The following is a 144,179-nucleotide window of genomic DNA, read 5'->3' as shown; positions in this document are numbered from 1 at the left end:
TGTTGTGAGGGTGCAAGTCTATGTGAAACCATTGGGACTGATCCAATTATGCTAGTTAGCCAAGAGAGCATGGATAAGATGGTGCACATTTGCACAAAAAAAGTCAATTCTTTGCACCATGCCTCCTAAGCCAATGATTGCATCCTCAAGGTTTCCTTTTTCTTGCACTCTCTTCTCTACCCTTCCCATAAGTGTGTGCCAACATATGGCATTAAGGAATTTTCATTATATGGCAACTACCAGGAAAAATTACAACAAGCTGCCACCATTGAAGTATGGTGCGGTGGTCCAAATGGGCTCTTCTTAGGTACTCAGAATAACTCTCAGAAGAATTAAGGGTACTACTTGCATTATCCATGTCTTGTCTATGAGTATGAATAGTGCCCTTGTATTGACTACCAACATACCACCTCTATTGCAAGCCGTTGACACAGACTATTGAATGGACCTAACAACAGTACCTCAACTTCTAGATCCAATCTATTCACCCCAAAAGATCTCTTTCTTTCTCCATGATATATGTTGCAAAAGTCACATTTCCTATGTGACTAGCTTGCTATTGTAGCCTTTGGATGGTACTTCCAAGCACCCTGCCTCCTTCTTCATCCTGGTCAGCTTGCTCCTCTACAATTGCATACCTTAAGACTGATTTCTTTTGCCAACTCTCAATTTTGCATTCTTTTTGTTTGATCATATGACTTTACCTTTGTGCTCATTGTATCCCATCTTTCATCTTTGCTTCACTGAGATCATTGGCACTAACAAGCTTTTAGTACACATGTCCCTAAAAAGTATGTGCACATTGCTATTCAAGCCAAATAAATTCCTTTGACTCCCAATTACCATGCTGGCAAGCTCACAACTTTGGGCATCTTGCTCTATCATTGTCTTTGTATCCTATATAATCTTCATCTTGAAATTATGTAACATGCTTGTGCTTTCTATTATGGTATCCATCTCTCTTCCTCTCTTGCAAGCTATTTATCTACTCTAATATTTGCTCTTGAAGCACCCTATGAATGAAACCTTCCATCTTATAGAAAAAACTATGTGAAAGTGAAAATCCGATGTCTGCATATACAAAATCCATATGTTAGTGCAACATGTGATGTATAAGATACAGCGCAGAGACAGAGGACATGAAAAGCCCCTAATAAAAACCACCTCCATCTCTCAAGAGAGTCTAGGGACCTAACACTAGGAGAGGTCCCATCTAGTTCTTGTGCCTTGTGAGCACAAGGGACAAGGACTACTCTACAAGTTGAACCCTTGTGTGGGTCTAATGATATGAGAGGAAAATTATCTCTCAAATCAAAATCAAATAAAATTACATTAGGGGGGTGTTTATATAGAAGTGGTGGTAATAGTGCCACCGTTAATAGTATAAATACCATTAATAAAAGGGACGTTACCAACCATAAAGGCATTACTACCACCGATACAACTGTATGAATTCATGCGAAATTCGCTTGTCAATACTTTAACTATTACATCTGATAATTTGAATTTTCTTGGTAAATTTTTACTCATTATTGACCACATATTGGCCATTTACTAGTAGTAAGTGTCATTTTACCAATGATATATAGTTGATTTTCCCTTTTTTATAGATCAACTAGTTTTGTCGTCATTGTGTGTGTGATTTTGTGAAAAGAATGTTCACAAATGCAATTCATGTACAAGATTGTGTGATTCCATAAATATGTAATCTATGTCTTCAATAAGACATACTATGGTGCCGATCCACCCTTTGTTGCTGCTAATGAAGCATTTGGAGATGCATCTTTTAAAAAAACTATTTGCTATACAAAAGTCCACCTATTTCTATGGAAGGATACACTGAGCTTATTGGAGTGGGAACACACCGTTCTTTTTTGTAGTTAAAGCAATCTCAAATATCCATCAATTAGGCAAACATGAGATTGCAAGAGCTTTCAAGGCATAGGAGATGGAGACCATCCTAAATTGTTGGCATGTGGAAGGTAAAAGTGGAAGAGAAATAAACCTCCAAACTTAATCTAACAAAGAGTGACTCATGATGGGCACCTCCAACAAGGACTAACTCGGTTACTCTAGTTCTTACTCCCTAAAGGTCTAAATTAAGTATAACACTTTACTATTGCTGGCTAAATTGGGTGGTAGGGAGCACTAACACAACCATGATAGCATTCTAAGGTGCAAAGCCTCAATAGTCATAAGAGAGCTAGCTCATAGGAATGCAATCAATCAGGGCATCAAGTCCTGGAGAGTGGCACTGATACCATATTGGACAAAAGGAGAGCTCCGGGAACTCAAGAGGGAAGATGGCAACTTGTTGAAAAAATGATTAAGAGAATAGAATATGATTTGTGGAAATCATGCAATAACATTATACATGGTCTTTTATAGGTGAAGCCACTCTTACAATAGCATAGGCTACCACATACAACTTAGGTCATTCTACCTACATCATAGGTATCCTTATCCTTATCCATCATATTATCTCTCACACCCAGTTGGTATTTTACACCTGACCATACTAACAACACCACACTACCTTACAATGCTAGTTTACACAACAACCAAGTGCATTTATATTCCCACATTGATCATTTTTTATTTAATAGTATGATGCATAAACACAAAGGTCAATCTAAATGTGAACTAAACATAAAAAATAACACAAAATCTAAGTATCACATGTTATGATTCCAAAAGACTAACATAATTTCCCATCTATATCTCTTTATTTGTGAGTTGCTATGTGGCACTTAGAGGGGAGTGCCACATGGTTCCCTATCCTTACAACCTAGCATGCCTTGCCCAAAATGCCCCTTCCTTTGTCTCCTCCTCTCAAGTTGAATCTTGCTTCCTATGATGGGATTCCCCCTCTATTGTGTCATGGTAGTAGTAGTAATAGGAGGTCCTAGAGCAACAACTTTCACATCCCTTCCTATGTGATGGAGCTTCCTTATCCCTCTCTTCCCCTCCATCTCCCCATCTTCCCTCTCTCCTCCTCTCCCCCCCCCCTCCCTCCCCTTGTTCTCCTATCAACTCGTCCAACCATTCTGCTCATAGCCCCTCTTTCTTAGCTCCTCCCTTGCTTAGTTCCCCCTTGCTCACAGCCCCTTTTGGGGTGAGGACCATGGAGGAAACCTATCAAGGCATGAGTTTCTAGCCAATGAATAGAGTTAGTTGCATAAGGCCTTATCATCAATTATAACAATTGCAGGCTTATTGGTTCTTGAGTTTTCTTCTATTCTATTACAAGAATTGGTTTTGTAACAACTGCAAATTTGAAGTATGAAATAGATGGTGAGTGATTTTCTTTTTTCCTCTATTAACACCATTTCTCTATTTATCTCCAAAATGGCTACCTTGTCATTTTGTTTAAGAAGCCAGTAGATATTATGAGTATACATTGTGGTTTGTTAGGTACCAACCTCTATACTTAGAGAGCTGGTACTTGTCTTTCGACACTGATTGCCCTAAAGTCATGAAGGTTCTGGTGTGGGTTAAATAACCCAACCTTCATCTAGCCTTTTATAGCCAAGTTGAGAGGCTTTATGCTATCTTGGGCAAGGTCTCATGGCTTGAAAAAGAAACAATTTATTAACCCAAGGGCTCACCCTCACGTCTGTATACTAATGGAAATTTTAGAGAAGCTCCTAGAAATCTTCTTATTTATCTAAGTCAATGTCATGCTGCGAGGTCATCAACCACTTGTCTACAAGAAAGTGCCAAATTCTCGTTTTCTTTAAGGTATAACAAGGCACTAAGTTAAAATCTATCCTACCAAGGAAGGGCTAGTAGCCCTTTTGTCTAATACAAGCCTCAGGCAACCCATGCATCTTCATCTCTTCACAAGAATTGAGGGTTGTTAAAAAGCCTTCAAAACCATTGCCTTTTTTGGTCTACCATGTTTGAGTGCCACTGAAGTTCCTACAGGCCAAGATGTTAATAGGGTAGATAGGGAAGCATCAACGAAGCTAAAAAAGCAATCAACTTGTCTCCCTTTAAGCAACAAGTTTAGTATACCTCAACAACTTGAGGAAGGGGAGAATGAGACCGGTTGTACAAAATGGATAGCAAAGAGTAAGCAAGGAGATTCATAAATCTTGGGAATGTCAAAAGATGAGTGCAATAAATGGATAAAATGATTAGACTCTAAACTCTCTGCTCATGATGACAAAATATTGGGTTTGTTGGGATAATAACCCGAGAGAGCCTCAAGACAAAGAGGTAAAGATAACCAAACATTGGCATAGGATGGCGTTAACAAAGACATAACAACCACCATCAACATCTCTAAAAAGCAAATAGATAACATCAAGAGCAACTCGCCAATATCCCTGCCAAATAGATTGGGGATGTTTTCAGTTCACAGAGATGCGTGAATAAGAAAAAATAGTGTCAAGGAAGGACATTGAAGCTTCAAAACTTTGCTGAAATATTGTTTCTTGAGGCTTAAAACACCTTAGAGAGAGAGAGAGAGAGAGAGAGAGAAACATCAATAGAATTGTTAAACTTTTAGTTATCAATAATCTATAGAATTGCAGAGAGAGAGAGAGAGAGAGAGAGAGAGATTCTACTAGCTACATGTTGTCAGGCCTCTACGACAAGATTTGTGTCAAACGTGGAGGGGAGTAAAGACTCAGTTCCATGCTGGGATTAGACATAGACATGGAGATCATATCGAAACCTAATTTTCTAGTCATTAGAATTGATCCTTGACTAGAAATGGTTTTCTTACTGGAATCACCTGACCTTTTGCCCTCTTGAGATAAACTGAAACAGTTCATCTTCATGACGTAACTCATGAGCCGCTTGAAAACCCTTATGAACTCATTAACGTAGCATGCAACCAAAGACCAATACAATTTCCCAAGCTGTCTTTGCAATGCAATACAACCCGTAGCTACAAGAGCCGTAGTTCTCTCAACGCCGCAACTGGAGGAGCTGCGATGGTACATTGTAAGAAGTTACCAGCTCCATACTTCAAAAGAAACTCATGTACATGCTAAACCCCATCATAAAGCTTCACAATGAAGTGGATTCTGATGCTTGTCGTGGACTCTGTTGTGATGCTTTGGATGTAGACTCTTTCTCTCGAGGCTTTGATGCTTTAGGTGTATATGGACTCTTCCTTTGGGCATATAATTTTTCTACTTCCAAGCATGGACATGGTTGTGATGGTTTAGGCATAGAATCTAGTGGAGGTTTTGATTCTCTGGGCATATATTGAATCTCTGCTTTTGAGTGTGGGGTAGATGGTGATTCCTTGGGCATAGACTCCTCGGGAGGTTGTGATTCTTGCGGCATAGAATGAGTCTCTACTTCCACTCATGGACTTTGTTCGGATGCTTTGGGCATAGACTCCCCAAAATGGTGTGATGCTTTGGCCATAGATTGAATCTCTACTTCTGTGAATGGACTCCCTTCTGATGCTTTGGGTTTATGTTGCTCGAGCATATGTTGAATCTCTACTTTTGTGGCAGCTGGACTTGATTGTGATGCTTTGGGAGTAGACTCCTTTAAAGGTTGTGATGGATTGGGAGTATATTGAGTCTCTACTTTCTTGAAAGCCTTTGATGCAGACTTGGGTGTCTCATTTACTTTAATTGGAGATTGAGCAATTGTGTATCGAATGGTATGAGCCACAAATGTATATAGTTCTACATCAAAATATGTAGACATTGAGGATTGTGAGCCCTTCACATCAAATATTTTATCGAGGAGCAATTGCAATTGTAGCACACTCTCCACCCACAACTGTATGCATCATTTTGCTCTACAACCTTGCATCGTTGTTGTAAGTCTATTGCTTCTTACAAGTCACCATGATACTTTGTGACTTGTTTGATTGCACTTATTAACCTTGATGTAGACCTATCCAGCATAACATACAAGGGAATGAATAAGTGCATCGCAAAAGATACATACCACGAAAGTTACAATGCATTAAGAGTATACTTACACTAACACATTGCCATGATATCTTGCCATTGAATTGGCAAAATAGCATTTCTTGGCTTGTAGGTCCAAAGCCACCAAACTCCAATGTTTCTTGCATGGCCAATTAAGAATCTTTATTATTTGACTACATCTTACCTCTCACAAAAGTAAATATGAGGTTGAGGTGTAACTTACTCCTTAGAATACGAAAAAATAATAACGCATATGTTGTCCATATTGAGAGATTGCAACCACGTGCAGATATCTTCTATTGAATTTTTATTATTATTGAGCCATGTAGAAAGCAGGGAATCTTCACACAAATCCTTCGACAAATTCCGCATTGAACAAGGTGAAGAGGCAAATTCCGAGAGATTTTTGAAAGAGGCAAAGAGAATTTTCTTGCTGCATTGTAAATTTGAGCTGATTGATGGTTTGCATTATGCATATGCTTGTAATGAACTTGCTCGACAAGCAAGGGACTCCAGAAGACTTACTATAAAGCAAATTTCAAAGGTTCTTCCCTTCAATTTTTATATGGCCACAATATGTATTTAGCATCCATGGATTGACTCTGAAAGACTGAATCATGATATTTTTACAAAACGTAAGATAACCTCGACATTGGAAATCCTAATGAAAGGGAAGTGTCTATGGATGACTCTTGGTTCTCCAGCAACACATTTGAAAAGAACTGCCACAAAAGAGGATGCAAACACATTAGTCAATTTTTATACATGTTTAAGTGCAGTTGTACCAAGGGGAAGTCAAGAATGGGAAGAATCTCTCACAAACTTCAAGGTAGCGCGAGAGATAGATATGAAGACTACACAAGAATAATTTTTTGACCTGATGAGGTGTTTAAGTTGTGGCAGTTTGCCATGCATACGACAAGGGTGAGGTTACTTATGAAGGTCCTTTGTTACTATCACAAAAGTCAAAGGTTGAGAAAAAAAGACGTGACAGCAAGAATGTGGAGGCCCATAAAATATTTGCCGAATAGCTATGTAACAATGGCAATAGAAAAACTCGTCAAGAAAGAATGGTTTTTTGGCAAGAAGGACAAAGATCATTGCATGGAGGAGTGCATCAACATACAGGTGAAACGTGATGCAGTGGATAGTGCAATTAGATATTTTCTCACAAAAAAAGATATCCCTACTGGTCAATGCAATATTAACCCTAATATTGTGAAGCATATAGCCGCTTTATCCACAGCTAAGGAAAAGGCATGGGCACATAAGTAGATGAAGAATCAAGAAGATGGGTCCGAAGTAGTCACCTTGTTCATGAGATCCCAAATCCCACCACAGGTGATTGCATATGTTGAGAAGCTTGTGAAGGAGCATAAACTGAGAATAGCTAGGGATGTCAACCATGGCTTTCAATTCAATGTGAACATGAATTCAGAATCTGGAAAGCTTGTAGCGTACAGGGGAATTTCAGATGATGACTTTTTACTTGATGAAACAAGTTGGGATATGCCCCAAGTATTCTTTATTGATGAGGTTTCTTCCAATGATATTTACCAATTCATCGATAGAATACTATATACCACCATTAATAGAGCTGGAATTAGCAATATTGTCATTTTTGTCAATAAAGAAAACAAGGAAGAGATGCATAACACTTTGGAGAAAGTTTATGCCTATGATTTCAAGATCTACAATGGTGTGTATGCAACCAAGGCAAGCAAGAGAGAATGTGGATTAAAGATCCAATGCCTTGAATCATTCCACTTATGCATGCGGAGTCCATATGCTAACCACTCCCTACAACATGACATAAGGGGACTTCCAAGTGTTTGTGTCTCATGCTAGAGGAGAAAGAAATCCACAGGTCCTCTCATCATCAAGTGCACTCCAAAATCTACAAATGTCCAGCAAAAAGTGGAAGTCTTTTGATTACTATGCTAGAATACTTGCAATCACCTAACTAGGAGGTCACCTTATTATGGATGGGATATCTTTTCGAAGATCTTCTCAGAAAAGTATATTCCGCTAATATTATTGAAAGAAAGGCTTGCATGGCACACTTTCACTTGCAAGCTGATCTAACTGTTGGCTACGAGAAAGAGGTGGAACATAAGAGGATTGGAGATGATGACATGGAAGATCTTGATGGCTCCCAGGATAAAGATGAAGGTGATGCACAGGTGATTGCAGACGATGACATGAATGATCTTCCTAGCTCACAAGATTACATAAAGAAATCATGGACACACATCTTAGTATGGCCCTTTACTTTTCTTTTACAAGCATTAGATTTAACAATAACCTATCAATCTCACAAATTTTGTATTTTTTATAGACGGCAGAGAGGAAGGAAGAAGAAATAATTTCACATGGATCTGAAGTCAGGAAGGCGACAGTATTTTCTTCAAGTTTAATTATTGCTGGAAAAATTGAAAGTGAAATATTTAAGACAATAAAAGTATCACCAAAAGACTTTCCTAACATAGAGAGTCAACTACTTCGCTTATATGTGAACTTAGAGCATATGATGATGGCCTTGAATATCTGCCTTGCATAAGATATATCAAGATTCCTATTATTGGTAAAAATAGTTGCTGACTCCACATCTCGAGCATTCACATCATAGGGCTTTTGTCTCCATATATATCTTCTGTGATCGTCTCATTAAGACACAGATTGTGATTCTTTATTGACATGAGCTCATCTTGATCTTTCTCAACCTCTTGATCTAACTCTTCTTCCTCTATATTTTCTCTATCCTCCTCTTTCTCTTGTACCTAAAGATTCTAAGCAGAGGAACGTTGTCTTTTTTCCAAAGTAGCCTTTGGAATTGTGTCCTCTAAGCTCTTTATCTTTTACTTGTACTATTTGAATGGAGGAACATTGTCTTTTTGTGAAAGTAGTCTTTGGAACTGTGGCCCTTGCAGTATTAATCTTTTCTATTTTGCATCTTTCTCTCCTTTAAAATAGCCTGAAAATTTATCGTGGCAAGCTTGAAACCTTGACTCCACCATCTCTACTAATCTGAGCTTTAGGAAATAAATCAAAATGTTCTTTTTCCTCCATGCCTTCTCCATGTAACAAACCTTACAAACTGCCTCCAGGGATGTTGAGTAACTTTTCAATCACGCTATTATCGATAGAATTTTTTGAACTATGACAAACAAGATATCTCCCCTTCAGATTCACTTCTTCCATCATCTTGGTGAAGTTGGCAAGAGAACACACATCAGGCATCTAAAGCTGGATGGGAGTGTGCCTCATGATTTCAAGATTGGAGGAAAGCTTTATGGGACTATGTCTCATGATTTCAACAATTTCAAGATGGGATGGGCTGCATGGGGAGCCAAAGGGATCCATTGGGGAGGGGCTGGATGGTAATCTAGAGGGATCCATTGGAGAGGGTTTGAATGGTGAGCTTTGGAACTCATTATGTCCAAATGGATCCATTATTAGAGGGCATAGAAGTTGAAGGAAGAAATGTTCAATATGGTTGAGTGCATGGGAGTGAAGTTTAATATGGTTGAGTACAAGGGAGTGTGCAAGGGTGTAAGGTTGAGAGCTACAAGGGAGTGTCCAAGGGTGGTGTTGATCTAAGAATATATGGACGATCATAGTTGGCTTGCATGTAGAGTATTGGACAATATACAGCTCAATTTAAGAATGTAATGATTATTTATATAGAGCATTAGATTTTGAGTAATAATTTTTATGCATTATGATGACAACCATCGGGATCGCATGCACCCCAACCATTGGGAATGAAGCCACCTAGCTGCTACATTAGAGTGTGCACAAGGGTTACGTCAATTTAAGAATGTGATGATGATTCGAACTACATCCATGATGACAACCACTGGGCTTGCATGCACCACTAGACTTGTAGTCAACTACCATTCATCACTGACACTTAATTTGGTGGCCCAACTGGCTAGAATTTTTTGGATGCATCATTATTTGGAGATGCCAAATCACACTCAAAGACAGATAATTGGGCAACTCAAATTTAGATACTCAACACTTAATTACTAGTCATTGGACACTTAATTAGGCGGCCTAGTTGGCTGGCATGCATTGGATGCAAGATTATTTGGAGATGCCATCTCAAATCTAGAGATACTTAATTTGGGAAACTCAAATTTAAATACTCACCGTTTGGATGGCATGCATTGGACGCATGATTATTTAGAGATGCCACCAGGCGCTGGCATTTGACTCAAATTTAAATTGATTGAAGGCAACTAGAATTTAGATTGATTGAAGGCAACTCATTATTATTTGAAGATGCCGTTGGGCAAGCATGCATCGTCAATTTGGCTCAACTCATGATTATTTGGATGTATACATGAAAGAGCAATTGAAGTCTATTCCACTCAATTTGGTAGGTGAATGATGCCGCTTGGACATGTATGGCCCTTACTCCTTAAGGAGACCCCTCAAGGGCCATATTGAGCAGACCCTTGATCCCTTGTCTCTGTTCAAATTGCTATTTCTCCATTGCTCATCTACTTTTTCCCACTTCTCATTGGCTCCCCTATTTGGGAGACGAGCATTTTCTGAGCGAAATCTTCCGAGCATCCGAGCGAAGGAAAAAAAAAGCTTCCAACTATGCATAAATATGGCAAAAATCGATCAGAAGAAAACATAGTTTCACTTAGAAATATGCTCTAAGTGGTTTTTGCCATAGTTTAAAAATCTCTTGAAAAACACGCTCGGATAAACCTGCTCATAGGTTTTTGCTCGTAAAATTGACGCATCCCCCTATTTGCCATATAGAAAGTCTATTTCTCCACCGCTCATTGCCACTACTCCCCTATTCCCCATGTCTGTTGTTAACAACATGCCTCATTTTACCAATGTCATCCCTCTTCATACAAATTTGGAGCAGGATCAATCCATTCCAAGTAGAGGTTCCCTGTTTATGCCCGACCTCCTTCAGGATGCACCTCAAGATGATGTACCTCAGCCAATTGTGGGGCCTGACAGCTCAATATTCTCTTGCCAAATTTTGTCTTAGACTCAATATTCTCTTACCAAATTTTGTAATATAAATTTCGTAATGATACAAACACGTTTCTCTTTTCTCATATTCTCTTGCCAAATGGTGAATTTGCTCGCACTGTTACAATAGAAAATGAAAAATTTTGTAGTATAGTAGAGTATGGGGCAATAAACCTTGAAGTCGAGAGTAGATGGTTTGGGCCACTATCTCGCCACTATTTGGGGTGCTAAGGGATTTCTAATATACACTAGTATGCATGTGATAGTCTAGTTTTCAACATAAAATATGAGAGTGTCTTTGTGCAATCATGAGCATTCTCTAAAAGTGCTAAAAAGTGCCCAAAAAGTGCATTCCACCATAGTCATGGTCGGGATGCTAATGGAATCCAGTGCATTCCCTTGAATTCATTGACATTGTAGTTTTCTATATAGTCAAGTGATCCTTAAAAAGACTTAAATCCTAAAATATTAGTCTCTGCGATTATTCATAGCATGCACTAGAAGAGCTCTAAAGTTCTAAAAATATAAGTGTCTCTGCAATCATTCATAGCATGCACTAAAAAGATGTTAGTGTCTCTACGATCATTCATAGCATGCAATAGAAGAGATCTAATGTTCTAAAAACTCTATGTTGTAAAAATACAAGGAAAATAGTGGTTAATTGACTTCTCTATCTAAATGTCTGTTAAAAAGTGACCACCACGCTAGTTTTAAATAGCCTTAAACCTGCTAAAGTAGCTATCTTGTTGAACAAGCATGGTGGCCATGCACAAGAACCAAGACGGTGGTCCCACTATTCTATGAACTGCCACATGTCACACACTGTATGCATGTCCAATAAAGGTGTGGAGTATCAATATCTGAATGGTGTTCAAAATGACTATTTGTAGATGTATGCTAAGCTCTGCACACTATTTAGAATGATTGCATGCTTGTGTCGAGCTTTTCTCGTCGTCGCTGTTTAAAATGATTGTATGCCAATGGAATAAAGGCCTGGACTGCCGAATGTCAAGTGTTGTACGGTGTTCAAAACAATTATGCCAACAAGTTCTAAGAGATTGTGTCTCATCCTTATGCCAGTAAGGCAAGCAATAAGCTGGAAACAAACCCACTGAGAGTGCGAGCCTACCACAAATTTGAAATCTCACCCACCCATGCAGCACCATACGGTCACAAAAATGCTCCAAAAATGGTTTCTGATTGCCTACACCTGATCATGCATTGCCCCGTTCCAATTAATAGTTATATGGAATATGATGTGACAATGAATGAGATTCTTCACACCTTTGTATTTATGATTTGGCATCGAGGCACTCGTTGTTGCAAGATGTCATATGGATATAATAGCGAATTGCCTTTCTATGTGAAGTCACAAAGGGGCAAGGAATTAAATAAAAATGACTAAATATTACATTCCCATGTGAGCAAGAGAGGTTGTTGGCACGAGATGACAACACAAAGCAAACAATGAATTGTCAGCATGATAGAGAATAGTTATAAACCACCTATGAGAATCGTTTTAAAAATGAAAAGTGGGTGGTGTAATTGAGGTGTACTTATAGAAAATATGAGTTAAAGATTGAGGTAGGCAAAAGCAAAAAATTTCTTGCTTGAGATGGGAAAAAGGGTAGAACGTGCATAGTTATGGAAATGATTAAACTCATATGCATTAAAAGCAAAGAGAGAAAGTAGGCATAGTGGTGAATTGTGTGAGTTGAGGAGCATGCATTGGAACAACAATCTCAAGGTGTAAAAGGAGGAGGGTAAGAGCAATATCATTGGGCCAAAAGAATGGACAACATTTTGGGATAGTGTGGAGTTTGAGCACTTGTGTCTTGCATCCACATCGAGAAAGACTTCAAACATCCTTACCCATGAAGCATCATGTACACATCACAAGCCTAATCTTGGGGCATCCTTGCCACTATACTACTTATAGACCCTCCTCCATTCCTTAAGGGGCATTTATCCTAAGCTATTTTCTTAAATTTCTCACACTTGATCACACACACACAACATAGTTGTGAAATTTAAGCTAAAAGAATATTCATGACAAGCTTTAGGTAGAAATTTGAATCCAAAAAAAGGAAGATAGGGTAGTAGTCACGTGCACAACTCATAGGCATGTATCTTGAGGGTACATCTAAAGTCTTAGGGTGATCTCTACTACCTAGGAAAACCACCCAAAGTATGTTGTATTCAAAAGAAACATGGAAAATGATGTGCATGCATTTAACAATGGATCAATCTAGGGTGAGTGTTACACACACCTATGGGTAAGACATGCAATGTTGATCTCTACTAGAGTTGCCATGGCCATTCAATTATTCTTTAACTCCCAAAATTTAAACAAAATATTTTTTTCTTCAGGAAACTAGTAGAGTTATAGTGGTTTCTTCTTGGAGGATATTGAAAGCTAACTTTCATTCTTCTCTGGTTGATTATTATAATAATTTCAAGGTATTCATTGAACATGGTTAGTGATTGCTAAATATAGCATGGTTTTTTTATGGTTCTAGCCCATTGATTAGAGGACATCGAGGGTTTAATTTTTGTTGGAGTGAAATTTTGTGTGGATGGGTGTATGGCCATCAAGACTTAAGGGTAGGAGCTTCTTTGTGATGCTAGAACAAAACATGGTGGTCCAAGAGGGCGGAAATGGAGGTGGGCCTTGGCAAATGCAAGTAAGTTCATCAATTGAGAATTTTGTGTGTCTCTATAATTAATGCTGGTTTATACTAGAGTGCCACATGCTCATAGAGATTAAAACCTAAATTGTAATTTAGGTAAATGAAGATACTTTTTTGAAGCATGTCACACACTAATAGGAAAGAATCATTATATTTTGTTGATCATGGCATATGATAATAGGGAAGGATTATTCATTTACAAAATACAACCCTTGCATTAAGATTGAGTCATGCAAGCACGGTTCTCACTACATTAAAGTTTTGCAAGAGTAAACAAGACATAAATTCTGACCAATTGGAACATCAATGCATATAGCTCGTAGTTACATAAGGTGCATTTAAAAAGTTACTAAGAAAAAAGGGCAATATACTTCAATATGTATATGCTAAAAATTTTTTATAACTATGTGTATGTTAGATGTGTACACTTGTGATACACCCTATGGTATCATTTTTAACATCCCTTAGCAAAATTTGGAAAGTTTTATGTAGATTGATTGAATTATATTGGATGTCAAGAGGACCCAAACAAGTATACTTACACAAATTGGAAAACAAAATGAAAAACCAGGTAGAATTTGACTATAGGGCTATTTAAAATACATGCTTACTTATAGATTCTCTACATTTTTATAGAGTGACCAACATTCACCGGTCACTACCTATAAGTTTCATCATAAAAGCATGACTCATTAACAACAACACATCATAACACATGGAATATGATGTGAAAATCAATTGGATTTCGACACTTGATAATGCTATGCTTAAAGTGCGATGGGACATATAACAATTAGGCATGGACATACAAGTTGGCATGTAGAGAGCAACTTCTCTTCACACCTTTCTATTTAAGATTTATAATGAGACACTTGTTGTTACAAGATGTCATCTAGATAGAATAGCAAATGTGAAGGCACAAAGTGGCAAGACATTTGATAAAAATGTAGACCAATTATTAGATTCCCCATGTGGGTTGTTGGCACAAGATGGCAACACAAAGCCAAGAATGAACTACTAGTGTGATAGAGAGTAGTTATGGACAACCTTTGAGAAGCTTTCATAAAAATAAAGAGTGGGTGGAGTAACTATAGAAAAGATGAGTTAAAGATTAAAGTAGGGCAAGTGAAAGATTTCTTGCTTGAGATTGGGCAAAAGGTTGAAGAGTGTGCATAGTCATGGAAAGGATTAAGCAATGATAGAGGTGGTGGATTGTGTAGATTGCGGAGCGTGCTTTTAGAGAAAGGTGTGGAAAGTAGAAGGAAGGTGAGAGCAACATTACTTGGGCAAAAAGAATGCACGTGCCTTTTTGGGACAGTGTGGAGTTTGTGGATTCCTTGCTAGTGATGGAACTGTCCTCCATTCCCAAAGAGGCATTGTACTAAGGTAGGTTCCAACCATATTGTACTAAGGTAGGTTCCAACCATATCTTAACTTCCTCATATATGCCTAATCTTGTAACGTCCTTACTACTATATTATTGATGGAGCCCTCCTCCCTCCCTCAAGGGGCATTGTACTAACTTAGGGGCATGGTACTAAGGTAGGTTCTTAACTTCCTCACACTTGATCTCACATCATATCACATCGACACAATGAAGTTGTGAAATTTAAGCAAATGTAGCTTGTGATGAAGATTCAACTACAAATTTGCCCCCCATAGAAGTATGATGTACTTAATAAAAGTGGAAATGATATACATGTATTTCATGAAGGATCCTAGTGCTAAGCACACCTATGGGGTAAGGGACACAATGTCCATCTATTGGAGCCACCATGTGCAGGGCATTCCACTCTTGCTTAGAGGTGTGTTTCAATCCCGTTTTTTTTTAAATTATTTGTCTTTGGGCAACCAATACAGTTCTAGTGGGCAAATTATTCTCGTGTAGCAAGTGCAACAGTGCCGTTAGCATGCAAAGGAATAGGAGAAAAATAAGAGACATGGTGTTCCCTTTTCTAGCCCGATTTGGTAGCTGAATGTTCCTTTATCTTTGGAGCAATGTGGGAATGTACTATAAGGTGCAAATGCACTGGTTTTTGTGGAAATCTATTGGAAGATCCTCTTAGAGCGCAAGGGAATGGATCGTTTCAAGTGTCGCAGTCGGCCTTCTTTAGGCTTTTCCACGGTTTCCCCCTTGCAAATAGGAACTCCCATTAGCATTACCAAAACCATGAATGTAAGCATGAGCATCACATGTCCACCTTTTGCCAATGAAAAAGAAAATGGCTACTTGCAATTTTTGGCTCCATTGTAGAGGGCATTTCTACGATAGAACGAAGAAAGGGCTGAAAGTGTGGAAGCAGCTCATGGGAACGTCTTTTGCAGTGATGGGGTGAGGAAGGCTCCCATCATTTAATGTCGTGAAACTCAGGATTGTTACACGAGAGTTTGGCTTCAGTCTCTCTTTAGCCATGAACATATGTACTTGCTCTACAACCGATTTGGAAGGCGAATATGCAGGAAATACGCTATTCTTCGCCTCCCCACAATCTTTGCACATAGAAGTTCTTTGCGTTGGAATGCTCTCATAGAGAACATTCCTGCGATGCCTTGTTCAACAGCCTTGTTCAACACTGGCGATATTTTAGCCTCTAAATTTGGCGTCTGCGTGAGAACATTGCATTTTCCAGAGCTCTGCAAAATTTTTGACAACTGTATCGATATTCGAGGTTTGATTGTGAGTTTGCAATATCTGTGATTAGCCAAAAATTAGGGACTTCATGCTTATTTCCTACAGAGTTTGCGATATTAGTGTGACCTTTGATCCTCACGGCAAAAACTAAGGAAACAACCAGAAAAGGTCAAGAACGGAAATCGGCACCTTCCACAGAGGTATGTGGGAATGTGCTCATAGGAACTTTGCATGTTCACCTTTTCCTGTCAATGAGTTGTAGGCAATCGAGAAAATAGCATGCTCAAAAAAAAAATTGGCGTTTTTAAGAGGGCGTTCCCGCTTGACGCCATGTCAATGGGAATGCCAAAGCTCAACGGAGCGATGCAATGGTGGCACCGGAACTAAAAGAGCGAGGGGTGGGAAAGTGTGTGGTGTTAAAATGTTTGGCATTTTCGTTGGCAAGGGAGGGCGTAGTGCGGGAGGGGCCTGTAAACCAAACTGCTGCGAGTTCTGTGTGAGATGAGGCGTAGATTGTGAACATTTAAATGAATAGAGGGGGGGTGGTTTCTGCCAGCTGGCACCCGGTCCAGCTGTCCCCAATTGCCCACTGGTCGTTGCGAAAAAGGTAGTTTTGGGCAACGCGCTTTTGAGCCAGCGGAAACCGGGGTAGGTTAGGTTACTTTGGCCGCCGAAACCGGGGAAGGTAGCCTGCTTTAGGTGGGTCAAAACCCGGGAAGGTAAGAGAAACCTCGCCAAAACCACCCTCCCGCGGTGGCGGTTTTCGTCTTCAATTATCCATCTTCTTCTTCATCTTCGTTTTCTTCGGTCTTCGTTTACTTACTCTTTTACTGTTTCTGGCTGGCTATGGCGGCCGAGCTTTCTTCTGTTTTTGTTTACGTTTGTGCCCTTTGAAGCTCCATAGCTATGGATTCCTTCCCTCCCCCCCTCCCCCCCCTCCCCATGCCTCGCCTCTCCCACCATTGCCATGGCTCCCTCCTGGGTGCCAACCATACCTCCGCCCGCTTCTGCTCCCGCTAACTTCCCCCCTTCCTCCCCCCCCCCTGATTCATCCTCAGCTCATCTTGAGCAAACCCGCTCTCGTCTCCTCCATGGATTCCTCCTCCCATCGATCACTCGGAGCTCCCACCGATCATACCAAGCCCGTCGCTCGCAGATTCATCCTCCGTCTCCTCCCTTTCGCTCTCATCCTCACCGGTTTCCACTTCCTTTACGTGCTCCGTGACGAATCCGCTTGCCTCCATGCCCACAATTGCTTGCTTCGTCCCGAGCACGATGGAATTGGCTTCCCTCCTCTCAGTTCGAGCTACGTCTCTGATGCTCTCAAGCCTCGTTACAATTTCAAGACGTATGAGCAGTACCTTCAGCTTCAGATGAAGAAGACGCTCAATCCGAAGCTCAGGAAGCTGTGGACTTCCAAAGACTGGAGGAGAAAAGTGGATGTGTTCTCGCATGTCTTCCAAGATCTCATCACGCAGAACCTCTTGAATCCGGGAGACAAGGCGTTATGCATCGCTGCGAGAGTCGGCCAGGAGGTGCTGGCGTTAAAAGAAGTCGGAGTGAAGGATGCTGTCGGCATCGATCTTGTCCCTTCCCCACCGCTTGTTCTGAAGGGTGACATGCACAAGCTGCCGTTCGAGAAAAATAGCTTTGATTTTGAGTTCTCCAATGCCTTTGACCATGCTTTGTTTCCCGCAATGTTTGCTTCAGAGGTCGAACGGACGCTGAAGCCAGGTGGCGTTGCCGTGCTGCATCTTGCGTTGAAGAAGCGCACCGACAAGTATTCTGCCAATGACTTGTACAGTCCCGACCCTTTATTGCAACTATTTAAGAACTTTGATGTTGTACATATGAAAGAAGTCGATGCATTTGGTCTGGACTTGGAGGTTGGGCTTAGAAAACGGAAAACTCAGATAGGAGGGAGCGGAACTGGAGCGGATTCGAATACACAGAAATGCTTCTTGACAAATCTCAAGCAGAAGATCATCAATGATGCGGAGCCTCTGATTTTGGAAGAGCCACTGAAGCCTTGGATTGTATTAAAAGAAAACGCGAAGAAGATAAAATATTTGCCAAGCTTCATAGATATCAGTGACCACCGCCGGTTCATCTACGTTGATGTTGGGGCAAGGAGTTACGGTTCTAGTATTGGTAGCTGGTTTGTAAAAAGATATCCGAAGCAGAATCAAGATTTCTCAGTATACGCCATAGAAGCTGATAAATCTTTTGCTCCGGATTATGTAAAACGTAAGAAGGTTCACCTCTTGCCGTATGCGGCATGGGTGAAGAATGAAAGCCTGGTGTTTGGAGCCAATCCAGAGAATAGGGCTGCAGAAGGCGACATAGGTATGGGGCGGATTCAAAGCCGCTCTGCTATGGAGGATCAAGCCAGCGTTTTGAGCTTATCGTCTGGTAAAAAGTTCGAGTCAGTGCAGGGATTTGATTTCGCAGAATGGCTAAAGAGAACAGTGTCGCCGGACGATTTTGTGGTGATGAAGATGGACGTAGAAGGCACTGAATTTGATTTATTGCCGAGAATGTTTGAAACGGGAGCGATTTGTCTTGTGGATGAACTGTTCTTGGAGTGCCATTACAATAGGTGGCAAAGAACCAATCCGAAGAGGACCTCAAAGTACAAAAGGACGTATGATGAATGTGTGTCTTTGTTTCAGGCGCTTCGGAACAATGGAGTGCTTGTTCATCAATGGTGGTAAGAAATTGGCTGGACGCTGCTGAAGCGGTCTGCTTCGATGGGCCTCCAGAATTGTAAGTGCTTGATCAGTTACGGAGTTGCTCCTTCGTTAATAATCAGATGCGTCTTAAGACTATTTCATTAGCTATCATCGGCTGCAGTATGTTTCATTCTACGAATTTGAAGTCGAACGAAACATACTGCAGGAAGAAGGCTTTTTTTGTTGATTATGTTCCATAGGTTTCAAGTTATTCAACACCTCCTGATTTGTGTTTGATACTGGTTTTAAGATTTGCAAGCCTAGAAATTCAGACTACTCCCATTGCAACTGTTTTCCATAGCTATCACGGCTGCATGTATGTTCCATTCTAGGGATTCTGAAGTCCAACGCAACATATTGCAGGAAGACGGCTCTTTTTGCTGATTATGTTTCAAATCCCTTTCATAGGTTTTAAGTTGAATCAACCTCTCCTGACTGGTCGTTGATAGTAGTTCAAGATTTGCAAGTCTATAATTTGACTCGCTCGCTGATGATCAGATAACCACTCCCATTGTCGGAGTTTATCATCTTCTGCAGTATGTTCCATTTTAGGGGTTTTGAAGTCCGATGAAACAGAAGACGGCTTTTCTGTTGATTATGTTTCAAATCCGTTTTACAGGCTTAAGTTCAATAAACCCTTCCTGATTTGTCTTTAATACCTGTTTAAGATTTGCAAGACTGTCCAGTGTACAAAATGCAAGACTGCAAAAAAAATCTAAAGATTTGTAATCCTAGAAAGGAGCTCAAGGATTTCCTTTTTCCCGTAGGTTTTTTGAACTCATTCAAGAACTGATGTGCTGCTTAAAACTAGCGCATTGGCACGTGGCAATGAGAGCTGTCTATTCTATTGCGTGCCTGTTTGTCCCTGTTGTTGAGGTTTTGACGTGTAGACTTGGGTTAGCTAGAAGAAAGCCAAAACTAGACAAGTATGCTAATTCTTCCCCCTTGCTTTTCTGTTGGTGCAAGTGTTACATTCACAAAAAAAAGACACACTACTATGCCATAGTTTATGGATCTTCCATCTATCTACCTTGGGTTGAGTATTCCAAGCTTCCTTTCTATGCCATAAACTATGCCATAGTTTATGGATCTTCCATCTATCTACCCTGGGTTGAGTATTCCAAGCTTCCTTTCTATGCCATAAACTATACCATAGTTTATGGATCTTTAATTGATCTACCCTAGGTTGAGTATTCCAAGCTTCCTTTCTAAGTGGCAACGATTGAGACTAGCCCACCTCATCCCTCGTAAAGTCATTGAATCCCTTTACCCATCCAAGATGCCATAAACCTCATGGAGCTTGTAAGGCAAGGTCACAGCAATGCCTTGGAAAGGAGGGTGTGCAGCCTTCTTTTGTGCCACTTAAAACTTTTCCCACGAGATCACCTAAAACCATGCCTGCAGTAATCCATGGAGTAGCATCGTGGTGTAGGAGGGGATGTATTGGATGATGTTTCACCTAGCTTTATAGAAACGGCTTGTTGATGACAATCTTTGTAGCCACGAAGTGGATTTATACTCCCTCAATTCGTAATATCCTTGGTCGAGACATGATATCCAAGTTTTGCCTAAGATTTTCGAGGTAGGAGGCAGATTGCAAGCAAAATCGATGAAATGGGAAAGTATTGCATTCTCCTTTGGATGTAATTAATGAAAAGATATTGCATGTCTAGCTTTGCTTTGATTTAGATGTGTTGCTATAGCTTTGCAATATGTTGAAGTAGAAAAGTGCATGATTACATGTTATGCATAGGCTCCTCTAGCCATGTTGTATTCCAACAGCAATAATACATCCTCCTCACCTACTCCTTCCACCTCTAGTACCTCGATCTAATGCATGGTTAGTGCTTGGGCAATTGTTGGCTCATGTAGCTTCATTAGGTGCAATTGGGAAACTTCCTCTCCCCCACCCCCCCTCTCGGTCCCCCTTCCCATAAAACTAACCTCAAATTTTGCATGTTGCCTCTGTCATGTCCTCTAAGTGTGTCCTCTAAGCGAATCCTTCTACCTTTTGCCTCCTTTTCGTATCGAATGGCAATGAGCTTTTGGCTATTGTTCATGCTTCTTAATGCATGGAAACATTACCTACTTACTGCTAATACTAAGGGTCAATGTTGTGAGAGTGCATCATGAAGTGTGGGAGTGAAAGGGTGTTACGATCTCTATACGGTATGGACACTCCTATTAAACAAGGAGGTTATAGTTTATATTGACAAACCCTAATTACAAAATGTAGGCTAATGGTCTTTTACTCTAAGGATTTCGCCTATGCCTTTGGAGATATTCACTTTTTACCTTCACTTTTTACCACTTGTTGTATACTATGTGCACCTAGAGCAATTTACATTCTCAACACCCCCTCTTAAATTCCAATTCAGAAGTATAGGGTTAAGTTACATCATTTTTGTTTTTGGCTTTTCTTTATACATGAGCAAAATTTGGCCAAAGATGAAAACTATTGAAATTGCATACACAAGAAGCTGTGTCTTCGAAAGATAGCCAATGTGCTACCAAAAAAGTGTTGTTGATGAGCAACTTATATGTGCTTGTCAAAAATTTCTCCTTAAGTTGTGAAAAAGGATGAGCATAAGATTTGATGGAAGATGAAGCAAAATCCTTATCCTTAACGTTTCTATTCGAATCTTGTATGGAAGGCTCATATGAAATGTGGTTGTTGGCTTCTAGAAGCTCTTGTTAAATGGTAGTATGACTAAGTTGCAGATCCTCCTTGATCAAAGGTTGCGATTATTGTTGATGATGGTAGTTGATTGATTGGTACGTTGTGTACCAAATCTTAGAGAGGCTAAGATGTTTTTGCATCTTTGAACACAATGTCATTTAGACATATGAGTGTCAGTAAAATAACATAGCTTATAGTGTTGGTAAAGATAGTCAACTATGGAATGCACAAAAGTTGAACATCTCGATAGTAGAACATTGCATAATCATTGAAGTCTAGATCCAAGGGTAGAGTGCTTCTGTTGGTCAATGCAAAAGGCATATTTAACATCTAAAAAGCCTATGGCTATTGATATTATTGATTTGATTATGTATTAGAATGTGGCTTTGAATGATGGTCAGAGACACAGCTGTTGCATGGAACATGATTGGCTCAATGTACCTCATGAGATCATCAAGCTAGAATTTAGTGATAGGATTTTTTGACACATGAGATATAGTATAAACCATCAAGGTTTTCAAATTGTATCATAGAGGTTTTACCTTTTATGTTCAGGTTGCCATGAGCTACATACAAAAACCATGAACAAATCTCATTTTCACATTGTGCTACTTTGTTGTTAGACAAATGGACAAATGCTTGGCTCTAAACACATATATCTATGGATTCTATAAAGAACGAAGGAGTCACTATGGACTTTGCTAATGTAATGAGAGTTATTGTGGACTTGCTTGTCAAGAAAAATATAGGATTATTCATATATTTTTTACAGTAAAGAATTGTAGGATGCTAGTCAAAATCACTCCAAACTATCGTGATCATGTATCATCCTGATCAAGTGGGCAATGTTGTTAAAGGCATATTGACAAATTTGTGGAAGCATCATAGCTTCTAATTCAGATCTTCCATGGCTTGAGAAAATCAAGAAACTATTTGATAGTTCATGTTGATCGTCATTGTAGAAGATATGTAAGCTACCAGGATGCATAAGAGTGTTATCAATAACTTTGGAGTCATGCTACCTTGATTTGCATATTTAATAAACTTGAAGCCTTATTGTCAAGGATGTGCATACGATATGGAGTGCCCTGTGTCCATTGTAGAACCATAAAAAAGCTTTTGTGCCTTTGACCTATATTTTGACATGTTAAAGTAATTTGTCATGAGGATGACATGAGAAGAAACTGTATCTTCTAAGATTTAAAGTATGCACGATATATAAAGCTTTTACTAGTTTCCAATTTGCCATACGACTGGTTCTCGTCTTACATCTAATAAGGATACTCTAGGGTACTGCATTCATGTTGAATTGAATATTGCTCTATGGCATATTAGTGTAACATATCATTGTCTCTATTGTCACAGTAAAGATCTAATCATGGTAGCAAGTGCCCATGTCCTTAAGCAGACAAGAAGGCCCGATCTATGCAAGCATGATTCATTATCCATGTTGAGTACTTGGCTTTGAAGACGATTTTCCTATAATGCATTTGTGCTTTGAATAAAAGTACGTGATTGGACTATGCCATGTTTTAATTCTATATCCAATTGCTCAAGAAATCTTGTCATGATTTTTTAGAACAATTAAGCTTGAGGATGAATATTAAATCATGATGATATGTTAAAGCAAGGTTTTGTGACATTTGCGTTGGATTACCATGAAGGTACTTTGACCAACATCGGGATGCATGTAGCATATCCAAATGTTTTGAGGATGGAGCATTTGTTGGAGTTGTATGCTCAAGTATGAACAATATGGTGGCTAAGTCAATATGTGAAGGGTCAAGGGATGCAGTATCTTTGAATTATGTTCTACCGCAACTAATGTCAAAGAGTGACTGTTGTTGTGCCACAATTAATGTTAGAGACTTATGCATTATAGTAGAAGTGGTCAATAGTATTGAATGCATTTTGGGATTTTGGAACTATTCCAAAAAGTGTTGAATTCTTGTAGATTCTTTGTCTGGAATTCCTCATGCTGAAGGATAAGCTACATAAAAGATACAAAGCAATGGCTATTTGAATATCATTTGACTCCTTTGTCTCTGCGATATGGTTGTCTCTATCACTATGGATGGTAGGCAGTTGCTAGGACCTCTTGATCAACACTTGATTCTAAAGTGATTGTCTTTTCCAAAACATGCATAATAGCTTTTGAAGGAAGCTTGCTTCTTCTAATCTAAATTGAGAGCTTGCATCTTCTAATCTAAAGTGTATAACCTAATGTTCATGTCAAGAAGTGTCATTGTGAAGATCTAGATTCTCTATGGAATCAATCATCTAGAAGCTATTTCTAGCTTCAAGTGTTAAGTTATTTCATTGATGTGGACAACCTTGTGAGAACCTTGTATCCTTTGGCTAGGAATCATTGCATTTCTTGTGATTTGTATTCTTCAATTTCTTCAGGATTCATGATTGGAACGTCTTCAAAATGCATATATGATGGCATATCATTTGACCGTGCACCTTGTATCTAATTGCTGCTCTTTATAAGGTGCTTACCCAATTTTCTTCTTGGACTTTTCCCATTATTGGAATGTGGATGCATCTATGCTAGAAGGCTTATGTCCACAACGTTCAAGCAGTGTTTCACAAACATAAGGCTCATGTCAAGGAACCATTCTATTATGCTTCTCTTGAGGAAGGCTTTACGAGGGCTTTACCATTCTTCATTTGGAAATGCTTTTCGATGCTTCACTGTGGAAGGCTTTTACTGAACAGTGAATAAGTACTCTAGTTATGGAAGACATATGATGATTGAACACCATTTATACTATCTACAAAGAGGATTGCTTCAACTGTACAAGACTTACATCAACATGTCTTTTTCTAAACGTTGTTCTTACTATGGGGATCACACACTAAGAGTTAGGCATAACAATTGCATAATTGCCAAAGATTATGATTTTGCATAACATATCATTGAATAGGGGGAGTCACTATATGTAAACCATGTATATATCACGTACAATATTTGTGAATATTCTACAATTAAAAGAGGCCCTTCTTCTATACAGATTTGTAACTTTTTTCCCAATTTTTAAAAATGATACCCTTCTATAAATATATTTTCTTAAGAACATGATTAAGAAATGGCATTCTATAGAATGCACATGACAATCATTTTTTTCCTATACAGGGCCCCTAAATCATTGAAAATATATTCTACACTTGCACTACTATGGCAAAGAGAGGTTCATTTTGTAAATGACTAGAATTGTCAATGTAAGTTATACATGATTCTCTAAAGGTATTCTATGGCAAAGAGAGGTTCATCTGGTAGATTACTACCATTGTCAATGTAGAACATGTATGATTCTTGGCTTGAAAAGTGGCCTAATATTGAAGCTTAAAATAATATCCTTCTATGAGGAGTGATGACAACAAATAAGATTCAATAGAAAGACTATAGGATGCCAAATATTGACGATGATTACACATTGTAGTTCCTAATTTCCCATTTGATTGGGCTCAAAAAGTTTTAGACTCCAAGATAAGAACAAGTAGCTATGCTGTGAAAATCGGAACTCTGTCATGCCAATCATGAACACAAATCAAATGTTGAGGATGACACTAACTTGGGAGTTTTAGTTTGTAGAACCAAACTGATATGGGTACAACTCCTCGCCACCTTGACAAAAGGTCTTAGTACTTGGAAAAAGTATGTTAATGTGGCCTTTATGGTGTTTGATCATCAGACTAACCTAAGTCTTGACAGTAGAAATCACGGCATATAGAAAAATAATAAACAATAACTTGTCACAGTGATAATTTGGCATGCAGGTTGGCCATGCAATGCTATGGCATAAGTGCATATGGCATGTTGTGATGACATAGTCTATGTACATGATATGGGGCTCTTTGCACGGATGTGGAATGTAAACAAATTTTATGATATGGATACTATGGATGCCACGTATGTATGTGCTAGATGTGCCATTGCTAGGGTTGTAGGCTATCAAGGATGATGTTATTGGGATCTGCCAGGATGCGTCAATTTTACGAGCAAAAACCTATGAGGAGGTTTATCCGAGCGTGTTTTTCAAGAGATTTTTAAAAATGTTTTTCTTTAGGAAACATGGTTTTTACACTTTTATTTTCACTAGAACTAGATCCCTTTATCATAAAAATATACAGACTAGTCACTCATTCATTTTTACACAACATAATTTTCATATTTAGAGACATCCCTTTGTACCCTTGTTATTACCTTAAAATAGTGTTGATTCCTTTAAGAAACATTCCTCATAATCACTCTCAATGTAATAATACTATGCATATATAATTACTTATTAACACATTTATATCATATGGCAATATCTTTTTAGTGTTTTTATAGCATATTTATGGACATGTTTCTAAAGAAGTTTAAATTACTATAAATAAGTATTAACTTGGGCTTATATATCACTCTCATAAAATACATGTAATATTTAATACTATATATGAAAGATTTTCCAAAATATAACTCCATAGATGTGCTCAAATGGGGTGTTCCGATCAATTTGAGTGGTTGAATGACTATATTTGGACATTGGATATGAAAGTTATGTCACTTTTAAAAGTGCTGTCCAAGGTAGTTTCGCCAGCGAAACTACCTTGGGAGACTTGCTTCAAAGGGGTTTCGCTAGCGAAACTACCTGGATGGCTTGCTTCAATGAGTTTTCTTTGAAGAAACTCTTTCATGAAGATAGGTTGAGAGAGGGTTTTCAATGTCACCCCCTATTAAGTAAAAGTTGTAAGAAGGATCATAAGGGAATTTTCATAGAGAAGTCTACTCTACATGTGGGTTTCTTCAAAAGCCATCCCATTATGCTCTCACCATTCCTACAGATTCACCTAAAGATTTTTGTATAAAATAGGCATAGCTATAATACTTTGCATATTTCTAAGTGAAACTATGTTTTCTTCTGATCGATTTTTGCCATATTTATGAATAGTTGGAAGCTTTTTTTTTCCTTCGCTCGGACGCTCGGAAGATTTTGCTCAGAAAATGCTCGTCCCCGATCTGCCAGAATGGGTTGTTGTAGCATGTCTTTGTCTTTTTTCTTGGGATTATATTTTAGGTCATGATGAAGGCATGGAAAAGGGCCAAATGGAAATTTACAATCAAGAACTATGCCTTGTTCAAGGAGCATTAGATCTCTATGAAGCCCTGTGTTGTGATCTATGTGGGGGTCTATTTGCAGCGCTATTCAGAGGGCTACAAAATATTATTGTATCATGGATTAGAAGTGCTAATCGGCAAGAGATGGACTTCTACAAGAGGCTCCATGGCATAATAGATTGCTAGATGGCATGGACCAAAGGAAATGGTAACCAAAACAAGAAGCCGATGATGCGAGAAAAATCCTAGGCAAATATGGCAATGTTCATGAGGGGCACAATGTACATTTTGGAGTGGTTGAATCTAGGCGATCCTACCCCAATGCTACCACATTGTGTGAATTTTCCAAGTCTATGACACATGGCCAAAAGAGGTGCTACTAAAAGTCCAAGTAGACCTCAAGTCTAGAGGCACACAGTAAGCATATCACATGGGTTCAACAAAAGGGGGTTTTTAAATCTTCATTTTGCACAATTTTTACATACAGAAGGGTACCATTTAAAGGGGTGTTCACAGATTAAATAGGAAAAGGGTTTGTGATTAGTGACTTTTAAGTTAGGCCTTGAACGTACGTGATATAGAGGATTTACATATAGTGAGCCCTTGAGAGTAGAGAGGAGTTGAGGATGGAGGATATATGTTGAGTGAATACTACAAGGGTGATAGAAAGTGTATTTTGATGAGTTTTATAGTCTCAAATATTGTGACGTTAGTTCATGCTCAGTCAGTGGTTGGCCAACCTTAGGCCAAATAAGCCACCACCCACAAACCCCAAATATTGTGAGGTCAGTTGGTGCTCAGTCAATGGCCAACCTTAGGCCAAATAAGCCACCACTTGTTAACCCCAACTAATGCTCATACCTCTAACCATTAGAAAACACTTGGCGTCCATCCACTTTCTAAACAAGGATCTACCAGGAAATTGTGCTACTCAATGCATTCTCATCATAAAGGGGAGGCATACAAAGTAGAGCTATCTGGCACCCACATAGTTACATGAGAAGAGTCTAACACTTTCAACAAATGGTATGTTCAAATTTCTTTCTTTCCGTAATTGCATTATGTTTAGGTTTGTCTACAATTGAATCGTTTTCTTATTCCATGATTTTTGCAAACCATACCTTAAATTCTCTCAATTTGTCAAAGTCTCTTGATTATTTTGTGATACATTGGCCCTAGTAGTATCTATTGTATTCATCAATAAAAGTCAATTAGTATTTAATGATCCCTCGACGCTTTGGTATGTGCGTAATCCAAATGTTCCTTGCTTGTCATAGCAACATTATTCACATACTTTTCCAACAAATTTAAGCCTTGAAATACAAATTTTCATACTCTAATTATTCATTCATATCAAGCTTTGAAATTCACTCCATATCTTTGTAATAATTCTAAGATTGGCATGGGTTGATACTATATTGTCATTACATGCAGATAACAAAGCTATTATCTTGTATAATTTTCCTTATTTCATTACTTTCCTAAAAAATTAAAATCATTTTGATTTGTCTCTAATACTACATTGGTCTCCCTTAAGTATTACTTTATAATTCATCTCTTTGATCTCTCATACTAACAAGAAATTCTTGCTAAGGTTTGAAACATAGAGCACATCATCTATTAATCCTTTCACGACTAAATAAATATCCATGGGTGCTCGAAGGGTGCACTACTAAGAAACCCTAGGTATCACGTGTGTTCAAGGGGTATTTTAAAAATCCCTCAACTAAAATTTTTCCCCCGATAAAGATACCCCTCTTTACTTATGAACTAATGGATTTTTTTCTAAAGTTGAATTAAAAAACCCCTCCTGTTATTGTAAATCTATTAAAATTTTCCCAAAAGTTCCATTAAAATACCCCTCGTTTTGAATGCACATGATATTCTAAAATTTCATGAGGTCAACCCCATGAGCATGGGTGCTTAGGATCCAATTGTATTATTTGCAATGATGATTACATTCTTGGTTCCTTGAATCAATAGGAACCCTCATTCATGACCTATCATGTGGGACGATGCTTGTCAATTTACCAGTCATGGGTCTTGATTTTCTTCTTCTACATTATTGCATGTATTATTCTAGTTAAGTAGATGCATCTACTTAAGTACCTTCCTTTGGAGTTGACTATTTATTCACTAAGTTTTCTATGCTTTTGATTACAATATACATGTTACCTTAGCTATTGTGATCATAGGAATCATTTGGTTGATTCACATAGTGAATTTTATGGATAATACTTTCCTCTTTTCCTAAGATTTCTTGTGTTGTTGTTTTACTATCCTCATTGATCATATTGTTTCTTTTTACAATCTCTTTCATAACATATGAATTTTCTTTTCCTTGAAAGTTTTCTCTATTTGAAGAATTACCTCAATTTTTACCAAAACCTCTTCAATGTTGATGTTAATGTTAGTGACTTCTCTAATTATTGATGATTTGATTTTGATGTTGATGTTGATCATCGTGGTTTCTATTTTGTTATATTGATGATTACTCTTGGACTTGAAAGTTTTAACATATGATTTTTCTATTCCTTGAAAGTTCTCTATTTGAAGAATTGCCTCAGTTTTATCAAAACCTCTTGAATGTTGATGTTGATTACTTCTTTGATTTCTCTTGTTATTGATGATTTGATTGTTGATGTCGATGTCGATCACCGTGATTTCTACTTTGTTATATTGATGTTTTGATTGTCGATGTTGATGTGGATTACTACCTTTGTATAATGATTACCTCTTCCTCTAGCTCTGTTTGATTCTACAAAGGCTTGTTCACTTGTTTGTCTTCTTGAATGGCTATGCCTTGTATTGATTCTCATAACCTTCATTAAGGATGACTTTAAATTTCATTGTTTCACTTGCTACTACAAGTTCTGTGTTGATATCTTTGATCCTTAATTTATATGTCAAGCTTTGATTGATTTGATTTTTGTGTATCAAGATCCTTGACCTATTATTTGATTCACACACGATTGCAAACATGTTCCATGAAGTTCTTTTAATGTTTTAAATGTGTTCAATTGTCCAAGGATTACATCTTGTACATTTTGTTTAATCAAGAGATATGCATATTTTTCCTTTGTCTCAATCTAGTTGAGTTTGTTCAATGGTAGGATTACTATATGCATCATTTGTTGGTCTAGGCAGACTACTATCAACCTATTCCATCATTGTTGTTGAGCTTTGTAGAAGATTCCAAGTTGATATTGCGTGAGTTGACATGTTATTGGATGTAAAACCATACCTTAGTAATGCTTTTGAATTCTTCTCAAAACATATATTTGAGATGTCTTCAATAAAGGTTGGATTTGTTGTGGTGAAGAGGCTAGTGAAGATTTCACTCAATTCTAACTTCAAATGACAATGACTTTTTCTATGAAAAGCGCCTAGATGTGAAGCATGATGTAACCTTAAAATGGTGAGGTTGAGTTTGCAAGGTTGGGTTTGGGTCCACTATCTTTCTCAAGGCTTGGTTTAGCTTGACCAGGGTTAAAAGAGGACAAGTCAACATTTACCTCGTGTTTTAGCAACGAAGTGTCGAAGTCCGTAGTAGTAGCAAGCAAAACATCATCTTGCCTCCTGCCTGGAACGCTGTGCTTGTGTGCTTTGCTTATGCGCGTGCAGCTTGTGCCCTGCGCTGATAAGTGCGTGTCGTATGTCGGCTGCCTATCGAGTCTTGCTTGCTCATGTAGCTGTGAAGTGCGTTGTGTCATGTGCTTTGCACTTGCTGCCTGTACTATTGCTGCTTTACGCCTGTATGCTTGCCGTGCGCGTTGCGTATGTGTGCCGTGCGTGTTGAGTTGCAGCTCATGTGTGTCTCGCGTTGCCTATGCTGTTTTTGTGTGAGTGTTTTGTGTTTTGATTGCCTTGTATCTGCGTTGTATGTGTTATGCAGAGCGCTGGGGACAATGGGATACTTGTTGCCGCTGGAGCAGCTACGTGAAAAGAACTTCTATAGCTTGTTAACTTGTAATGAGATCAGGGAACTCAAGTACGCAGCCTCCAAGATAGTTTGTAGATTGGGAACTCCGCACGTAGCCCTGGAGGAACTTGATGTGGCCTTGAAGTACTGCACCCTCGGAGGTATCAAAACCGTTGCAGAAGAACCCACGAATCCAGGATTTTCTGTCTCCTCAGTGTCCTCACTGACATCCTCACGATTCACGAAGCCTCTTCTCTATTTCAGAGTCTATATTTTACAAAGCTCTATGTTCTTAAAATTCTCTATCCTTGCACAGTGCACACGATCAACAATATGCCTCAATTGGTATTTTACATTATGTTGATCAGGTGTTCTTCTGAAGGACAATGTCCACTCACTCCTGCGAGGCGTAAGTACATGCATGGAAGTTCAAGAGGCGAGTTGCAACATCCACACGAGTACTTGTAGCGAGTGCTCGCAGTTCCAGCCATTGCATTTGAGAGAGCTCTCAGATACCTCGAGGGTTTTCATCATAACTGACTGAGCTATGACATTACTTGCAACAGTGACAGTGACACGGAAACTACAAGTTCTATATCGTAACGAGGTCCTCACACGTGGCTTTGGGTCGCCACATCGGCATGGCCACATGGTATCCTGGTCGCCCACGTGGCATTGGTTTGTTGCGGCCTGCATGGTTCTACCCGTTGTAATCGGAGATGTAGCCCTTAAAAGGGCAAGCTAATGAATCCAAAGGCACGCTGGTTTCCTCTCCTTTCTTGTTCTCTGCTGCGTCCCATCTTGGTGTTTCTCTCTGTCGTTTCTCTGATCTTGCATCTCGTATTCTCTCGCTCTAGTTGGTTGTTACGAGATTGGTGGAGACGTCGAAATGGGAGCGAAAGGAAGTGAGCAGAATTAGCCTACGACGGGGATCACACCCTCAGAACTCGTCCAGTTCAATATGCACGTAGCAAACTTGACAGCGCATTTGTCAACTAGGCGATTTTCAACGCTTGGTCACGACTCACGTGTTCGTCCGAAACCATTCACAGGCGCACCAGAAGATGACATTTATCTATGGCTAGATCATTTCTCAAACTTGGCTGACTATCATCGCTAGGAGAATGCGCAGAAAGTGGAGGAGATTAAACCCTCTTTCCGGCGACTAGCTGCTGCATGGTACCACCAATTAGATGATAATGTCAAACACTCTTGGCTACATTTGGTTTTGGCACTCATGACTGCATTCGGATTCCGTTAAAGACACATTAACTCAGCTACAAGAACTCAAGCAATCACCAACGGAAACTATGTCACAATTCGGGGTAGAATTCACACATTTGTTGTTAAGACTAGATCTGAACATAATTGAGGATTTAAAACTCTTTTTCCTTTGGCCTCGCCTCGATTCCATTGTCTTGCAAAGAACACAGGACCAAGGTCCTAAATCTCTAAATGAAGCTCTATTAATAGCACAACGCATTGAATTCTCCAAATCTAAAAATGCGAATAGAGTTTCCCTTCTATCGCCTTTGCTCCCGATACCATCGGCTCCAACGCCAATGGACATAGATCATGTCCAAAATGCTCAAACTCAGCGATTTTCGTTTCGAAACAATCGACCTCAGCAACAGCAAGAATGACCTCAGTACCAGTAAGAACTTTGCCGAATCGTGACCCTCAGAGCAGACCTAGATGTTTTAATTGCAACAACTTTGGTCATGTACAAAAGGACTGCCGCTTACTTCAGCACACCCAAAGTGCCACTGAGACATTCGACTCCAACAATCTAGTTTCGGGAAAAGACAACCTGGAGCCATAGAGGAGGTTTCGACTTCAGGACTTCATGACAATCCTCCGATTGCATTTGTAGTAGAAGAAAAATTCAGACGGAGACCTCTCCTAGCTCTCATTGATTCGGGAAGCTCTCTAACCTCTGCTCATAAATCTTTTGTTTTGGATGGAAATTTTCCTATCTATTCTCTCCCTTCTACTCAGATCACGTTTGGTGATAATTTAACTAAAGCTCAATCTTTAGCTGGCATAATTCTCGAGATCAGTTTGTCTATCCCGACGACGGTATTGCCTCATCAGATTTTCCGCATCACGTTAGGATGTCATTGACTGACCGAACGAGGGGCTGTCATTGATTTCAAAAGAAAATGCTTGAAATTACAAAGTTCAGTAGAAGTGCCATGGTTATATTCTAAATTTACACACTCCAATGTTGAGTCTTCTATGATTCAAGAGGAAATCTTTCAGCAAGTTGAAGTCAAACAAATGCTATCACAGTTTCGCAATGCTTTTGCAGGATCAGTCCCTACTACAACTACTGCTAGAATCTCACGTGAAATACTTACTGGATCATCCTGACCTATCTCGACACCTTGGGATCATGTAACACATGCTGCAAAACAAAATAATCCAATTCACTCCAACAGTCCATGGGGGCTTGTGAACCACATCTAGTAAAGAAGGAAGATGGGTCGTATAGATCCTGCATAGATTATCGACCCCTCAACAAAGTCACGGTGCAGGATGAATATCCTCTGCCAAGGCTAGATGACATTTTGGAGACCGGATGCAAGGTGTTTCAGGAGCACAACATACACATGCTAGATACAATGCAGGTTAGTGGTGCCTAAACTAGCCCAGTGGTTGTTTGTGATTGAGCTTTGGGATAGTTTACTTGTTTCATTTCTTAAACCAGGCTTGGACTAAATGTGATTGTCCTGTTCCAACCCGGTGGTTGGAACATCATGCAACCATAGGCTAGCTCAGCTCAATTGCCAATTATGTGATTGTCTTGAACCAGTGTGGTTAAGCAGACATTAGTTATTGTCCATCTGAGTGGTGTGGTTAAGCAGAAACTAACAACAATATATTTTGCAATAGAATTGCAATATTTTGTTATTTTACTAAACCAGCCCGGTGGTTGGAATATCATGTAACCGTGGCTGCTTCAGCTCAATCATCAGTTATGTGATTGTCCTGAACCAGTTGTTGACCAGCTCGGTGGTTGCAATTATTATGTTTCTTAGAACTTAAATTTATTAAATTTAATTTCCTTCTATTCTGGTCATATACCATTATTTTTAGACCGGGATGGCTTGGACTAAATGTGATCATCCTAAACCAACCCAGTGTTGGTTCAAGACAAACAGCAATTATCGACTGAAATTGTGATTGAAATTGTGAAATGCAGAAATAAAAAGCAATATATTGTTATTTTCTAATTATGTAATTCAAAAATGAAAATCAATATACTTGCTATTATCTTATATGTGAAATTGAGACCGTCAAGCTAAACCAACCCAGTGGTTGAATTGTGATAGTGTCCTAAACCATCCCGGTGGTTGAAATTGTGACTGTCCTAAATGTGTCCTAAACCAGCCCAGTGGTTGACTGTCCTAAACATGTCCTAAACCAGCCCGGTCATTGAAATTGTAACTATCCTAAAGTAGCTCGGTAGTTGAAATTGTGACTACCCTAAACCAGCGCGATGGTTGAAATTTATTTTTCTTCATTACATGCTTTAATTAGACTATGTTTTGACTGGTTTTAGTAGTGCAAAAAGGAAGCTCGTTGTACTGTTGTTCCATTTAAAAGAGGGCTCACTATTCTATTGTTCCTGCATGTTGGATCAGCAGATGGAGTTGTATCTCAAGTTTATGGATCAGAATCCGGACATTTCAATAAAGCAAAGGAGCTTTGAGCATTGTAAGCCTTGGTACATCAGGAAACTCAAAGATAAGAATGTTTGTTGTTGCAAAACACACATAGACTTTGACCTAGCCCGACAAGCTATGGATGACTTGAGATCTAGTCGTGTTGGAGCATTGCTCCATGGGGATCGATGCCCATGTCTCCCTAATGAATCCACAATTTGTAGGCCACCTGGATGAGAGCAAAGTAGCAGAATGCCAAATGCCATGATCTTATCTATTATAAAGTTTAAGCCACCGTGGTGGCTAGAGCCTGGGTTTCCATCCATATTAATTGCATCCCACTGTGATGGAATATTAGGAACCACCCTAGACAGGATAGTAATCACGCAGTAGATGCCCAATGGTGGGTGAGCAGGCCACTATGGTGGTTGGTAATTAACTGTGAGCCTAGTGGAATCTTAGCCATGATAGACATGGCTGATGAGAGTCACAACCACTGGGCAATACTTACCACAAAAGTAAATCATGAAGCCTAATCACCTTTAATCACTCATTACCATGCACTCTAGTACTCTACTGAGCATAGAAGCCTATTGACTAGTAATTTATTGCACTCATAGTAATCATGCATACGGGTGAGTAACTATGGGCCACTGTGATGCCTGGTGGCCCCACAAACGTGGCTAATGAGAGCCACCACCACCAGGCAGTAATTACCACAAAAGTAAACCATGAAGCCTAATCACCTCTACTCACTCATTACCATGCACTCTAGTACTCTAATGAGCATGCAAGCCCGGTGACTGGTAATTTATTGCATTCATAGTAATCATGCATGCAATTCTAGTGGTGGTAACTAGAAGGTGAGTAATTGTGGGCCACTACGGTGGATGGTAATTAACTACCAGCCCATTGGATACTTAGCTGCCACCACAGACATGGCTAGCAATCTTAGACGCCACCAACTCTAATGCAAGGTAGTACTACCACCTTGAATTAATCAAAATTTGGACCAACCACACGGTGGCTCTCACCATGACAATGTAGTCGGGCTACAAACTTAAGCCTCCACTATTCCATTCCCTTAACTATTTCTTCTTCTATCCCTCTCGACCATTTCTGCACTCTTCCTGCAACTTCTATCCCTCTTGACCATTTCTATCTCCCTTCACTCTTCTTGTAACTTCTATCCCCTCTCGTAATGGACCTTGCATAGTCTAGGAGCTCCTCACACAATCTTTCCTCCCCGTTTGTAGCACAGTGCAAGAGCCTCTCCTCTCCTACCACATGGCATTCCCATGTGGCCACTATATCCACCTTCTGAAACGGAATAGATTTTTAAGCAATGTAGATGATGTGGTATGGGTTAACCTAAGTCAAGTTGCCTTAATGCTGCAAGCTATGTGTTGAAAACTTTTGCCAACTATACTCCATTGAGGTTGAGTTATAAGGTGTCATCACCAGTGAGTTAAGATTTCCTTGAAGGTGTCCACATTGCTTGGTTGTGAGGAGTTAAGATTTATTTTAAGAAATGAAGAGAGAGAGAGAGAGAGAGAGAGAGAGAGAGAGAGAGAGAGAGAGGGAGGGAGGGAGGGAGGGAGGGAGCGATAGAGGGAGATTTCTTGAAAAAATTCTTTGCATGTTGTATTGTAGGGACTCCCATCCAACTCATCTCCATACACACTCCTCATACTGCCAGTACCTCCCTCTCGCCCTCCATTACACAAGGTTGGTCCTCCTTTTCGTGTGTGTGTGTGTGTGTGTGTGTGTGTGTGTGTGTGTGTGAGAGAGAGAGAGAGAGCTTATTCAATTGTATTCTTTGTCTTTAGTTTAAAAAGCTCAATGTGTAAGTAATTAATGATATGTGATTTTAAATGCACACATAGAGTTTGAAACATAAAATATGATATACATGAAAAGAAGATTGTATGTTTGAATTTTTACTCTCACACGTGTGCACACACGCACATATACACACACACATTACACTAAAAGAGAACATCAATACACAAATACAACCCCAAAACAAAGCTTTTGACTCTTCTGAACCATCCACTAGATGGTCGATTTAATAAGCATGATATTGGTGCATTGAATTACGTGTAGTCTAAAATGTGAGCATGGCAAAATAACATATGTATGTATTAATTTCTATGTATATGGATGCTCTCTCTCTCTCTCTCTCTCTCTCACACACACACACACACACACACACACACACACACACACATACACACACTGTTATGGATAAATTTGTCTAAGGAAAAAGGCATAAATATGTGTGTGTGTTTGTATGTGTGGCAATAGTATAATAAAATATGGTGTGCATAGGGCCCAGGGTTGAGGTGGCAGGGCATGACCATGTGCCACCCTTCCATGTAAGAGGACCCATAAGGTGTGTTGTACATAATCCATGGTAGTAATATTATAAAATGTAAGGTGGCATGGTTCCTCCATGTGCCACCCCTCCACCTAGGCGGTCCCATGCCTGCATTTAGTGAGATATGGCCTAAAGTCCATGAGAGAAGTAATATAAAATAGGTGGAGATGGACATTATATTGGATTATTCCCTCCATGTAGGATAGGCCCATGTGGGGGGGGTATAGATAGTCCAAGGATGCAAGTTAAATAATGGGGAAAATAGGATGAGGTGGCAAGATTCCTTGTGCCAACCCTCCACTTGTCCTCCTAGAGGTTTGAATGTATTATAAAATTGGGAAGAGACCAAGGGAGTATCATAGACTTGGGATATGGGGCTTGATTTACATGGAAAAATGAGGCAAAGGGTTGTCGCACACAATTGAGAGTGTGTAACCGCCTAGACCACATGGGAGACTTTTCCACACACACCATGCATGTAGGAGGATGCATTTATTGGGAGAGATCCCCTCTCTTGGCTATAAAAGCCACCTAGCTAGTACTTTGATTTTCCCCTTCCCTTCCTTTCAAATAAAGCATGGCCCTCTTCCCTTGATGTCTCCATCTTTACATTCCTCCTCCCATCATGTACATGCTTCTCTTCCCCCTCTCCCTTTCCCCTTGTGCCATAGTCTCCCTCCTCATTCCCTCCCCTTCTAATCCCTTTTCCCCACCCATGATAACGTTTCGCCCTCACGTTCTCCTTTCCTCTATGGCCCTTAAGCATTGCCATGCTTAGTGTCTAGCCTCTTGTCCTGATTTCTTTTCTAGGTAGCAACACACACACACACATGTGCGTGTGTATGTTGTTAAATTACACAGCGCAACGGAACAAAAACTGAACAAAGAATAGAGAGTATACAGCAAACTGGAGATGAACAAAATTTTCCTTCAATACTGATGTAGTACAGATGATGGCTCTGTCCACCCATGCGCTCCCACAATGGAGCTTAGATGGCGATCTAGACAGATACTAGGTGAAAAGCTACTAGTTGGAAGATCTGATCTGGTATAATGGACTAGGGAGGTCGCCTCTTTATAGCTATGAGGGCGGTAGTTGGTTCAACATAGTCGATGGAACCGACCAGTCAACCTAGTCGGTGAAGCCGACCAGTCAACCTAGTCGGTGGAACCGACTGGTCGTCCATGGAATATTCAAGGAATATTCCCTATACAGTCACCTCAGGGGCTCTCGCCCTCGAACCCCCTGGTGGGGGGGCTGCTGGCCCCCCTAGGACCCCCCAGTTGGGGGCCAACTAGCCCCCAGAACTCAGCAAGAGTAAGGGGCTCATACATCAATAAATAAAGTGTCGTACTCACACAGCTATAATGTATGGTTCTTCATAAAACTTTGTAGCTCAAAGAAAGGTGCTTCCCTCAAACTCAAGCTACTAGAAAAGCAAGGGGAGAGCTACATTGAAACTTGCGCACTATGCAATGGTAGAAATGGCCTCGAACATTGTTCCAAACTCAGAAAATATTGAAGAGGTAGATCTTGATGTTGTGGTATAATCAATTCATGAACAACGGGATCTACGTACTATGAAACAACTTGCAAGGGCAAGGCCATCCACCTACTCAGTGAGGCAGGTAGCTACATGCCTTTCTACTTCAACTACTGCTATTGCAAGGCATTTGAAGTGCTTAGGTGGACGACGAAGCCTTTGTACATTGAAAATACTCGCAAGCATGGGGCCCTCGGCTCGTGAAACTATACATGCAAGTGTGTGCCGGTCTTTTGCAAGCATTGTAAAGTAGTTAAAGTCCATTCACGATATGTTTGCACACAAGAGAGTTGTGAATGAACTAAATAACAGATACTTGGTCACCTTACGGATTGAGATTCACTCTATTGGCAGCGTATTAATGAGAGAAGACATGGGGACATCCACTAATACTCTCACTCCAAGGATTTCTTGGATTGAGAATGGCGTGAAGGCCATGAATGAGTACACACAAAATCTCCTTGGCAAAGATGGACAAGGTCCAATTGTTTGTGACAAAGAATGTAGGCTACATATAGGCATCTTGAATGAACAAGTTGCAATGTTGCACACTGAAGTGGCATCATTCAAAGTCAATGTAAACAAGTTGATAGCTATAATGACGAGGATGAGTCACAAGCTTGACCACGTTGTGACCCCTCACAGCTGAATTACTCTTATAAATTCTGCATTTATAATTTTGATGGATCTAATTTCTTTTCGTACTATTTTCATGAATATTTTTCTTTAAATTACTTTGTGGGATACACCTTCTGTATGTCATACTCCAAAGCTCTATTTTTTCTTCTCGAAAATAAGAATAAAAAATTCAACTGCCCTAGCTACATCTATAGTTAGAGCATGGTACTACTTTATACAAAGATACATATGCATGTGCAACTCAAACAAATCCAATGGATAAGTGATTGATAGGTTGAGGGGCTCACATGTCTAAATGGTTATGTTATTGAAAAGGCACGTGTGGACATGCATACGTGACACATCCTTTGACTATGCAACCAACTATAGATACATAAGCGTGAACATGTGAACATTGACAGAGATAGGAATATCAAGATACCATATGTGTACACACACACACACACACACACACAGTGTAAAACAGAGTGTGCATGCACAAACACACATGTACACATATAAAGAGATATATAGATAGATAGATAGAGCTATATATATATATATGTATATATATATATATATATATATGTATATATATATATATATATATATGTATATATATATATATATATAGAGAGAGAGAGAGAGAGAGAGGAATAATGAGACGTATATAGTTGTGTCCATTACAAGAGATGGTGGGACCTGCTTCAAATTTGGTACATTGTGAGAGGGCAAGAAGATTGCACATAACACGTAGGGCATATCGTGATTTTGCAAGATAAAGAACCGTGCGCAAAAGACAAGCTAATGGGACTCAAATTTCAAGTGGAAGGATGCAATTGGATGCAACTAGGGCTCAAGCAACTAGGGCTTAAAGACATTCAGAAGCAAGACAACACACTTTCACCAACATTGCTATAGCTTCCCATGGTATAGTGGGGTGCTTCTCTATTCTATGTCAATTTCTCATATGAGATGATATAGGGCACCCATCTATGTTTCCATTGGTTTTCTATGCTCCTACTATTCACTCTTGGACCTATGAACCACTTATGTAGTTTTTGTCATGCTCAGTTATGGAAGCAAGAAACAAGAACAAATTGGCACGCATGTCATTGTCGCCTTTACAAGCCTCCACCTGAGATTTTGAAAGTTTTATTGCATGGGCATGATGCTGGAAGCCAAATTGATGGGATGTTTTCTGGGGATAGAGGTATACATAACTTTCGGGTCCATGTAGCATGTATCATCGAGTCGGTAGTTTAATTCCTGATGATACTAGGCATAAGATTCCACGTTTTGCACAGTTATATGTATATGACATAGAGCATGAGCTGCAGAACCGCTTGGATGCGATGCCTGGGTTGGATCCAAAGAATGATACATGCATGCAATCCTTATGCCAACACATTGGTAGCTATGGGGAAGATAGTGAGAAGAAATCTACATGCAAACTTAAGGATGGTTATTTGTGAGAGTCGTGCAACCTCCAGACAATATATTGTTGACAAATCGGGGGATCGAGCTCTCCTAGTCACTGAGACAACATCCTAATACAACACTAATCTAAGGAGGATGCAGCCTAAGTGCAAACATGATGAAGAGAGTGCTCATGACATGTACCTCAAGTCAATTAGGTTCCACGATAGATTAGCTTGGACTCATAAAGAGAATCTTGAGATAGTGCAAAGTGCTTGATTGATATTACTTCAAATGAACCTCCCTTTTATAGGTGAGGGTACTTACATCCATATGCTTGCTCACATGTGGGATATCTCCTCCATGCCATGTGGCAGCTTGCCCTTTACTCATACCTTTGCTCTACATGTACTCATGGCACCACAACTGTCAACACCTCCCCTTGGTGCCATGATCCTTTGGCTATTGCAAGGTGGTCAGATGTGAGTTACATTCCATCACCTCCCCTTAGTGCATGCATTGCTACTTAAGGTGGTCAAGTGTGGTTTCTACATGTCAATACCTCCCTTGGGTGCTTTCATAGCTACTCTCAGGTGGTCAGGTTTGATTTACAAAATATAGGCAATGTTGGCAAGGTTTTTGTTTCTCAATACATTCCATTGATGTCACCTTTTGGCAATGTCTTCTTTGTTTGACGTAGCTTGATGCATGATGCTTTGTTCTTTCATGTGCCTTAATGCTTTATGTGTGGATGCCATGTTTCGGGCTATGGTCATCTCATACAATTGCGCTTCCGGCATGCTTTTTGCATTCATGCGTTGCTTTTCCATTTGTCGCAAAGGTCTTACCAATTGATTTCTTTCAATATTGGCAGTGTCTAATTGCATACAATGATTCTGACTTGACAGGCGTGAAGAGCTCAAAAAGATAATCACTTTTTCTTTTTGGAGCATGTGCAAATTCTTCCTGGATTGGAAGTTACGGCTTGTCGAATTTTTGCTCAAGAAGAGGGCACCTAATGATGTGGTGACAGGGATTCACATGCTGAATTCCAAACTGTGCTTAGGTCGCATTGCTGACTGTGCATGCTGATGTGGCATAACTAACCCTAACTCTAACCATGGTGGGTGAAGTTAATGAGTCTTATCTGACACGTGGCTTTTGTGGTAAGACCTTATGAAACTTTGTGAAGAGAGAATTCTAAGCAGAGATCTCGTCTGCATCATAGCCTATGGAGATCGATTGGAGGAGCGATGCTATGCTGTGCTGAGTCGTAGGTCAAGGCTGGAGTTGCTGAAGAGGCGTGCTACTCAATCGTTCATCTGTGCTTTGTCGACTGAGTAGAAGCGACTGATGGAGCTGCTGGAACGTGGGTGTCGTGCTTCTTATAGATGCTGCTGCCCGGTTTTGCTTTCTCAATCGTTGATGGCGGCCTATTTCACTGACTTAGAGGCCAAAATTTGGGAGAGGCGGATAAACAAAATGAAGCATCTTCTATGTGTCAAGAGTTGAGAGGTGATTCCGTTGCACCACTCTGTTCGTTGCATGGAAGCTCGTCGTGGTCAGGTTTCGCTCTAGGATATGGCGGAGAAGTGACTGAGGCCATTGTTTGCTGAGCTGTGTTGCTCTTTGCCTTGCATGCAAAGCCTGCTAGAGGCACCCGGTCGTTGATGTGCAGAAGCTTGAAGAAGTTGAGTGATTGCTCATGGATGCTAGTTGTTAGAGGCTACCAGGAGAGGCTTGGAGCCTTAGAAGGGCTGGGGGCTCACTAGAGAGCCTTGGGAGCTACAGCCCGTGGAGGAGCCGGAGGTCGGCCTTCGTTGGCCTCACATTTATTACATCCATATGCTTGCTCACATGTGGGATATCTCCTCCATGCCATGTGGCAGCTTGCCCTTTACTCATACCTTTACTCTACATGTGCTCATGGCACTACAACTCTCAACGATTGTTCCCATGGCTAGTGAGGTTGCCGCTATTATGCCAAGACAAGGGAATGATCTTGATGTTGGTAATAGGGACATCTAGATTTTAAGCTGCAATGGCTGTATTAGAAGAATATCTAACTTGCATCGATCATACATGCCACTCGTGTATGTTCTTCTGTTTCCTCTAGGGGAGGATGTATGGCATGTATGTATCCCATATGCTGATGATCCTGGTCACTACAGGGTACAAAGGCAAAAGTACGTGCAACTGAGGCAATACTACACTTATCGTTTGCAAGCATGTCTTATGTGCGGGGGGGATTACTACAACAACACATGGTTGATGCATACAGTAGTTTGGAGGAATGCAACTTGGTGTGGATATGTAACAATCAAGCATCTTTGCATGTAGAAGTTTATCAAGGATTGACGGACATGGTAAATGCAGTTGATGGGGCAAACACCTTATTTGGCAATGCTGCAAGGTGCAAGGTTGTGTTGCCATCTTCTTTTACGGGAGGACCCCGATATATGTGTCAGTTGTATCATGATGCTATGGCAATTGTATGAAAAACCAGATTTGCTCATTACACACTTGCGATCCAAAATGGCCGGAAATATCTGAAGCATTACTGCCTCCACAAGACTGGGCCGATTTGACTGCTTGTGTGTTTTGTGAAAAGCACAAGGATATGATGAAATCATTAATGAGGGATGACATATTCAATAAGGTGGTAGGGTACGTTTCTGTGATTGAGTTTCATAAGAAAGGCTTGCCACACTCGCACATATTGCTAATTCTGGAAAGTGCCTTCAAACCAGTAGAGACTTCACACTATGACAGATTCGTACTTGATGTAGCATTATTTCCCGAGTTGCATGACATCATTAGTCAGTGTAATGTTCATGGTCCATGTGGGGCATTGAATCCCTCTGTTGTTTGCATGGTTGATGGTTAATGTTGTCGGCATTACCCACGTGCCTTCTCTTAGTGTACTGTGATGGGAAATGATGGTTATCCTATCTACATGTGTCGGGATGATGGTAGAAAGATACAGGTGAAACATGATGTGCTAGAAAACCGATGGATTGTGCCATTTAATCCTTTTCTTTCCATGAAATACAAGGCACATATAAATGTTGAGGTTTGTTCCACGATCACTGTGGTTAAGTATGTATATAAATATGTGTACAAGGGTCATGATGACAAAGCCACGGTAAGGATGCAGATTGTAAATCATGTAGGAGGGGAAGGAGAGCTGCACAATCCGCATGATGGTATTATTGATGAGAACACACAATACTTGGATGCAAGTTCCGTGTCAGCATCAGAAGCGTGTTGGAGGATTTATGAATGCTCTATGCACACTTAAAATCATGATGTGTAGTGGTTGCAAGTTCATCTCCCGATGATGAATAGTGAAATATTTTGAGATGACAATAATTTACAAGATATTGCGCAAAGGGAGCAAAATAGACAGACTAGTCTTACACAGTGGTTCAAATGCAGTGCATTGCATCCTGATGCAAATAGTATGTTTATGGAGACTTTCCAAGCGCATGGGTTTGGAACAAAAATAGGAAGACGTGGACTCAAAGAAAGTTGGAAAATACCATTGGCTACATGCCAATGTTTCACCATCTGCAGGTGAGAAATACTTCATGCGCATGTTGCTTAACATTTGCACGGGCTGTAAGTCTTTTGATGACCTGCGCACATTCAGTAGGCAACTTTATCCCTCTTTCAAGGCAGCATGCATTGCTAGAGGCTTACTGGAAAGTGATGAAGAGTGGTTCATGTGCATGCAAGAGGCCGCGTTTGTTCATAACAGTGCACAGTTGAGACCTCTTTGTGACAATTATGCTCTTCTCTGAGCCAGCATCTCCTCGACTTAATGGAAAAAAATTTGTTGGGTGCTTTCAGATGATTTTTTTAATGCATTGGAAACACGTGTGGAGAATCCAGCTCATCGTTGCACAATGGCGATAGGGAAGTGCCTTGCACATTTAGATCACATTCTTCAGTAGCATGGGCAAGCGTTGGCAAACTTTGGTGGTTTGCCTGCCATGGATAGAGCAACTGATTTGGTTGCAGATGTGTTACTACAAGAGGAGAGGATGTTTGATGTTTATCCAAGAGGAAGAAATTGCCCGTACAATGGAAGCAAGCCCGAATCCCTATCAGTTGGTTGCTTACAATCAGATTTTAGCAGTTGTTTGTGCAAACATGGGTGATGTGTTCTTTTTGGATGGTCTGGGAGGATCTATAAAGACCTTTCTTTATAATTGTTTGCTTTCTCGGTTACGTGGGGAGGGACACATTGCATTGGCATGCGCATCTTCTGGCATTGCCGCATTGTTGCTCTCCAATGGATGTACGGCACACTCACGCTTCAAGATACCATTGAATCTACATGCCACTAGCACTTGTAATATCAGTGTGAGTAGTACCCTTGCTAATGTTTTGAGGTTGGCAAAGCTAATAATATGGGATGAGGCTCCCATGGCTCATTGACATGCCTTTGAAGCATTGGACATGACTTTACAAGACATCATGTTGAGCGATCAACTATTTGGTGGCAAAGTAGTGCTACTGGGAGGGGATTTCCAACAGATTTTGCTAGTGGTTCCAAAGGCTAGACAAGAGCACATCGTAAATGCTGCTTTATGTCAGTCAAAAATCTGGAGACACACAAAGATCTTGAAGCTCACACAAAACATGCGGGTGCTTCAACGTGGTGATGGTACATCAGAATGTGAGTTCATGCAGTGGGTTCTGGACATTGGAAATGGGATAAGTAGGGGTACAAAAGAAAGTGTTGTTGTAATTCTGGAGAAAGTGCTTTTGCAAAACAACTCCATGGAGGGCCTGATTGAGTGGGTATATACCGGACTTTCACAAGTTGTGAACTTTGCATCGTACTTTGCAGAGCATGCGATTCTTGCACCTCGAAACCTTGAAGTTGATGCAATCAATAATGTAGCACTAAATGCAATGCCAAGGGAGAGAAAGGAGTATTTAAGTGCAGATTCAGTGAACAATACAGATGTTGTTTCATTTCTGTATACAACAGAGCACCTCAACAGCCTCGACCTTGGCGGTGGTTATCCACCTCACCGATTGGTCCTCAAGATAAATGCTCTAATCATATTGCTACGCAACCTGGATCCACGGAAGGGACTATGCAACGGCACTCGATTGATATGCAAAGAGTTCCACACAAAGGTGTTGGAGGTTGAGATCATCACTGGTACGCATATCGGTGACATGGTGTTTATTCCCAGGATAACCTTTATTCCAAGCAATTCGCAACTACCGTTTAATATGAAGAGGCAATTCCCCATTCGATTAGCATTTGGCATGACAATTAGTAAGGCACAAGGTCAAACAATGACCGTTCTTGGCTTATACTTGGCAACACCGGTGTTCAGTTTTATGGACAATTATATGTGGCTTTGTCACATGTACGATCATCAAATGCTGTCAAAGTATTTGTTCAAGACAATGCTGACGAGGCTAGTGTCGAGGATTCAAGGGTAGCATATACTACACATGTTGTGTATAAGGAAGTCCTGTAAGTGCTTGTAATCTTTTACGTATACTATGGAGAGGGAGAACACACACACACACCCACCCACCAACATATAGGAGAGAGAGAGAGATGGTGTAAAAGTATTTCCTCAGTGTGAAGGCACTAGATTTAAATTTTAATAATCGTGTTTTTATATATATAAAGAGGCAGAGAGAGAGAGAGAGACACTCCAATGGCTTCGTTGTTGAGAGGGTGGGAGGTTACGAGCCCGTGGTAGTTCCTCGTAATTTCTAAAGGGACACTAGAGACGAGACTAATACTAATAGAGGCCTAAATTCTTTTGGTACCAAAGACAATTAACGTACATTTTTCAAAACACATTGCATGCTTTATAAGTCTAAAACAGTGAATACGTGTAGTGAGAGTCTTCCATTCACAACTTATCGGGTAACGTTTTTGAGGTAAACGTTTTTGTGTAGCTATGGCTTTTCACCATCCATTCTCCCTCGCGCTTCACGATGGAACTTGCCCTCGCTGCACCTTCTCTCGTCCCTTCCTTCATCCCCTCCAGCTTCTCCCTCCCCCTCTCGCTTCGCAGCAGCAATCGCCGATTCCGTCTCCCTCCCAGCTCCAGAAACGGATCGTTTCCCAGATCCTTTACTGTCCAATGTGGGATTGCGGAGCCTTCCGGGGAGCCTGCACCAATGGGACAGAAAACAAGATACAACGACAATTTCATAGACAAAGCATTCATGGGCCTCTTTGCAAGGAAAATGGCCAATGTTACAGGTGCGACTCCCTTTTTTCTCGGGGGTGTCGATTCCAGTCGTGAAAATCAGTGAACGGATTTGATCACGTGCTTCTGGCAACTGCGTACATAATTTTTGTAGTTTATACTTTCAAAGGACATGAATATTTGTTCAGAGATCACACGTGTTCTCGGAATTATGGACTGGTCCCTGGGTTTAGATTTAAGCACGTACTTAAAAGACTTGCTGTTGTGATAATTCCCCTACATTTTCTTCAAATAATCAACGTCTGTCAAAAGCAGCACCTTTTGTGTGCTTAGGATGAATATTTTTACTTAAAATTTTACAATGGCACCGATGCACTCAACATTGGTCTTTAACGTGAGCCTTCTTTCTACTTGGACAATATTTCAAACGATTTGGTGGCTAATGTACCTCAAAGTGTGACGCAAAGAGTGATTCTGACGTGCATGGCTGGGTTGAAGAATTGAAAAGGTTTTGAACGGTCAGCTCTACCACAATTCTTGCTCACAAAGATTAGTGTTTCAAGGTTTCAGGTTATGGAGAATGCACAAAGCTCATTTTGTGCTGGAGAAATCTGCACCGATGTGGTCTTTCACCATCATCAGATACAAGTCTAGAACAAGTACAACTGGTCCACTAATAATATAGGCTGCTTTACCTTCCTAAAGAGTTGTCTTCCTTGCTCTCCACATCAATATAGTTCTGTCTTTGATCAATACATTCGATGATGCGCACAAAAAATGACAATTTGTCGCATCATGTGCGCCCTCCAATCCTCACTTTTACCCTTGTGGTGTTCATTGAAATAACAAAAACTTGGGTAAGAGGCTGCATCCATGTTTCTTAGAAACGATGAATAACGAAGGAAATGAAACTCACATGCCCTTCCACGTTATTCAGTTTGCTTAAAAACCAAATTGCACAAATCAACCTTGAATTCATGGATGTCCTCACGAGTCACATAGATACTTTGCGTAGTGGGCATGAAACAAGTAATGGAGCAGCGTTAAGCTGTAAAGAGGGAGACATGCTGCTGATGTTGTATTATGGCCCATGCGGCCAAAAGTTGTAAAGATATTAAAAAAGGTAAGAGTGAGCCAATACATAGCAAACCTAATTGTTGCTACTGATATTGAGTGCAGGGCCATGAGGACACTGGAGGAGCTGTTCTCTAAAGTTTTAAGACAAAAGGGGAGCCCTCATCCGATCCCCCCTTTTCCCCCGAGCCATTTATGTGAATGCCTTCAACCTTGTTCAAAGTAGTATTTCGTTTCCTTGCTACATGAATTTTGATCATGACCTCATCTTCATCCTTTAGGGTTGGTCCTAGTTAAGTGCGCCACAATTGTATCCAACCATACTTCATCATAGCTCGAAGACTTAGGCTTAGTGGTTTGGGCATTGAGTCTCGATGTTTAAGTCGGATTTGATTCCTCTGATTTCCATCTATAGTAGTCATTGCAATAAGTAGTCTATGACAGCCTTTCCTTTTATTTCCATCAATAGTAGGCATTGCAATAGTTAGTCTATCACAGCCTTTTTTAAATTAGTAGAGAGGTGGGGTGGAGTTTACGCTCCGCACCTCCTCAGTGGCACAACAAATTAGCAGTAGGAAGGCACGTGAATTTCTAATTTTTAGGAATTTACGGTGCTGATTAAAATCGTAAGGGACATTTCAGTGCAATTAATTCCATGGGCCAAGGCCAAGGATCTGAAGGTTAGAGAGGGGTAAAAATCCAGTGTCTTGCAGGGCAAGCAAAGGCAGCTATTCTTGGCTCAAGTGGATTGGGGGCTAAGCAAGGTCTGGTGCAGCTCCATCTCAGTACAGAATCTCGTTTTTCCTGCTCCCCAGCTGTCCATGCACCTTCCAAGAGCCCTTCTTGTTGATTTGCCACCAACCAAGAGCCTGGCTGTCCCAGCTTGCAAAAGCGCTTCTTCCAGGAGCTGTTCTACAAATTCGCACCTTGCCAGGGCCATCCCAAGAGCTATTAGCTGATTCGCATCTTTCCAGGGAGCCCTCCAGGACAGGCGTTTCACTGTTTCGCACTTTCCCAGGGCTGTCTCAAGCTCTAGGCTGGTCGTTTCTCTGCTTCGCATGTTCCCGGGGCTGATTTGTTGATCCTGCCAGAGCACTCCTGGAACCTATTTGTGGATTTGCAGTTTGCCAGGAGCTCACCAGGCCAGTCGTTTTTCAGTTTTTTTCATTCATCTGGGCTATTCCAGTGTCTCTTGACAGATTGTCTAGCAGTTTTGCACCTGCCAAAAGCCATCCAGGGCTTCTAGACTCTCCAGTAGGCTTCCAGGGTTTCTAGACAGGAACAGCCAGAGTTGGTTGTTGGAGAAGGAATCTATCCTCGTGACTCTTGTGAACTGAACTGCACGTCAAGAGGAGATTCTTGTGTTTTCTTCAGATCTTAGACTTTCTCAATCTACGATAGGATTATAGGTTGATATATACGATAAACATGAACAACCTGAATATAGTGGTTTACACATTATAAAAATGCCTCACATTGACTCAAACATTTCTGATTTGGCAAAATATGGAGGCATTTCTTCCCAATTCCATAGATTTTCCCGCCTTTGTACAACTAAGGATTCTTTTATCACTCAGTGTAGTAATTTGATCACTTTACTATTACACAAGAGGTATAATCCAATAAAAATAATGAAAAAAGTACGCATAGTCTTAGATATGAAGTCTTTTATCTATGGTGTATATGTTTATAACGATTGATCATAAGCTGAAAACAAAAAGCGGGGAGTTGAATAGCCCGTTTTTCTTTTAGTTTCAAAAAAGAGTTTGATTGAGTATGCTTGTGCTTTCTAAGTTAGGAATGTAATTTTGCCTCTTTGTAGGAAGCGATACACAGGTGTAAAGGGCCATTTAGCTTTCTATGTTTTAAATAAGAGAGAGAGAGAGAGAGAGAGAGAGAGAGAGAGATTGAGATTATTATTCCTGTTTTTTGAAAGCTTTTGTTTCTTGACTTGCTTCTTTATTTTTGCTTAGTCAGCTTCTTTCTTTTGTTTTCTTTCTCTCTCTCTCTCTCTCTCTCTCTTTTTCCGAGGGTCTTTAGAAACCCAGTATAGCTGCTTATGCTTGGGCACTGATGACGACATTAAGTGTTGCTTTGCTTGCTAAGTATGTCTTCCTTTTGTTTTTCATTAAAGTTTTTGGGTACTTCTATTTTTTCTTCTCTTTCGTTTTCTCTTTTATTTTCCGTGTAGATTTTCGGTCTTTAGAACAACAAAAATTCTAAATTTGTATGATTGGACATATTCTAGTCTTACAAGGGTACACACACACACACACACATATATATATATATATATAAGTTGTTTTGGTTTGCTGTGAAAAGTTCTAAATGGCTGGAAATTAAGTATTTGCTGGTTATTATCTGTTCATTGCCCTTTACTGAAGGCCGGTTTCAAAGCAAAGTTGTAGAAAGTGTTTCCAGGAACGGGGGGGGGGGGTGTCATGTGCACGGATTGGTATCTGACGTGTACTAGGTACACAGAACTAGCTCAGGTTAGCCTGGGGAGGCTTAGAGCTAGGCAGGCTTGATTCTCGGGTTGAGTGGCAAGGGTACGAACTATTTATAGGTCTTCGCTATTTTTGGCGCCGGGGCCCGAGTCTATAAAAGAGGCCCAGGGGGTTCAGTTCTCAGTGTGCAGTTGGGAGCAAGTCTCGTTCCCAGGTGCTAGGTCTGATCCTGGATTGTGTCGCGGACGCGCGCCTACATCTTAGCGTAGCCCAAGGCCCAGTGGCAGATCCAGGGCTTCATAGCGCCACCTGGTGGTATGGGACACCAGGCTGGTTAGGATCTGATTGGGAGTTCGTGCCAGTAGCTCAGCTCGTGGCTCGGAGGGGACATCTTCTGATTCGGGATCACATCCCGTAGATGTCACGGTTGGGTGGTGAGCAGCCTGCTCAGTTCTGATGTTGTGTGTGGTTATTTTGCAGATCAGGGGTTTCAGGAGTGCTAGAACGTGTCAGTTGGTATCAGAGCCAACTCCTGAGGTAGGAACTTCTGATGCGAGAATTTCGACCGATTTCTCTTCCAGGTATGCCCTAAAATTCGAAATTTCCTGCTGCGTTTTGCTGACTACCTGGGGTAGAAGGGGTGGAGAAAGATCTGGAAAAGAAAGAAGAAGAGGAGTGAGAGAGAATTGAAATCTCTGAAGGCTACGGAGAGAAGTTTAGAGGGAGGAGAAAGAGAGCAGAAAAGAAGGAGAGATGTGCAGGAAATAGACAGCAAGGGAGGAAGGGATGCAGAGCCTAGGAAGGGGCGCAGTAGACGAGGCAGTAGAGGCTGGACAGCCTGAGTAATAGGCTGTCCACAGCCAGCGCAATAATCTGTCCACAGCCTGCGCAACAGGCTGCGAACAGCCTGCGCCTAGGGCTGCGTGCAGCCTGCGCAGGAGGAAGGTGCTTTTTTCGAAAAAGCACCCCTCCAAAGCTGGAGGGGCTCGGCCTTTTTTGGAAGCCCAGCTTCCAAATAAGGCAGCCCTGCACCCTATATAGGTGGGGGCTGGGTGCTAGGCTACCCACAAGCAGCCTCGAGTTTCGAGATCTTACCTCGATATCCGTGCCCAGCTAGCCTCGTCCGTACAGCCTGCGTCATCATCGCCCTGTTTCGATCAGCTTCCCTGCATCTGCCCTTGCTTGCGTCAGCCCTGCACGGTTCCCGAAGCTTCTGCAACAGCCGTACAGCCTGTACGTACTGTTCCGCCAGCTTCTGTACCTGCTGCTGCACCGAACAGCAACTGCGCCAGTACCTGCAGCCACGTACGGCCTGCGTCAGCAGCCGTACAGGCCACGTCAGCAGCCGTACCAGCCACGCCCGCAACAGTACGGCCTGCGTCAGCAGAGCGTACAGCTTTTACTGCAGCCTACGCATCCGGTTTGCGGGTTCGGGGAGGCTCCAGGACTCGGGGTCTTCCGATTTGCCAGATTTCAGCATCTCATTCCGTCAGCTTCATTCGGGACGGTTTTCTTCTGCTCCATCTTCCTCTGTGCTTCGTTTCAGTCAGTTATTTCTCTCCGTTGGTAATCAAATCAGATTTCAGCCATGTCTGATGCTCCAAACCCCGAGTTCACTATGGGAGAGTAGGACTTAGATTACACTCCAGTGGGAGAGGATGATCAGGGTCTCTATGACGACCTGATAACTAAGAAAGCCTTCAGTGAGTTTACGACTGCTCTTGATGGCAAATTCGAGCAGGTCCATGCTAATCAATCGGGGTTGACACAGCAACTCCAGGGGATACAAGCAACTCTGACTCTTCTGGCTAGCACGGTTCAGGCACTCACGCATGTGGATGCCATGGCTTCAGTGCTAGGCCCGAATATCACTCCGGATCCTTTTCCAGGTGACCAAAAATCAAGAACAAAGGAGGTAGTTGACACTTGGTTGCACAAGTGGCAAGTACACTTCCAATTCCACCCCTATCCAGATGAGAAAAAGATTCAGCTCGCAGCAGGGTTTATGTCAGGTAAAGCCTTGCTTTGGTGGAAAGAGCTCCAACCTAAGCCTGATACTTGGACAGATTTTGAGGGCATCTTCAGGAAGGAGTTCCTGAAGAAGGAAGATGACTACGATATCGTCGGCAAGCTCAAGGCCCTCGATATGTCAAAATTGAATTTGACCTTTGAAGTTTATCTTCAAAGATTTAGGGATCTGCAAACCAGGGCCACTAAAATGGATCCTGTAACCTTGTTAGGTTTTTTGTGGATGGTTTGCCAGACTCCTATAAGTTACAGATTAAGAACAACAAGTGCACAACATTGCAGGAGGCCATGACATGCGCGCATATATGATGATGGCCGGTACCAAGGCAACCACAGTTACCGAAACGAGTGGAAAGAACAAACGCAAGTTCTTTTAGCATGCGACTGGTATTGGGGAGACGAAGTCTACGGACAACGCCTCCAGGAAAAGCTTAACTCCTGCGAAGAATGGTAAGGCCCGTTTCCTTCGCACTCTCAGGCTCAAGAAAGAAGGCCGATGTTTCTATTGCGAGGAGCGGGGCCACACAAAGAATGAGTGTCCTAAGCGGAAGAACCAAAAATTGGTGCTAGGACCGAAGCTCCAGGCGGGTCCACGTACCGCAGCCAAGGGAGCCAACCAAGTTACTGTGGAGGGGAAGTGAGGTGGAAAGGGAGCAAGAGAGTGAGAGTGAGAGAGACACAATAGTGCGGGTGTGAAGTGATGAGTGAGCCACACCACAAACTCACTTAAGTTTTATTAGGATTAGGTTTACCCTATGACTGTCTTAAGACAGTCATAGGTGTCCTAACTTTAATTCTTTAATATAAGGGTAGGCAATGTGCCTTTACCCCAACAACCTCCCACCTAAAGGCCAATGTGCCTAAAGGGGAGAAAAGAATAAAAATACAGCAATATACAGTTACTGTATACAAGACCATAAAGTAAGAATGGTCTCATCCTAATCCCATGATGTGGCGGCAATGTGCAAACCGCTCTGTAGGCAAGCTCTTAGTGAGCAAATCTGCAGGAATATCATCAGTATGTACTTTCACAAGCTCAAGACGCTTGTCTTCCAGTACCTCCCTGATAAAATGATATTTCACTTCTATGTGCTTGGTCTTCTGATGAAAGACCGGATTCTTTGCCAACATGATAGCACTCTGACTATCACAATGCAGAACTGGCATATCTCCTGTAATGCCCAAATCTCCCACCAGCCGAGTAAGCCATATTGCTTCCTTGCAAGCCTCAGTGGCTGCAACATATTCAGCTTCTGTGGTTGATAGTGCAACGCATTTCTGCAACCGAGACACCCATGATATAGCACCTCCTGCAAATGTAAAAATATAACCGGTAGTAGACTTCCGGTTATCTGCATTCCCTGCATAGTCTGAATCTGTAAAACCATGCACCAAAGCATCCTGCCTACCATAGCATATGCACAAGTCTTTGGTACCTTTGAGATACCTCAAGACACCTTTCACTGCTTCCCAATGCCGCTTGCCTGGATTTGCCATATACCTGCTGATAACTCCCACCGCAAAAGCAATATCCGGACGAGTGGCAACCATGGCATACATCAAAGATCCAACTGCAGATGCATACGGAACCTTGGCCATTTCAGCCTTATCATCATCTGATCTGGGGCTGTCCTTACTGCTGAGTTTTAAATGTGGAGGCAACGGGGTACTAATGGACTTCCCCCCCTCCATTTTAAACCTCTGCAGTACTTTGTCAATGTACTCTTTCTGTGACAGAAACAAAAGTCCCTTGGACCTGTCACGAGTAATACGCATGCCAAGAATATGATTTGCATCACCCAAGTCTTTCATGTCAAAAGACTTATGCAGTTGTTTCTTCAAAGCACTAATCTCATGCTGAGATTTACTGGCAATAAGCATGTCATCCACATATAGAATGAGTAGCATCAAACTGCCATCCTTTGCCCGTTTGGTGTACAAGCAATGATCGGTCTCACACCTATGATACCCTTGGGACTGCATGAATGCATCAAACTTCTTGTACCATTCTCTTGGTGCCTGCTTGAGTCCATACAAGCTCCTTTTGAGCTTACACACAAGCTGCTCTTTCCCTTTAACAGCATATCCCTCTGGCTGACTCATATAGATCTCATCATGGAGATCTCCGTGAAGAAAAGCTGTCTTCACATCCATCTGACATAAATCCATGTCAGCATGAGCAACAAGAGCCAACACTGCTCTCAAAGTAGTCATTTTGACTACAGGGGAAAAAATCTCATCAAAATCAATGCCCTTCTCCTGCTTAAATCCCTTGGCAACCAATCGGGCCTTATACCGAGGTAAAGCATTTGAATCCACTTTGACTTTGTAAACCCACTTGCATGGCAAAACTTTTCTGCCTGCAGGTAACTGCACCAAGTCCCATGTATCATTCTGAAGTAGAGAGTCCATTTCTGACTGCATGGCTTTCTCCCACTTCTTTTTCTCTGTTCTTCCCATAGCTTCCTTGAAGCTGGAAGGCTCACCACAATCTGTTAGCATGATAAAATCAGCCACATTATTGGCTCCTGGAACAAACCTGACAGGAGGCCGTTGTGCACGGGTGCTCCTCCTAACAAACTGTTCCGGATTAGGCTGCTGTCCAGCCTGTTCTTCATGCATAACAGGTGGCTGTACCATTGTATCTGGCTGTTCTACAGCCCCATCAGTTGGCACATCCAGTGGTGCATCATTGGCAAAATTATCTGGCTGATTTTCAGCCTGTATACCCTCTTGAACAGGGTGATCTGCAGCAGGCTGCTGCTGCATATAAATGGGCATTCTTTGCTGTCCAACATCATCATAAATAACCCTCCTGTATTCCACAGGTTGCACGGGTTCCTTGTGTACACTATCTTCTTTAAAGATGACATCATTGCTGCGTATAATCTTCCGTTTAACGGGATCCCATAATCTGTACCCCATTTCACCTTCATCACCATATCCCATAAAGATGCATCTGATAGACTTTGGATCCAGTTTGGTGCGTAGATCTTTGCGTACATGAGCAAAGCACTCGCAGCCAAAGACCCGTAAGTGCTTATATGAGGGTGGCTTGCCAGACCACACCTCCTCTGGCACTTTCAATTCCAAAGCCTTATTTGGTGACCTGTTAATAATGTGAACTGCTGTTTGCACGGCTTCTGCCCAAAAGCCATGGGGTAATGCAGCATAAGACAACATACATCGAACCTTCTCCTGAATAGTTCGATTCATCCGCTCACTGGCACCATTTTGAGATGCATTATGAGGAGCTGTGAGTTCCTGTTTGATGCCCTTAGCTTGGCAAAACTGCACAAAAGCATGTGACACATACTCACCCCCATTATCGGATCTTAGGCATTTCAGCCTACGACGTGTCCGATTTTCAACCTGAGCGACAAATCTCTTGAAAGCATTTAGGGCATCTCCCTTATGCTTCAAGAAATATACCCACACCTTACGTGTGGCATCATCAATGAAAGTAATAAAATATTTGGCACCCCCTAGTGATAACTGTGGCATCTCACACAAATCAGTGTGCACTAGATCAAGTGGTGCCCCATTTTGGGGAGTCCTCCTCTTATGAGGAGTCACAGAATGCTTGCCAAAAATACAATGATCACAAGTAGGCAAATCTGAAAATGAAAGAGACGGCAGATAACCCAAACGTGACAGTTCTTGCATTCCTTTAACAGACATGTGTCCCAACCGGCTATGCCACAATGAAACCTTTGGCAGCTCGGTTATGGCAACAACATGATTACCCATACTGGAAACATAAAGAGGGTACAAGGTATCACTCTTAAAACCCTCAGCCACTACTGTTTGGCCATCAGTAATCACCCATTTGGAATCCCCAAATGTGGTGTGGTAACCACTGTCATCTAATAAGCCAGTGCTAATCAGATTTTTCTTGATTTGCGGCACATGGCGAACACCATCAAGCATAAATGACTGTCCATCAGGAAATACTATCTGTATACTGCCAATCCCTGCAATCTGACATGCATAGTTGTTCCCAAGATGAACAACTCCATGAGTACCTGTGTAGGAAGTAAACCACTCCCTGTGAGGTGTAACATGAAAAGAGGCACCTGAATCCAAGAGCCAGGTGTGCATGTCATGGCCATCAATAACCAAAGCATGTGCTATTACAGCAGAAGAGCATAAAACATCATGTATGTCACTGTCACTGTCCTCTGCTGCAACATTGACTGCATCCAATTCAACTAGCGTGGCCTTGCCTTTGCCTTTGCTTGCATTTCCTGCATCCTGTGATTCAGCCTTCTTGGCTTTCTGATCCCGTATGAACTTGAAGCACTTCGACTTCACATGTCCCTTCTTGCCACAATAAAAGCATTCAATGTCCTTTTTGCCACGGGACTGACTGCGGGATTTGGACTTACTAGCAGATTTCCCCTTCTGCTGAGTCCTGCCTCTATCCTGTACCTGCAAAGCATTTGAAGACTTGCTGCCCGCATTATTCTTCCTGCTCATCTCTTCCATAAGGAGAGAGCTCTCTACATCAGCATACATAAGAGTAGCATTTGAATTAGACAGGGTGGTCTTGAAAGTGTCCCAACTCTCAGGGAGGGTACACAACAAGAAAGTGGCCTTGAACTCCTCATCAAGATTCAACCCCTGTGCAATCAGCTGTGTAAAGATAGCATTGAACTCACTCAAGTGTGAGGTCATAGCTGTACCTTCCTTCATGCGAAGATCGACCAGCTTCTTCAGCCAATAAACCTTACTGGCTGAGCTCTTTTGGGCATACAATTCCTCTAGTCTCTGCCATAGACCATAAGAGGTCTTTTCAGCCTGTACATTGAACACAAGAGTGTCTGAAATAGTAAGCATAATAGCTGCCCTCGCAGACAAATCAAGCTCTTCCCAATCATCAGCTGCCATATCAGATGGCTTGACACCCTTTACCCTTATGGGCTTAGCAATCTTCTTTAACAGAAGAACATTCAAGCACTGTTCTGCCCATAATGCATAGTTATGTGCTCCTTCCAGTTTCTTTATGTTCAGAATTGAAGAATCACCTCCTCCTGATGCCATATCAGATGAGGAAAATACCTGACTCCCTGGAAGTAAAAAGACTGAATAATAAAGTTCTGATTTCTCAGAAAAGCCTGCTCTATTCAAGAGCCAGTAGCACTCTCAAAAGTGCTGTTTTCTGTTGCAGGTTTTGTGTGACAGGCTGAAGAGTCATTTACTGTTTTTGGGGTGTCAGTCAAGTATTTTCTGCAATTTGAGACAGTGACATACCTCATCTGAGGTGGGAGAAGTGATCAGTACAGTCAGTACAGCAGTGTTTACAGCAGTCTGAGTGGTTTTGTCAGATAATTATGCACTGTTAAGCTCTTGTTGAGCAGCAGCAGCAGTCTGTAATTACTGTTTTTTATGCCTCTTTGAGCACAGAACAGTTTGTCAGAAGGTACAGTACTTGCAGGGACATTTACTGTTTTGCTGCAGATTTTACTGACAAATCTGCAGCAAAACAGTAAATGTCCCTGCAAGTACTGTACCTTCTGACAAACTGTTCTGTGCTCAAAGAGGCATAAAAAACAGTAATTACAGACTGCTGCTGCTGCTCAACAAGAGCTTAACAGTGCATAATTATCTGACAAAACCACTCAGACTGCTGTAAACACTGCTGTACTGACTGTACTGATCACTTCTCCCACCTCAGATGAGGTATGTCACTGTCTCAAATTGCAGAAAATACTTGACTGACACCCCAAAAACAGTAAATGACTCTTCAGCCTGTCACACAAAACCTGCAACAGGAAATGGGATAAATCCCAAGCAATCACCCTTATACCAAGGGGAGAAAATGCATCTGAAGATCTCTGTTGGTAACCCAAGTGCAATCAAACAAAGTCTGGGCAAAAGCCCCTTGATCTGACACCTGAATCAAGTGGAGGACACCTCAACAATGAGGTAGCATGCAATATGAAAATCTCTCTGACTCTTGTACCTGACAATGTGCAAAGCATAGACTGCCTCTGTGTACTCAGTAACAACACAAACCACAAAGTACAAACACCCAGAAGAAAATCTTTTGAGCACTGTCAACGATGGGCAGTTAGGGACCGAGTAAACTCGATGCGCCCTGACCAAGCGTGGCTCAACTGAGATTTTCAGAATGTGTACAAAGAATGTGACCTGCAACAAATGTCACCAAATGCACTGCGGAAATAAAGCAAATGTGTGCTCCCTGGCTACACACTGCCTCAAGGCATAGACTGCAAACACATCTAGGCAAAAGCCCTTTGATAATTTCACCCAAAACTGAGATTTTTCCTCAGTAAATGCATAGAAACTCCTGCTGTCCTGCTGTACTTGTGTCCTTACAGCAGCACGCTTCCCCAAAAAAAAAATCTTTGGACACAGATCCCAAGAAAATGTACCTCCCTGCTACACACAGATCGAAAGAAGAAAAATCTGTGTAGCTTCCTGTGGATGTGGCGACATCGTCCGTACAGCTGTACGGAAATCCGTACAACTGTACGGCAGTCCTTGGAGGAGTGCGCCGCTGCGCAACGTCACGGAGCAGCTGTACAGCTGTACAGCTGCCTGATGCAGCTTCGCACAGCTGCTAAAGAGGAGCTGATACCAAGAAAATGCGCCGCCGCCCTGCTCCCGTACCGTGGCCCTGGTCTGCTCCCGCGCCGTCGCCCTGGTCTGCTCCCGCGCCGTCGACTGGTCTGCTCCCGCGCCGTCGACTGGTCTGCTCCCGCGCCGTCGACTGGTGCGCCGCCCGCCTGCTGTAGTCGCAGTTCGTCCGTACGACTGTACGGACGACGTACGGTCGTACGGCGCTGCCCGTACGTCCGTACGGAAAGGGTAGTAGGCTAGGGAGAGAAAGCTCGGGAGGGGAGGAAGCTAGGGAGAGAAAAGCTCTGATACCAGTTGTGGAGGGGAAGTGAGGTGGAAAGGGAGCAAGAGAGTGAGAGTGAGAGAGACACAATAGTGCGGGTGTGAAGTGATGAGTGAGCCACACCACAAACTCACTTAAGTTTTATTAGGATTAGGTTTACCCTATGACTGTCTTAAGACAGTCATAGGTGTCCTAACTTTAATTCTTTAATATAAGGGTAGGCAATGTGCCTTTACCCCAACAGTTACGATGACAGGTATTTCAGTAAATGTCATTACCTGCCCCCTTTCTTGTAATTGTACCTTTAATACTTCGTTGTTTGGTTCCCATGATCTTTTTCGAGTTTATGGAGAAGTTAGGGACCAACATGTTCACATTCTCTTTGATCCGGGCAGCTCTCACAATTTTGTTAATTACAAATTTGTGCAGAAGATGGGGCTGTCCACAGTACCTAGCGACCACACCTACGAGGTGCAGCTTCCAGCTGGGAAGCAGTTTTGGGATCGCAAGGTTGAAGTGCTTCCCATCCGGATTCAAGCCTACACAGGAGCTCTCACATGTTATGTTATGCATCTAGAGCATGTAGACTTGCTGATCGGGATAGAGTGGTTTAAAACCCACAATATTCAGATCGGATGGACGGAGCATACGCTTTCTTTTGTAGACAAGGACACCCAATTTTGTATTCAGTGTGATCAAATCCCTCCTTCTCAGGGGCCTATTGTATCTGCGATGCAGCTTCGGAATATATTAAACAATTCTCATTATGATGTCTATCAGTGTGTTTTGATTCCACTTTCTTCATTTGTTGTTTCGGTAATTAACAAAAATGAATTAAGTGTGTTTGAACACCGGGAATTGAGAATGTTGTTAGATAATTTTAAAGACGTATTCCCAGCTCAACTGCCGGAAGGTTTACCTCCAGAATGGGCAGTAGATCATCGCATAGACTTAGTCCCAGGGGCTCAACCTATCAGTGTACCACCTTATAGGATGAGCCAGGTAGAGGAGGATGAGTTAGCTATCCAGCTTCAGGATTACCTGAATATGGGCTATATCCGCCCAAGTAAATCACCTTGGGGTGCACCTGTCCTCTTAAGAAAGAAGAAAGATTTTTCCTGGAGAATGTGTATAGATTATAAACGATTAAATAAAGTTACAATTAAGAACCGCTATCCTTTACCTCGTTCTGATGATTTGATAGACCGTTTGGCCGGAGCGAAGTATTTCACTAAGATTGATTTGCGTACGGGTTATCATCAAATCCGTATCTATGCTAAACACATAGATAGGACCGCATTCCGGACTAGGTATGGTCATTACGAGTTCCTCGTATTACCTTTTGGTTTGACCAATGCTCCTGCTACTTTTCAGCAGATGATGAACGATTTGTTCAGGGATTTTCTGGGCAAATTTGTTGTAGTGTTCTTAGATGATATCTTCGTATATAGTAAAACGCTTGAGGATCACATAGGACACCTCCGGGTTGTCTTAGTTGTTCTAAGACAGCATAAGCTTTATGCCAAGATGAGTAAATGTGACTTCTTTATGAAGGAGATCATTTACTTAGGACACAAGATTTCTTCTGAAGGTATTAGCATTGATCTGGATCGTATCCAGAAGGTTTTAGAATGGCTTATCCCTCAGACTCTGTGAAACAACTTCGTTCTTTTCTAGGATTTACGGTATTTCTTCGGAAGTCCGTGCGTGATTATTCACATATCACGGCACCCTTGACCAACATATTGAAAGGTCGTGGACGCAGGTCTACCCAGCCGATCTCTTGGAATGATGCAATGAACAAGGCTTTTGAAACCTTGAAGTTTTCTATCAAGGAAGCACCCGTTCTTGCATTACCCGATCCTACCCGGCCTTATGTTTTAGAGGCCGATGCGAGTGCTTATGCGATTGGGGCAGCTCTATTCCAAGAGGGCAAACCTGTAGCTTTCGAGAGTAAGAAGCTAGACGACACTCAGTATCGTTGGCCCACACTCGAGAAGGAACTTTATGCTATAGTGTATGCTCTCAAGGTTTGGAGACACTACTTGTATGGTTCAAAGTTCCTTGTATTGACTGATCACCAGTCAATTAAGTATGTGTGTGATGGATCAGAATTGAGAGGAAGGAAAGCTAGATGGGCAGAATTAATGCAGGATTTTGATTTCGAAATACGTTATCGTAAGGGTTCGTTGAATAGTGTGGCGGATGCCTTAAGTCGAGTTAAGTTTGTAAATGCTTTGTCATTTATGGAAATATCCTCAGACCTATTTCAATCCTTGAGAGGGCTATACGCAACTGATAGTCATTTCAGTTCTTATTGGCAGAGAGTCCAGGATGGGCGCTCCATGGTTGACCAGGACTCAGGGATTGTGCCACCTAGGATACAGGCGGCGGGAGGTCAGTGGATGATTAGGAACGGCTTGCTGTTCCGGAATGAAAAGATTTGTGTGCCTGATGTTCTGGACCTTAAATCCAAGATTCTCTGGGAGTGTCATGATGCTCCTAGTGCGGGACATCCAGGTATACATAGGACTCTGTCTCTGGTGAAGCATACCTTTTATTGGCCTAAGATGCGTGCATTTATAGAGAACTATGTAGTAGGTTGCCGGGTTTGTCAGGTTACTAAGGCTGAACGCCTTAGAAGCGCGGGCTTATTACAGCCATTACAGATTCCAGGTAATAAATGGGAAAGTATTTCCATGGATTTTATTACTGGTTTGCCTCGAACGCGTAAGGGTCATGACTCTATTTGGGTCATAGTCGACCGTTTGACAAAAATGGCTAGATTCTTACCTACAAGAACAACTATTTTAGCTGTTTAGTTGGCTCACGAGTTTGTGGACCACTTGTTCAAGCTGTATGGTTTGCCATCTGACATAGTCAGTGACAGGGACTCAAAGTTTACAAGTAACTTCTGGACACTTGTATTTGAGAAGTTGGAAACTACTCTAAGTATGAGTTCCTCGGATCATGCACAATCTGATGGCAGTACAGAAAAGGTCAACCAGTTGGTTGAAGACATGCTTCGGGCATATGTATCTAAGAGACAGTCTTCATGGGAAGATTATCTACCCATGATTGAATTTGCTTACAACAGTGCAAAGCATTCTTGTACAGGTTATAGTCCTTTTATGCTTATGTACGGGTTTCAACCTAAGTCACCAGTTATGGTTGGATTAAAAGGGATTCAAAATGATGCTGCTAAGAACTTCTTGCAAGACATGCAGGAAATGTTGCAGTTTGCCAAGGAGTCTATTAGAAGTGCCCAAGATCGGGACAGATTTTATGCTAATAGACATCGTTCACCCAGAGAGTTCTCTGAAGGAACGATGGTATATTTGAGAATTCCTAAGGAATCCAAGAGCCTAAGTACTGGTTTGGTTCCGAAATTATCCCCCAGATACTGTGGTCCTTTCAAGGTCATTAAAAGAATTGGACCAGTTGCATATCGACTCGAATTGCCTCCTGATGTTAAAGTACATCCAATCTTTCATGTCAGTAGACTGAAAGAAGTATTGGGTGCAGATGATCAACTTGTTTCTCCTCATGAGATTATAGAAGTTACAGATTTGACTTTTATTCCTCACGAACTTGAATCTATTCTTGAATTTCGTGAAAGACAGATTCGAAATCGTACTATCACGGAATACAAGATTAAGTGGAAGGATCGTGTTGAGGAGGATGCAACATGGGAGACATTACAAAACCTCCAAAGAACATTTCCGGATTTCTTAGCGAACTCAGGAGTGAGTTCTTAGAGGAGGGGGAGTATGTCATGTGCACGGATTGGTATCTGACGTGTACTAGGTACACAGAACTAGCTCAGGTTAGCCTGGGGAGGCTTAGAGCTAGGCAGGCTTGATTCTCGGGTTGAGTGGCAAGGGTACGAACTATTTATAGGTCTTCGCTATTTTTGGCGCTGGGGCCCGAGTCTATAAAAGAGGCCCAGGGGGTTCAGTTCTCAGTGTGCAGTTGGGAGCAAGTCTCGTTCCCAGGCGCTAGGTCTGATCCTGGATTGTGTCGCGGACGCGCGCCTGCATCTTAGCGTAGCCCAAGGCCCAGTGGCAGATCCAGGGCTTCATAGCGCCACCTGGTGGTATGGGACACCAGGCTGGTTAGGATCTGATTGGGAGTTCGTGCCAGTAGCTCAGCTCGTGGCTCGGAGGGGACATCTTCTGATTCGGGATCACATCCCGTAGATGTCACGGTTGGGTGGTGAGCAGCCTGCTCAGTTCTGATGTTGTGTGTGGTTATTTTGCAGATCAGGGGTTTCAGGAGTGCTGGGACGTGTCAGGGGGAGTTTGAGTAAAGTTAAATTTTGGAAACTACAGCAAAACATAGGAAAGTTTGCTTAAGCGCTGCCCGGATGGCAGCCTCACTCAATCCCCCTATAGGTGCCAATGTGACACCATCTACACTTGCACAGAAATGTGTCAAGTCCTGTTGCACTTGGGCTAGCAGATGGGGCATTGACCCTATTTATCCAACATCCCTTCCCATTGCCCCAGCTTCAAAAACCAGTAGGAGACCGTTAAGGGCATTTTGTTGCAAGGAAGACATCAAACACTTGTTTCGGAGAGTCCCTCCTTTGACACGGCCTTAGATGGAGCTATTGTGGAAGGATGCTTCTAACGTAAGGTTTTGGAATGGTGGGGGAGAGAAGCAACAAAATTACCTATGCTACATGTAGCAGATGAATCCTTCATATAAGGCTAGTCTTGCCAAATGTGGGCTCCAAATACAGTCATGTTTGCTTGATGTAGACAGACACAATGTGATGGCATCCATTTGGAAAGGATCATGCCATCTGAGATATGAGACTAAGCAAAGTGTAAAGTCCCTACCCCTTGGGTAACACCTTGAGGCTAGGATCTTTTAGCTTATCAAACCACAAAGATGCACGAATGGAGTATATACAAAGGGAATGGAACTCATAAGTGTTGAGCTACAGAGCTCACCTCCTAGCTATAGGTTCATTGTTTCAGAACTAGTCCTTAGCCTTAGGTCTAGGCATAGTAGTCGAGGCATTTCAAAACGGGTTTCGGGGTTTTGGAAACGTTTCGGAGCAAACCTAAAACGTCTGTAAAAACGTTTCGTGCATAATAGGATATTTAAATATCCATTTTTTAAAAAAAAATATTAAAACATTTTAGACTATTACCACTAGAAGTCCAACACTTGTAAAAAACTCATGAAACATAGTGCACAGACATTTGATATGTCACTTAGAACTTGAGATTGGATGCTTGAAACATATTACTAATTTCTAAATCAGATAATTAACAACACATCATTGTAGATCCAAGCATCAATGGCCATATTTTAGAATTGAGAAAGATACATGGAATCATGAATCATGATTCATGTATGTGCTGCACTTGGACGGGCTAAAGGCAAGTGTACGGCTGAAGATTGATTTCAGCATACGGGCGACGTATGGGTGGCGATTTGAGACGTATGGACGGCAAAAATGCAATGCAACACCATATTTTTCAAAATCGGGCCAAATTAGGGTTTTTTGAATATTGCAGGTTTTTTGGGGGCCCTGAAGGCTGAAACGCAGGTTTCAGATGCGAAACGTCGTTTTTGAAACGTTTCGTATGTTTCGGGCCTACTATGGGTCTAGGCCACCGTGGATGCTAGTCTGCTTCAAGGTCAGGTCATGTTGAAAAGGGGAGGGACACATTTGGAGAAAGGGGGATAGAGGAGCAGAAGGAGAGAGAGAAAGGGGAAGAAGGGAGGAGAAGGGGTAGGAGAGAGAGAGAGAGAGAGAGAGAGAGAGAGAGAGAGAGAGAGAGAGAGGGAGGAGAGAGAATGAGTAGGGAAGAGAGAGAGAGTGAGGGAGCATAGGCAGTAGGTAGTAGTAAGGAGGAGGGAGAGTAGAGAGGATTAGATGTCACTTCAGAAGTTGTACAATGAGTGGTGGATGGAGACTTATATAATCAGCCCGGAAGGAGATAGGGGTAGCCCTGGATAATGCTTTCTGGCTGCCATGAATTTTCATGCTCAGGTACTCACCTCGAGCAGGATTGCCAAACTCAGCCATCATCGCCTCCGCTGAACACGTTGGTTGGACAAACAGTCTCCCATCCATTGGCAAATACAACCGCTGATAAATCAATTGGATGGTAAGCTCCCGATGCTTGCCCAAAAACTCCACATCCGATCCAAGCGCAAACTGCTGGCAAAGTGCTAATGCTGCTGGGTGAATATTCATCCTTTGCCAATCTATGCTGCTGAAACTCCGGATTCGCAGCCTTTGGAGATGTGCATCGATGGACTGAGAATCAATGTAGACCAATGGAATGAAGAGGTGAAACTGTGTGTGTGCCATCACCATAGCTATGCGAAGTAGAGGGAAGCAAAAAGCGCTGAATCTACGTAGATCTTGTTTCTGAGCACATGGTCTCTGAAACCCACGATGCGCTCAGGATGTGACCCTGCTCAGGAAGAACTTGGACATGCTGTCCTACATGCAGCTTCAGCAAGGACACATGGAAAACATTGTGAATCTTGGAGGTACTGGGTAGCTCCAACTCATATGCCACCTCTCCAACTTTGCGGATGATCTTGTAGGGGCTGTAATACCTGTGAGCAAGCTTCGTATTGGTGTTAACTTTCAGCAAGGCATAACGGTTCTTATGGAGGCGTAAATGCACATAATCCCCTTCTTCAAAAGACAGATACCTCCTGCGTTCATCCGCATACTTCTTCTGCTTGGCTTGGGCATCGTGCATATTCTTTTTAGCCAATTGTAGAAGGGCATCCATTCTTTCCAAGTCACTCCTTGCTTGCTGATTTTTCACAGCTATGTCTGACATTAAAGGCGGCACCCCAACCTTGCATCCATAATTGCTTCAAAAGCGCTCATGCCAAGGGAAAGGTGTTTGTTACTGTTGTATCAAAATTCAGCCAAAGCCAGCCACTTATCCCAGGACCTTTGTGTATCATGACAAAAGTGCCTCAAGTATTCCTCCACCCATTTGTTCACCCTCTCTGACTGTCCATCGTCTTGGGGTGGTAAGCAGTGCTAGGTGTGAGGAGAGTACCCATCGCTGTGAATAACTCTTGCCAAAAGTGACCCCATAAACTTTGCATCTCTGTCACTGACAATTTCTTGAGGGAAGCCATGGTGCTTGAAAACATGCTCAAAAATTGCCAAGCAACCTGTGATGCTGAATACCGGGTCTTAGTGGGTATGAAATGAGCTTGTTTTGTCATTTTGTTCACCACCACACAAATGCTATCCCATTCCTTCTCTATAGAAGGCAACCCTGTGATGAAATCTAGAGTCCATTTGCCTTCTGGAATAGGGAGAGGCTGTAAGAGACTGGGTGTAAATTTTCTGCTCTCGAAAGCTATAACTCCATGTTGCTGTCTCAGAACAGTCCCGAGGCCTTTGCCACTTGCATCCGCCTTTACAATGAAAGGGCGTGAAAAATCAGGGCACACTAATACATGTGCATTACTCATGGCACGTTTGAGGTCCTCAAAACTGAGTTGTGCTTCTCCTGACCATTTGAAAGCATCCTTTTTCAACGAGTTAGTGAGAGGGGCTGCCCTCTTGGCAAAATGTTCAATAAATCTTCTGTAGAAAGAAGCCAGACCCAAAAAGCCTCAAAGTTGGGTGGGATTTTGCGGCTGTGGCCAGTCCCTTATGCATTTTACCTTGGCTGGATCCACCCAAATTCGATCCTTGCTCACAATGTGGCCAAGATATTCAACCTCTTCCGCCATGAAAGTGCATTTGCTGGCCTTAGCATAAAGCTGATGCGATCTCAAGATTTCCAGGACTTGTTTGACACGTCTGATATGTTCTTGCTTGTCCTTGATGGAGATGCCAAAGGAGAAGTGCTATGAGAGAAAATTCTTCTCAAGCAATTCTCGCACTTGTGTGGCCACTTCTTCTCATTCTACCTTCAAGAGATGGTACGGAGCCTTATTAATTGGCTTGCTAACAAGCTCAAGCACTATGGCATGATCAACATCTCTTCGTGGAGGCAATTGTGAAGACATATCAGCAAACACATCTGTAAAATTCTGAGAGCAATTTCTGCATATCACAATCGTCAACATGGGAAGTGCGACCTGCAATTTAGGGGTTGCAATACCATCCAATGTTTTAGATCTTCCCCTTCGACAAAGCTGAGTGACAAGGCATTTAAGTCCATGCTGATTTTGCCAAGGATTTCAGCCAATCACAGCCCAGGACAGCATCAATTGGGCCCATATCCAATGCCAAGCTCCCTAGCAAAATCATAATCCTCAAAGAGCTTGATCCTTGCATCTTGGCAACAAAATTTACTGACCAAATGCTGTCCATTTGCCACCTCTACTCTCAACCCATGGTCAATCTCAGTAGCAATCAGTCCCACCTTTTGGAAGGTCTTAGACTTGATGAAACTATGAGTGCTACCATTGTCCACAAGCATGTGAACAGTCCCGCCATTAATTTGCCCTTTCAATCTAATAGTTTCAGCAGTTTTAGCACCCATGAAGGCATGAAGAGAGATGGTATAAAGTGTTGGCTGGGCATCCCAATAAATTTCTTCTTCGTCCACAGGACTCAGTGCTCTAGTGATGTGCATCATGATATCAGTTAAGCAGAGCTGACAGATTTTGTTACAGTGCCGCTCGGATTCCTTAAGAGGTGGTTGTACTGCAAGGGAGAAATTTGAAAAATGCAGAGAACAACTTTATATCGTAGACATACAAACCATGTAATAATGAAGTTTTAGAATGTAGGTGCTTACTATTGTTTGCATGGTTGGTTTGTAGACGATGCTCCTGTAGATAAATTATGTGTGTGCATTAAATACTTGTGAGAGTGCTGAATGTAAAGTTGTGAGTTCAGGTGGATTAGCGTTTGACATAGAAATCTGTAATTTGTAGGTTGCTTTTTTCCATCTCTTTCTCTTCCATGATTTGATGTTGAAGGACATTGGATGTCAAATCACTCTTTATGTTGTTAATGTTCAAAGAAGTCCTTTTACTTTTCTTTTAGACTTCATACTCTGTTTAGTCAAATTTCTTCTCAGCTGTGTTCAGGGGCATCTGCAGAGATCAATGGCTATGAAAGTTTTGTAGATGTCTCAAGACAAGTTATGAAAGGGCGGACACCCTCACAACAAAAGGAAGCAGTCCGTGAAGTTCTGCTTTCAATTCTGCCACCTGGAGCCCCGGCAACGGTATCATTTTGCTGCAAGATTCAGTTTCGGATTTTGGTGCTGGATTTTGTTTAAATTTGTAGTCATTGCAGTTCTATCTTCAAGTTTCCCAGGCATGAACTCTTAGGGGTTTTATGTGGGGGAAGGTAGAGGATTGGTGACGTGTGAGTTTAGTCTTTAGGCGAGTATAACACAATAGATTTTTCTGCAACAACTCTTCAGGGAACAGCAGTTTCGGATTTTGGTGCTGGATTTTGTTTAAATTTGTAGTCATTGTAGTTCTATCTTCAAGTTTCCCAGGCATGAACTCTAAGGGGTTTTATGTGGGGGAAGGTAGAGGATTGGTGACGTGTGAGTTTAGTCTTTAGGCGAGTATAACACAATAGATTTTTCTGCAACAACTCTTCAGGGAACAGCATTGAGGAAACTTTAATCATTGTGCTTAAGGCTTGTGTTGTGCCATGAATTCACTTTGACACCTCTTATTCCTCTTACTCTTTTACATTTTGGTATGACCGCACACAATATTGAAGAAGACCACAACAATTGTTGGGCTCCACTTGTGAGCCTTGCAAGAATCAAATATGTGAAAAACCTTCTTCTAGCTCTCTCCTTCTCATTGTTCATTTGTCTCCGCTCTCCCCCCTCATGCTCTCGCTCACGTTTTGCTTCCTCTCCTTGCTCCTCTTGCTGTCCTCCTACATCCTGGTGCAAGCCCTCCTTTGGGGGGTGGAAATCAACTAAGAGGTTCGCAAGGAGATGCAACCATAAGAGGGTCGATTTTGATATTTAAAAGGGGGTTAGGGGTTCGGGGGGGAGTCAAAGAGATTCTTAGTTGATTTCCACCCCCACGGGCTCTTCATCCATCACCACTGCCCATTTGCCCTCCATCTTCCTCTCCTCTGGTTGCTTCTCTACTTTCCTCTTTTGCTGTCTTTAGTGCATAGTTGCTAGGGAACCCCGTTCCGTAGCTGTGGAACGCTAGAATGGCGTTCCCTTCAGAAATGGTTATGGAACGCCTATGGAACTTCAGACTTCTAGAACGGCTACGGAACACTGGAGAACACCTATGGAACGTCTAGTTCCCCAACCTAAGTCTTGTCTATCATGAGGATTTTGTTTATATCGTAAGTTCCTCACTCCAAATTTGGAGTCCCAATTCATCTATCATTAGGATTTTTCTTATGTCTTGACATCCTGACTCCAAATTTTGTCCAAAAGCAATTGTGCATATAGTGTGCTTTTGAATGAGTATGGTGATGTGGCATTCCCTTCCCGTTCCCGTCCCCTAGGATTTTGGCGTTCCCGTTCCCTAGGGTGTTGGCGTTCCATTGGCGTGCACATTCCCTAGTAACTATGCTTTAGTGACTGCCTTTTCAATACAGCACTGCCACCCCTCCCCTTCCCTTCTCTTCCCCCGTTGCCTTCCCTATTTCCCCTGCCTTCCAGTTACACCTCCTCATTTTCCTGGCTTTGTCCTTCTTCCTTCTCACTCCTGTCTCGCTTGGATTTTCTGGGAGAAGCTGGGAGGGTTGGCTCTTTGGAAGCTAATTACACAGTAGTACCCAGAGAAAATGCAGGGACTCGCAATATCTAGATGTTTGTGGACAGTTATTATAAGCCATGCGATTCCAAAGTATCTCAAGCAGTGATATAGGCTAATATATCCAAAGTGCTATTGGACAATCATGATAAGCCATGACGGTCAAGATACATCCCACAGTAATAGAGGTTTTCATTCATGTGAAGATAGAGACACTTTCATTCATACGAAGATAGAGACTGTAGGCTAGTGCTAAGGGACAAGCAAGTTTCAGCTTTCATTGTAACCACTCTACATTGGAATACATATTCAAATTCAGTGGGATCATTGAGGGGAGAAATGCATTGTCTCATTGTGGATATATTGCTGTTTTATGGAGTTTTTTAGGCATTCGATACCTGTACTCATCTGAATAGAAGACTTTGCGACCTATAGATCCCAAGGGAGGCAATGTGGGCCCACAAGGTAAGCGGATGGATTGAGGGGATAGTGAGCACAATTGGAACGAAATAATGCTGTTTGGCCTTTATACTTATGAGCTATTTAACTTTGTGGATGGTTTGGGAGGAAAGCAGTCACCTTGGCTCAGTCTCTTGCTGATCATTGATGATGTGGGTTTTGGGAAGAGCTATGAAGGTGAACCTTGGTAGCTCCTAGTTATGATCTCCAACACATTCTGACTGACCATGTATTTGATGCATGACAAAGAGCTAGTGTATGATGTGACAGTATACAATACTTGGGAGGTCTTATTTTCAGGTTCTGGCACCACCTCCGCATGCTTGATTAGGAGGGGGACAGGGTGACCAACAATGCATTTTGTCAGATCAAGCAGTGACACTTCCAGACAGAACGTAAAAAAAGCAGGAAATGGAAAAAAAATGTGTCCTCTTCCCCTCTTCTGCTCACCTCTCCTTTCCTTGCCTCTCAGCCACTACTGTGTCTGTCCTCTGTGGAGATTGCAGGCCCTTGTCCCCTATTGGAGGGTTTGGGCTTTTGGAATCCTGGGCTGGGTGTTTTAGATAGCCAGCCAGTTCTCCCTTATACTTCTCCATTTCGGGCATTCCTCTCTCAATCTCTTCCCTCATCTTGATTTAATAATTTATCACGTGTATGAGTGTGTGCAATGTCCACTATAGTTTGTGTGTGCATGTGTGTGAATAGTGTCAAAGAGAAAGTTCCATATAATGACAGACCTTACATATCAATAACTATGTAAATAGTATTTTATATAGTTATTTGAAGGTACGTACACAGTGCCATGATCACAAGACATGAACTTTATGTTCTTGAGTGCCTCTAAAATTAGTAATTTCAACTCTCCTACACCTGTGTGCAATCATTGCTGGTGGGAAAGTTTGACATATGAAAGTAGGACTTTGGGGCCATTTGTAGGCATCTGGTGAATATGGTGCCTTTGTTTTTGTGGTTAGCTTCTTTGAAGCACCAAGATTTATTTGTCTTGTGGAAGGATTCTAGCTAAAACTTTCAATTGAGAATGCATCAGATACTGTTTTACAAATTCCACATATATCTGAAGTGGGTTTGCAGTTGTAAGCTGTTTGAACAGCCTGGACTGTCTATTGTCTAGCATGTGAATTTTGATCTCTTCTCCTTAGTCTAGTGAAGTTTTTGTCAAATTTCCTATTGGATCAGTTGAGAACCTGAAGAAGTATGAAAAGATACATCTTGCATTAGCCATCATCTGTCGTCTGATTAGGGTGAGCCTATCTAGCAGGGCGATTGAAGCACTTTTGTCTTCGAAATGATAAGATCAAAGATGACATTATTCTATGTGGACTGCGATGAGCTTCCCATATATTACTAGTTTATAGTAAGGTATGCAATGCAATGTATCTTTCCTGATACATCTTGTTGTGAATTATTTTTGCAGTTTCGAAAGCTCTTCCCCCCAACAAAATGGTCTGCTGAATTCAATGCTGCTATTACAGTTCCTTTTTTCCAGTGGCTTGTAGGGCCTTCTGAAGTAAGTACTACATTAATTTCCACATTGTAAACCGCATCAAAGGAAGATTGAAACTTGCTAAGATTTGTGATTGGGGACAAATAGATGAGTAATCTCTGACATGAATTATTCCCATTACAATGTAGAATTGGATGTTTTAGTGCCTAACGTCTCAGATTGTCCTGCATAGAAAGGCACGTTAAAAGTGAAGGTTTTGATTCTCCATAAAATGTTGTGGTTTGTGAGGAATGAGTACTCAAAACATAATGGCTGTGGTATTATCAACAATCATTCTTTATACCCTATTTTATGAATGATTGCAATTCACTTGAGGGTCATACTCACTTCTTTTGTGATAATAAGTTTGATTCGAACATGAACATATTTTTTCATAGGGGACAAACAGGGATAAATTTTAGCTGCCCGGAGCTAAATGATGAATTTGCTGAGCTTGATGTACAGGCATGTAATTGTGAAGAAATAGATGCTCCTGATAATGTGTATCTTTTGTGTGTTACTTGAATCAGGTTGTAGAAGTTGAGGTAAATGGGGTCAAACAAAAAAGTGGTGTGCACATTAAAAAATGCAGGTTAGTTTTACAGGCTATTTAAGGCTTTGGTACGAACCTTAATAACAGTAGAAATGGGCTTTATAGTCTTCACAAGCTTCATGCTTTGGAATTTTGGAAAGTCTTTGAGATTTTCATTGTTTTTTCAGATAGAATGAAGGCCTGATTGTTGTTTTCCTTCCCTTGTATCTCTTAGTTCCTTGTTTGCCTTTGATAGTTTGCTGTGCTTCTCACTTGTGGGATTAGCATATGACATCATAAACCATTTTGTGAATAGCTTTAGACATAACGGTGATCGGTGCTCACTATCCATTGAAGAAAAAACTTTGGCCTTTGGATTTTCCACATATTCCAAAACCCCTTGAATTACAATTATAGAGATAAAAGTGATAAGAGTTTCAACTATGGGTTTTGTAGGTCCATTCAACCATATGAGGAATGCAGTAAATGATGCTACTAAACTCATATCCGGGTAAAACAAATCCAAGTGATTCACCATATACCAGATAACATGGTCTGCCCAAATGAGCGAGCCACCACATTTGTCAACAACACAAGCTCACTTGAGGAATTATCATGACCAGTTCCACCAAAGGGATTTGTAATTTACAGCCCTTTCCGTATTGGAGTTAAAGCCTCCACGAACTAGTAGTAGGACTTTGGAGTCAGAACACTTCCTAGCATCCATTGTAGATAGTGCTGGTGCACAAGGGACATAGAGAAAAAGCTTATCTCAGGATTTGACAAAGGCTAAAGTAGTTATGAAATTCAATTTCTACATGCAATACGTGGACAATGTAACTTATCCGATGACCACTAGGCTTGAGATTTCCTATGCAATGAGTTGTATGAGTCAGTACATAGAAAATCCTAAGGCGAGCCATTGGTAAGAATCATTGAATTCAACTTTTGGCTCTTCCACATCAAGATCAATTTCAATCCTGGCTCCATGGGTGTGTGTTGGAAAGCGCCGTAGATGCGGCTAGTTGGCAGCCGTAGGGTGCACCGGGTACGGGAGTCCCCAAACCCCGACTCATAGCCATGCATGCCTCCAGAGCTCTCCAAAAGGTCTCGGGAAGCAATAGCTCTGGAGGGTTTATTTGTACAACTAAGGAGCCTTTTATCACTCGATGTAGTAATTTGATCACTTACTAATACACAAGAGGTATAATCCAAGAAAAAGAATGAAAAAAGTACGCACATTCTTAGATATGAAGTCTTTTATCTATGGTGTATCAGCCTTAGGCATGTTTAGAATGATTTAACATAAGCCGAAAACAAAAAGCAAGGAGCTAAATAGCCCGTTTTTCTTTTAGTTTCAAAGGAGAGTTTGATTGAGTATGAATGTGCTTTCTAAGTGGTGCAAGTACACGTGTCGCAACACAAACCTTGCAGGCCCTGTCTCCTACTCTGATACCACTATTGGAAAATGCTGCAGATGCTGCCACTTGGCAGTTGTAGGCTCCACCGGATACGAGGGTCCCCAAACCCCGCTCCATAGCCAATGAGCTCTCCAAAAGGTCTCGATAAGGGATAGCTCTGGAGGTTTTGTTTCTCTATTATATCCAAGGGTCTTTAGACCACATTAGTGCTTATGGGATTTCTTCCTCCATATGTACATACACGTGTCAACCCGCGTAACGAAGGCCTTTTTAGTCCCCTCTAATTTCCATTAACCACATGCTCCACGGGTTTGAGCCACATAGGCCTATATTTTCCAATAGTGTGGAAATTGGTGCATGCAACCCTTCAGCATACGTAGACCGGCTGGCAAAAATGCGAATAGCGTACCGTATGCCAAAATTCTTTTAAACAGTCCCAAATCCATCATCTCAAGGTCTTTGCATAATATTGTTTTGAGTTGCTCCATTATTGTTTGTAATGATAAGATCACCTACATAGAAGGAATGTGAAGAATGAAGCTTTCATTTTCTATAAAACAAAGACACTTGGTCTTTTCCTGTCAAACATATAAAGAAAGGCATCTATCTTGGTGTGCCATGACTTGGCTATCTGCTTAGTCCATCAAGTGACTTAGCAGATAGCCATCATCTCAAAGTCTTTGCATAATACTGTTTTGAGTTGCTCCATTATTGTTTGTAATGATAAGATCATCTACATAGAAGGAATGTGAAGAATGAAGCTTTCATTTTCTATAAAACAAAGACATTTGGTCTTTTCTTGTCAAACATATGAAGAGAGGCATTGCTCTTGGTGTGCCATGACTTGGCTATCTGCTAAGTCCATAGAGTGACTTATGAAGTTTGCAAATTTCGCTCTTGTTTCAATTGCACAAAACTAGGTGTATAGACCTCCTAAATAAGGTTAATTCTATATCACTCGCCATAAGTGCCACGAAAAGTGTGCTGCAATAGATAGCACTATTCTTACCATGGCCCTCCTTGCAAGTAGTGCAACAGTTTACGTAAAGTTTTGCGATCTTCTGAGAGTACTCTTTGGCAACGAGTCTTTTCTTGTACTTGTCAATTGGCTTGAGTTTCTTGCATACAACCATACTTTTTATTAGTGGAAGGTTGAGGAGTTTCTAGGCATCATTCTTGGCAATGTCCATTTCTTGTGTCATGGCATTCTTGTTGAAGCATGATGGAGTATGAGAGTGAGAGAGTCAAAGCAGATGTGACACGAGTTTTAGGCAATTTACAGCTGAATGTGATTGATTGATTGGGCAAGTACATACACCTCTTTTTGTACGCTGAGGATAGCCTTATCTTTCCACACTTGCACTTGATAGATGAGGTCACATACACCTACGTCACCCATGACATATGCTCACCTAACCTGAGACTCATTCACACCTAGACTGAGTGAAGGACACTCACTCTAAGACTCACACATAGGACTCACTCACACATAGGCTCCGATATCCACCACCCCCTTCGAAGCAAGGGTGAGAAGTTTTAGGAAGAGACCTTCACAAGGTTGAAGGTATGAACCCACTATTGAGCCATCATCTGAACTCTCATGCTAGGCTTGACCTTCACACCTATACATTGGTCCATCCTAACGGCACAAGTGGGGGTGAAGACCACCTTAACACCCCCCTATGGACGAACCCCCCTTGCTCTAAGCAGGGTATAGAAGATACCATGAAGCCTTTAGAGGACAAGGCGCACATACAATATTTTTGGGCTACCCAAGGTAGAGTATCATTATGGACACATACACAAAACATTCATTTTATGCTAATGCAAGGGCGGAGTACTCTTTATTGACACAACAAAGTAAAACAAGAAAGCCCAAAAATCAGGGCAGTCGTAAAAAAGGGAGATATCTGCCATGACAATGAGAGCATTGTCAAGTGGTTGCTTATCACTTCCTGATTTAAATCTACCTTCACTACATTGGCTTCGTCTTCATTAATATTTTTGAGGCATCGGAAGCTTCGATTAGCAATATGTCTAGTTTTCTTGCAAAGGGTACACTTTGCTATCTTGCGAGCAAAGTTCTTGCTGGTGCTACCCTTGCTTTTGGTGTACATTGCTCATATTTTGGAGTGGTGATTTGGTTGCGGTGATGATCATCGTCCATTGAACAGCAACCATTTCCTCATATTTCATCTCACAAGCAAGGCAAAGAATACACAAGAGTCTCTATGTAATTCCCATGATTTTCAAGACTATTGAGAAGCACAACTTTCTTATCATCATCGTCATGTAACCGGCCTTAGAACACTGAGGGCAGTATATCTGTCTCTACTATCTCACAAAGATGAAAATACAGCCAACTTAATTGATTGCCTTAGTTCACAAACAAAACTCAAAGCATAGAACTTCACTGCACTACATCATGGAACCATTCAAGACAAGGGAGGCTAGAATGCCCCTACTCATAAAAATAGAGAGTGACACCTGTTAGCCCGAACACTTGGCGCCCCTTGTGGTATTTATTTAAATTGGTTAGCTCAAAGATACAAAGGGACTCCCTTCAAGAGCTCACCCGCAGGTGCAACCCAGTACAACGCCAACCCGTGACTGTGCGAGTGACCAACTCCCAGTGCTATTACCTTGGTTTCTTTCAGTAGACATGCATATTCACAAGTAGACCAGTCTGACAGCATGCCAAGCAATGCATTACCCATTTCCAAGCCATTATTGAGCCCAAGGCCAACCACTGCACCCCCGGGAAGAGAGTATCACAACCAGTGCCCCAATTTTCTCTCGGGTCAATGGCAGGGCATCCAACCTAGCAGGAACTCAGTAGGAATGGATGTAGCAAAGAGTGTAGAAGGAAGATGAGAATTCAGCTAACAGAAAGAGCATGTTTCAGCCCAAAACAGCTCCAGAAGTAGGATGATAAGCGGATAGCAAACTCTGGTAGGAGAGAGCTGCCTAGGAGTGTCTTCTAGCACCAGAAAAGATAAGAGAAAAGTGCGTCCAGCAAGCTGTAGCAAATCAGCCAAGAATGCGTCCACTAGAACAGAGTTTACAGCCCACAAACAGCTCCGTTTTCAGTGCGCCTTGCACCAGGCAGGAGCAGGAAGAGAGGCGCCCATGAATATGGCTTTAGATGCAGAAAAGAAGAACTTCTGTCGAGAAGAAAGTCGAAAACAGCTTCAAAAGTGGCCCAGAATGAAGACGTCCAGGTCTCGGAAGCATGCTAGCAAATAGAGGGCTCCAAGGGGAGGAGAACTGTCGTGAAGAAAGCACGAAATTTCACTTCAGCAAGCAAAGGGAGAGCTGCAGGAATCCGCCATGAATGAATGAAGCGGCCCCTAGTAGGGGTGAAGTATCAAATCAGCAAGGAAAGCCAAGGAAGGGCTCCAAGGCCTTCCAGGGACTTCTAGAGGTGACACAAGGCAAGTAGATCGGCCACCAGTAGACACCTAAGCAAAATGAGGCGTGAGATTTTTAATGCCCCTAGGGGGTCAGCTGGCACACCATGACCCTAGTGCAAAGGAACCAATGACCCTATTTTGAAGGATCTCTAGGGGGTGAGTTTTTAAAGGATGACCCCATTGAACCAAACCAATGACCTTAGAAAATGAAACCACTCTAATAGCACGAGGAGTTGCACTTGTTGCACATAAAATCATAGGTACCTTTTGGGCATTAACTAAGGCCCCTAGCTTGGTACCCTAGGCCAAATTCAGTGGCAGTTAGTTTAGACACTTCACCATCACCACCACGTCCCCGTGAGATACCCCCCTCTTGAAACAGCAAACTATTTTGTTTGCTGTCCCAAAATTACAGCAAATAGAAAAGGGTGTCACAATAGGCATAAAACAGCCCATAATCAATAGTAGTACATCACATGAAGTACCAAAAATACAATGTACATACAGCAGGACTGCAGATCCAGCCATATGGCAGTGTATCAACCAACTGGAGTGTCATGATCACTCATCATAGAAGTCTCATGGCAGAAACACAGTCAGCATCAGTTCCTTGGGTGAAACCACAGTGTCACCAAGCGACCTCTAGATATTCTTTGAGCTTGTCTGCACTGTGGGTGTGGAGGTGCTACTGCCCCCATGAGCATCCGGTAATGCTCCAGACATATGCTCTACTGAACCGGCATGAGAGACTACCGTAGTAGGCTCGAGACCAAATGCCTCAAGGTAGAGCTGTAAAATCTGAGGTGAATCTGCCAATTCGCTCTCTTCCATCCAGATCGCATCGTTCGTAGGATAGTTCTTGCACTTCACACGATAGCGTCTAGCCACTCTACCATTAACTTTTCGTTCCTTATGTGCCACAATCTGCTCAGGAATCAAGACCTCATCTTGCTCATCAACTTCAGGTTGCTTTTCAACTAGCATATCCTGTGGCACTTCTCCATGAAAAGGCTTCAGCAAGCTAACATGGAAAGCATTGTGGATGGTCCACTGCTTAGGTAGCTTCAGCCTGTAAGCTACCTCATTGATCTTCTCAAGAACTTGAAAGGGGCCGTAGTACCTCATATTCAGCTTAGTGTACAGCTTTACCTTCCCTTTCTTGTTCTTGAGGTGTGCTTTAAGAAAGCACAGCAACACCCAATCACCTTCAGTGAAAACCAAGTCCGTGCAATGCTTATCTGCAGCTCTTTTCTGTTTATCTTGGCTGCGTTGGAGGGCATACTTAACCTTTTCATAGGCTGCCCGCAAATCCTCCACATACTCATCTGCCACAAAAAAATTCTCCTTTGTATGCAAGATAGGAGGAACCTTCCTGGCTCCTTCCACTATTTCAAATGGTGCCTTACCCGTGGAAGAGTGCACTGTATTGTTGTATGCATGCTCAATCAGTGTCAAGTACTGTTCCCACTTTGTTTTGTGCTCACACATAGCATTGGAGCAAAACCATAGCTGTAGAATTTTCCTCTTCTGATTGACCATCAGACTGTGGATGATAAGAAGATGAAAACAGCAGTGAGGTTCCCATGTCTTCAAACAAACCTCTCTAGAACATGCTGGTCATCTTTGGATCTCTATTGCTCATGATAGACTCAGGCATCCCATGATATTTGAAAACAGATTTTGAGAACTCCTTTGCCATCTGCTCTGAAGTAATCTTCTTCCTTATTGGAATGAAATGAGCCATCTTGCTCAATCTGCAAATTATGGTCCAAATGCCATCATGACTAGAAGGAGTGTGAGGGAGATCAAAAACAAAATTTATGGCGATACTCTGCCATGGTCTATTTGGTATAGGCAAAGGCTGAAGTAATCCGGGCTGTTTTTGCCTGTCATACTTCACCTTTTGACAAGTGATGCATGTCCTGACATAGGCCTCAACATCCTTCCGTAGTGAAGGCCAATAAAAGTAGTGCTCTACTGCTTTGAATGTAGCCTCAATACCCCTATGCCCTACATACGGTGGGGCATTACTTTCAGTGAGCACTTTATGCCTCAATGGCTGCGTTACATACAGCTTTCCATGCATCATCATAAATCCCTCCTTAAGTGTGTAATGATCATGCCTATTGCCCTCCATAAGCTGATCATAAATACGTGCAAAAGCATCATCTGTAGCATAGTGCTCCTTCATGGCATCTAGCTCATTGTGATAAGCAATGGTAACTGCAGATACCTGTGGTTTCTTGGACATAGCTTCCATATGTGGCCTTCTGGAAAGTGCATCAGCCACTACGTTTTCTTTCCAGCCACATGTACAATCTGAAAATGAAAAATGGAAAGGAAGTTTGCCCATCTCATGTGCTTTTTAGATAACTTTCTCTGAGTGAGAAAGTATCGCAGCGATTGATGATCAGTTTGCACATAAATATCAGCACCTAAAAGATAGTGCTTCCACATAATAAGAGCATGAATTACAGCTACCAACTCTTGCTCTTATACATTCATGTTGTTCAGCATCTCGGAGCAGCCTACTCTCATATGCAACTACTCTGCCTTCCTGCATGAGTACTCCAACAACACTATTGCCGCTTACATCACATTGAAGAACAAAAGGCTTTCGCAAGTCTGGCAAAATGATGATAGGATCTGAGCATAGCTTTTCTTTCAGCTCATTAAAAGCTGCAATTTCTTTCTTCCCCCAACGGAAAGGCACTGCCTTCTTCTGCAAAGCATGTAAGGGTGAAGCTATCCCAGCAAAATAGTGAATGAAGCACCTGTATTATGAACACAAGCCAAGAAAACTACAAACTTCATGATTTCAAGTTATTTTTGGCTTAATCTTTTGTGAAAAAGCTAGCTGTCTGTGCTCTTCTCACCTACAATAGATACACTCGTTGTGCCTTCATGTTTGCTTCTTCACTTCGACGCTCTCTCTTTCAGTGAAGCCATCTCAAAGAAGATAAAGCTATGTTGAAGAAGAGGGGGTAGAGGAAGAAAGCCTTTTACGTCGCTGCACCATAGCCAGGACTCCCCCTGGGAGTTGAGAAAGACTAAAGTTCTTCCACTTTTGTGCTCTCACAGGCTCTTTTCTTTCGGGACCCCATCTACTTTTCTAGGCAGAGAATCCTCTCACCCTTCTCGTTCTTTTTCACCAACTTTCCAAGTAACGTTACGGCCACTCCTCATTGGTCCAACACCAGACCATGCTCACAAGCAGCCACATGTGTCCCAAGAAATGTATCTCTATGTAAGTTCTTCAATGGAGGCCAATTCTTGATTGCCTCTATCTTAGCATGGTCCATCCTCACTCCATCTCGTGAGATGATGTGTCCCAAGAAATGTATCTCTGGCATGAAGAACTCACTCTTCTTTGTGTTGACCAGCAGGTTGTGTTTCTTGAGTTCTGCAAATACCACTGTCAAGTGTTGCCTAGGCCCTATGCTCCTCTACATCTTTTGAGTGCACAATAATGTCATCAAAGAATGTACCCACAAACTTCCTGTGCTCTCTGAAAATGCGATCCATCATACGATTGAAGGTAGCAGGAGCATTGGTCAAACCAAATGGCATAACAAGAAACTCATAAAGCCCAAAAGTGGTCCCGAAGGCAGTCTTATGTACATCTTCCGGCCTGATTCGTATCTGATGGCAACCACTCTTCAAGTCAATGCGACTGAAGATGGCTGATCCCTCTAATCGATCCAAGAATCATCAATGCGTAGAATAGGAAATCGATTCTTGATAGAGATCTTATTCAAAGCCCTGTAGTCAATACACATTCTCCAAGATCCATCCTTCTTCTGCACAAGTAGGACTGGAGAACAATATGGAGAAGAGCTTGGCTGAATCAGCCCCTTCTGTAGCAATTCATTGACCTGACACATGATCTCCTCCTGCTGTGCTGCACTCATCCTGTAGGGTGGTCGGTTAGGTGGAGAACTGCCAGGAATGATATCAATAGTATGATCTTCTGGCGTCAACTCCTCTGGGAGTTTATTTGAAAAACAATCTTGAAACTGAGATAAAAACTCAGTTTGCTATTTTTCCAGCTTAGAAAAATCAGAGTTATCCTCATTTGGTTCTTTTTCTTTGACAAAAATCAAATACGTAGAAAGATGCTTTTGCATTATAGAGGAAATCGCCGAAGTGGATACAATTGGGACTGATTCTCACTTCGAGTTTACATCTATGACTTGGGTTTTACCCCTATAAGTCAAGGTAAGCTTCTTGTCATGTGTATCTATGATAGCATGCACATGGTACATCCAAGGCATCCCCAACAAAACATCACACTGAGGTAAAGGCATCACATAGAAATTCTCACAGTCCATATATCCCTAAATGTGAATCGGTAGCTTCCCTATGATAGGGGTGACAGGGGTACTAAGCTCCAGATTAGCCATGTTGGCCTCACAAAGAGGACCAATCTTCTTTGGTCGAAGACCCAACTGAGCTGCAAGTTCAAGAGTAATGAAATTTGCTTTAGCTCGTGAATCAAAGAAGTACAGACAATGCTGATCCCGTAGCTTGCCCCATGCTTTGCACATCTCTGTCTTCTTCTCATGATGCTCACCCCAATAATGTCAAGTATATGGCCAGCACTTGGCTTAGGCTTCTTGCCCCTGGGGTCCTCTCTATTGCCTTGATTAGTGTCAGCCCGAGTTAGTGCAGGTTCTTTCCTCTTCTTGTTAGGACAATCTGCTGCACTATGACCTGCCTCTTTGCAGAGAAAACACCTCCCTTCAGGAAACAACTTGTTCCTCTCCTCAGGAGTGAGAGAAGAGGGCTTCTGTTTTCTCCTTTGTTCTGCCACAAACTTTGATTTAAGAGGGACTTTTCCAGCTTACTGTGGTTTCTTTGGCTCCTCCTTGAAGTTGCTCTTGAAACCTAAGACTTTGCCCTACATGAGTGAGTAAGTTGTGTTGGCAATCTCTATCAACTGTGACATGCTGGAAATATGTGTCTTGGTGCAGTAGTCCCTCTACTCTTTGGGAAGCCCACAACAATACTTTTCAGCTTGCTTTGAAATAGGGACTATTCTGTAAGAGCTCACAGGTAGAAGCGCATCCCAAAACTTCTTGTTGTAATCTTCAAGATTTTTGCATTCCCTAGCATTCAAGTTATGCCACTGAGTCATGACATCCACTTCAAAAGTAGTGGTGAGCCATGCTGCTGAGAATGCCTTTTTAAATTCAACCCATCTAATAGGTGTTTGGCCCTGAAGGAGAAGGTTAGACCGCCATTGCGTAGCATTTCCCTTAAGGAATGTAGCTGCCTTCTTGATTTTCGAAGACTGTTTGAAGCACCCTCCAGCAAAAGCCAAATCAAATGGCTGCAAGAAGGTAAGATCCTTCATTCTATCTGCATGACCATTGAAGGTCTCAAACTTCAGTGCTGCCCCCCCTTCCTTGCAATCCTTCATCTTGAGCTTGGGCTCCAACTGGTCACAGCCAGGGGGCTGCAAATAAAGAGGCTGCTGTCCTTGGGGTCCTTCAGGAGCTTGAAGAGCACCCCCCATAGTTGGGTTTGGAGGCACAGATGGTACTGGCTGAGTGTGTGACATCATAGGGCTGCCTCCCTGCAATCCAGGCTGTATCCCCACATTAGCATACAAAGAATTTGGGGCTGGCTGTGAGGTCATGGCCTGAAAAATGGATCCTCCTCCAAAGTGTGTAGGCTGAACCGCATACTGTGGTTGGGCTTGCTGCCCTTGCTGCATATTCTGAGCATTGCTACCACGCTCATTCCCATTTGGTCCCTGCCTCTGTGGCACTGCAAGTGGCTGTACCACTGGTGTAGGTGGCTCTGATAGTGGCTGCACCACTGGTGTCGGTTGCTCTAGTAGTGGCTGTCCCACATGCATCTGTGGACCCTGAATGGATTGTGCCTCTGCCCTTGGCATCAAAGCTGGATTATGCACAATCTCAGAAAAGCTCTGAGTGACCTGAGTCAAAACTTGCAACACAGAAGCCATCTGTGTTTGCATTACTGCCATAGCATTTGCTTGCACACTTGGGTCAACACCCAATGCAAATGTATCCATAGGATTTTGCATTTGTGGAGCTGGCTGCCCCAATGCATCAACTTGAACATTGTGCCCTTCATGGGCTGCATTTTACACTCTTATTCCAGGGTGTGCTCGCCTTATCTGGGGCTCTGGGTCAGACTCTGAGTCTGCATCATAACCAAGCCTGGTATTATCCATATCCAAAACCCGGACTAGCGGTAGTACCATACTCCATTAGCCGCTCCCTCCCTTACTTCATCGCACATCAGGCTGGCTCGCGTCTTCACCCGCTAGTCTTTACACCTTGCGGTGTGAGGGGACAGTTCATTTCCAAAAGTCAGGGGGATCAGTTCAGTCAGGGACAGCCCCGCCGTTTATGGTCCAGACAAGATTCGGTAAGGACACCATGAGCACCAGTGAGCAGTCCAACACAGGGGGGGGAGGGTTCAGTGCCTCCACCACCGCAGAACCCTGTAGACACTTCCATGTTTGCCATGACAGCCATGTTGCAGGCTATGATGCAGATGCAGCAACAATAGTCCAAGGCTCTCTTCACCCGCATCACTTAGCTTCAGGAGATGTGGGAAGATCGTGAGTAGGCCGCCAAGGCTAGCTCGGGAGGCCAAAGAAGAATGCGATCGAGAGGCTCGAGAAGCAAAAGAAGAACGCGATCGAGAAGCTCAAGTAGCCGAAAGGGCAGCTCGGGAAGCAAAAGAAGAACGCGATTGGGAAGCTCGAGAAGCCAAAAGGACAGCTCGGGAAGCAAAAGAAGAACGTGATTGGGAAGCCGAAAGGGCAGATCGGGAAGCAAAAGACGAACGCGACCGAGAGGCTCGAGAAGCCAAGGAACTCCGGGACCGCGAGGCTCAAGAGGCCAAGGAGCTCCGAGAACGTACTGCTCGAGAAGAGAAGGAAGAACGGGATCGACATCTTCTCATTTCTCTACTTTGACCAGAGTGGGGAGAAAAGGAGAGACTTTCACCTCCGGCCAAGCCTTCTTTTTAGCTCAACTTCACATGGTACGATGGTAAGCAGGAACCTTTAGTGTTGACTTCGTGGCTCAATCATTCGAAAGTTATTTTTCAGTGATGCCTACGAAGGACAACGAGCGGTGCATCCTAGCATCCATGCACCTCACAGACGAGGCAGTCACCTGGTGGCTCAAGTGGCAGAAGAACCACTATGATGCAGATGAGGAGACACCTTTCTATAGCTGGACGGAATTTGTGAAAGATCTTCGATCACGGTTCCTGCCAGCGCAATACTTGGATAGGCTTCAGGGTCAGTTCTATAAACCACGCCAAGGAGACACCGAGACGGTGAATCATTATGCTAATAAGTTCACTCAGGTGTTCATACAATTGCAGCTCGAGGAAAATCAAAAGCTGAGCAAGTTTCTTCATGGGCTGCGATCAGACATTCAGTGGTACATCTGTAGTTTTCGGCCACAGAAGTATGAGGGTGCATACCGGCTTGCTCTGAACTTTGAGCTCATGCACAAGGGTCAAGGACCCAAGCCGTTCAACAGTAAGAAGCCCCTACCAATGTAGTGGGAGATAGACTGTCCTCATGTCAGCCCAGTCGGTGGGCAGCAGTACGGTCGGCCATTCTGGTCGGTCTATTTTGAGACCCAAGGGTGCCTATAAAAAGCAACCCTTTGGCCTTCATTTCTCATCCACTCCTCAGGCCTTCAAGCCTTCAGAGCAACATAGTCAGGCCTCCCCGCAGCAGACCAGCAGGGTAGCCTCAGCCTCTTCAGGGATCTAGTGAGGATTCACCTCCTCTAGGTAGTCTAGTCTTCTAGTTTTGCAATGAGGGTTTCAGCCCCTTCATACAGTTGTATTCAGCCCTTTGGGCATTCATTATTCAATTGTATCTATATCCTCTTCGGAGGTCCACTACATTCTCTCCCTCTGATGCTCTCACTCACATCCACAGCTCACTTCGTGTATTGAGTGCATCATCTTGCAGTTGTAGTTAGTATTGAGCAAGAGAGAGAGTGAGGATAGTCTATCTCCCACTACAACCTTACAGATAAAAGCAAACAATTTCTGAGAAGGAGCAAAACCAAGTCGTCAACACCTTTGCAGATCCAGGATGGAGTATAAGGAAATGACGTGATGAAGAAAACACCATTGCTAGAGAAATGAAGTATGAAGAAAGAGTGTAATGGATAGCGGGCCATAGATGGAGGAGACAGGGAGTTGGTGTAGACGTCCATGGAGTAGACGAACATTGCGCAAAAGATTTACTTGTTTCTGAATCAAGACTTGACAACAAACAGTGGAGATCTGTTGTATATAGAAAGGTTCTCCACCAATAGTCAGTAGAGATCATGTTGAGCAGGGGTTGCAAATTGGTGCAGTGGAAGTACCAAGATAGAAGATGTGGATATAATTCTGTAGTCATGAGCACAACTGCAGATAAAAAGGAAAAGCGAGTTCTCAACATTGGCCTACATACAATATGTTGAGCTAATGCTTGAAGCGATGGCACCTCCAAAGAGTAGGTGTGACAGCCTGCCTTAACAAAACCAGCTCTTTTTCTTGTCGTTTTTGACACTGATGAAGTTGCCGTTGCCATATTCGCTGATTGTACCCTCAACTATTAAAACTTGTATCTGAGACTTTCCTCTGTCACTTCACTATTTTCACATCTACTAGAACAAACCTAAACTCGGTCCACTTGATCTGCAAAGTAATCAGATACATCAAGTAATAACGTGAATGAGCCAATGTTGGATTCCAATAGAGCAACGAGATCATTAAGGATGGCGCTCAGGAAGGAGACAATTGGCAGGAACAGTCGGGCAAGGCAGTCTTCAGAATGATTGCGGCTAAAATGGCAACTCGAGAAGATGTCGACCAACAGTTGTATAGGTAGTGTGAGCAGAAGATGATGATGTGCATATAGGCAAACGAAGAGTGCTTAGCTGGGGGGATAAGGCTCTGATACTATTTGTTGAAGCATGATGGAGTATGAGAGAGAGAAAGTCAAAGCAGATGTGGCACAAGTTTGAGGCAATGCACAGCTGAATCTGATTGATTGATTGGGCACGTACATACACCTCTTTTAATAGGCTAAGGATGGACTTATCTTTCCTCACTAACACATCATAGATGAGGTCACACACACGTACCTCTCACCCATGACATGAGGACACCTAACCTGAGACACAGTCAGTTGATTTCTCAGTTCTTAAAGTTTCATTTGGGTTGCTGCAATGGTGTTTGCTGACAATTTTGTTCTACTTGTAGGGCATGATGCTGCCCCCTTTTTGGTCCTCAATGCTCAGTGCTCACTTTATAGTGATAGAGGGAAGGAGGCATCATCTTCCTTTTTCTCTTCCTCGTCTATCCCAAAGTTTGGCTGTAGTTAGGGACATGTTATGTAAACTATGATTGAGATTACAGTACAGGGGGGTAACCATGAGGGCTGGATAATGCTTGCATTAATGGGATTAGAGAGCTAGGGTCTAGGGGCATTCTTAGATCTATGCATTAATAAACAGGTGCAAATGGAATGCTCATGAGAGGGCTATAATCGAAGGGTCCATTTAACGACACATGGCAAGAGTGTGTTGGTGTGTAGTATTAGGTGATCTAGTCTATTTCTAGTCTATGTGTGAGTGCCACGTGTCATCATGGGACTTATCCCATATGTACCAGGTGCTAGTGTGTGAGTGAGTAGCCTATATAAGGCTTGTACTTCACTTGTCTTGATACACTTGATGAATGAATGAAAGCCTTCTTCATGTCTTCATTTGAGCATTATTTTCTCACACCCTCTCTCTCTCTCTCTCTCTCTCTCTCTCTCTCTCTCCCTTCACCATTTTTCTAACATAGCTCTTGGCCAAAACATCTGTACGAAAAATTGTTGAACCCCTAGCCCGTCGTCAATTTGCCATTTGTAAGGCTTTCTTGCTCTCGTCGGTGCCCATTCATTTGCCCTATGCCCCCTCTATTGGGGCACTCTTGGGACCATACTCCTAGGGGCCCCTTGCACACCTACAACCCATGGCCTTGCCCATCGAATTTCCGAGGGTCTTGCCGGCATTCAAGCTCAAGAACTCACGCCCTCGTGACATCCAATGTTGAAATGAAGCATGCACATTGGTATGAGTTTCAGCTTTATTTTATTTTGAGAGTACCGCCTTCAATCTCTCAGTTTATTGCATGTTGTACTATTTCCATGTTGGGTTTGGAACGTGAAATGGTATAAAGCATTTTGGTTCTATTCCATAACCTTCAAATATGCTAGTTTTCTAAAATTTGAAATAACATTGATGCAAGTGCTGGTACATAATCATAAAAATTGAATTATGCCTATGGATCTCTTTAGCTTTCGAAGATTGAATCTTGAAACTCATAGATGAAAACATGAAACACTTGAAATTTACAAGGTACTATTGAGATACGTTTTATGTTTAAAATTTGGACCTTTGGTTCTTTCATTCTTTCTTGGTTTAGGAAGAGGGGAGGGGCATGATGTTACCACTAGGGTTTTCAGCAATATGTGGTGAGAGACTCCCCTTTTAAGCCTTTCATAGGGGCTTGAAGCAGTAAGTTTTCTTTGGTTCGGTAGCTTAAGAGGGTATGTGCCTTGGTCATACTGTGGTGAGTGATAGATTAAGAGTGGACCTATGGATTGAGTTCATGTAGTCTGTACCTTCTGTTTTACTTGATTTTGGAGGTTTGTGCTGGATGTGGGTATCTGTGTACTTCTTGAATTTTAGCAACGTTCATTTGTGAAAGCTGGTACTAATCTTTCTTCCTGATATATTCTCTTTTGCAGGTATATAGAGTATAGTGGATGTGTCGGAATGTGTGTCAACATGTGCAAACTTCCAACGCAAGAGTTTTTTACGAACGAGTTTGGTTTGCCCTTAACGATGAATCCTAGTATGCTCCCTTTTACCTGCAACCTTTTACAGAGTGTCTCAATAGGATATGAAAGCATTTTGTATTAAAAAGGTAGATGGGGATTTGATCATGGCCCTATAGATTCAAGACCCCTCATAAATCTTCTTGAAAAACAAAAGACCCCTCATAAATTTTGATGCTGTATGTTCGGCACATGGAGTAGATCTATTAAATTCATGTTTCAGAAGTATAGAGTAGATCTATTAAGTTCATGTTGCAGAAGTCTAGTCTTAGCGTATTAGTTACAACTTATGTGAAGGTGCTATTAAATGCTATGCCATGTATCAAAATGTTTTGTTAAAATGTTATGACAACTTTGCTTCCAAAAAATTACCTTGTTGTCATTCGTGTATAATAGATCCTTTGTTTAAGGTGTCTCTTCTATAACTGTGTGCTATTGCTATCTAGATTTTGAGGACATGAGTTGTGAGATGATTTATGGTCAGCGACCCCCACCATTAGAAGAGGATCCTGTTTCCAAGCAGCCATGTTTTTCTACAATCTGTAAGTATTAACACAAACTTATGTCACTTTGTAGGAAGTTTAGACTTTGTCAAAATGTACTAATTTGGTCGATTTTTAGATCAGCAATGCCATGTTTGCAAGGTTCAGCTACTTTTTGGAGTAAAAAGAATTGGTTGTGTATGTGGAATAGAGCAGTTCATGAGCATTGTTAGTACAATAAAACAGTCTTTGGCATGTTGAGATCTCGAACAAATGAAACAAAACAAGCACATTTGTTCCTCAAAATAACACTTGTTATGCAAGTTACAAAGTAGAAGTGAAGGTATGTTTTAAAGGCAATGTATTGAACTGCGATGTTGGATTGATGCCCTTCAAAGGTTATAATTTTCTAAAGGATTCATGCAGTATTTCGTAATGCAATCATTGTATGTGGAACCTACCTACTCTACCATACAAGGCAGAGCAACTAGACATGAATTGATGAACTAAACTAAATGATAGTTATTGATGCGGTATAAGTTAAAAAATACTCTTAATAGTATAGTTTGGAAAACATGTGAATTTGTCAATTTAAGCAACTTAATAGGATTAGAGTTGGAGGACATTCTTAGTTGTGTCGACATGCATCTATCACAAACTGGTAGCTACTTATTTGCAAGAACAACTATGTTGCTTGAAGGAATCTTATCCAATATTGTTCTTCAGGAAAGGACCTTATCTAGCCAATTGTTGGTCGTTGATGTTTTTTGACTACTAAGATAGTAGTCAATATATAAGGTATGACATTGACTTGAATATTAGAGTAAGATGGCGGCTTAGATATTTTTGTTAGGGCATGTGCATACTTACCAAATACAAATAGCTACGTTTTTACCACAAATAGGCAGTTTTTGAAATGCATGAGTATGTCCTGTTCATCCAAGAATGTGCCAATTAACAATTTAATTAGAAACTACCTCTATTCGACAATTATATTTTGATGATGGTTTCTAATGGCTAAAGTGGCTAGTTGGTGTGAAATTATGGTGTTATCTTGGATGGTGGATGTGTGAGTAAGTGAAGTCTTTGCAAATTAGAGCCTTATTTTTTGGATGTGAAATCCCAATATAAAGTAATCACGTCATCAATTCTTGGAACGGTGTTCACATGAAATTGGTGGGGTGAGGTTATTTAGCTGGAGGTTATGGTTGGCTCATGATGCTATCTGCTAGATTCTGGATATGCTCTTGAGGTAAGCGAGTGTGGTGTAATCAATAAGTGAGATTTGCAAATTTTATTTTATATTCCTAAGAGATGGGATTCAACAAGTAATAGTGAAGCCTCCTAGTAGGAGGAGGCCCCACCAAGCGAAATTCAACCATGAAGGAAGTAGCCTTCGCTAAGTACGAATGTAACAAATTTCCTTTTTATTAGCCCTTCATGCTAGGCTCATAGAATTAGATTAGGTGAGCATATTGATGCTATGCATGGAAAATTGTTGACTTTGTTGATACAAGGATTTACAGTTAGAGTTCTACTACATACTTTGATGGGTGCTAGAAGTTCCTAAACTCACAAGCTGAAAGGGAAATCGATGACCTGAACATGTTAGTAAATAGTGGGAGTATCCACACTTTTTATAACGATGAGCCATTGCAACAACTCGTCCATCTTGCATTAGAACTGCTCCAAGGCCGTTCTTCCCACATGCATCACATTGGAGATGAAGAGCTTTTCAGAGATCTGACAAGATCAACAATGGATCCGAAGTAAGCTTTTCTTTCAGCATTTCAGATGCTGCAATTTCCATTTCACAGCACGAAGTGTATATGGGATAAGTCCCATAGTGACACGTGGCACTCACACATGACTCACACACATGAACTAGTACTAGAACTCCTAGTACTACACACCAATAGATCACATCACCACACTCTTTGGCTATGATATCTCACACTCTTTGGCAAAGAGTGTGAGACCCAACACACAAAGAGTAGACCGATCCCCCCTCCACCGCAATACTGCAAAGAGCAAGTCTAACTATCCAACACCTCCTGTGTGATAGTGACGTCTCAATCAGCATCTGACCGGCAAGGGCAAACCATCACTTGTCATCCCCCTTACTCTGAACTGGGTGTTCAATATCATCAAACCAAAGTAAAAGATATTACATTCATTTTTTGGGGACAACCTAGGGCAGAGTACCTCTTATTGACTCCAAATACATTCAGTTTAGAGGGACAACTCAAGGCCGAGAACCTTTATCACTCAACCCAAACACACATACAGCTAAGCATCATCTTCCATCTCAGAGAGGAATAGATCATGCAACATAGAAGTGAAGCTTCCTGCGCAGATCCAATAGATGTAGCATTAAATATTCTTGAGCTTGTCTAGATTCTCCTTAGCTGGAGTAGTGAGGTCAAATTGATGAAGCAATTTGTTGACCAACCTCACACCAATCAGCGCCAGTGCTTTGCCATGTTGCTCATCCCTAGCTGAAAGTGGTGTTGATGAATCTTCACCATGAGGATGAGGCTCCATAGTGTCAAATTGAGTTAGCAAACGCAGCACACTAAAATAGATAACCAGCCAATAAAGGAGCTGGTCTTGGGCTCTGAAATGAATCAACAGCTTGAGAAATGCTTGAATAAATGTGTCCATTAGTTGATGAATGCCCTCGGGGGTTCCAAAATGCAAACCCTAATTGAAACCAAAAGGTAATTATCTTCAACACAAATTCACCACTTAATCAATTGGAGAAGAAGAGCTCAATCACACCACGAAAACGACAGCACACTAGGTACAATCTCCCCCCCCTAGATGAGTAGCTCACGCTTTCTCATCTAGAGTATTTATGATATTTCATAAAAGCACGAAGGAGCCAAAATTATCCCTCTCTTCCAAAATGAGGGATTTGCTTTACATACCTATCTTAGGGCCCAAAAATGAATTATGTCTACTACAAAATACATTGCAATAATAAAGCAAATACAAAATTGGCACATGGCCATATATAATGCGTTGTGCGACACCTCGATCGGTACCCTCACACTAACTCCAATCCTCGCTATGAGTTCCATCACTTGTATTCAAGCCGCCAATTACATTAGTTATTAACAATCGATTGAATGAATCACCGAATCAACCGATCCTAACATGACCGCGCTCAAAGCACAATAATCAAGCACAACACCAATAACACTAGCGACATCAGTATTAACATGGAATCACCCACAATACCGATCATCTAGCATGGCAAAATAAAAGCTAGTCAGGCGTCCCTAACTAACCACACAAAGTATCCACTAGGACCCCCGCCGTGTCCGGTGCGCTCCTATGGAGTACTTTGCCATAGTCACACTTGACTAATATAATAATGTCCAAAGCAAGATCTATCAAAAATATAATTTTCGTAACATCCCTCTTGCTTGGATTGCAACGGACCTCAGTTGCGTGTTTGATTATAGGAACTAATGAGGCCTGGAAAAGTTCGAAAGAATCGCTTAGGCATCCACTGAGCATCATCTCTTGGATGATTCTTAAATTTGAGCAAGTATTCAGTATAGACATTTCCTTTTCGGGTCGAGGTTTGTTGATGATCAATAATGCATTCGGGTTCTAGAATTTCTTCTTCATCAACAATCAATGGAGCCTCTTCATAAACAGGATGAATAGGTAAAGGTCCTTTGAAGGGCTTTAAGAGGTTGATATGAAAAGCATTATGTATTTTCCAATTATCAAGTAATTCAAGCCTATAAGCTAGATCATTGATTTTTTGAATCACCTTGAAAGGTCCATAAAAACGAGGTGACATCTTGATTACTAGCCATTTCTCAACACCATTCAATCTTCTTTTCTCAATCCGAAGAAGTATATAATCACCTTCTTTAAAAAGCATGTGTTTCCATTTCTTATTAGCTTGTTTTGTGTACTTCTCTTGAGCGATTGCAATGGCTTCTTGAACCTCTTTGAGAATATTTTGATAGTCATGGGTAAGTGCATGTGCTGCCTTCACTCTATGGGTCAATCGTGTGATAGGAATAGGTAAAACCTTCCCATAAACCTTAAAGGGTGCTCTTTCAGTTGCAGAATGAGGAGTATTATTATAAGCAAACTGTAAGAGATGACGATATTTGTCCCAAGTCTTTGGTTGACTTCCCGCATAAGCTCTTATTGTATCTAGAATAGTACTATTTGTAACTTCAGTTTGTCCATTCGATTCTGAATGAAAAGCTGATGAAAAATTTAATTTAGTGCTTAGATTATGAAATAATGCAGTTCAAAAATTACTGCAAAACTTCGAATCTCGATCCGACACTATAATCTTGGCAAGCCATGATGAACAAAGATATGCTTGATGAATAGATATGCAGCTTGCTGAGCTGTTAGAGTCTTCTTGCATGGGATGAAATAAGCTTGCTTACTAAAGCGATCTACTATTGTCCAAATTATATCATTTTGATTTGCTGTAGTAGGAAAACCTGTTATGAAATCCATAGATATTTGTTCCCAAGGCTGCGTAGTAATAGGCAAAGACATTAGCAATCCTGAGGTCTTTCCTTTGTAACTTTTGACAAGTGATGCATTCGGCTACAAACTTAGCTACATCTTTTCTTATAGTAGGCCAATGAAATTCCCTCGCTATCACTTGTAAAGTGGCAGTCACTCCCCTATGTCCCATATATGGTAGTTAGTGCATTTCCTCCATTACAATTTGTCTAAAGAGTCGAGTGATGCATAATTTCTTTTGATAAAAGAGGTATCCATCATTGCATGAATAGTCCAACATAGGATTCCAATTATTATTCTCTAACTTGTTCCATATATTGGAAAAGTTTGGATCCTCTTGATAAGAATTCTTCATACCTTCAAAAGGTTGGGTCTCTACAGCAGTGATGTGATTAATACTTGGCTTTCTGCTAAGAGCATTAGCAACTACATTTTCTTTTCCAGGTTGATACTGAATCATGGGCTGAAAACTTTGTATAAATGATGCCCACTTGATGTGCCTATCGGATATTAGTGGCTGAGTCAACAAATGCTTGATACTTTGCTGATCGGTTTTGATAAGAAACTCAACTCTCATAAAATAATGTTTCCACATTCATAAGGCATGCACAACAGCGGTTAATTCTTTATCATATGTACTATAATTGCATTCTGTTGGTTTTAATTTTCGGCTCTCATATGCTATTTGATGCCCATCTTGCATAAGTACGGCTCGAATTCAATATCCACTAGCATCAGTTACAACTACAAAGAATGGTCATGAGAAATCGGGTAGTTGCAACATAGGAGCTTGTGTGAGAGCTTCTTTCAAAGCTGTAAAGATTTATCTTGATGCTTGGTCTATAAGAAATGCTTAGCTTTTCTAAGAAGGTCTGTCAATGGATGTGCAATGTATGCGAAATTCTTGACAAACTTTCTGTAAAAGCTACACAATCCCAAGAATGATCTTAATTCGTGTATATCTCGGGGTTTAGGCCATGTGACTATACATTCAATCTTCTTTGGATCTACTCGAATCCCATCAGCGGATACAATGTGACCCAAATACTCTATCTGATCTTGAAAGAAACTACTCTTTTCAAGATTTATGTACAATTGATTTTCTTTCAAGAGTGAAAAGACTAGCTACAGATGTTCCTTATGCTCCTCAATGTCTTTGCTAAACACCAGAATATCATCGAAAAATACTACCACACAATCTTGGTGTTTAAGAAAGATTCGGTTCATCATTCTACTAAAAGTAGCTGGAGCATTAGTTAGCCCAAAAGACATAACTAGGAACTCATAATGTCCCGTTTGAGTTCTAAAGGCAGTCTTGTATATATCCTCTTCTACCATACAAACTACACTAATGGAAAAGCAGTAAGAATACTCTTAGAAATGTAGAACTGAGTGAACCCAAGTCATGAACCCAAGTCAAATGATGACAGCTAGTAGATGCCCTGAAGTGCAGAAATGAGCCAATAGAAGAGTACTTTTGGGCAGAATGAGTGCTCAAGATGCTGGAGCAGGTCCAAAATTCTCAAGGAGGTAGCTGTAGGGGCGCCAAAGTGAAATATATGAAGCAACTCTCTAGGTATTCCGAAATGAAGTAGCAGGCCTCCACAATGAAAATGGTCTATTATAGGTGTGCTAGAGGCTTCAGAACAGCTCCAAAATGCTCAGTCGGCTATTCAAAGTGCACCAAGGTGCTGCAGCGAGTCTTCACAATGGAAATCGATGGACTTTGATGTACTGAAAGACCAGAACAACCTCGAAAAGGCATAGGCGGTTTCTGTAACAACTATTCTAGAACAAGTTGAAAATGCAAGCAGCAACTCCATGAGTTTCATATGCCTCACTCACTACGGATCTCCATCGGACAGTTTCGGGTATCATCACACCGCCTCCGCATAGAGAGCGGCAAAGCAGAGGGAATTCCTAGGGAGCATCGCTTATGCATATTGTGCGATTGTCGAGAGGTCGAGTCGGAGGAGCATTTTATTTTCAGGTGCCCAGTGTACTACGAGATCCGAGGTAACTACCACTGCCTCTTCAGAGACAGCTCCGGGCTCCTTTCCAGATTCCTCGCCTACCCAGATCAGAGATGCCTCGTGGCCTTCATTCACGAGGGGGTCCGACACAGAGAGTACTTACTCAGGCGACGGGGCTTGGCCACATCATCAGACACCTCTCCAGTGCAGGATCACAGAGTTCTTCCCATTGAGTGACATTGATCGTTTAGTCTCTAGCCGCAGACGTGACAAAGACCTCGACCCGACGATCACAACACAACACACGAGACATTGACGGGACACACAGATCACTCTGGGGGACCTCCCGTCATTGTTTAGACCCGGGATACGTCCCATGGGAGTCACGGTGGCTCTGGTCGAGCCTCGTCCAAGAGATCGAGACGCGTTCAACACCCCTTGATGGGCACCAGCGTCCCATCACCGGCTATGCACGAGCTAGGGCGACATGACATACGGAGGATTCTGCTCCGCTTCAGTCCTTTTCTTTTCATTGTTACATCTAGATGTATTTGATTTGATTATGTATGATCAGACTTAGGATCCAGCATGGGTGATGATGCTCGTTTCAGTAGCTCCATCCTTACTGTGATTTGTATCAGGTTTTCTTTCAGTCTCATAGACCCATCGGTCTTCCGAAGACTCTAATAAAATTTCTTTCTTTCTTTCTTTCTCATCACACCTACTCACACACAATGACACCTATAGTATAATCATGCAAGGAACGAGTTCCTCCTCTATAAAAGAAGTGATTTTTTGTAGACTTGAGCACTAGGACAAGTTCCACATGCATACAAAGATTGATTTTTTAAGAACGTGGACACACTGTTTTCACTTTTATCACTAGTAAGACGTAGATGGCGATATGTTCTTGGTTGTTAATTTACTTTTACAACCGTAACTGCTACTTTAGGGTGCAAGAAAAATATGTGCGTCGATATTCCTCTTCAATGTGATTGTTGTACTTATAGTTAAAATAGGTGTTGGACCCTTTATTATACTTATATATATCAAACTGTCACCTTAAAGTAGAGTTGCAGTTTTTAAAACTCAGTTTGGTAGTTAGTTGCATTTCTACCTCTGATTGGAGGTACTTTTTTTAGAACCTAGGTGTTGTTCCATACATTATTCTTTACTATCTGAGGACGGTGGTGGGTCCCATGTTTGAAAAGGTAAAAACTGATTGCCTAACCCTGCTAGTCATGTCGATATGGGTTGGTACACACATGCAGGTAAGCACGCGCACACACACACACACACACACACACACACACACACACACACACACACACACACACTTTTCACCATATGAAAGATATGTACAACTAAAGTTCTATTCATACTTTTTTGTCATTGGCCCATTTGGTATGCTCTACAAATATGCAAATTTGATTTTTTTAAGGGAAAATGCCAATGTAAGACTCTTAAAATCCCTCATTCCTCACCCTTTCATGTGAACCACTCAACCCCTTTTAAGGAGAGTGAGTGAGCCATCTTTGGAGCTACAATAGCTGTTTATGCACCTTTTTTTCTAACAGCCTCTTCAACCCTTGAAGTATTCAAGATGTGAATGCCCATGCCCACCATCTTTGTATTTTTGCAGCATTGCTCTTCCCCCTTAGTGCTAGCCTTCATCATGGCCGAGTTTTGCCCCATCTTGATAGAAAACTTGGTGTGAAGTCCTTGATGTAAATGAATACTGATATACTGATATACTTGAAAGGATTAGACTACACCTATCATGAGAAGCTGTTGTTGTCGGTGGGGATGTTACCAGCATGCATAATAGAGTTGAAGGTTTCCAACCTTGTGGATGACCATCATAAGATTGAAACTGCACCGGTAAGGGTGATCCCAATAATCATTGCTTTCTTGGGATTCATCTATCTAGATGGCCATATGTTGTAGCATTCATTTTGATGCTTGGATAATAGCTGGTTCTAATGTTTTCATGGTGATGGTGCGGACCTGCGGTGGACGTCAAGTTATAGGTTTGATGGTGTTTCAAGCACAAACTCAACATGGCAAGAGAGAAAGACAAGGCACTGAAGAGGCCTCCATTGCCTATCATTGGGTGGAGACTTCAATTGGAGATGAGAGTCGAAGGGGAGTTCCACAATGTAAAAACTAAACACTAAGATTGAAGGAAGAGGGAGGTGAAATAGGGAATCTCCATGTGAAAAGCATGTTGGAGGCTAAAAGCAACTATCAACATCTTTAAAGAGGGCGTTGATATTGCCCAAATAGCCCTAAACCATGAGAAACTGAAGTCAAAGAATAGAGGTGGTTGTTGACCTCTGACCAACATCCAAGATAACAAAGGAATTGGATGTTGTCCACCGCACAAACTCAGACGACCCAACCACCACCATAAAAGCAGCAATGGGTTGCTGCTGGAAACTCATAGTAGAGCAATGTGGCTGAGAAGGCAACCGTAATCGGTGAAATAGCTGAGGAGGGGCTCAGTTAATTGTCCACCTGCTACAATGAGGCTCCTTCCAAACCAGGGATGCCAAGGAGTCAAGACTTACAATCATTGTGAGGGAAGATGCAAGCAAAAGCCTGCACTTAGCTTGCCATTGACAAGTCAAGCAAGGAGCACTGCTGGAAGTGGCATCAAACATGAAAACACACAAGGAGGGAGACAAAACTGAGAGGAGGAGAGGTTGAGGCAAGGAGGGAAGGGGAGAAATGGGGGTGAGCAGTGAGCTCCAAAGCACCAGCACCTCCCAGTGAGAGGGTTGTGTTGAGTGCTAGGCTACAAGTGAGACTCCGCACAAGTATTTTGCAGTATTGGATCTTGAAGCCCATTGCTTTGTATCTTCGTGAATCAAGTTGGACTTAAGGAGAAGGAACACATAATAAATCTCCAACGGAAAAGCTCTATGTCTATGTACTTGCGAGTTGCTTGTGCATTTGTTAGAGGGGAGCATGTGGATGATTTTACAAATGAAGGACATTGTCACGGGGACGTGAATTTCATGTGTAGCTAACCCCGTGGTTACTTCTGTGGCTACGTTGGCCGGATTGGCCTAGAGGAAGCACCCACTTCCTAGAAGTCCCTAGTCCAATTTTCAGTGCACCTTACTAGGCGCAAATGTCGGGTCCAAGGAAGCCAATGTTTCATTGGTTAGAGGGGTTAGGACTTTAATGTGGGGGCAAACCAACTGTTTCATTGGTTTGGAGGGTTAGAGCATCAATGAGGGGCCATGTGGCAATCCCCCATGCAAGCTTTCCCCCCCCCTCACCCTCCTACATGTTTTCCAACGTAACTTCAGTGTTGTATGGCTGATTGTCATCTTTCTCAAGGTGCAAGGACCTTGGTTTTTGCTGCTGCCCACTTCCCAAGGTGATTGGTATTTGGGGCCAGTGTGGTGTCTCGTGTTTGGTTCTTTGAGCAGGGGCACTCTAGCCTCCATCCAGTTTACTTTTTCAAAAGTTGTTTCTAAGTGGTTTTGTACTTAATGAAGTGGTTGAAAGATATGCAATGTGGCTTTGAATGACATGGATGCTAAGCTAGTTACGGTTTACTGCCCTTCAGTTTACTGAAGGCCGGTTTCAGACATCATGTCCATGGTTACTTGAGAGTCTGCATGGCCATCTAGCATTTTCCATTTCATCAATAATTAGAAGTCCAAGACATCTTCTGTGAATGTCATGGCTAAGTCTAGTGCATAGATAGTCATTTCTTACATGCTAAATAACCAGGAATTTTGGTATGATAAGATGGCACCTTCTCCCTCTTAGTAAAAGATTACTACTTTGAGTGAAGTTTTGGTAGAAACTTCATGCGACTTTTGTATGAGGTAGGAATCGAGGGCACAGCTGTATGAAATTTTTATTAGAGGTGGAAACGTGGGTTCTAGAGTTAGGAAGAATGATTTTTGTGAATGCCAAATGTACACTGCTCATTTTGCATTGAGTCTGCTCTTCTTTGCATAGAGTTTATTATATACACAGCTGTGTTTTTCCAAATCTCCTTTATCAAAGATAATAAATCGCCAGCCTATGCATGGTGTGTAGACTATGATTGTTCTGATGTCCTCATGCAGCTTGCCTATTAAGACTTTTCCTGGTATTGATTCGTTAGATAACTTCTAGGTGTTTTTGGTGATATTCTTTTCCGCCAGCAGTCCTGTGATATACAAATAGCAGTCTTTTCTCTTGTGCAAATTACATATTGCACGCAAGAGTCCCTGTTAGCTGTCTAGAGTTATTTTTCTATTAGTAGGGTCATTCAGAAAGTACTGTCTTCTCAATCATCCTGGAGGCTTATTTTAGAGAGAGATGAAGTAGGAGCTGCTATAGTATGCGCTTCTTATGCAGTTGTCCAGATGGTTAGTTTCTAAGTCTATGCTGAAGTCCGTTGATCTATTCTAGTGGTAGATGAGCTTTCACATTGAGCTATTCTACTGTTAGATGAGTTTGTACATTGAGCTCTTTGGCCTAAGACTTTATATTCTGGTGAGGTCAAATTAAGAAGAGAATTCTGGATGAGCTGGCAAGTGAAGGTCATGATGTCTGTACAGACTTGAGAGTCTGCATTTCCATATGGTTGCAGGGGAGCATCGTGAGTTCACTAAGGTTTCATGTATGTCAAAGCTAAGTCCAGTCAATAGATCATACTATGCGTCTTACAAGCTAACATGGGACTTTGTTATGATAAGATGACATCTTCGCTTAATTAAAGCAATGATTGTTACTTTGTAATAAGTCACCATCCTATGGTGGGCATGCTTATGTAAGAGAGTGACTGTTTTGATGATATCTTTGTTCCAGCTTGAATTGCCTTTGCATTGATTTTTCAGAGAAATCTTAAGCATCTTTGGTTATTCTCTTTTCTTTCTTAGATGCTTAAGCTATTGTGCATCTTAATGGGATTTTGTTTGACAGGTCCTGTAGCAAGAGAAGAAGTCCCTACATGCCCCAAAGTTCAGCTGTAAGAAGCAAGTCTCAAAAACTGTGTTGGAAAGATGCCATCCTAAAGATTCTAAAACTTGATGGCAAAAGGTCACAATAACTGGAGAGGTGAATGTCCAACCTTTTTCTGGATGACAACTGTAACATGCATGCATGCATGGTAGCATCGTATCATCATTTTTTTTTCTGGAAGTATCGATCACAGGCCAAGCTGGTTTTGGCAGTCTTCTATACTGGGTATTACAGGAGTTCAGGTTTGGGCATTGATCAGCTTGATCCTGCAAGTTCTCAAAACTTAAAAAGACAGAGATTAAAGCTCAAGGCAAGGTTATGTCTTGGCCGCCACTGTCAGACTGCTACAGCTAGCATTTGGCACTCTCTTGCACAAAAAAATATATTTATACTGAGCTTACAAGACTGGAAAATTACACAGTGAAAGTTCTAGCATGTATGTTGTCAACACCAGTAATTAGGTAGTGGGATGTCCATCTCTTTTTAGAAACCAATGTATCTACGTTAGTCACATGGATGCTTTGGAATTTGGATGAAGATTATCAATTCACAACTTGTCTGCCCTAAAAACCGCGAGTCTTTTTTCAACAGATACAGATAGACGAGAAACATTTTCACATTCATTCTCTAGCGTCTGAGGTACATGCAAGCTGGTATTTGTCATGTTTAAGGCTAGGAAGAGCTCTTTTTGCATTCGTCATGTCATCTGGCGTCTATGAAAGACATGGCTCCAATAATACTCTATCCCAGATTGGCTACACGTTTGCCTGCTCTTTTGTCCATGTAAGAGGTGTGTCTCTCACCAAGAACTGGAGTCTACATCGATTTCCAATACGCCACAGAAATACATGCCATTTAGAAAACATATGGTATGCCATGGTCAAAGAAACAGCAAATGCTAGTTATGGCTTGACAAACACATTTTGGGTTGATAGAAGTGAGAGAAAAGAACTGTTAATTAATGCTTAAACAAAACTTAACCATACGAATCAGCAATCTGTGTGGCACTGATCGTGGAAGAAAACGAGAGAAAGGCTGGCTGTCAACCAGCAGAACCAAGCTCACTGCCTAGGGAAAGTTTGGAACAGGGGCCAACAACCCCGTATAGTCCATTGAATGCCTCGCTCTGTGACTACATAGAAGACACCTGAAGGCCAAGCCTTGCAGAAGTGAGCACCCCTCTTCAGCGGTCATTCAAGATCTTGATGTCCGTGATTTTATATGGTGCATAGGGCGTAGATAATAACTTGCCAATTGTCAACGAGGGTGGCTGCTGGGTGAACGTGGTTACCTCCCATCACCAGGCTGCACCGGGTTACCTTGGACACCGGGGTAACTATGGTTCAGTGTCACAAGAAATGTTTCGTCTGTTTTACCGTTTCGTTGTTTCAATAGGTTTTGTTTTATTTCGTTTTGTGTTACCATGCGAAATGGATAGAGATACTTAATATATTCAAGGATAGTGGCAAATAAGATATGTTATACTCGAGTTTAGAGTGACAAAGAGGAATATAAGTCAAGACACCCAAAAAGTAGATTTAAAACACTAACACATTCTTCAAATTTATTTCAAGTTTCTCTTGATTCTCAAGTTTCAACTTCAGATAAATCAATCTTTATGGATTGGAAAGCATATGGATTCTAGAATCTAGATATATGAACTTTGAATCACTGGAAAAATCAAAAAATAACTTTTTAAAAAAGTATCTCAAGATTGGGTGAATCAGGGTTTCATGCAGAGCGTTTCATCTTATTTCAAAATGTTTCATGATGAAACGTTTCGTCGTGTTTTGACAAGACGGAACTCTTTTTCATATGCCTATGCTATGGTTAATATTGGTGTTGCTTTTCATGTACTGTTTCCATGAAGATAGTGAAAATCTCGTAGTGTCCACTTGGGTATGTTGTTGAGAAGGGGGAGTCACATCTTGTATCTTGATTCTGAAGAACCTCTGACCTCGGATCTTGTAAGTTGGTGTAACCATGTCTATGGAGGAGACATGATCCCCCTTTATCAGTCAAGCAACCACGCCCTTGGGTCCCACCTTCTTAGACCACCTGCAATAGCCGACGTCTTGAGCTGGAGGCAACATCATTAACCCCCTCGAGGGAGAGGCAGTAAGAGGTTCCCATAGAGGTCATCTCTTGCTTATGGTTGCGTCTCCAAGTGAGTCGTAGACCACAAAGATTTCTTACTTCTTTGAGATGGTTGTGCATGGAGGCTTGCCCATTTTCCTTTGGGTGGAGTAGATGTGGGTGATGGTAGTTGCCATTGCGGCGTAGATAGAATGTTTGAATGATCCCCCATTGTTTATGGGGATGCCTAGTAGCACAGAGGATCTGGTCAGTGGCTCTTAGGAATGTGACTAACAACAGATGCAGCGGGACTTTACTTAGGGGGTGGTTACTTGACTTACAGAGGGGGGCTATGCATTCTCAATTGATCCAATCTCTCCAGCCTATTGGATATAGGGCTAGCATGTGGTTAGGATTGAGGCATATGATGCGCATCTCCTTTCCATCGGTGCCTTTGCCAAATGCTAGTGAATGGGAGACAATGTCCCATCATTAGTGCTTGGAACATCTGGGTTGTTGGTTGCAGTTTGGTGATGGGAGGCCATCCAGTCTCTCATGCAACCACTCGTCACCATATGGCGGGACATTATCTACACCTTGTGCAGTATTTGGGAGCGCGAGATGTCGGGTTCTAGAGCGACCATCGAAAGGCAACAACTTTTTTGCAAGGTTGGCTTGCAATCATTTTTTATATCCCTGTTGTGAGAGCATTTGTTGGATGTATAGTCAGCCACCTTGGTTGTCAAAAGAAGATTGGCTTGTTTCGAAAGAACCCAGCTCATTGCCTAGGGCATCTTTGGAACAGCAACATGCAATTCCTTCTTCCCAACCCTTCAAATCAAATCAAAGTGCAATTTCGGGGGTCGGCATCTTTTGCGTAAGCACAACCACCCTGTATCAAAAGGTATTTATCTGGCTGGGACATCAGTGGCTAGGCGGATGGGGATATGGAAATGCCTTGGTATTGTGCGAACATGACCTTTCCCTCCTTCGGCTTGCCTTCGAATCAACGTGATCTACGGATGGTTACATGCCACGCTCTCTTGGGATCATGTCCCAAGGATTTGTGTCGTATTGGGACACAGAGCTCACGAAGACAAAGATGACTCCCTTGAAGAAATTGAGATAGGCGCATCAACCAACACCGCTCACAGATGTCGAAATTCACTTAGAATGCCACATTGCTTGCAAAGCAACAGATTACTACCTGGATGGAAATGACTGACTACTTAATACGTGTCAGGGCTTCGCTCGATTGCTTCGGTCTTCGACCCCAGCTTGAAGCATTTGAATCTTTGATGGGGATGAAATATTATCCCTATCCTTTCGAGCCACAAGCTAGTGGAACTGATTTCACGCACGGGCTTTCATTCGCTTGAAGTGCAAGAACGGACTAAGAATCCGACGGAATTGATAAAGATTTCGAAAGGCTTTTATGGTTTGCAAAGCATACCAAACCGTAAAGCCACCTCCATGCTTCAACATACACACATACTTGGCCCCGTTCCTTGGGACAAGGCCAACCCCCTATTTCATTTCCACCTCTAGAGGTATTGGCCTCATTATCCCTGCTAGCCTTCCCTATACTAGCTATTTCTTGGCCCAAAATCATGTCAAATGGGATCATGAGGCGTCTCAAGACTATGTGCCTTATGAACAACGCTCAGATTGGACAGTCATCGTCATTCCCATAGTGATATCCCAGACCTCTAGATACCAGAGAAGGAGTTGGTGCTTAAACTCCTCATGACATCGAGGGCTAGCCCACATGACTCCCCCAAATGGCCACTCCCAAACTCTGTGTAGATTGCTCATCGAGGAGCTATTCCATCTTGAGGGGAGCCTCCGAGAAAATCCAGCAATGAGATTGATGCCACAGACTACATTTGTGGGGGGCATTCTCGAGAAGCCCTATTTGAAATAAGAACTTCTAGGGATTTGCACTTGGGTGAGGCCTTGCCCTACCAACTTGCCCAAAAGGGATCTACACAGCATCTTTGGGTCTATGATGCCAATTCCTCCCTCTGCTTGGGGTAGGATCACCATCTCCTAGGTGACCTTGGCTCTAGTGTTCCTTGTGCCATTGATCTCTCCCACAAGAAGCTATGAACCAAGCACTTGAGACGACCATGCCCTCGTAAAAACACACTAGCAGGCCATGGCCAAGATCATGGTCATGATCTTTTGAACAACCAAAAGCTCATGGATGTGGTGTTTCCTCATGCTGAATTGCTTTGTTTTAACATATATAGGTTTATAATTCTAAGAGAAAATGCTACGTATTATGAATCACATTAACCATGTTACTTGATGGTCCATCTTTCAATAGGATTGCCAAGCCCACAATCTACATGCTCTTGGCAAATGCTCCAAATACTAGAAAAAAGTTGACTCACTTAAATTACTCAACAAATCAGATAATCAAAGAGGGCAAAACGACTCTTCAATGAAGGTGAGGACCTCCATTGGGCACGACAACGAGTTAGAGGGATTCCAGGAAGCCTTGAGTTGTAATGTATGGCTTTCAGGGCGAGGATCAACTGGGCCAAATCAACAAGCTCACAATGACCGACGGGGAGTAGTTCTTGGTTTTCAGTGGCTCATATGAGGTCAGATAGGGAGGTACTTAGGCTACCCAATAGGGATTGACATATCAACGGAGAAATGAATTACACAGGTGCCAAAGAGTGTGTGATGCAAGCTTTTATATTGGAGCTTGGCCAAAATTGTCCTTGTAGGTCACTAACCAAGTGCTCCAATAACTCTTGTCGGATCAAGAGTTACATCCTAGAGAGGCATTTAGCTTGGAAGTGAAGAAAATATCCTAGAGCCCCCACCCCAAAAAGGAAAAGGGAGTGAGAGGGCAGCCCTGTTGTAGGGAAAGGCCTCTTGTGTAACCCCCAATAAGCATATGGCAGGGCACTGCTTGTATAGAAGCACTGAGAACCCCCGAATCCATCTATCTGTAAATCCCATCCTTCGCATGGTGCCTTCTAGCAAAGGCCACTCCACCTTGTCTCATAATAAGTCTTCTCAAGATTCAAGAGAAGGACTAGGATTGCTTGAAACTCCTCTCTCGGGGCTAAAGCACTGCCTCCAAAGGCGAAGATGGTGTCCAGGATATTATGTTCCTCAACAAAACCCGTCAGCAAGATGGGGCCGCCGTCTGCACGCACAAGATCTTGGATAAGATTTTGTATGTGATACCCAGCAGGGTGATTGGACGCCATTGTCGAATGTTTGATCGATCCCACCTTAGAGATTAGACAAATACACCCCCGAGTTGAGGATCGTGGGAGCAAGCCAAAGTTAAAGACTTGAACACAAATTTCATAAAATTTGGGCTTTACAATGTCCAACTTCATTTTCATAAGTACTTTTGGATAAAAATTTATTTAAAAAACCACAGTATTGCAAAAACAAATAAACAAAAAAAAATGAGCCAATTTTGAAAGTTTTTTAAAGCAAATAAAACTAAAATTATGAAATTTAACGTAACATCTTGCGTAGACTAGTGCGCGGCCCAATTCATTTCAGTACTTAAATTTCTATTCAAAAAATAGACTTTATGAAAATATCCTTCCCAAACCAAAAGTTTACCTTTTGGCAATACCCTTTTGGAATAAAAAGTTCATTTACTTACACTATCATTTTGTACTAATAATGTAAACACTAAGAAACATAATTCTTACGTTACTCTATATTGCAAAAATCCTAGAATAAATTTTTACTTTTAAGAATCCTCATTTATAGACTTATCTATTCCTTAACTTGTTGATAATTTAAGTAAACAAAAATAATTTAACTGTTGCTAGAGGAATAGTGTAAGGGAGGTTTGGGAGTCACTTTGTGATCCATTTCAGGCAAATCGCTGTTGTTTTCTTGAACCCCCCCATCTCGTCTGTCCCGCCTCTCTCAGCCCATCTCTCGTCTCCGTCGTCTCTCTTAGCCCAAGTAACAATCCGAGCAACCTGTTTCTCCCAGCAAGGTCGTTTCATCATTGTGTGCTGCTGCTGTTCTCATGGATGCCACTGCAAAGTTCCTCCAAAGTTCATAGTTTCACTATCGCCACCTCGAGTTAAGCTTTAGTTTAGCTAACTTCACCTCGGTTCAATCTAGTCTAGTAAGTTCAGAGTTCAATTTTACTAGCAATCCAGTTCATAGAATCTAGGTTGGGTTGAACCCTTGGCCCAACCTTGGGAGTTAGCTTGAGCAGGGGGTACACACACAAGTTTAGGCCCACCATGGAACTCCCTAAGGTGAAAGTTTTCGCAACCCTAGCCCCCTCTTTCAAGCCTTTGTATTCTACCATTGCAAAGACACCCCTATGCAAAAACACATCAAAGGCACATGGTCAATCTTGACCCACAAGAGCAAGTCTATTACCTTTAGCAAGAGATTAGAGAGCTCAAGCTTTAGCCTGCAGCCCTTGGGAGGAAAGTGCAGGATATGGAGAGTAGTGGAAAGGAAAAAATTATTGCAGAGGCACTACATTGCAGAGGCACTACACGAATGTAATGCATCTCCATGGGCACCGATACTTGTCTCCATGGTTCAAGACATGATCACCACTCACGTGAGCTCAATCAAGCAAGAAATAGCTGTTGATGCCAGTAACAAAGTCAATAGAGCTAACCTTTACCTTCTTTTTCTGTCCCCTCCATTCCATTAATTTCATGTTTTCCCTATCCTCCCACAACCATGGCCACTTTTTTAAATTTATTTTTCAAACTATAAAATTTAATAAATCCTTGCATAGACAAGGATTATAGTCTATCTTCCTTTCCAACCCCTTTCATAGATTATGTATAAGACATGGTCATAAAACTTTGCAAATAACTTTATCATGCTTAAATTCTACATTTTAAATTCCATACCAAATACACTAAACCTTGATCCCTATAGCTTGAACCCTAATTTTCTAAACCCTAATCCCTATAACCTAATCCCTAAAACCTATACCCTAAACCATATACCCAATACCCTATATCCTAAATCCTAATCCCTTTAGCCTATACTCTATACTCAAAACCCTAATCCCTATACCATGTACCCTAAATCCTATACCATAAACCCTAAATCCTAAAACCTAATCCCTATAACATAAATCCTAAACCTTATACCATATACCCTCCTATACCCTTAATCCTTAACCCTATACCCTAAATCCTAGATCCTAAATCCTAAACCCTTTACCATAAACCCTAATCCCTATACCCTAAACCTTAAACCCTATACCTCCTAAATCATAAACCCTATACCCTGAATCCTAATCCCTGTAGCCTATACCCTAAACCCTAATCTCTTTAGCCTAAACCCTTAGCCTAAGCCCTATACCCTAAACCTTATGCCCTAAATCATAAATCCTATACCCTATACCCTAAAGCTTGATCCCTATAACTTATAACCCATACCCTAAATCCTAATCCTTATACCCTAAACCTTGATCCCTATAGCTTAATTCCTATATACTAAGCCCTAATTCCTATACCATAAACCCTAATCCCTATACCCTGTACATTAAACCCTATATCCTAAACCCTAAACCATATACCCTAAAACCTAATCCCTATAATACAAACCCTAAATGCTATATCATATACGCTAATTCCTATACCCTTAACCTTGAACCCTTACCCTAAATCATAAATCCTATATTATTTATCCTAAACCCTAATCCTTATAACCTTAACCCTAAACCCTATACCCTAAACTATATGCCATAAATCATAAGCCCTATATGCTATACCCTAAACCTAATTCCTATAGCCTTAATCCTATACCCTATACCCTAAATTATATGACCTAAATCATAAGTTCTCTACCCTCTACTATAAACCTTGATCCCTACAACTTATGTCCCATACCCTACCCTAAATCCTATACCCTAAACCTTGATCCATATAGCTTAATCCCCCTAGCCTAAATCGTAATTTCTATACCCTAAACCCTAATCCCTATAAGATAAACCCTAAAACCTATACCCTAAACCATATACCCTAAACCCTAAGCCCTAAGCCCTATATTCAAACCTAATCCTTATAGTCTATACCCTATCCCCTAAACCCTAATCCCTATACCCTATACCCTAAATCCTATACTGTAAATCCTAAACCTATACCCTAAGACCTAATCCCTATAACGTAATTCTGAAACCCTAAACCCTAAATATTAAATCCTATATCCCCTACCCTAAACCCTAAACCCTATACCCTAAACCATATGCCTTCAATCATAAACCCTATATCCTATACCCCAAACTCTTATCGCTATAGCTTATATCCCACACCCTAAACACTAATCCCTATAACCAAAACCCTAAACTCTATACCCTAAACCCTCTTCTACCCTAAATCCTAAACACTATACCCTAAATCCTAAACCTATATTCTAAATCCTAAATCCTATACCCCAAACCCTATATCCTAAACCCAATCCCTATAGCCTAAACCCTAATCCCTATAGCCAAAATGCTAATTCCTATATCCTAAATCCTATAACCTATCTTCTAATCCCTATAGCTTAAACCCTAAACCCTAAACCCTAATCCATATACCTAAAAGTCTCTGATGGGTATGATACTTTGCACACGTCTTAATATTACCCACTTTAAGGCCTGTACAAAGTACCTTGCCCATCAGATATCATTTGCATGGTTGTGCATGCATTTTACCTTGTGTTGCGTGAAGAGAAATAAGGAAAATTGCTTCCCCCACCATGCAAATGATATCCAATGGGCATTGTACTTTGCATAGGCCTTATTGTGGGTGCGATTAAGGGCCACTGCAAAGTAATGTATCTATCAGAGATGCCACCTTCAAATGACACATCTCGATGCATATTTTTGACCCTCATGCATGATGCGTGGTGAAAAACAAGAAAAAATGCATCGTAGACTGTGCAAATGAGATCTGATCAGAATGATAATTTGCATGAGCCTTAAAGTGGGTATGATTATGGCTTGTGCAAAGCATTGTCTCCTTTGAGGATTGGAACATTCAAAAACGGGACCTCAATGCTTGTTTTTTGACTCTCATGCATGATGCATGGTGAGAAACAAGGAAACATGTATTTTCGATCATGCAAATGAGATCTGATCGGCATAGAAAATTGCACGAGACTTAAAGTAGATGAGGTTAAGACCCATGCAAAGTACCATCCCCATTAGAGACTCAAACATTCAGATGGGACACCTCGACCCGTGTTTTTTAACCTTCACGCATGATGACTAGTGAAAATTTAAAAAACAGTGTTGTCGACAATGCAAATGAGATCTGAAATGGGCACGATACTTTTCATGGATCTTAAAGATAGACATATTAAGGGAATTACAAAGCACCATCCCCCATGGATACTCATACATTCAAATCAATCACTCCGATGCTTGTTTTTTGAACCTCATGAATGATATGTGGTGAGAAACAAGGAAAAATGTATGAGATCCGATGGCCATGGTACTTTGTACTAGAATTAAATTGGGTTGGATTAGTGCTCATGTAAAGTAATATCTCTATCAAAGACTCACACATTCCAATGAAACACCACAATGCATGTTTTTTGATCCCATACATGACATGTGGTGAAAAAACAAGGAAACATGCATTATCAACCATGCAAATGAGAACTAATGGGCATGATACTTTGCATGAGACTAAAAGTGGAAAATTAAAAACGTATATAAAGCACCATACCCATACGATACTTGCACGTCTAAATGACATACCCCGATGTGTGTTTTGTGACCTTCATGCATAAGGCGTGGTGAGAAACGAGGAGAAATGGATCTCCAATGAGGCAAATGGAATCCGATGGCCTTGATACTTTACACAAGATTTAATATTGGTGAGATTAAGGCCCATGCAAAGTAGTTTCCCCATCGAAGGCTCACACATGCAAATGACGTACCTTGATGCGTGTTTTTCTACCCTCACGCATGACTAGTTGTTGTGAAAGAACAAGGAAAAATGCATCCCAAATGAGGCAAATGTGATTCAACACGATACTTTTCACAAACTTAAAATAGGTGATATTAGGAGCCATGCAAAGTAGTATCCCCATCAAAGGCTCACACGTGTGAATGAGGCATCCCAACATGTGTTTTTTGATCCTCATGCAAGATGAGTGGTAAAAACACAAGGAAAAATATGTCCCTGACTATGCAAATGAGATTTGATGGGCATGATACTTTGCACAACATTTGTAATGGGTGAGATTAAGGCCTACAAAAACTAGCATACCCATAGGAGACTTGCACGCTTGAATGAGATGCAACGATGCATGTTTCTTGACCCTCATGCATGACACGTGGTGAAAAATAAGAAAAAATGCATTCTTGACCATGCAAATGAGATATGATGGTGGGCATGATACATTGTACAGTATAGGGTTTATGATACATTGTACAATATAGGCTATAGGGTTTATGGTATATGGTGTAGAATTTAGGCTGCAGGAAATAAGCATCGTAAATGTATTTGCAAAGTTTCATGACCATGCTTTGTATATAATCCACAAAAGTGATTGGAAAGGAAGATCAGCTATGATTTGTGTCTGCACAAGGATTTATTAATTTTCTTATTTTGAAAAACCAAAATTTCTATAAAACGACCATGGTTGTGGGGCAGGTAGGAAAAAAAGGAAATCAATGGAATGGAGGAGAGGGAAACATAAGGAAGTGCGGCCGCATTGGAAAGGAAAGTAAGGAGAGGGGAGGGAGGGAAGGGAATGGAGAGAAGGGGGAAGGTGAGAGAGGGGAGGGAGGGAAGGGAATGGAGAGAAGGGGGAAGGTGAGAGAGAGAGAGAGAGAGAGAGAGAGAGAGAGAGAGAGAGAGAGAGAGAGAGAGAGGAGGGGGGAAGGAAGGGGGAACGGGAAGCTTGAATTCTTGAAGTTTGAATTCAAAAAATCCTCTGTGCCCTCCCCCTTCCCTCTCCCCTCCCCTAGTAGTAATGCGAGAGACCCCCTCTCCTCCCCTCCCCTCTCTGCTCCCCTTCCCTCTCCCCCTTTCCCTCCACTCTCCCTTCCCCTTCCCCCCCCCCCCCCTCTCTCTCTCTCTCTCTCTCTCTCTCTCTCTCTCTCTCTCTCTCTCTCTCTCTCTCTCTCTCTCTCTCTCTCTCCCCACCTCTCCCTCTCCCTCTCCCTTATTTCTTTTAATTTCTTGCTATTGTTAACATATATATATGTCTATATATATGTATATGTATATGTATATGTGTGTGTGTGTGTGTGTGTGTGTGTGTGTGTGTGTGTGTGTGTTTGTGTGTGTGTGTGTGTGTGTGTGTATGTGTGTGTGTGTATGAATGTATGTATGTATGTATGTATGTATGTATGTATGTAGATATATATGTGTGTGTGTGTGTGTGTGTGTGTATTTTCATGGATTTAAATTATTTTTGTATACTTAAACTATTAATAAGTTAAGAAAAAGTGAAATTTTAAAAGAGGATTGAATTTCTTTAATTTTGGACTTATTTTTTGTCTTTGAAGAGATCCCAAAAATCCTTTCAAAATGCTTCTTCATGGATTGGATTTTTTAGTGCTTTTTCATGGATTTCAATTAATAACTCAATAATTTTTTTAAATATATTAAATAGGATTCTTAAAAACAAAAAATACAAAACTAGGATTTAATGGTAGTTTTTGCATTATGAGTGTAAGATTATAGAGAGAGATTATGAAATTTATTATGTGGAAATGACAGTGCCAGAAAATATACTTTTTATTCTCAAATGATATTTTTATAAAGTAAACTTTTCATTTGGGAAGGATTTTTAAGATTAGTCCAAATATAGACATTTGAGTCCGAAATCAATGAAATGTGCATTTCTCCTAAAAGGCGAGATGAAGAGGTATATGCATGTCCTCTTAGAAGCACCTAAATAGGGATGATATCTACCCATACTCGCTAGGGCGCTTTTGTGGAGGACCTCCTAGAGCTCCTCATCAGTGAAATCCTCTACTTGCCTACTCATGTGCGGAGATGCCACTCTCAGAATGTGTGTCCAGATTGCATCTTGGGATGCAAGAATCTTGGGGGAATTCTCAAATTGAAACAATTGATGATAGAAAGCTGGTAATCTCTAGAATATCCCTGAAGCTAAAAAGTCCACATGGAGCTGCCTTAAGTGTATTTCAATAGGGGAGTCATTTGACCTTCATCCCTTTCAAAGCACCCATGGCTCGCCCTCTATGCAATACCCAATTTCCCACATAGAATATGTCAAATCTCTCTAGCAAACCATCACAAGGCCGTGGAGACTGAAGAAGTAATGGAGACTCCTAGGGAGTTTTGTGGATTGCTTCCCTTTAAGTGTCGTGGCCTTGATTGCGAAGTTGAACTTCTCCCATGCCCCTTCTCTACAAGAAGCATTGTCAAGAAGGTGACTCCACATTGCTTATCCTCAACTTTAGATTGTTGAAGTCTCATCCACCAACAAACCAAGAGTCATAATCTAGGAGTCTCTCTATAATATGAGGCATAAACCTTTAGGATCTCTATCATGGAGTCCCCCATCCAAAGGCCAAACTTGATTACCTACCTTCATGGGAGCTCTCCTTAATCAAACACATCTGAGGCAAGAGACTACGATATTGAAATACAACTCCCCCACTCCTTCCCATAGATGGTTTCTACATTGGGGAAGCTAGTGAGGGTGTTAGCTTGCCGATGTGGCCATGCCCATCATCTATGGTCCTTCACAAATCTTTTACCTAATTTTCTTCTATCCACCAAGGCCTAGGTCCCCTCAGAAGGCTCAACCCATGGCGTCTATGTTTCATGCTGCTATGTATTTGTACAAGATGGTTTGCCTACAAGGCCCTCCCTCTGCTGCCCTGGACTAGGCTCTTGCTGCATGGTAACTCAACCAGTACTACAAGGGTAGGCCCTTGCTAGGTGTCCCATCTATCTACACCAAAGAAACTTCCATGGTAACCATGAAACCAAGCTCACCTATATTGAGACACACACTTGACTTCGAGTGGGCATGAGGCCAATGATGTGGGCAACTAGTACTCTATCTTGGTGGGACTGAACATCAATCTTTGCCTTTGTTTATCCTTTGGGGATAGTGGTTGGGGTGTCGAGGGAGCTACCATGAGAGCCCCTCTTGCCATACCAAAGGAAGGTCATCACCAAGATTGCATTCTTGGGTATTCTAACAAAATTGTGCCTGCTAGGGAAAATGGAAAAGAAGATGGGGGAAAGGATCGAGGGAGGAGGCAGGGAAAGTAGTGGGAAAGTGGGGGGAGCAGGTGCTAGTAGAGAGTCGAAACCCCAAAATAGCACCAAACAAAGCATTGGAATAAACATTTAGATAGGAATGCCAGGGAAAAGCCTAAGCCTATTTATGATGAAGAGGATTATCGAAACAAAAGTAGGACTCTCCTCAACTGAGTGGCCAAATGTAGAAGGGGAAGGGCGGGGTGTGCACGCGCAAAGGTGGGCTAAGTGGAAGAGGTGGAGGTGGGAGGGGAGCAAGCATGAAGTGGAGGGGAGTGTGAGGCTAGTAGGTAGAGAGCAAAAAGAGTTGCAATTAAGGGCAATAGTCCATCTTTTGCATGATGTATCTATGCCTTGAGTTGTACTTCAATAGGTATAAATTTAAGTCATTCATTTTGCAAGAAAATGAAGCTAAACAGTCCAATAGATCATGACACTCTACAATATGAATCAATTTTAGATTAAATTCTTCTATACCAACTAGAAGCCTATATTCAACCACGATAATGATCCAAAAACATTTTCCCATATTAATACAAGAAGATTTGCTCTAAAGAAGTTACTGATTGACCAACATCTTTCTCATTCTAAGCATCTCTGTGCTAAGCCCCCTAAATCTTACTAATTTTTTGTGATGTTGCTCTTATGACAACCGCATCAACTCTCTACTACTCTAACTCAGAGACTTTGCCATGTGGCAACCAATTGCTTTGGAGTGTTTTATGTTCCTTGGAGGAGATGTCTATTCTGCACTCCATGAGGGATCTTGAAGACATGAGAGCCACCAATCTATATCTCTGATCTAGCTTGCTAATCATGATGTATGTTGTGAGAACCTCCTCCTACTGCATTAGGTAATTAGCCTTCATTGGTTGGCTTGGTGGGTTAGTGTGTTAGTTGTTTCTAGTTAGCGAGATCAACATTGTAATGGTTGGAAGCTGAAGCTCGCAAAGATAAGAAAGCAAAAACGTGAGCAAAAAAGAATATGCAAGAGGTGATTTGCAAAAGGAAAAAAGGCATATAATAAACAAAAGTGTATGCAGATTGCCCTTTGATGAGAAAGTCGAGGGGTGGGGGTGGAATCGATGATTTTGGCATGGGGAGGGAAGTGTGTTAGATTAGTGGTCTAGTCAATGGGGGCATGCACCCAAGGAATGCAAAAGAAAAAGAGGAAGATTTAAAGAAAAACTAGCGAAGGAGACAAGAAAGATAATTCATAAAAAGATTTTATGTTCCATTGCACTACCACAAACTAAGAGAAAACATAAAGTGAGCTAGGAATCTATGACTGTTAATTTTAAACCACTCACTTTCTACCTGGGGAATTCCTTAAAGTGGTTTATGGTGTAGAAGATTTGCTTGAGGAGCAAATTCACCCCTTGGGGATCCTATTCATGAATAAAAGTATTTTGTTGCTTGTTCCTAAAGGATTTGAATTCTTACCTCCAAAAGTACTACTATACAAAATCCCAACAAAAGAAGATGCATTGTTAGTATGCCAAATATTCTATCCAATTAAGGCAAAGTATGTAAATATGATAAAATATGAACCATAGTGTGTCCATGCCTTTAAGGACTAGCTGAAAAGAATATAAGAGTTCTTCAAGGATGATATTTTTATATGCAGTACTTGGGAGAAAACTTAGCATGCATCAAGGATATGTTTGACTAGTGTAGGCTTTTCACTTCTTTCAAAATGCAAATTACATGGAGCTATTTTGAGAGAATTGATATGAAGATATTGCATTCCATCCAAGTGGACCCAAAATCGGAGTGGATGTAGAGCTCCCTCATCAAATTATTATAGGGTGTTTAACATTTCTTGGGGCATGTGGACTAGTACAAGAGATTCATCCTCAGTTTCTTCTCTATATTAGAAAAGCCATCATAATATCATTGTGTTCATATAAATTATAAGAGTGTGAGGAGTATTTCATGAAACAAAAGAAAGCCATGATGAAAACAAACATTTCATATTGGCATTGGTGCCTCCAATATTTCCATTGGGTGCATTTTAACTCACCTAAAGAGTCCATGATGGATAACCAATGTGCTTCAGAGTAAATTTTTGAATGATGCAACTAAGATCTAGATCACCACCAAATGTGAGGGATTCCTAATTGTTTATGTTGTGATGAGAAATGTATTATCTTCAAGCATATCATTGTGCATCATCAATCCTTATTCCTTCTAGTGTGTTAGCTGTGAAACATTGAAAGAATTTTTAGATAGTTTTGAGTTTTATTTCACTATGGTCATTCAAAAGGGAAGTTGAAATTAAATGGTTGAGTACCTCTCTCAAATTATCTCAAGATAAGCTCCTTGATCCTTCTCTCTTCCACCTTTATAATTCTCCCCATGAAGTGAGGACATCTCCAATTTCCCACTAATGAATTTACAAGGTCAATCATGTCAAAGATTGGCACTAGAAATTGATGACAAAGTATGAAAACAAATCATAGCCACTAGTCTTTACTGAAAAGGGATGGGGTGTGATACATAGATGTGCTCACAAGGATGATATATAGAGCAACACATAGCAGAGTGGCTAATGCCACTACCCAATGGATCCCACAACAAAGAAGGAACTTGGAGATGGACTCTAGTTTAAGAATGCTAAAGGGCTCACAAATAGATGTGATATAAGTGAAACAGAAGTATTTTCCTTGTGGAAAGATCAATTAGCACCACACCTAATGATTAGTAACCAATTAAAAAATGGAGATTGGATTATTTAGGATCTATCCTTTCTACTACTGAAGGAACACAATCATACTATCTAATAGTGGCAGTAAAATATGTTAGCATGGGGGTCAAAGCAAAGACTCTCCACAGTTACATAGGCAAATAACTACCAAATTTATCTAAGATAATGTTATCACCACATTTGGTTGTCCCATGAAAATTGCTACTGATAGAGGCACACATTTTATATGATCTTCTTTTTCAATTGTTCAAGCATCCTTAGTAGTCCATTTAAGGTCAAGATTTTTTAATCCCAAGGTCATGGGGACAAGGGATGACACTAATAGGATACCAAGTACAATAATTGCAAAGGTATTGGAAGCAAGAAAAATAGATTTGGAACCTAAGATCTATGCTATTCTTGAGTCATGTAGGACAACTTTCAAGGTCAACTCTCTCCTATGGTAGTAGTGGTAGCTGAGTTTACAAAAATCCCTAGTTTGAGGATAGTTTTCCAAGTAACAATGATAGGCAACATAATGGCTAAAAGCTTGACATAGCTAGAGAAGTTAGATAAGACTTCTCTCCTAGCAGTTCACACAATGAGCACTAAGAAGTTGCTTGAAAATCATGGTTTATAGGGAACTCTAAAATTCAAAGAGGACAATAGGATTGGTATATAGCTCTCAAAAACACATAAGTATATTTAGAGAGTTTAAAGAGGACAATATGGTTGCTATTAAATTCTTAAAATCACAAAGATAACTTCAAGTACAAAGGTTTGGAATACTTTAGCGTCAAATAGATTACTCATTGGGGGCAATGAATTTAGGAGTCCTACAAAGAAAAAATGTTGGGGGCTTTATCACAATTGACATTAACTTAGTGGGGGTATTACTTACCAACAAAAGGACTAGAAGATAAAAATATCTATGCAAAAAGTATTGTATAACTTAAAATGGACGAGAATTATCAACCACAATTAATGTAACTCCCTTTTAACTATTGTGGTAACTATAAGAAACAATTGCACCCCTGATAATATCAACTCCATTAACACTAATGGGTGAGCCCATGTGGTAGAGGTGGATATAGGTGTGCAACAATGAGGTTGCTTCTAGCCTTGAGTTCTGCTTTGCTTTGCAGGCACATTGTTACTATTTGTGTATCTGCTTCATCCTTGCTTTTTTATCTACATGTAGATTATTCAAAGAAGGTAGTTGCTACCTTTTTAACAGCTTCAAGTTTGGCATAAGTGTTGCTGTTTTGTAAATTGATGGGAAGAGAATGAATGGAGGAGCTTACACATGAAAAGAGAAAAAATTTTCAAAGCTTACTTCCACCAATGGGAGAAGCAACATGTGAAGTCAACAAAAGGGGTGGGGAGTTACAAAAATTATATACATAAGGGTTCTTTAAATTGTAAAAAGAAATTTTCCATATAGAAGGGGGCACCTTTATCATCTCAAAATCTACATAGGGGGTGTATATACGTTCTCAACATCTATAGGTATAGGGAATGCATGTGCTATATGGGGTTTTACATGAACGCCATGGGAATTATTCGTGCCCTAGTTTTTAAATTAATTGAATAAGAGGATATTCTAGTAAATCAAGAGTAGTTCAATCTTATCCCTTGAGTCCTCATGATGAAGCTCATCTAAGATGCAAGAAAAGAAAATGTTATATAATTGCCTCAATATATCTTGTTTTGCAATAAATTTTCTTAATTTGGCTTGCAAGCTAGTTATAAATGCTTTGCACATTACTTAATGAAGGCAATATGGTTCCAAGATCCCAAAAAGAGGCAAAGAGGTTGTTGACTAATTTGGGTATAGAATACAAGTATGTTGCATTATGATGTAGGCAAATATGCAAGTACATAAGCTACCAAATAAGGCATTGTCACATATTAACACCCAATACATTTCTAGGTAATAAATATGGGTGAAGAACATGGATCCATAATTGCATCCATGTTTGGTAAGAAATAGGTGAAAAACATGAATCTGTAACTTACACAATGGGTGGTTAACATCAAACTTTGTAACACGATACTCCAATCTATGATACTTCAAACCCTTTGGCAAAACAAACCCAATGTCAAGGTGTATTATATTATGAAACGAATTGTAAAGAATCATTCATAAATGAGTGTTATGATCCATATGGGCACAATTCCTATCGTAGATATGATATCTTGCAACCCTATGTTTTTAAAGTAGTTTAAATAGAATCACCATTTTACACATCTTTGAAAAGTGTTATATATGATAACCATAACAAATGTATTTTTATGGACCATCTCTCTAGATTCCACACAAGACTTGGTAGTAGACTAGAAATGTCAAAAGTTCCTATCAAATGAGGTCAAATTATTGATTGGTTTGGGTGTGGAACCTAGCATCCTTGTGCCTCGAAATGCACATCCATATGGCACAAAATTGATTTTCCAAATTTGAAACTTTTTAAATGGAAACATATAAACATCATACCTTTAGCATTTGATGCACAAGGCCAATAAATTGTCTAAAGGCCTATGGGAAGATATGTGGAAACAACAGGAGGGCTTGAGGGTATGGGGATCAAAAGTAGTATCTGCACAACAATAATTAATGGAAAGGTTACATTGCCAAAGGCATCATGGGTTTTTACATTGATGGAGAAGAAGCATGTTAAAAAGTGATTGAAAGCATGGAAATATTACATGGATGTATTCCTTGAAAGGAGTGTCTACTTTATATGGAAAACTAAGTGGTCTAAAATCACATGAATGGCACAAAATGTCATATGTAATTTGCTTTGATTTGAAACCACAATGTGATACATGTCAAGAATAATCAATGTACCTTACAGAAACACACACACACACACACACACACACATACACACACATGCATGCATGTTCATAGACATAGCTATTACAAAAAAAATACAGAAACAAAAAAGAAAATTAATTAATAGAATTGAATAAGAATTGAAGAAATTGAATAAACAAAAAAATTAATAAAGTTGGATGTGGAAGAGAGATGGAATACAGAATTCAAAAGAGAAGTGGGAGTGTATTAAGCAGAGTACGTGCACACATGCATGCATATGGCATGCGTGCGCATACATGTGCACACACACACACACACACACATGGTTGCCTTCCCTTGGCACGTTTTGTTTAGCCACCAATACCGTATATTGCTTATACTAGATCATATGGAATGGACATATCCACACCAAACTCGACAATGGACATGGATGCTTACTATTATGAGGATAGATAATTTGAGGATTTAATTGCAATTGGTGGATTTGTAAATATACATACATGTATAATATGTAGGTATGTATGGATATTTGGTACTTTTAAAAATAGACATTTGAGAACTTTTACATGTATGTATATGATTTTATTTGACCCTAATGTGACTATATCAGATATTGATGTATATATATGTTCTTCATTATGATTTTTGAATAACATTGGGCAAGCATAGTATGTCAGAAAACTCAAAGACAGGAATGTTTGTTGTTGCAAAACACACAGGCCTGGCAAGCTATGAATGACTTGATGTCTGGCCATGTTGGAGCATTGCTCCATGGGGATCAATGCCCATGTCTCCCCGATGAATGCACAATCTCTGTAGGCCACACCTAGATCCTCATCATATGTTGCAAGGGAAAGCAGGTTTTGTAGCCTAAGGTCTATGTGGGAGCTAGTGGTTACTCCAAAGGGAGACCATGAGTGGCACCACATTGAATGTAATGGCACACGCAAGCATTGCAATCTAAAGCTAAACAAGAAGACATTTCATGTCTGTCCAAATGAAATGAGGGAAGACAAACATGTTGCTCTAAAATGGAGGAGATTTGAAAATGTCAATGTTGAAGGATCCAATAAAAAGAGATGGCTACTATCGTATATGAGCACTTAGACAAGGGAGCTTACAGGTTATGTGGTTCAATCCATTCCAAAATTTGTGCTTCACAATTTCATGGCTAGCTGGCAAGATAAGCAGTTTAGGATGTGCCTTGCCAATTTTCCCCATGACACTTGTCTTTGTCATAGATATTGTTGAAAATTATTCATTTTAAGAAAACACAGTATTAGATAAAGTGGGACGAAAGTTGCATTTTGGGAATTTCGAAATTGGGTGGATTTCATTAAAATTGGGAAAGGCTTCATTAAATTTGGGAAAATATCCATTGATTGTGGGAATTTTACCAATATTGAATAAGCTAATATTTGGAATTCCAATGATTATGAAAAACTTCATTGGTTGTGAAACAGTTCCTTGCGTATAAAAACCGGAACAAAGCATTTGTGGCAGAGTTTGAAAATCATGTACTTGGTGGTGTTAATAAACATCGTCTAGGGACAACATGTATATTTTACTTGAGGTGTTAATAAACACCATGCATAGTGAGTTCCACTAGAAACAAAGCAGTTGTTGGTGAAGGTCAGCTTCTGAAAATTGTCATATTAATAATATGCAAATACCCATTGACAAAATAACAACAATTGAGAAACATCACATGAGAACACACCTTACAATGGAAGTTTGGGAGATTAAGAGGGAGAAAATCGACACCATTTTCTATGCTCTGATACCAAGCAATCTCTCCTGTGCTTTGATACATACGCTCTGTGGAATCTTGATCTTCTTGGGTCTATTTATGGATTTTGATGTCCATGACCAGACAATTGCATCAATACACTCCATACCTGTGGATCCAACCTATTCTCTGCCCAATACTTGTTCCAGCAATCAACATAGGCATCTGCATCACTGAGCCCCTTTCTCTTAACTGATGGTGCCCAATACTGAATTAATAATTTCTTGAAATTAGGAGAAGCAGCATCCATCTCGGTACTTGATATGGCAACCCCAAGCCATATGGGGTATATAGGATCTGATGGCCTCACCAAGACGAAGTCACCTTGCTTAACATCCACCATTGGTCTAAAATCTTCCCTCGGCTTACCTTTTAGAGGCCCACAATAGTGATCATTCCATTCCTCATAGCCTTGGAAATCATTAATGCAAGCATCTATATCATCCTCCTCATCAGGAGATTGTGTTCTTGGCCAAAACTCTCTGTACACTCCTATCTCTGAGATGTTTTCCTGTTCGAGCTCACCAATCATGGTTTTCCAATAGTCTATCACTGGCCTAATGTAGGACTCATAGGATGCATTCTTTCCACTTGCACATTTCTCCCAAAACTTAATGTAATCCTTTATCCCTGATATTACTTGCAAGTGATCTCTCACAAATGCAGCCATTGGTAGTATATCCGGACAACCTGTTGGCAACAATGATCGACCCTCACTATCTTTCTTCCATAGCTCGATTCCCCCTTCAATGGGCATCCAATTCGGTGATTTTGGATGCACCTTGTACTGCATCATTGGTATGTCACCTTGCATGTAAAATCGAAATTGTAATGGCTTTGCATGTCCAACTAGCATTTCTTGCCCATCACATAGGTAGCCATCTACATAATCCTTGAAGTTAGGAACCCGTGTAAGAACAAATGGTGCCGGTGAAGATGATGTACATTTTTTGAATGTATCCATCAGATGCGGGAAAGTGAATGTTTGTCCCACCCGCAAGCTCTTAGAAAACCTGCTGAACATTGCATCAATGTCCTCATGTGTGTGCCCTACCATCAAGAAGCCCAATTGAATTGTCTTGAAAATGCCCCTTGCTACAAGAAGAGAAAGGTATGCAAACAAGTATCTATTTTTGTTCTCAGACCCACAATTATCTAGTTGGAGAGCAAGTTCTCTGGCAACTTTTGGAATGGTGGCTCAATAGCAACACTCCCCTCTAAAGAGGGTGGGTTTTCTCTTGTATTTGACGGAAAAAAATTCACACATGTGTCTATAGCCCTTGCAATGGAAGTTGGCATGGCCTCCGTGATAGACTTCGTGTCACTTTCCGATACAGTTTCTAGATTTGCATTTGTGATCGTGACATCTACATTTTCAGACAAGCTAGCTCCACTTGTGGAAACATGTGCACCTTTAGAACTGTAATGGGAGTCCAAAGCGTTTCTTGAACATAGAGCATTCAAAAGGCGAGCATTGCTTCTAGGAATCCCATTGCTAGCAAGGTCTCCAAGGTCATGCATATCCATCCTCTCGAGGTTGCGCAAACAAATTGAGAGCGATCCAATGATAGGTTGGGATCAGATGGCCACAAACCATTGAGGGTGAAGTGTCCATAATGACCGTTTCCATGCCCATGGGTAATCATTCCAATGAGTGAAACCTATAATTGCCATGCAGAATCGGTGTCCTTGGACCTCACCCGAAGTCTTGGAATTGCCGTCTTTTTTTGGTCCATCTTATCATGGATTATGCAAACATACTTTTTTGGATCCATCTCGGAGTACCTACGCCATGCATAGTATAAGTTCCTACAACTTTGTTGCTGTATCATATGCATCTTTCTCTCTTCCATCAGCGAATTGCGCTCATCTTGACTTTTTGTGGCTGCCAATTGAGCCTTGATCCGGCTGCATAAGCTACATTTAGAGAATTCACTCGTCTTAGCAAGGGCTACATTTTTTAAGTCTAATTTCCAAATCTTGCCAAATGTGGATGTGGATAGGCTCTGATAACCACGTTGATTAAGTGAAGTGTTGACCTCACGTAGGACGTCTATCTTCTTATACACTTCAGGTATCACTTGTTGTGTCTCTCTAGAACCATCCTACATGGTTCTACTCTTGTGAGGCATATGCTCTGTGCTATTATCCACAAAGTGTTGAATGAGAGCCCTTCCCATACCTATGTGCTCCCTGATCCTCCTCACAATCCCTGAATTGCCATGCACATATCGCTGCACACCACTCTCAAATTGCTCCCTGTATCGATAAAATGATGTCCTTGGAATTCCATGCATCTCATACCATGCTCTACAACAGACATCCCGACCGTTTATCCTGAAGTTGTAGCATATCCTCCCTGTGTAGTCATGATGCCAAGCCGTTCACAACACATCGTATATAAAGTTTGTACGAGACTCCAAGGAGATGCCCCAAAAGTTCTTCCTTAGATTCATTAAGAGATCTCGCTCTGCATGTTGGCAACACCTACTCCCACAACAATCGATGGAAGAAACCTGCTGCACCGAATCTAGTGACATTTTGTACATTGCTGTTAGAGGCTCTCTTTGTTTAGGCACCCTGTTAATGAAAGTGTACCTTCTTTTCTTTGATGTTGGATCATCCCTTTTCAACATTTGATCATTGACCAACTCATTTATACCAGCAACGTGGTCCATGGGCACATATTGTTGCAATGGGCTTCCATCAAGTAAGGTAATTTGCTTGATGGGCCACTTTACTAGGCTGAGAGAGCCGACATCTTGCATAGAAGACCCTGAGTCACTTCCTCTAATTTGTTCTTTCTTTTCAACACCCACACCAATGCAATCGTTACCCAATAGGTCAAAGTTTATAGAGTCTCCCGGGAAAACATATAAGATCACACCTTCCCCCACGGTCTTTGTTTTGCTCTCATCCCATAAGACAACCTTTTTCTCTTTCCAAGATTCATGAATGAAATTGTCAGTTTCCAATGAAGAAACTGGCATTGCCTCAACATAAGGTCGCTCAGGCTCACTTGGTGCAGCTTCTTCAGTTACCGCATCATCTAAAGAATCACCAACATGTTTTAGAGAGCCCTTAGGCCACTTAACAATGCTCCAAATTGCCTCACCAACAAGCACTGCATCCATAGTGGGAAATGGCAAGAGCATTTCACTATTGATAGACTTCTCCACTATCATTGATACATTTTCTGTCCCAATCTTCATACCACTATAGTAGGCCTCCGGATCTATTGCACACACTCCACCAATTCCAACCACTTCATTCCCCACCATCATCATGACCTTGTCCCCACTTCTGATAGCCATCCTCTATCATTACGATTACAGAGAATTAATTATGAACAAATTACAACCAAAGAATTTCATAAGACCATCAAACATGTCCTTCTAGATGGGAAGAATGGCATTGGTGCAAATCTCTATAAAGCATGAATGAGTCTATACAAAATTTTCATGAAAGCATGAATTATTTCCCTAAAAATTTTAGCAATTTGATAAAACTTTTTCTAAAGCATGAATTATTTTCACCATCGTCATGACCTGATTCATGCATCTGATAGTAGCCATCCCCTCTCATTACGATGACAGGAAATTGATTATGAACAAACTACAACCAAAGGATTTCATAAGACCAACAAAGTTGTCCTTGTAGCGGGGGGAGAATGGCACCAGTGCCATTCTCCATGTGAATTTGGCAATGGGAGAATGGCACTGGAGAATAGGAAAATGGAGAATGGCACTAGTGCCATTCTCCTAATGGAATGTCCCAATGGAATGTCCTAACATTTTGGCTTTGTAATAGGAAAATATAGAATGGCACTAGGAATAGGAAAATGGAGAATGGCACTAGTGCCATTCTCCCAATGGAATGTCCTAATTTTTTGGCTTTGTAATAGGAAAATGGAGACTGGCACTAGTGCCATTCTCCCATTGGAAAATGGAGAATGGCACTAGTGCCATTCTCCCAATGGAATGTCCTAATTCAAAATTTTGGCTTCACAAAGGTAGAAGGGCACCAATGCCATTCTCCCATTGGAATTAGTGGAATGTCAATCTATAGGATTAGTGCCATTCTCCATTGTAATATGAAAATGGAAAATGGCACTAGGAATAGGAAAATGGAGAATGGCACTAGTGCCATTCTCCCAATGGAATGTCCTAACATTTTGGCTTTGTAATAGGAAAATGGAGAATGGCACTAGGAATAGGAAAATGGAGAATGGCACTAGTGCCATACTCCCATTGGAAAATGGAGAATGGCGCTAGTGCCATTCTCCCAATGGAATGTCCCAATGGAATGTCCTAATTTTCTGGCTTTGTAATAGGAAAATGGAGACTGGCACTAGTGCCATTCTCCCATTGGAAAATGGAGAATGGCACTAGTGCCATTCTCCCAATGGAATTTCCTAATTCAAAATTTTGGCTTCACAAAAGGTAGAAGGGCACCAATGCCATTCCACCATTGGAATTATTGGAATGTCAATCTATAGGTTTAGTGCCATTCTCCATTGTAATATGAAAATGGAGAATGGCACTAGGAATAGGAAAATGGAGAATGGCACTAGTGCCATTCTCCTAATGGAATGTCCTAACATTTTGGCTTTGTAATAGGAAAATGGAGAATGGTACTAGTGCCATTCTCCCAATGTAATGTCCCAATGGAATGTCCTAATTTTCTGGCTTTGTAATAGGAAAATGGAGACTGGCACTAGTGCCATTCTCCCATTGGAAAATGGAGAATGGCACTAGTGCCATTCTCCCAATGGAATGTCCTAATTCAAAATTTTGGCTTCACAAAAGATAGAAGGGCACCAATGCCATTCCACCATTGGAATTATTGGAATGTCAATCTATAGGTTTAGTGCCATTCTCCATTGTAATCGGAAAATGGAGAATGGCACTAGGAATAGGAAAATGGAGAATGGCACTAGTGCCATTCTCCCATTGGAAAATGGAGAATGGCACTAGTGCCATTCTCCCAATGGAATGTCCCAATGGAATGACCTAATTTTTTGGCTTTGTAATAGGAAAATGGAGAATGGCACTAGTGCCATTCTCCCAATGGGGAAGGGGGGCTGGGGGGGGAGGGGAAGGGGGGGAGGGGAGATTGGGCAATGGGTAAGGGGAACTATAATCTAGTCATTCTTGTCTTGCTGATGGGCACCATCTATCAATGAAACTCGTCCCAATAATTGATTTGCAATTGAATTCACTCTTTGATGAAATATACACCAATTTCATTGATATATTTGATTATATTTAAATATGATAATATATATATTATGTATGTTTTTTGTGTGTTTACTATATTTGTATTTTATTAATTATGTATTCTCCATTTTTAATGTTGAGTATTCCTAACTTTTAGTTATGAAGTTAATATAGGAGTAGATGAAAAATAATTGATTTGCAATTGAATTCACTCTTTCATGAAATATATAGTGGGAGTAAACAAAGTAGGTAGTGGCATTAGAAAATGAAACAATCAACTTCACTCATCAAGAGCTTGCCACTGAAACATTTTCAAGATGGGAAAAGGGTTTTTGAAGTGTTACAAAGGGTGCCATTGTCATGTTCTTAGGCTCTCAGGCCACTCAACAAACCGATGTTTGATGCCGTGTATTTATACAAGCACCTAAGTGGTTATGGGGTGGTATAGACATAGTGCACAGAGTGGTGAGCAAAGACGAGATGCATGGACTACAAAGGTGACAGAATTGTAGAAGACAATAGAGATGAAGGAAACAAAGCCATGACATAAGTCGAAGTAGCTGAATGGAAGCAGAGACTCAACCCTATCCATTCCATTGGAATGCCTCTCTCTCACCCCTATCTTTATATCAGCCCATGGTGTTCTTCTCCCCCCTATAGTATAGTGTCTCTCTCTTGTAAGCCCTTGGTTTTGTTACGCTCAAAAGCCCTCCCCCTACAACATTGCCCATCTTCACCATTTCTTTGAGTAGTATAGTTCCCATTTATATTTGAGAGCTCTGGAGCTTGATTGTAGGAGCCCCCTAGGAACTCATTTTCTTGTTGTTTGAAATTTATGTTTGATAGGATTTGTGTGTGGAATTAGACAACATTGACTATATTTTTATGTGTTGCTCTTGAAGCTTGCATTCTAAAGAAGAACAAATGGCATATTTTCAAATGCCCTCATTTACATTTTATTGCAACCATAGGGATCGTTGCACAAGAAATTATTGAAAAAGCTGTTGTTACTATAGTGAAAATGGTTCCAATAACCAGCACGACGATTTAGAACTATAATAACTCCAATAACCAGGGCGATGGTTGCAAGGAAACTATACTAAATTGCAAATGTCTATATTTTCCTTAGCTTGGAACTAAAATAGCTCCAAGAACGTGTGCGGTGGACGAAATTGTTGCAAAAGGAGTAATACGACTAAAATATCTCCAAAATAACACTATTTTCCTTGGTTTAGAACTAAATAGCTCCAACATCCAGCACGGTGGTTGCGGATATGGACCTTGAGGGGTCTCGTTAGAGATTGACATGCCCTGGTGGTCTTCATGCCAACGTGGTGGTCTCTCCATGCCAACATCAGGTTTCCAACCCCTAACAGTGAGCTGAAACGTCCTAGCATTGCTAACAGAATAGTGGAAGCAAGAGAGGCTCCTCATTGGTTTCCTACATGAATCCACTCCCACTCCCACTCCCTCTCCCTAGGATCCCACTGCAATGATTTTAGGGGACACCTCCATAAAGCCAAATCCCCCAGGTGCCGAGAGGGATGTCCTTTGGATGGGAGTCTAGACACCAGCTAGAAGCCAAACTCTGCACCACATGTCACAATTCTAATAGGCTTAAAACATGCATCCACGAGAAACCCACAATTTCTTTGCCGCGATATGATGAATAGTTTCTTGAGGTGCCCCTCTGAGAGCGATTCGAAATCTGTGTAATGTAGGCATGGAGTCAGCAGGCAGTTGTTCTCACTTTGCTCAGATGGACTTGCTTATATCACGCAATGCCCTCTGCCGACACAACAATCCTTCATCCATAACTTCACGGTCGTCCGAGAAATGGGCACCCTCTTCTAACACACACAATTGAGTTGGCTTCGAGCCACTGTGCATGGTCCTTTCATTATCTTGGCCAAACATATTGTTGGAGCTCTACAATCTCTTGATTCGAGCAATCGAAAAGCATTTGCAGCAAAAAAGATAGCTAGTTTTCCATCGATTGTTTTAGCATTGTTTTAGAGCAAAGCTATGTGGAGGAGCAGGTGTGGGGGAAGGCTTGCCCAAAACCTTACTCTACTACAATCAATTTGGCAAGGGTATTCTACCAAAGCTTGCAACGTCAGTAGTTTTTGGAAAGCTCGATACGTGAAGCCTTACTTGTGGGCGTAAGAGCAGTTTATCAAAACTCCTAAGTAGAAATCTAGACATTTTGACATCATTTTTGTCACCAAGGAATTAACTACGTTTGTCGAGACTCTGATGTCTATCTATTAGCTCACACAAAGTTTGCTTCAACATTTTCACGCATTTGAGAGAGAGAGAGAGAGAGGGGGGGGGGATGCACCTAGCACGACTCGAATCTCTTTCTGTACAGCAAAATTACATTTCACTCTCTTTCTCTGCAAGTTTGGATGCTATAGCAAGACAATACGTTCAGCTTTCATTGTGAGAGCAAGAGAAAACCCACATGTAAAAAAGAGAATGAAAGATAGACTTATAAATAAACTATTGCAATGCATGACATTTTGAATGCCCGAAGAATACTAAGCCTCTCAATGCATACCCGAGCATGGGTTTATATGATCCAGGGGTAGATCTAGAAATTCTTGTGATAGAGTGACATATTTGGGTAGTTTTGTGAATTCGGTTGAGCAAGGTGGTGAGAGAACTTCGGTGGATGAATCTTTGATGGCTAGGTGGAGGGTCTCCCCATTCAAGAAAGAGTGCCTCCAATGATAACCAAGTGTAAGGGTTCTCCATTAGAAAGTATAGAGATATATACAATAGTGGGTTGAATGGGGCTAAAACCTGCCCCATAAAATTTTTTTAAAGCTTTTGTAAAGTGTCGGTATATACCGACCCTTTACCAATGTTGGCATATACTAACACTAAAATCAACGCTCATTTACCGACACATATATTGATGATTATTTGCCGCTTTGCGCCCGCCAAAAAAAAGTGTAATTTACTTCGATATTAGTGTCGAAAACTAGCCAATACCTTGTGGTGATACTCATGTGACACTCAATAAGTTCTCATTCTCTTAGGCATGATGCTCATATGACACTCAACAACTTGTCATTCTACATCTCCCTCACCATTTTTCTAGCAAAAGACTAATGCATTTTCTAGCAAGAGAGTAATGCATTTTTTAGAAAGAGAGTCACGAAGACATTTTTACAAGGATATTTGGCCCTACTAACGGTCAATGGAGAGAAGGTTGGTTTTTGGTCCAATGGCCTTCTAAGTATTTTGTTGAAGGTGACTTTGTTAGGGAGGTTGTTAGTGTTTTAAACGCCATTAAAATGTTAAGTTAGCTTAGTCTTCTTGCTATCCGTCTACTCTTCCTTTCATTAAAAAAAGGGTGATACATTTTGCTGAAGGAACATGGTAGAGAGAGGGAGAGAGAGAGTGAGGGTAGGCTAGGGAGAGAGGAAGTGATACTCAAAAGGAGACATAATGAAATGGAAATGAAATGATGTGCAATGAACAAAAATGAGAGTACTCACATGTAGACCAAAGAGCTTGTAGCTTGATACTGGATTGATTTGACATGAGACAAGTACAGCTCTTATATAAGAGCGCGCACACACACATATGAATACCTATGCATATGGGATAACTCCCAATATGACACGTGGCATCCATAGGACACACTAGACTAGAACTCACACTAGAACACACATTTTTGACTCACTTTGGCTTCATATTCCAACGCCCCCCCATGAAGGCAAGGTGAGAGACTACTGGAATGGAACGAAGAATAGAACATGAGAATGATGGTCTAAGGTGAGGGACTATTGGAATGGAGCCAAGAACAGAACATGACAATGACGATCATCAAACTATGCACCCTAGGTAACTCAGAGGCTAAAGTCTGAGCATGTTCAGAGGTTGATCCAAGCACTCTCATGGCTTGAGACTCAGCATGCTCAGAGGCTCACGTTATAGCATGGCTACATGACCATCTCATAGGTCTAGGAATACACCAACATCCTAGAACTCGGCCAGGCCTGATAACGAGACCTATTAAAGCCAATACATGGCTCCCACAATATATTCATCTCTAAACCTATCAAAGCCAATACATGGCTCCCACAGTACATCCCCTCCTGGCCTGAGGGGCTAATGAGAGACATGGAGCCACACACTAAAACAAAATAATACACCTTTTTAGGAGGACTATCCAAGGCAGTTGACCTTTGACTCAACACACATGATTTATTTGCATTCATTTTGGGGGACAACCTAGGGTAGAGTACCCTTGACTCAAACAAGAAAGTAGTAAAGATATATTATGCATAGCAAGGGCAAAGAACCCATAAGCCCAAAGTAGCTACCGCACAAGAGTGTGCACATCTTGATGCAAAGAGGTATGTCGATGAAGAACCAGGCTAGAATGCCCTCAAATGATGTGTCGATGAAGGCCATAGGAGCAACTACCAAGGGAGATCACGTCATGACTCTCAATGTGCCAATTGGAGAGACCGAATGCGTAGAAGAGGCTCAAAAAAATGAGCGAAAGTGCTCAAGGGAGCTGCCCAAATCACTGTTGGAGGTCACACGAGTCCAAATCTAAGCAAAAAATGCCAAAAAATGGCCTAAAACTACTCGGAAGCGCCTTTTGACAAAGTTGAACCACTCCTGGCACTATCACGCATCCACCTGCAGAGATCTATATGGATGTAAAGACAAAAAAGCCGAAAAAATTTTTCCTTGAAAAGGTGTGGTACAGGGTCGTTTATGTTTGGGAAGTGCCAAAATTTCAAAAAACATAGAAATCGGACCTCAAAAGGTCAAAAAACAACCGCTAGACTGCTCTAAACAAGTTTCTGGTGACCAACTGACGAGGAATGTCCGCCAATGCTGAGGGAGTGAGCTGAACTCACAAACGAGGACCGCGGAGTACTTGATGGCGAGGAACCATGGCGAGGCGAAGGGAAGGGAGGCTCTACCTTAGAGGAGATCCCCGGCAGCTTCCATTTGCAAGCTTCTCTCATCCTCTAGATAGAGCAAGAAGAAGGGGAAGGTAGGAAGGGAGGCTCTGATACCATATGAAGGAACATGGTAGAGAAAGGGAGAGAGAGAGGGTAGGCTAGGGAAAGAGGAAGTGATACTCAAAAAGAGACATAATGAAATGGAAATGAAATGACTAGCAATTAACAAAAATGAGAGTACTCACATGTAGACCAAAGAGCTTGTAGCTTGATACTTGATTGATTTGACACTAGACAAGTACAGCTCTTATATAAGAGCACACACACACATATGAACACCTATGCATATGGGATAACTCCCAATATGACACGTGGCATCCATAGGACACACTAGACTAGAACTCACACTAGAATACACTAGAACACACATTTTTGACTCACTTTGGCTTCATATTCCAACATTTGCCACCTTGGTGGCTCTTGTAAGAGTGCTTTCCCAAGGCTTGCCAACTGATAAAAAATGCTATATACATTGGCAAACGTTGGCCATGGAGAGCAAACGTTCCCACGATGTACGCTTGGCTGGGTAGATGCGACTTCATGGCTAGGTAGATGTGACTTCATGGCTGGGTAGATGAATTTAAAGCCCAGGCAGCCAATAAACGATCAAGGAATGTCTCTAGCCCCTATATGCCTTGGTGGAGAGAGGGATTTCCCGTCTCCATCGAGGCATATATATGTTAGGGGCTTCATGTGGGAACAATGGAAGCCCCAACATTTCTTGCAGATTTGCCTGGTTTTCCATGCGTGGGAACTACCTCTAGGAAGTTCATGGGTGGGTGGTGCTTTTTTTTTTTTTTTAATGGGGGGGGGTTAAATTGTGCCGACTTACATTAACAAAAAGGGTGGTCAGCCCAAGAAAAAAAACTAGATACAAAAAATTGGCCATCTCAAGGGGCAAACGCCCATGGCCTACCCAGCTAACGTAATAAGATAGCAACCCTATAATAAGTTGCCTATATCTTGAAGGGCATTTCCTACTAGGAGGTCGTCCTTAGCTATCACCACTCCCATGGGTGGGTGGTGTTAGAAAGTAGGTTAGTGTAACATAGCGTTTCTTCACTTTTTTAAAAAATGAAAATAAAAATAAAATAAACTGCCGACTTGTATTGTGGGGGGGGGTCAGTCCCAAGAAAAAAACCAGACCCTAATATTACAAAACTTGGCCTCTAGTTGGGCCGTAGCCCTAGGCCCACGCTAAGAAGCGGATAGGAACCTACTCGATGGTAGAACGTAGAGACTGTTCGCGACGGTTGTCAGAGTCTGTGGATCCGATAGCTCTAGCGCTTTGGTTGTGTATGTTATAAGGTGTTTGAGCGATCCCCCCAGGGCATCATTCGTAAACTCGACCATCCGGTTACCCACAAAGACAATCCAGTTGCGTAAATTCCATGCCCCCAACAGGACTGAAGCCCGAATGTATGGCCAGCACGCACTAACTCCTGTGGGTTCACCCAAAAGAACCATTCTCCAATTTTGGCCCAGATGAAACCTCCCCATCAGGCCACTCTTTCTCACGGCTGCAATAAAGCAGGCCTCAGCTTCTAATTTTAATTACATATTTCTTCCTAATACATAAGCTTTCCTGAAGAAGATCTGGGAACTTGGGCCTTTGGCTATGGCGCGTTGCAGCGTCATTCCCGAGCTCACCTGCACAGAGTTGCGCTTGCACGTTGTATGTTATTTCACATCCACCTACGCCTGTTTGCATTGAAGGTTAACTCATCGCTCCCCAAAAAACTTCTTCTTGCATTTCTTTCCGCATCAACTGATTTCCGTTTCCCGAGAACAGTCAGCGTGGACAAAATTGCTTGGCCGTTACTGCCTTGTTTATTCCGAAGGTTGGAATTCGGGGCAGGAGATGGAACCGGTCCACAAGATGGCCTACGTGAGTCGGAACATGACCACCAACAGCTCACGTGCAATGTGCATGTGGAAAGCTGGCAACGGCAGATAAGACGAGCATTGCGATTCGAGCTTAAGAAAATTTCGAAGAGAGGAGCCCATCAGCATTTGAGAACTTCGAGAACCGAGATCAGGTATTAATTTATTGTGAAGGAATATCCCGCAAGCGGTATTCTTATCCACAGACAAGAATACCAAATGTCAAGTTTTGTCAACCAAGCCGTCATTGAGAATACAGTGGTATTCCGACGTTTCCTCTCAAAGCCTTGGGATGGACTAATAAGCAAATGCATTCGATGATTCGAGCATCTTTCGAACACCCAGGGTTATTGTAAACTTCTCATTGCGGTAGCTTCCAAATTCTGGTTACTGTTCCAGTTCATGAAATGGTAACGTTCTTCTATGCATCTGAACCAACCCGACTTTCTTGGAGTTGAGATCCCACGATTGTTAATTTGGGCGCAAAGTGGCTAAGGATGTAAATTTTCGTGCCGCGTATGCAAAGTTGCTATGGAGTAGATTATATTAGCCTGGCCTAAATTTGCTGTAGTCTTCATATGGCCGGCGTAGAAACTCGTAATTACGAAGACAACCCCCCCCCCCTCAAAAAAAAGAAGCAAACACAATCAAGAGACTTCGAAAAGAATTCGCATTTCGTCTTTCCTACAGAAGCCCACGGATTCGCATTTCGACTTTCCTACAGAAGCCCACACGTATGTTGAGAAAGATCAGAAAATTCGTAACTCAATACGGGATTATTTGCACCTCGATGCTCTCGTCACGCATAAAAGAATGCTTCGCTGATTACGAATAAATTGCCTCGCTCATGGTTGGCATCAAAGGCCTCGACAGTCGAGTTACTCCTATACGAGATCTGTGTATTGTCCTAGAGCACAACTCGTTCGTGCATGCACTTGCAAGAGAACTTAATAGACAGCAAGACTCTTCGCAGACCTATCAGCTGCTGAAGGACTTGCAAAAATAAGATGAAGTACCTATGCATAACTTTTCAAGAGGATCTGAAATTTGCCTCTTTTGGAATCATCACGGGTGTGCCGCTTATATTGAAGCTTCCAACATAAATGCCCGTTCTTTCTACTATCCTTCGATACAACAGAGAAAAGAGCCTAAACGAAGACAAAGAGAGTTCATTTTCGAACTTGATTTCACCGCTTCGTCACACGTGCAAAATCCGCATAAATGTGTGGATCGACATGACTGAATATGAACCATTGACCCAATGTATCCAATTGAGCCTTGAAACTGAAAACCAGACCCGTCACGTGGACAACGATATTGAATGCACAAATGAAGAAGATAGCATGTAATTAGTTACAATGTAGAACAGGTCCTTTACAATGTGAATCTCGCTGAACACTTGATCCCAGCATGGAAAGAGCTAAAGTCTCTTGTCAATCTTTCTAAATTTCTACTGTTACAAAATTTCCAGTGGTGGATGGGTGTCCTTGCACTTGCGAGACTAAGCTCCAAAGTACCAAATTCTCTCATCATCACATGGGAAACTGGCCAAGCCTCCATCCATTAAATGGATGGCATCAAGACTGAGGACATAAGAGCTTAATGCAAATTCAGAATCAGTCCTAGAATCAAAACGCTCTAGCAACCTGATGGGATTATTACAGGGCATATCCTTTTGAAATCCCTGGATGCTGCTGAAATCATTACTTATTGTAAACCCGTGCCCGAATAGCATGTCATCTACCGCACTGACCCTTGTACCTTCCTTAGCGTGGACATCAGGACCTTTTTTCAAGTCCAATTGCTCAAGCATTCTGCTCGTTACCACGTTTCCTTCACTAGAAAAGCTAGCCAGCAAATCAGGCAAAAGTTGTTGCCCTCCTACATGCAGAACCCCTGAGTTCTCTTGCAATTCTGCGATTCCCTTCCCAGTGAAAAACGCAGTTTCATAGTTTGAATTTGTGTGAGAAGAATACCCAGACACAATAGAGTTTAGTGTATCCTGTACATCTTCCAGCTTCTGCACCACGGTACTTTTCATTTCTCGTCTGTAGAGACACCCCAATTGATGCAAATTTCTGAGAGAGCTATCAGGAAACCCATTTGTCTTCTTGGAACATGGACACTGTTCGTAAGCACATGTGTATACTGCCTTCACACCTCTAACCGGCTCCCCAGAAATTTTCCTCTTCCGTCCAAGCTCTGCAGTCTCAGTACCATGCAATGCAACTGAGCCCCTGTCAGAGTAAGTAAACAGCTGATCATCTGGGCCGGATTCGTTTTCGGAAAGTCTTAGGACAAAAGGATCCAAATCATGTGTTTCTCCGTTTTGACCTTCGTCAATTCGGTAGACATCCAGCCCATCGTCAAAACCTTCCACATCATACTCGCTAGCACTGCTGAACGTGATAGTTCCTGAATTTCCAGTTGCTGGTGCGTTAGTACTGGTCAAGACACCTGCGATGTTATTCTGCTGGCGCGCCGGCGCCTCTTCTTGATTTAAGACAGCTAGCCAGGTTGCACTTTCTTTTGCCGTCATCTTATCTTGGAGACATTTTGACTGCCTAACAAGTTTGCGAATTTTACAAATGTCAGGGAAAATGTGCCTGATAACTGCTGTTAGTACGCCTACCTTCCAAGCCTTCTTCAAGTCATGTGGCTTTTTGTAAGGAGGCGGCCCTTGGCCCTTCTGCAAACCCACTTGAGGCCACCATTCTTCATCACCATTCGGCCACCATGGAGGTGGTATTCCTTTTTCCAGAGGGTACCGCCTTTGGGGAGGGTCACAGTGCTGCATGAGTGCTGATAAGAGGGACCCCAAAGTAGTGTCTTGAAGCTCTTGAAGAGTGTGAGGCGTTGGAGCTGCAGCTTCACTGCCTTCTTCCTTCTGTGGAACACCATGCTCTGCTTCATATTTGGCTATGGCCGCTGGTCCATTCCTGTCGAATCTCACCTTCTCTTTCCACCATGCTCTGATGTTGTCAGACGCACCACTAACTGGCTTTCCATTTTCTGGGATAATTCCATACACAAAGCCCTGGGCCTTACAAACCTCCATCATCTTCAGCATGTACTTAAGTATGCCATCTTGTGCCCGGGACATCTTCTTCCTGCGAGCTTGCTCTTGTGACTGCTTCGGCTTAGGCCTGTCACCATGGCCCTTCAACTTCTGTCGCTCCTTCATTCGTCTCAACCTAATTCGATCCCTCCACATCCGTTTCTCCAACTCGTCGATGTCGACCTCATCGTCACTGAAATCTTCCTCTTGCAATGCATCTCCATCATTGGCAACCATAAAGTCCAGTTTCTCTGTACCCAGAGTTCCAGGACATTCAATATCGTCATGGCCTTTCATGGCATTCGAAAAGGTTGAAGATCGAAAAGCTTGGACTGTAGATAAAGGTTTCACCAGACCACTCCTTCGCGGTCCGCAATACACACGATCTACAGAATCTGCAATTCAAGCAAGCAATATGATCCTAGTGGGTCAATAATTGTTCTCTGAAGTGATCAATTTTTCCACATCAACAACACTAATGCGTCTTTATAACTCTTGATGGGCATACATGTTCCCGAAGGTGTCTAGAAATAGAACCTTAGAGCCTTAAAATTTAGAACCAACTGATAGCTCCATTGTGAAAAATAAGCAAGCTCAATAGCTAGCATAGACGATTAAAATAAGCACGAGGCTACTTCGACCCTTTTGCACGTCTTTGCGGTACAGATCACTTGAACTCGGATACCGCCTAGAGTTGTAGGAACGAATTCTAACATGAGTCTAAAATCCTCTCTGAAATCTAAGCCCAAAATTGCATTCCATTAAAACGCAAGAGTACTAAGATGGATGACAAATAAGACAGCTAAATTTCCTGCGGAATCAGCACAAAGCGCGACACGTAGCTTGTAAGATTTTTTCGCAAGCAACCACTCTGCCATACTAAAAATTTAGATGAAGCTGCTTCGAATGCTATGGACTTAGACCAGACAGAGCACAACGCACAGTATCTGATAGAAGTACCAGTATATAGGGACCTATAAAGACGACTTCAAAGTTTCATGATGAATCAAACGAGAGTAATCACAGCATCTTTTTCGTGCCTTCAGGCGGACTCTGCAACATTCGTTTACTATCTCCTGGTCCCGAACTCAAGGTTTACGCACAGGATCACAAACAAAAACTATTCCCATAACTGCAGATGCCACGCTTGCTCACCCAATGTTTATTCCTCTCTAAATGACTGCAGCTAAAAGAAGTATACAAAGCTAAACTATCAACAATTGAGGTGCAGCGCAACGACGTCGAATAATCTTCTCGACTTGAAGCTAGATTCGAAACCCTCCAACCAGTGCCATGGCTTGCGCAAAATCGTATAAGATGCTTCGACAGGTTTGGCATTAAGGACTAGCTGATTTATTGAACGGCATTGCTTCTCACAATTTCTGAACCGCAGGCTTGAAATCGCCATGCATAAGTCCCCACAGAGACATAGAGTGACACTTGCGTCCCTACGACCAAGAGGTCCCGAGATCGCCCAGGTTTTGGAGCTCAAGGAGGATAGAACTGCAATAACCCACAAGTAGAACACCTGATCAAGATTTAATATGCTCGTTAGGGGGGAACTAGAACTCCAAAGCGCAAGAACTCCAAGCTTAATGCCCGAAACATCCAGTTGAGAAGGGCCCAGGTAGTTGGTACCCCGACGCTGCAGCAGGAATTTCGAGAATCAGCAACTTTGCCACTAAAAAGCAAGTGAAGAGAAATTTGTCAACACGATGAAAAACCAGCTTCCTAACTCATTAGAGTCTTCGTAAACCAATGGGCTTGAACATCAGAAGGTAATGCGAGAACTTTTATACATTCCATCAAAATGTGTACATAAGTACAAGGATCCGAGAGGAAAGGATGGCAAGCTAGGATGCTGCAGCTGATTGTGGAAGAACGAAAGAAATGGAGCCGGGCTAACAACGTATCCTGAGCTATAGGGGCTCTTCAAACTCGGGCATTTCGAAACTGAACCAGAAACTAAACCAACTGAAGCTACTGATATATAGCTAGCTAGTCTGCTTGACGAATTGGGAAACCGTACGATCAGAGAGCTTACATAACGATTGAGAGATCAGAGTACGTTGGCTGCTGATACAAGAAAAATCGATTGCGGAACTGCGGGGGAGAGCTGATTACTGAAGCCAGAGAGGAGAGATGGGCAAAACTTAAAGAGGGTGAGTGATGGCAGGGGAGCTGGAAATAAGTAGTAGGGAAGTCGTGCGGAGTAGGTGGGCAAAGGGGCAGTGCAGTGGGCACCCAATGGGGAATGGGGACGAGGTACGACAAGCTAACTATTTGAAGAGTGGCGGATGCCGCTAAAATAGCAGCGCCTCTAAATGTGGAAGCGGTTTACGCTTCCGAAAACCGGCCGGAATCCGCGCCGGCGCCGGGATGGCAAACCTTCATAGAAGCCCGGGAGGGCCGGGAAACAGCTAGCGGTTCCCGGCCAACCTTTGGCTTTCCCATGTAAACCGCCAGCGGTTTCCGGCGGGCGGTTTTGCGCCAATCAAGCTGGCCTCGTCCCATCAGCGGGTCGCCGATGAGCCAACGGGCCCCCAGAATCATTAACAGAATTGTGGGCCCTTAACGCGCGCATTAACATCACTAAAATATGGTTTAGTGGTAATGTAATTTGCAGGCGACAAGATCAATCAGGGGGTCAAATTTGTCAAATCGGCTGGGTCATTTTGAGACAGTGGATTATGGGGACTATCATCATAGCCGACAATTAAGCTGGTCAAATCCGCTGGGTAGATAAAAATCAGGCAAGGGACGATCAATCATACCCGACAATTAGTCCATCGGAGATTCTAAATTTCTGTCGATGATTTTCCCCGGTGGTCGGTTTTTTGGGGTTAAAATTTTACCGGCGTCAACCATGCGGTGGGCGTTTGGCCGTAGGCGTTCAAAACAATGATGCAAAATGGCCATTTGCTCTGACTGTGTCCGGCGGGCCGGCCGGAAACATCAAAAGTGTTTTTGGTTTTTTTTTTGACCGAGACCCGCGTTCGATCCCGCGCTTATGGCCCCGGGCCCAGCTGGCCCCACCTTCACACGTACCCCGCCATTCCAGGCCGGCACGCAATCATTCCTGTGCCCCCGTCCCATCATCGCAGTTCCGCCGCCTTCGCCCCCCAACCCGCCCCTGCCACGTGTCCCCTGACATGTACGCGCTCCCCTATGTCTTAACCCTCCTTTCTTTCGGCCAGCTGGTCCAATCAGATCCCTTTCCTCTACTCCCGCCAGCTGGCCCAATCACATTTCCCCCACCCCTTCATTACCTCGCATTCGCCCTAGACAGCTTTCCCTTCGTCTTTACCACATTTTAATCCGTCAATGCCTCCACCTCCCCCTCTATAGCAACGTTGACCGCCTTTTTAGTTTTGTTGCATTTGATTAATTTTTGAAGGGTGAGAGACTAATTTACTAAATAATAGTTCGCTAGGGGAAACATACTCCCTAAGGGGACATATTAACACATGAGAACCAAATATAATCTAATGAACTTACCTCTCCCTCCCAAGATTGATGATCCAAAACTAGGCATCCCCCCCCCCCCCCCAAAAAAAAGAAAAAGAAAGCATGATGACCTATGTTACCATGAATCTAATTTTTTTACAAACACTACCATATCCCTAAGGAATTTTTCATACAAACACTACCATCACATAAACCTCTCATCAAGTTGAATCCTTTTTCACCCCCACTTACCCCCATGATCAATATAATCCACACACTCATCCTCAGTTTGCTCCTTTCTTAACACTTACCTCTCTTTAAATTTCCCTACTCATCCATCAAAAATACCTTTGAAAAATTCACCAATCTAACCATAAATAAAGCATATGCACTCCACAAGATTGCATCGTCATAGCCTACACTTGACACGTATTAACATTGATCTTCGATCTATATGTACAAGTTTGTTACCTTGGAGTGTCACAATAAGATTCTTGAAGCTAGGTACTCAAATAACTCTTGGTGTCTCGATCTTGATGTCTATTCCCACACTCCACCCAATGATCGTCACTAACGAACGTTTTTATATTTTCACCCATTGTTTTCCACATACGAAACACATGCAAAAGAAAATGATATCCACCTTTTATAACATGCACCCAATGCATCCAACTTTTATTTCATAAGGGGAACTTAAAAAAACTTCAATCTACCTTTGAATAAGAACTTAACCATAAAGTAAATATGGCCATCCCCGTTTAAATTAGCTCTCTACGACCATGCAATACTGGGGAGTTCACTAAGAAATATAAGCCAACATATGCATTCAATCGAAGGGGTTTTATTTTTATTGGGGTGTTACAAAAATTGCTCATAAATAAGGACTTTGTAATTCGAAAGGTAATTTTTTTCATATAGAACGCTAATTTAGAGGGGGAATGTTCAGGTAGAGGTTTCTTAAATACCTCTTAAACACATGAATTATATGGGTTTTTCACATAGTAAACACCCCCATCCATGCAATCTAATGCAATATGTAAGCCTTCTTGTGTTGGATAAGCTACTTTTTCTTCCATCATTTTTTGCCTCCCCGCCCCCCCCCTCCACCAATGCATTTGGGCTCAGAGCCTTGCATGTGACCATGAAGATTAGCAACTGGTAATAAAACTTCTTCCATAATATGATTGGGTATGCTTGGGCAGTGTCCTTGTCTTTCAAGAGGTCCTTAATGAGATTTGTCATCATATTTAACCTTCTAATCACTTATAAAATTGCAATGCTAATTTGGTTATGATGTACCCATGTATTTTAACTGTTACCATAAATACAATTAATAGATCAAGTTCCATTATTTTTCTCGCAATGAGAAGTCAACTAAACATGGTGTCTTCTATAAGCAAGATCCCTTTATAAGTAAACAAATATTTCAGTTGACATTTTTTGCCTCTCACTTAGGTCCATGACTACACAGTTCAATTCTATCACCAATATATAATTGATGAGCTACTTTGGCACTATGTGTTGAGTAGCTATCTTGCAATCTATGTAGTAGTCTAGTAGTCAACATCTAGCCTCGGGGGGGTCACTCATCATATGTAACCCTATCACGTGAGTTTAACAGAAGGATTTTTTTTATTTCTAAAATTTACAGAAATAGATATACATAAGGGACTATTTAAAATAGTTTTGGAAAAAAATTACAGATTTGTATAGAAAAGGGGTACATTTTATCAATGAAATTTTTTACAGATAAGGGACTTTAAATATAGGCCTTGAACGCACGTGATATAGAGGGTTTATACATAGTGACCCCCCCGAGCATCTAGCACACCTAGCACCACACTTGTAAAAAGAATTGAACTAGTATTAATGCTCATTTCTTAATGAGCTTTAACCCATTATCACCTAAAGTATAGCAAGTTCTTTATATACCCTCCATGGCTTTGCCTTTACCTTTAGTTCTCAATCCAATCATCCTTCAACACCTACCTAGCTTAGAGTGCGCCTTTCTTACTTCTTTCTTTTGACAACGTTCTTGAAATTTAACGAATTTTACATATCCTCCTAATGTGTATATTTATGACTACTTTCTTGAACTTTAGCAACTTTTTACACATTCTCCTAGCCCATATAAATTGAATTATTACTTTTATCAATACCTTTAGCCTCAAACACTCTAAAATATTTCTAGGAACTTGAACCCAATTACCCCGCCAACATGGTCATCACATGTGCCTTTGCACTCAATTTCTCACATCCAATCACCTTTGGAAATCTCTCATGTGTCTTCTATTGTCCATCAAAAAATGATCACCCCTAAGTGTCTCTATTGGTTTTTTGTCTCCTAACTATTTGTATTGCTTATTTGTCTCCTAGATCATATCTTTATATCTCCTTGATGAATTAGAATGTAATCCAATCCTCATTAAGTTTCTTTTGAGAGCTAATTAGGTTGTCCAAAACGTGACCACTTTATAAAAGAATAACTTTAATATACTTTCCACATCATTGAAATACTACTTTTTGTATAATTAGCCAATTTTGACATCCACCAAACCTATTAAAACCACATTGAAGTCATTGCAAGACATCACAAGTTTTCCACAACTACATGAACATAACCAAAAGCACCAAGATATCATCAATTTTCCACAAGTACATTTAGAGGTTCACCTATAAATATATAAGTATACCACATGGGTTCAAATGGAGGGGTACTCAAGAGGTTCACCTCTAAATATTTTAGTGTACCCCAGATATGGTTTTTTTTTTTTTTAACCATAGGTTTGTATAAAAAAAGTAAAAATTTTACCCATGCAAAATTTAAAGATAAGGGGTTTTTTGATACCCCTTGAATGCACATAGTATCTAGGGTTTCTTTTAGTGTACCCCTTGGGCAAGAAAATGAGCATAAAGAGAGCACCCTCCTCTTGATGGTTTTTTGTGCTTCCCATTTAGACTCTTTATGGTTTTCCATAAAATTGGGAGAAAATTGGATGAGCCAAACATAGTGCATCCAAGAATTTTAATGCATTTTCCAAGCGAATAGCCCACAGTTCATCTTGTAACAAAAATCCAAGGCTTTTAATATGTATACCTAAAAAATTGACCACCTCATCTTATAATAATAAACTACGGTTTGTAATGCATTTGCCCAAAAAATCACGCCATGTGTAAACCACTTGATTGAAACCCGATCTTGTAGCATACTTCCATTTCTCATTGCCCAACCCATCATATGGCTCAAGATTCCAAATTACATTAGTAAAAAATAAAGGGAAAATAATTTAAACATAGGAGCATTCCAATCATACCACTATAACAGAGCCCTACCTAGAATAGACATATCAAACAAAACATTGCTAAGTATCTAACCATCAATATTAAATTCATTAAGGACATCACTACTTGAAAACCCTAGAAATCATGTGCATTCAAGAGGCATTTTAAAACCCCGTATTCCTAAGGCTTTAAATGATCCCTTATAATTAGAACTTAGCCCTTCTGTATAATATATGAAATTGTATTATCTATTGAACCCACGTGATATATTAATTTTACACATGATGAGTGACTGTCCCTAACAAAGTAGGCTCAGTTAAAGTTAGAAATAAATGCAATTGCTAAATAAGCTTGATAATCCTAGCATTGTTTGTATCAACCACAAATTATGGCTCTTGAAATTAGGTAGCTTATGTACCAATATGTTAACTAAGAATCTCCAACTAGACCGTAGCTATATGAATCCTTTGAAATTCCACCATCATGTTTGTCCCATTTCTCCACTTAACATTCTGCATATGCCCCATTAAGGGTCTCACACAAGCAAGAGCATAAACAATACATGTAAGTATCCCTTTGCGGGCCTCAAAAAAATAGGATAATTAATCATTGTTCTTGAGGAAGCTGCAGTAGCCTAGTGGTAGGGCTACTAGCCTACCAAGGTGGTGGCCCTCATTTGATCCCTCATGGGAGTAGAGGCAGGGTAGGTGCCCCTCGATAGCCTCAAACCGTGTTTGTGAGCTAGATGGGTGAGTATTTTTTTTTTTCAAATATATAAGTGTTCTTGCTAGAATATCCCTTTAAGGGTTTCAATAGCCACTATGATGCCAAACATTATTTCAAATCTATATGTGCTTTCAACAAGGTCTCCACAACAAAGTTTGTCGTTGTTATTGTATTATTGGGATCAAATAATTCGTGCTCCCACCTAAGAGAGTATCTATAAAATGAATGGAAATTTCTAATGTCTATGTATGGTGTTAGAAATACTTCTTTGAAGATCACAACATGATAATGAAATATAATGGTTATCACAAATTGGAAACACTTGATGTTGTTTTGACTTTTTAATTTATCCTCCAAAAGTCTCAAACCATGACAAGGGAAATAATGGTTGTCATATATTGGAAACACTTGATTTTGTTTCAACTTTTGAGACAACACATGCACCCACCTAAGAGTGGTATAGTAGAGGAAATGTAAATTTATAAATACCTATACATTATAGCTATGAGTAATTTAACTTGGAAGGTCTCCAACAAATGTATTTAAAGTAACAATGAAATAATGATGGTTGTCATGTATACTTGTGATATTGTTTCAACTTATGAGACAAGGCATGCCAATTTAGTCTTCCTAAAAGTAGGAGCAATTCCTTATCTTTGTAGTGGAAGCCATGTGATATATAAACAACCACATCTCTTTCCTTACTCAATTTGAATTGTTATGTACTATTCAGTTAGATGTATTTGTATAGATTTTGTACCCCAAATATGCACACAGGTTCTCTACAATCCAGCCCAAGTTTATACATTTGCTATAGCAACCATTTTAATTGCTTAGTAGTCTAAATTCTCAATGTAAGCTATGAAACTAGTTTTTATATTAACCTTTACTAGATGCAATTGGGTGCATCAAAAGAGTTTGGAATGTAATTGGACCCTTGATATAATGATAATCTATATGTCCCAGATCTTTAGTTCGACACCATAGAGACTCCATGTGTTACAACATAATAGGGGATCAGGTTATATGTGAACTACTTTTTTATTTGGGGAGGGGGTTATATTGAATTAAATACATTTTTAGATACCTGGATGTACTTTGTACTTTCGATTAACTTGATTTTGACATTAAAAAGAATCACTCGATATGGGATTGCTTTTCAAACCATGCTTATTTCATTAGGTGAAGCATGTTGTT

General features: G+C 41.4%; 4 protein-coding genes across 10 annotated transcripts; 3 read left to right on the top strand and 1 right to left on the bottom strand.

Moving 5' to 3' along the window:
• The first annotated feature begins 17,094 nt into the window (after positions 1–17,094).
• LOC147898485 (uncharacterized) lies at positions 17,095–23,450 on the top strand. The gene is made up of 2 exons (XM_087379415.1): positions 17,095–18,998; positions 23,309–23,450. The coding sequence occupies exon 1, from the start codon at positions 17,324–17,326 to the stop codon at positions 18,944–18,946; it is 1,623 nt and encodes a 540-aa protein (XP_087235541.1). The 5' UTR covers positions 17,095–17,323; the 3' UTR covers positions 18,947–18,998; positions 23,309–23,450.
• Positions 23,451–44,766: 21,316 nt separating this feature from the next.
• LOC147898484 (uncharacterized) lies at positions 44,767–45,771 on the top strand. Its single transcript, XM_087379181.1, has one exon. It carries the CDS (start codon positions 44,767–44,769, stop codon positions 45,769–45,771), a length of 1,005 nt encoding a protein of 334 aa, XP_087235307.1.
• A 408-nt stretch (positions 45,772–46,179) lies between these two features.
• On the top strand, positions 46,180–100,406 carry LOC147898483 (beta-carotene isomerase D27). Of its 5 annotated transcripts, none has more exons than XR_015541526.1 (8): positions 46,182–46,552; positions 67,965–68,104; positions 71,521–71,613; positions 72,120–72,181; positions 87,757–87,863; positions 88,293–88,388; positions 99,746–99,880; positions 99,997–100,399. XR_015541526.1 is itself a non-coding variant. In XM_087379117.1 (7 exons), the coding sequence occupies exons 1-7, from the start codon at positions 46,282–46,284 to the stop codon at positions 99,793–99,795; spliced, it is 807 nt and encodes a 268-aa protein (XP_087235243.1). In that variant the 5' UTR covers positions 46,181–46,281; the 3' UTR covers positions 99,796–100,401. The 5 variants fall into 5 exon arrangements, 3 of the variants coding, with proteins under 3 accessions (XP_087235245.1, XP_087235243.1, XP_087235242.1); XR_015541525.1 differs by having other exon boundaries at positions 99,978–100,399; XM_087379117.1 differs by having other exon boundaries at positions 46,181–46,552; positions 67,977–68,104; positions 99,746–100,401.
• Positions 100,407–133,844: 33,438 nt separating this feature from the next.
• LOC147898482 (protein ETHYLENE INSENSITIVE 3-like) lies at positions 133,845–137,667 on the bottom strand. Of its 3 annotated transcripts, none has more exons than XM_087379303.1 (3): positions 137,572–137,667; positions 137,056–137,208; positions 133,845–135,922 (listed from the first exon to the last, which is right to left on the bottom strand). In XM_087379303.1, the coding sequence occupies exon 3, from the start codon at positions 135,822–135,824 to the stop codon at positions 133,971–133,973; it is 1,854 nt and encodes a 617-aa protein (XP_087235429.1). In that variant the 5' UTR covers positions 135,825–135,922; positions 137,056–137,208; positions 137,572–137,667; the 3' UTR covers positions 133,845–133,970. The 3 variants fall into 3 exon arrangements, with proteins under 3 accessions (XP_087235429.1, XP_087235428.1, XP_087235430.1); XM_087379302.1 differs by having other exon boundaries at positions 137,056–137,172; XM_087379304.1 differs by lacking the exon at positions 137,056–137,208.
• Positions 137,668–144,179: the final 6,512 nt, after the last annotated feature.

Source organism: Dipteris shenzhenensis, chromosome 9, assembly GCF_047967505.1.
Source record: "Dipteris shenzhenensis isolate YYH24624 ecotype China chromosome 9, Dip_SZ_1.0, whole genome shotgun sequence".
Lineage (NCBI taxonomy): Eukaryota > Viridiplantae > Streptophyta > Polypodiopsida > Gleicheniales > Dipteridaceae > Dipteris > Dipteris shenzhenensis.
This window is presented reverse-complemented; position numbering and strand designations above follow the sequence as displayed.

Bases quoted from the DNA above. Each gene is read 5' to 3' on its own strand.
- LOC147898483 (XM_087379116.1), top strand. From the start codon at position 46,282: ATGGAACTTGCCCTCGCTGCACCTTCTCTCGTCCCTTCCTTCATCCCC. The intron at 71,614-72,119 runs GTAAGTACTACA...TACTTGAATCAG, and splicing joins GGCTTGTAGGGCCTTCTGAA to GTTGTAGAAGTTGAGGTAAA. The intron at 88,389-99,745 runs GTAAGTATTAAC...TTTGTTTGACAG, and splicing joins GCCATGTTTTTCTACAATCT to GTCCTGTAGCAAGAGAAGAA.
- LOC147898484 (XM_087379181.1), top strand. From the start codon at position 44,767: ATGACTTTACAAGACATCATGTTGAGCGATCAACTATTTGGTGGCAAA.
- LOC147898485 (XM_087379415.1), top strand. From the start codon at position 17,324: ATGGATTCCTCCTCCCATCGATCACTCGGAGCTCCCACCGATCATACC.
- LOC147898482 (XM_087379303.1), bottom strand. From the start codon at position 135,824: ATGAAAGGCCATGACGATATTGAATGTCCTGGAACTCTGGGTACAGAG.